Genomic DNA, 144,077 nt, shown 5'->3' with positions numbered 1-144,077 from the left:
CTGGGGAACTCCTGTGCTAAAGAGGGATAAAAAAATGACAGGGAACAAAGGGAACCCCCAAGGGCTCCTATCTACCTCCACTTCCCATGCCCCTGCTTGCTGGGAAATCCTCCTACTCACAATTTCTGACCTGCCATCCAACCCAGTGTGTCCTGGCACTGAGGACGAGGAAGATGCCAGGAACGTGGAGCTGTCCCTCAGCCAGATGCTGCTGGACTGTGCCAAGGTGCATGACTTTGCCTGGGATGATATGTGCCTCTATGCTGCCTTATCACATGGACTGGCACAAAGGTGGCCACACTGCCTCCTGGCTGTACAACCCCTACCAGCTCCCAGTCTCTCCAGAAGTAAAACTGAATGCTCTGGATGTGGTGGTTTTACTCAGGTGGGCAGCTGAGCTCCACCACAACTGTTCTCTCATTCCTCAAAGGAAAATGGGATGAAAATACAATGACAAAGACTCAAGGGTTGAGATAAGGATGGGGAGATCACTCAACAATTATAATCACGGGCAAAACAGACTCATTAGAGGGAGATTAAAGAAATTTATTGCCTATTGCTAACAAGCTAGGGAAGTAAGAAACAGAAAACAAACCAAAAACACCTCCTGGGTCCGACCTGCTGGGGTCAGATTTATTCCCAGCAGGCATAAGCACCCCCATCTTCTTGTGATACCTGGATGATAGTGAACATATTGCCACATTCACAGCCAGCTGGGCTCTCTGCTGGACACTGATGTTCCCAGATGTGTACAGCAGCATGACTGCCCTGTGGCATTGACACCTGCCGTGGTTGTGTCCCAGGATGGCTCCATCGCACAGTGTCACAGAGATGGAGGAGCTGGGGAGCCGTGACACAGGCACAGGTAGCAGCCATCAGAGCTGGATCAGCCCACATAGCCCCTTCAGCCCAACACCAAACCCTTTTCCTGACACCCACCCTGCACCTGGTGGCCCAGCAACATAACGGCACCCTTGTGGCCCTTGCCACATAAACCTGGGGTAGCTGGGTCATCACTGGCCCTTAAAGTATCAGGGCTTAAATTAACTAATGAAACTCTAAAGGTGATAGGGACTGGAATAACAGTGCTATTTTGGGGGGATACCATGCTGAGACTAGGGGATTAAGCAATCACAGAGCAATTACTGTATGTACCCAAGGCAGGGACTAACTTGTTGGGAAGGGATTTGATTACAAGATTGGGCATTCAAATAGTAAGTTTTTAGACTGGAATAACAGTGTTATTAACAGGGTGTGCTCAGACCCTGAGAGAAAAGTTATATCTGCCTTTGATTGGAAAGACTTTGAAACGGGGTGGAGGCAACAATACAATGGACAGTTTTACCTCCAGGGTTTACAGAGTCACTGAACAGATTTTGGAGCAATTCCAGCCTCTGGAGGGGGTGTATATGTTACAATATGCAGGTGAGCTTTTATTGTCAGAACAGGAGAAAACAGTTGTGAAAGAAGCCAATAACAAAACATTACACTTTCTGGGAAAACAGAGCTTGAGAGTATTGAAAAATAAATCACAATATGTGGAAAAAGAAGACAAGTATTTACAGCTTCTAAGTGTCTGAGGAAAAACGAAGAATAAATCCAGAGAGGTTTCAGGAAATTGTTGAGCTACCCCTACCGTAAAACTAAGAAAGAACTAAGAAAGTTTTGTGGGGTTAATGCAGTATTGTCAATTATGGATAGAAGCATATGCTCAGAAAACAAAAGGGCTGTATCTTAAGTTATTGGGGGGGGAGCCTTATATACATGATTGGACAGAAAAGGAAAAGGAGTTAATAGAAAAATTGAAGCAGAGCTTAATGAGAGCACCAATCTTAGCTCTTCCCACATTAAAGAAGCCTTTTATCTCTTCGCTACTGTGGATCGGGGAGCAGCACTGGGAGTACTGACCCAGGATTGGGGGATAAGCAGCAACCAGGGGCTTATTTGTTTAAACTGCTGGGCCCAGTTTCCAGAGGATAGCCTGAATGCATTAAAGCTGTAGCAGCAACTGCTAGTCTGGTGGAAGAAAGCAGGAAATTAACCTTTGGGGTTAATTAAGAGTCAAAGGGAACCACAGAATGCCAGTATCACAGAGTTTCATTAGCATCCCATAGTGTCACAGTGCCATAAAGTTGTGAAGATTGTCATAGAAAGCCTTGGAGAGCCCAAAAAGAGACATAGAGCGTCACAATGATATGGGTTGCCATAGGTTCTTATGTCAGAGAGTCAATCATATATGTCTTAGTGTGTCTTAGCGTGTCAGTCACAGTGTGATAAAGTGGCAAACCATTGCAGAGTGTCAGTGATTGTAATAGACACAGACTACCACAGTCAGAGTCTCAATGTGTCGTAGAGACTCACAGTGTCCTCAAGTGTCTCAGAGTGACAGAGTTATCGAGCGTCACAGGCACATAGGTTATAGAATGTCACAGAGTCTCACAGAGGAATACTGCCAAAGATTCTTGGATTCAAAGTTTCATAGTGTCATAGTGTCAGAGATTTTTCACAGCGCATCACAGTGTGATAGAAAAGAATAGTGTCACACAGTAAAATAAGTCACCGTGTCAGTGTCACAGAGCCTTCTAAGGTGTCCCTGGGATTCTTAAACTGTCACAGAGAGCCACAGAGAACCATGGCATGTCACTGAGCATCCTCAAGAGTTATCAAGTGTCACAGAGCAACCTAGAGCATCACAGAGTGATTTTCATAGAGTGTCTTAGAAAGTCCAAGAATCATTAAATGTCCTTGTGTCCTGGAGAGTCTTTGAGGGTAACAGAGGGCCAAAGAGGCCCATAGTGGTCCAAAGACTGCCAAAGAGGTTCATTGATCAGTGAGAGCGAGTCCAGAAGTGGGCTACAAAGATGATCAGAGGGTTAGAGCATCTCTCCTATGGAGAAAGACTGAGAACTGGGGTTGTTCAGCCTGGAGAAGAGAAGGCTCCGGGGAGACTTCATTTCGGCCATTCATACTTAAAGGGTTCTTATAAAAAGGATGGAGACAGACTCTACTCACGTAGATAATGTTAGGACAAGGGGGAATGGTTTTAAACTAAAAAAGGGGAGATTTAGACTAGAGGTTAGAAGGAAATTCTTCACTCAGAGAGAGGGTGGTGAGGCCCTGGCACAGGCTGCCCAAAGATGTGGGTGCCCCATCCCTGGAGGAGTTCAAGGCCAGGTTGGATGAGGCCCTGTGCAACCTGATCTAGCGGGTGGCATCCCTATGGCAGGGAGTTGGAACTAGATGGGATTTGGGGTCCCTTCCAGCCCAAACCATTCTGTGATTCTATGACTGAACTTGTACCCAGGTAAAAGACAAAGGGGAAAGTGTTTTAATTGTTGTCTTTGTTTGTCACCATCCAAAGCTGTTTTAATTGACAATAAATTTAAGTCAGTTTTCCCCAGGTTAAGGCTGTGTTGTGTGTCAGGTTAACTGGCATTTATCTCTTTTTATCTTGACCTGTGATTTTTTTCACCTTGTGTTCTCCATGTGTTTCTGAGGAGGGGGAGTGACAGGTTGGCTGGGTGGGCTTCTGACAGCTAGCCAACACACCATCTGTGTTATGAGTGCATGTTTGTGAGGCTACCATTGCTGGTAGGGCACCCAAGGTGTGTCTCCCTTAGCTCTCTGCAGGCTTTCTCCTCATCACACCTTCCCTCACAACACTGGGCTTTTTTTAGCAATAGGAGCTGCTGTTGTGCAGCTGGGCCTGGCTGTTTCTGAGCTGGCCCATGAATCCTTGGAGCAGGTGGGACAGGTCACAGCAGCAGATACAGATGGGGAGGGAGGTGGTGAACATGCTCTCTAAGTAACGTGATTTAAAAGAACCTCATGTGGTTTTAATTTATGCTCATTTCTCCATTTCTCCTAACTGGAGATTGTCTTTATTTAAACCATTTAGAAAATCAGCCAAGCAATTTTCACTGCGCTCAGGGGAGAAGGAGGAGTTTCTCAGGCTGTTGTCTTCCAGCTCTTCTTCCTTCCCTGCCCCTGTGAGTCAGTGGTCACGTAAGACCTGCTGCTGTCAGCATTTTTATAACTTTGGTTGTGGGTTAACAGCTCAAAGTCTCATGGTGATGGAATTACTCCAAATGTCCCCACACCACCCATGCCAGCTATTAAGTTTTCTAGCTGTTTTCCCATTTTCAAACTCATGCTCTGGATGTTACATTAACACCTCAGATTTCCACTTTCTAGCCTTCTGGATGTGAGTTACTCTCACATCCGTAACTCAATCTAGTTGGGCAGAATGCTACTGGTTTAGTGGAGCTTGAGACACCCAGAACTCTACTTGCACGCATTGTTTCCTGTGACTCCTTTGCCTTGCACTCTCACACCTTTTGGCAAAGAAGCATCCCTATTGCATAGTGTCCTGTCTTTTTTTTTTTTTTTAAACCATATGGCAGCTACCACTTTCACAGCTTTATGAATTTCTGAGTTTTCCTATTTTTTAAGATCATGTGAATTGTATTTTTCCATTACTTGATATGGCCATCAACTCAGGGTATTATTTGTTAAACAAGAACCCTGGATTGTAATTCTCAGCATTATAGGTTGTGATTGTACAAGAAGACAGTGTGTTGCCTACCAAATCATCAGCTGCAGCCTACATTGTTAGCAGTCACCACATCATCTGTACCAGTCCTATGGGTGGGTTTGCTCATGGGTCAAAGGTAATATTCAGAAAATTGCAGCACTATTGCAGCACCAGGGTTTATCTTAAAATATTGTACTAATGATGTTCTAGTGCAAAGTCTCACACCAGCTTGTTAATCTAGAGGTGGAACAGACATTAAGACACACATCTATGATAAGGCAGATGACATAAAAGGGGACTAAAAGTGTCCTCTAGAACTGTCATGATCATCTCTGGGTTTTCACCCCCTTTTGTATTGTGAGCAAAACAACCAGCATTGTGTTTGTATCTTTGCTTGCTGGGTGCCTTACCCCAGCCTCACACTGCCTCCAGAGAAAATTCTCCTTCCTCCTACCCTGATGTTTTGCTAGTTTGTTGTCAGCCAGCACAGATGTGTGCTGCAAGCTCTGCCTTGGCTCACTGACTCAGCTCTGGGTCAGGCTGGCTGGCTAGGCCTGTTCTGGTTAGCCCTTTAGCCAGTCTCGCATGAGGAACATTATTCACTATTCAAGCAATGCCTAAAGGCATCAGACTATGTAAAGCCCATGCAGTTCCTCATGCACAAGCAGTTGCTTGCATCAAACATGCAGATTTTCCTGAATTTTACTAGTGAAAGGGTTGCAGAAAGGCAGGGCAAGGCAAGGATCTGCTTTCATGTCCCACATAAGGAGGAGGTTGCCCTGTGGGACATAGGGAAGGCAGTGGCATTTCCAGAGACCTATGAGAAGCTGAAGTTATTCTAATAATAACTGACCAGGCCAGCACTGATCCCAGCGAAGTGCATAAGATAACGCCAGTGCATGAATGAACAGGGCTGTCCTGTGCTCCCAGAGCTATGAGAATGTTCTCAAATTATTACTTACCATTATTTAAGAGTCACAAGGAATTAAGGGCAGTGTGGGGGAAAGGACAACAGCAATGAACTGCCTGAAAAAAAGGAGGGACCCTGGAAGTGGTTGAACCTTGAAGGCAATATTATGTGGGAGGCAAAAGGGAAAGAGAGTAGCAGCATCTCCAGGCTATCCTAAAGGGGAGCCGCCCTTTCTTCAGTAACCTTTCTTCCCCTTTTAATACAGTGCACTAAAATTTTAATACAGTGCACTAAAATCATTCAAGACCTGCTGACACTGGCAGTGCTGTTTTACTTCTTCCATAGTTTTGTCTTCTGAAAACATACTTTCCGTGTCACTTGCAGCAGAGAGCCACAGCTGTGAAGGGAATCAGCACATCTCCAGGTGACTGTTTGTGGTGGACACAGTGAGACAGCTGAGCTCCACTGCTCCACCCCACCAAGGGCTCCAGCCCACTGTGTTTAACCATGTCTGCTACTCCTTTACCAGTTCCCTGAGGGAAAAACCTCACCTGAAACTACTCTGCTGTGAGAATGCTGAAGCAAGGTACAGCCCCCTCACCTGCAGGAGCACATCCCACAGGGAGATGGGTGGGAGAGGACTTCAGCTTCGGCACCAGAGTTTAAAGACCTGAGTTTGACGCTTAACAAGGGGTAAGCTCCCATTGCTGCTCCAGCTGCCAGGAGCAGTGGGCAACTGTTCTCATCTATACTCTGCTGGGTTCAGTGCTTCAAGCTGGCTTCCCACAGTCTTTCTTCAGCATTTACCCACCTGTGTGAGCTCTTCTGAGTCTGTCCCTTACACTGGGACCCTCCCTGGACAGAAAGTTCCCTGTAGGCAAAGGACATGAACAAAACTGTCAGCTGCAACTCAGGAAAACTCTTCTCTGCTAGGCAGTGCAAAGGAAGGAAAACACACTGAAATGCTAAATGCCCTTCAGTTCCTGCCTTTGGCTGGAAAATGTTTTTGACTGAGTACTCAGGAAGGTTTCCAGCACTGCTCAGCTTCCTTTAAAAACACAGAGACCATGCAAATCCCTCCATCTCCATTTTTTACCCAGATGAGTAAACTCAGTCACAAGAGACTTACCTAACACTTTGTCACAAGCAGGTTAAAGATAACCATGTTTCCCACACCACTATCTAGTGCTCTGTCCTCCAGACCAAGCTTCTACCTTTAACCTAGTCCATCAACCCAAGCCAGCAACTCTTGCCATAGCTTGGACTAATCAGCTCCAAGGACTGGGCATACAACGCAGTAGCAAACATGGGGAGCATGCACTCTTACCTGACAAGTTAGCATAGACAAATGAGATGGAAACAGAACATTCCTACAAGACACAACTTGAATTTATATTTATTATATATATATATATATTTATATATGTACCTTTGTATAGATTAAACTGGGTGGAATTTTATCGTATATATTTTTTGGTATAATACATACAAAACAGGAATGGGAATGTAGCAAATACAAATCATTACATTCCTTGAACAAACTCTTTGCCACATTGACACTGAAAAATTGCATGCAATGGGGAGACATAGAGAAGGGAAATAAGTTCTATTTAAAAAAAAAAAAAAAAAAAAAGAAGCAAATACAATCTAGGTACAACTGTCAACAGAGGAGCAGCACTATATATAGCAAACCTGTATAAATTAAAAGTAAATTTCACTCTGACATCTACTATGACTTAAAGTGCAACAAAGCCTTATTTACCTACAGAAAACAGGAAAAATTACCCCCTCTCCCTATTCCAACCTTTCCCTCAAACAAAACAAAACAAAACAAAAACAACTAAAGAATATACATTATCCACAGTCCTATAGAGACACTTACATCTACTCAGTAGCACCAAGAATCTGATACGGGTATAATTAAAATCAATTAAAACTCAGGAGCAATGATAACATTTGTTTGCTGCTTTTGCAGACTTCCTGCCCTTTATTAGTGTCTGGGAGAAGGAGGCAGCTCTCCCTGTGCTGAAAGCGAAGGTGACAGTGTCCTCTTCAGTGTCCCAGGACACCTCTCTCCACCACTGGCCAAACCATTCTGGCAGTAGGCTAGAAACACATACACACAGTGAGAGCAGCAGGGGTTATGCTAAGGGGATGGAACAGGAAGCTGAGGCCCAATTTGTGTGCCTGGGTGTCTATAGGTCTACACGCACACATGTGCATGCGCATGGAGGGAACAGAACTATCTACACAGAGCTGAAGGGTTGTGTGAGTCCAATACACGTGACGAGCCTCTTTGGTGAGAGGGTGAAAGGAAGGGGAGGAAGGGAGAAGAAGGAAGTCAGCACAGGTCCCCTCTTGCGAGCCCCTGGTTGTGCGGTTTCCCAAGGCCAGGGGCCTGTGCACCACAGTTCATCCGTCTCCACATGCCACCTCTCGGCAGGCCTCAGTAGCCAAAAGTCTCCTGGGAAGCATAGACCATGTAGAGGAAGCCATCCTCATCCTTCTCCTGCTCATAGATCTCTGAGATGGGGGTGGACACGCTCACCATGCTGTGCTGGTTCACCAGCAGGAAGAAAGCCTGGGTGGGATTCAGCTGCAAGCGGCGCCTGGAGGGGCAATGGCAGGAGGACCTGGGTCAACTCACTGTGAGAGCAAGTTCTGCCTCCCCCCACGATGCTGTTCACATAGGACTGGGCCAGCACAACCAGGACCTCCTCCCATATGCTCAGGACATGCTGCTGGTGAGCCATGCTGAGCTCCTAGGGGTTCTAAGGCATCAGGAGTTGGGGCTCTGCAAAGCTCCTTTCTCCAAACACTGCTGCGTTGGGCAAAGCAGAGGGGACTCTTCCATCGGAGCTGAAGGATAAAGGAAGGGAACCGGAGTCCCCTTTGTCAGCTCATGAAGTAAGGGAGAGGTCATAGTCCTTCATCAGGTGCTGGGTATCCCTCACAGACATAACTTGTCCATACTACAACAAAATGTTGCTGTGTTTTTTCTGTCCTCTATCCTCACCCTCAGCAGCTGCCTTTGCCTCACCCTCACCCCACTTCTCTGTGTTCACAGCACGTCAGTCAGGGCCACCCTACTCACCGGATTATTTTGACCAATTCACTCATGTTGACATGGTCTGGGACAAGGAACTTGGTCTTGTCCAGCACTGGCAGCTGTTTCTCCCCTTTATAGCGTTCAATGATGACCTGGGGAGAAAGTCAACAGCAGGGTTAGCCTCAGTTTACAGTGCCCCAAGCCATAGCCTCAAGGTCATATAAGTGGAGAAGTTGAGGTAAGGCCCTCCTTGTTTCTCCCTGCAGAGAAACAAAAAAGGACACAAGCAGTGACCGCCAGGTTGGCTGCAGACAGCTCTTCAGCAAGAAGTCATTCCCAAGCCTGCCTGCCAGAGCCAAACAGTGGAGAGCATCCAAGATAAGTGAACTAAATATCAACTGCTCTGGCTGACTGAGAAACAGGATGCTCTAGTGGACTGATGCCTCCCCTAACATGCAGGAGATCTGTAATAGCAGCAAAGTGTATTTTAACATCACTTTCAGACTTACCAAAAACTGAGCTAAGGGTCCAACTCCCCATACACATGGCGGAGAGGACGGGGGGAGAGAAAGAGGAGCTTGCTCAACCTGATCAGTCCTGACCAGACAGCCTCTACATAACAGGAGACATTTTCCATCCCTTCTGTGCCATGAAGCTGAGCTGCTGCAGTTCAGCATTACCCTGCTTGTTTAGGAAAAGCTGTGGGTATTCCCAAATAAGCAAAGTTGTCATAAATAACTGCAAAGTCACACCAACATAATCCTTCAGAAAGGTGGGGTTGGATTTTGCCAGTTCCTTGCCTCATGATAACAGTCAGCCACACTGACTCCAAAATGCATCAGAACCCATGGCCATTTGTCTGGTGGCAGGGAGCTTCCATGGCACTTCAGCACAGTGCCACCAAGGGAACAGCCCAGCCTGTCCTCCTTGACTTTCAAGAGATCTTGCTTGGCAAAGTTCTTACCACACCTACACTCACGGAGCAGCATGCATAAATCATGCTGCCCAAAAGATGGCTCCATGGATCCAGAAGGAACAGGGAACACTGGGATTTGCCTTTGGGAATACTGCTTGATTTGCCTTTCTCTTAACTGTTTGGTGGCACACCAGCTTCTGTCAGCAGCAGCAAGGCAGCTCCTGCTGCCTGACCACAAATAAAAGCACTGAGCATCTCTGGGGTCCCTGCAGACCCAGTCAGAAGTGCAGTGGAAGAACATCCAGATCCCTTCCCAGTGCAGAAGGTCTCCTGCGCACCCCATTCCCACTCCTACTCTCTCCCTCTGCAGCAGAGGCTGCCCTGGAGAAGGGTCCCCTCACCAGCGCTTGTCTTGCTGGGAAGGAGAGCTGTTCCCAGACAGCCAGAAGAGTCCTGAACACCTACCAGACAGGAAGGAATCACAGGACAACACACCATTTGTGTGGCTGCACCTTCATCAGGAGCAGCACCACATACACAGCGCATGCAATGCCATATGCCCCATGCAGAGCTGTGGGGAACAGTGGGGCCAAGGGCAAGGATGCCAACTGGGATTTGCCTTCACTGCCTCTCAGCCCCTGCTGTGGCGGAAGGATTGCGGAGGTGAAGCTAAACACAAGCAGAAGCAGCAAGGGAAAAGTCTGGAGTGAGAACAAGGTGGTATTCCCAGACACCACTCTCAGCTTTCTCTGTCTTGCAGGGTGACACCACTGCAGCCTTTATTTACCACTGGCTACTGAGACTCATTTCTCCCCTGGAGAAAGGAATCTCCAAGGGTGTTGGCCTGGAACAGATTGAAGCCCAGCTGGTAACAGTGCTGGAGAGAGGCACCTTGCCAGTCACAGCAGCCAGCAGAAGGCAGGGGACTGCAGGACATTGCACTCAAGCCAAGCTTGGTTCCCCCAGGAGACAGCAGAGAGGTGGCTCAGCTCCTTCCACAGCCTGCTCACCACTTGCAGAGCTTCCTCCTCAGGTGTAACAGGAGGAAGTGTCCCCTAGCACAGGAGTGTGCTCTAGCACAGAGCCTGCACCCTAAGCAGTGCCCAGACAAGGGAGTGGCACAAGGCACCTAAACACCTCTTGAAGAGCCCATCCCCAAAAGGTCACACAAGGTAAACCCAGAAGCCAAAGAAACAGGACAACCAACATATGAAGGGTCCCTCAATACACCCATGTACTCACACTGGCCATGTGTCTCCTCTTTTTCCAGAGCAAAAGACCATGAAAAAACAGATATTGCTCCCTTTTGCCATATAGGGTCCTGCTAAAAGAATGATTTTATGTATTTACATACCTCCTAACTTCCCTTACTCCCTGCAGGATGAGAGGCAAGCACAAACAAAGCTATCCTATCCTGTTCAATTTGAGTTTCACTTTCACAAATGAGTATTTTGGCTACAGGTTTGGAACAGTCCAGTATTTTGGAACAGTCTCAAGGGGCTGGACTCTCACAACAGCCACATACAGGGATAAAGCTCGGGCCACTGGGAGACACAGAGGCAACACCTGGAGCTCAGAATTTTAACAGGAGTGTGCACAAAGGGACAGCAACGCAGCAACTGCTTGCACGTACACCTTCAGCTGTAGAGGGCCCTGTACACCTGGGCTGTGCCTCATTTCTCACTCGTGTATCAAAGACAGGTAGCTATCTCTAATTACCAGACAGTTCCATCCCACCAAGAAAAGCCTTTGAATTAATCCAAGAACGGGCTGATGAGGATGTCCCAGCTGGTAAAGCAACAGCTACATTGTGCCTTGAGTAAACACAGGGTCCATCATGTAGAACAGCTCCAAGAGTTTCTATTGCCAGAGCATGAGCTGCTATTTCGGTAACAGCTAAGGAACACGTGGCCAATGGATAACAAGTTCTTGCGTAGCTCTGGAGTTAAATGCATGATCAAATGCTAATATTACATCCCTGAAACCACTGGGCTTGTATACAGAACTACCTCTCCCAAGCTGCTGCCCCAGCCCAGGGGTTCCTCAGCATGGGACAACCCCCTCTCGTGGTAGGAACCCTCCTCAGACATAAAGCGAGCTCGGCACAGATGGGAAGGCTTAGGGCAGAACCTGGGGAGACACGGTCCCACTGCAGCAGGGGCCTGGGCAGCATTCACAAACTCAACTCTTGTTGTGGGGCCCAGACTGAAGAGATGGAAGGGATTTTGTTAGGGAATGGGAACAGATGTTACAACCTGACATAGGCAAGGCTGCTGTGGCTCCGTGTAGCAAGGCTAAGGATGTATTCCCAGGAGGCATGTGCACACACAGCAATGCACGTATATAACACATACAGATCTCCATACACAGCCAGCCACACAGATCAACACTCCTGTGAATGCTACCATCATCAACAGCCTCCCCCTGTCCAGCTGAGTAGGGTGGAAGTCCCTCAGTGGGAATAGGTACAATGTCCCCTCAGTCTCAAAGGCACTCCGGCATTTACTCATATCAAGGTCTGTTGGCCTTGGACACTGGAGCTGAGGGTCCCTGGCACAGCCCTGGCAGGAGCCCAGGGAAGGCTGTCCCTTCCTCTGAGTACATAACTCAAGTTTCCATCCACCGCTGTCCTGAGACCGGGTATTATTTTGGGTCCCCTAACTGACATTGCATCTCTGTGCTCCTCTGTGAATGTGCAGATGTGTTTGTTTGTTTAACCCTATAACCTGGCAGATATTTCTTTTCAAAGCACAAACACAGCCTTGGCTTTCCCTCTGCAGCACTGCTGTCCATGAGTCACCAGATCTCGTTTAGCTGAGAATTAAAGTGCTCTGGGCTTGCTCCTGTTGCTACCCCCAGTGCAAGCTGGGTTGAACAGGATTGTTCCTCTTTGATTTTAGACCCTTCAACTCAACAAAGCTGGTTTGAAGCTTGCAGCTGCTCTTCAAAGGTCCAACTTCAATGGGCTCCAGAAGGAGAGTGCTGGAGCCAATAGCTGGTGAGGGCAATGGGCAGGCATAAGCTCAGCCCATCCTCTAATGGGGCAGAGGATGGGTTTCTAAAGCATCTGCTGCAGGCTCTAGCTAGAGCTCCCAGCAAGGAGGCATGAAGCTGAGGCGGAGTCACCCCACAGCTGCCTGCCAGCCTCAGCTGGAGGTTCCTTCCCAGCAGAACTAAGTGGAAGCAGCACCCCTCGACACACACCCACAGCCTCCTCAGTAGGAGCTGTGTGTTCCTGCAGTCAGCATTTCTTGCCATGGAAATGTAGTCAGCTTCAGGAAATGCGGAGACAGAAAACTAGCCCCTGGCATAAGGTGGATAGGAAAACACAGGACAGCCCCCAGCTCCTGCCTATCTCCTTATGAGATGTGTCAGAAAATCTTAAGCACAGGCAGGCATCATTCTACAATGTGATTTTCCTTCAAACACAAGCAGAAAACTCCTTCCTTCAGGTAGAGTTCAGGTTATCTACTCCTCTGTCTCTATTGGGCAGAGACAAACACATCAACAGTGCTCTTCCCATGCAGTCCCCCACACCTGCACCCCTTCCTCACCCCCTCAGGAAGCACTCTCATGGAGAGATTTGTCTTTCCCTGGGCACAAAGTCAAGCCACACATGCTGCAAATCCTCCAGGCCCTCTGTAAAAGCAAAAGGGGACTCACCCAAAGGCCTAGAGTAGAAACCGGAGATGCAGGAAGAGGGCAGCAGCTGCAACACAGCTTGCTGTGAGTCCTGCTAGCAGGAAGGATGTGACGTGAGCCCTCTCCATCTGGGCCATCTTCTCCCAATCTCATAGAGCTGCAGGCTCAAACCCTTTTGCTTATTCCAATGCATAGGAAGCCCCAGCAACACAAGTGAAGTTACTTTAACAGTTAATTACGAGAAGAGCAAGAATCAGCACTTACTGGGATTTTGTTTGGATGCTGCTCTCGTATCTGCTGTACTTCTTTACAACGATCCGCTGGAAGGAAAAAAGTAAAACAAGGAAGTTAGGAACATCTGGCTGTGATAATTCAAGTCAAAACGAAGCAGCCAACCTACAAGCTACAAACTGACAGGAGGGATATGGCAAAAGTAATACAAATTCTGTTCTCTGGGCCACTGCTTCATATCTTGCAGCAGTGAGATTGTCAGCACAATCTCAGCTTCAGTGAGCAGACCCTTATGGCTTCTCACCACCCAAATCGCCCCCCAAAGATGGGAAGTGCCACCCTGCCTGGTAAAACTGGCCAAAACATGTGGAAACAAAGTGACTGAAATAAAACTGTAAGGATTATAAATCTGTATTCCTAAATCCATGTGAGCAGAGTTCATAACCATCAGTGCCAGGTAGCAGCAGCAGCTTTAGGGTCTCAGCTCTGGAAGCTCAGGCTCCTCATGTCTCCTGGCTGCTTCCCCAGATGATTCTCCATCTGGGACTAGGTTTTAGCCATTTCCTTCTGCCTGCTGTGTACTTGCAAGCACTACTTGGCAGAGTGCCTCAGTCCTAAAGAGATACACCTTGTCAACTAGGACTCCTTCACCATCACAGATCTGCAGCTACAACCGCTCTTGGCCTGAGAGATAGTATTTCTAGACCTGCAGTGGAAACAGGGGAACAAAGTTAAGCAAGGAGAAGGACCCATACGCTGTAGGGTTTTTTTCCTGCAGTTACTCCCAAACATTCTAACACATCTTCCTCCAGAGTTCACACTCACTGATACATACAGCAGGCAGCACATGAAAGTATGCATGCTTTTTGAGCTGACAGGAGAATTTCAATTCCCCCCCCCCCATTGATCTGCCAGAGGAACCTCTACTTTTTGCCCCAATTCAAAACTGGAGGGTGGGGAAGCCGAGCAGGGTGCCAGCAGGCTGTGTGTCCCGCACAGGGACACGGCGGCCCCCGGCCTCCTCCTGGGAGGCACCGCACAGCCTGCAGAGACTTTGAAGTGCACTGGAGAATCAGTGTCACAGATCACAGTGTGTGAGCCATGGGTTATGGCCGATAACTACAGGCTGCCCAGACATGCAAACATCTCGTAGAAGATCTTGATGTCACAGGACCTGTCCTAGATTACCCTGCCGCCCACAGCACCTGCCCCAAGCCTGGCTGCCTTCCTCAGGCAGCCCAAGTGCCTCCTGACCTGCCTCCAAGTGCCTCTTACCTGAGGTAAGGGCAAGTGCAGGTGACTGTATTGTACATGTATTTTCTACCCATAAGTTTTGAGCATTTCTCCTCTAACTACTCAATAAAACCTTGTTGCTTGCAGATACTACTTTGGGAACAGCCTGGAACTCTTTAGAGGCAACAAGGCTACAAAATCACCATATCACAGAAGTTTTCGAGCATTATTTTTGCCTCCCCTGAGAGGAAAACATCCCTCTACTAGGAACAGCCAGACCTTCCTTCTATAGTGCTTCATGGGCTAGCAAGACAGCAAGATTATTTGGACTGAATGAAAAATTTGAGCATACTTGTTTCGGCTCTCATGACTGGATATGTGTTTCTTAATGCTTCCATTTCACCCTATCCAATGATCTGGGGCATACAGAGTTATCCCATGAAGGAGCCAACTTTCCCAAGGTCTCAGTCACTGAGGAGTTACACAGAAATCAGCACAGGTGATGCTGGTATGATGGCAACCCATTGGGAATGTAGGGCACCAAGAGGGAGCAGCCAGCCTGCAGCATATGCCTGCCTCCCTGCAGAGCCCTGCTCCTACTGCTCAATGCACTCCACAGCACATCCCAAAGCCTACAAGCCCGAAGCAGGAGCAGACAGCATATTGGCACACATACTTAGACAACCTGACTGCTGTTGACTCAGATCTGCTGGGGACTAACATAGCCTGCAGAGTGCTTTGTGTTTTTCCAGCTTCAGTATCCACGCTGTCCTGCATCTCTCTGCCATCTCTATAGAGGTGTTGCCATGTGGATGAGCCTCCTCAAAGCCAGCAGGAATTCAGGGCATGAGCCATCAGCTCTGAAGTTCTCACTAGTTGGAGCAACAGCTGCCTATTCACACCCTCTGAGACCTGCCACGCACCCAGAATCTGGTCCTTCTGCTCACAGGGGTTGGAGCTTTTTCAGCCTCTCTCATCCCATAGGACCCTGTGGGACCCAGCAGCTTGGCATTATCACAAAGCAACGGCAGAATGTGCTGCTGCTTCGGCTCCAGGGGCTGTCCGTTTCAGAGTCTACCTTCAGGAAAGCCGTTCAGGGCAACCCGACCTAAGCTGTCCAGGTGCCTGAAGATTCAGGCAGAAGTCTCCAGGACATCCAAAGATCTCCTAAGGATCACGTGCAGTCCCCTCTTAGTCTTAGTGTACCAATTACTTCCACGACTATCTCCTGCCCAAGTAGGGCTGGGAATCGGGAGAAGCCATCCTGCACCAAGCCCTGCACAACGGGGTCATTTCTATGTGCACAACAGAGGTGGATGTGAATCCTCTGCCTCAAGAAAGCATCCTCAACACCCTGCAGCAAAGAATAGCTATATACTACTATCTTTAATTTAGCTCACATGTGGTCTAATTAAGTAAATCACAGGAATAAAGAGAAAACAGTAAGAAGGGATGGAACAGGGATCAGGAGCGTGCAGCGGCTGTTGATAGGGGACAGCCCAGCCCCAGGCCATGCAGGGCACTGCCAGTAGGCAGCTTCCCTCCCCTTCTGCCAGCAGTGTCTGCAGTCATGCTTCACATGCTGCAGATCCGATCTTACAAACCTTGTTCTTCTCCTGAATTATAGTTGTGCTAGTTGAGGTTAAGACTTTCCCCTTTGCTGCAGCACCTGGCTACAGTCAGGTCTTGGCTGATCGGTGAATGAGAGCTGTTTACAGGACCCAGCCCATACCCTCATTTTTCCTCTGGTCCCTCCAAGAGCTGTTTACAGGACCCAGCCCATACCCTCATTTTTCCTCTGGTCCTTCCCCACCACAAGGACAAGCCAAACACCTCCCTGCACTTTGGCAGCTCAGGGACTCCAGCTGGGGGGGATGACAACAACGGAAATAAGACCATTATTTCAAAAGGGCTGAGCAAAGGTGAATAAACTGCAGACACACACCAGAGGGAGAAGCACTGCCTCTGCTCCCAGGTGTGGGCACCATTCATCAGCCACGAGGGGAGCCAGGCTTCTACTGCCAGGATGCAAAAGCTCAAAATGGCAGTAAGATAAAAACCACGTTTTTTTATTGGCTGTTCCTGAAAAAAAAAAAAAAAAAAAAAAAAAAACACTTCACTGCTAGGGCCTATTGAAAGACGGGAGTATTTTTGTAGCAGTGCATATGCCAAGAAAATTGCCTCTCTCTCCTCCAACTGCTGTTTCAGCTGTTAAGCACGAACAGCAAAGCTTGCAAATTGTCCCAAGCACAGGGATCTCTGCTATTTTCTTGACTGAGGTCCTTCCCGAGCTACTCTCCCAAAAATGTGGACATACAACATCTCCAATGGCAATATAGGATGATATCATTATGCCAGTTAAGGACAACAGTGGAAAATTTTACAACTTTCAGAGCATGAACCTGTTTGTCAGAAGCGCCCAGGAACTCTGGCTATGGGACACAGGGCTTGGCTGTGCCGAACACCATGCAGACACAGGATGAAAGGACAGCCCTGGGTGCACAAGAGCTTAATTGGACAAAAGATACAGATGGTGGAACATAAGGCAAACACCTGGCAAAGTCTCCAACAGCAGTTGCACAAGGGGAAGCATTTTTCAGGGGACAGCAGACAAATGCTGGTCAGGCACTGGTACTGCCCTGGGGCAGCAGATGGACTCAGTGACCAGCTCTACTGCCTGTGACCAACAGCAACACTGCAACTTGCATTTGAAAACACCACCTGCACATGCTATCAACATGCTGCAAGGTCAACAGCACCCGAGCTGAGCAAGAGCACTCAGGAAGCCCTGGAGCTGTCTCTGCCACCTGCTAGGTGCTCTGCCAGCCAGCATGAGGCTGAGTCTGCCTCACATCCAAAGAAGCTGCAGAAAACCAACACGTTTCCCCAAGTAGCTGCTGTGCTCAGTCCCACTGCAGAGTGTTGCTGGAGCATGGTCCTCCCGCCAAGAGATCTTCTGCAAGGAAGGAGGAATTGGATAGTCTGAAATAAGGATGCATCTGGGATGAGCTGGCACCTGCCAAAGACATGGGCAAGTTATGCAGGTCATTCCAGATGAATGTCAATAAATATTTATGTAACATGCTGCCCTAAGGCCTGACACCTCTGCCTACCAGGAAATACATCCCTGTTTATCTGCTCACACCACGGCTAACCTGCCTGTCCCTGTCTGGTGCTGGAGAGCTCAGTCTCAGGCCCACGGCACTGCAGGAGGCGCAAGGAGACACTCCCACATCCAGGACAGGAGGATGAAGCTGGTGAGGCCAGCCCTGCCCCAGGAAGGCAGTCCTTGCTGCTGAGAAAGGGCCATTGTCCCAGGCCACATGGGACAGCAGCATTACTGCAACTTGGCAAAGATTGTGATCACTGTTCCTAGCCTTCTTCTTTTGTCTGCAAAGCTGGGGGCCTCTGGATGGGTAGGAGGACTCAGGACAAAACACACTGTTTTGAACTTGCTGTCCAACACAAAGTGTATCTCTGAGATATGGTACAGGTAGAGGGTTATGCTCCGCTGTCACAGAAAGGTATCAGAGGTAGAGCTTACAAATAGATTAAACAGGAATCATGCTCCATTTTCTTAGTGGTTTCACAATGTGAGCACGATTTTGAGCCTACCTCCAGGGAGGAGCATTTGTATCTGTCACATCTGTGGTAAGGGCTCAGCTCGTCGCCAAGCAGAGCCACGCAGCAGCTGCTAAGTCTAAACTCACGCCAAGAGACTTGATTTCTGGTCGCACAGCTCTGTGTCCCCCTGCCATGGAACACACAAGGGGAACACCAGGCCTCCATCATTCAGATGGGGCAATTCAGGGCTTCTCCTCTCTGCACCTGCCCAGGGACATCCCCAACGCAGCAGTGCAGGCGCTGTATGCTCCAGCACACACAGCGAAATGAAGAGAGATGGAGAAGTCTGGAGTCACATCATTGTGACGTGACGGGGGGCGTTATGAGGAAGATACAGCTCTGCTCCATGCATACAGACAGCTTTGCAGTGGGCCTGGCACAGGGGACCAGTGGAAGATGCTCCTGTACTTCCTTGTTGAGCCCACCCTTGAGAAGCTGCATGCAGGCCAAGAGAAGGGGCCCTGCTACACTGAACAGCACTGCAGGGGTTTGGACCCTCGACCTCCCCTCTTCACTTACAGCCCAAGGGCAGCTGGAAGCATCAGCCTGGATGCCACAGAGAGGATGGATGTAGTGTACTCAGTCAGGAGAAGAAATCACTGTCTTGTTACATCAGACCAGATGTTTTCTCTTCCCCTCAGATGAAGTTAACCAAGTAAAGGCTGTTGTTTCTCAACAAGCTTTAGTGCACCCTTGCTACAAAATGGCACTGAGGAGCCAATGGCTCTGCTTCCAGAGACAGGGACTGTGTATAAAGGACAAGAAAAAGAGAAGGAGAAAGCAGATGTTGAAAGCTCCTCCCCTGAGCATGGGGGGCAAACAAGTCCATACCTTCTGTGCCATGTCTGGATTGTACACACTGTGTTTACATCAGTGCTCCAGATAAAGAACCATCTTTTTTTGCTCAATGTTTAGTCACAGTTTCACTAACCCTGGAAAAAGAACAAGTTCCTTTCTTATGAACAGCCAGAAGGCTGTCCTCTGCAAGGGCTTCCCTCTGCCTTTTGTTTGTTCTCCGCACTCCCGAGCTTCCAGGATAGCAGGAATGTACTCACATTTCTCAGAACCACTCAGGATGCTTCAAGTTGTTCAAACAAAGGACTGGCGCTCCTGACAACGACAAGGCAGAACACATCTGCACATGTACAGAGGTTGGGTCAGGTACTGGGTCTGGCTGGAATGTTAACTTTCCCGACAGCAGCCCATACAGTGCCGTACTCTGTACTTGTAGCTGGAACAGCAGTGTTATCACATCAGTGTTGTGTCTACTGCTGAGCAGCAGTGGCACAGCATTGGGCCTTTCTCTAACCCTCCTAGGGGGTGGGCAAAAAGTGAGGAGAGAAATATCACTAGGGCAGCTGACCTAAACCAATCAAAGGGATATTCCATACCATGTGGTGTCACACTCAGCAATAAAAGGTGGAAACAGGAAGAAGAGGGGAGGGGTGGGCTCTCGTTGAGAAGACGTCGGTCCTCCTCTCGAACACCGGCTGCGTGCGTTGAGGCCTTGCTTCAAGGACGTGGTCAATCATCGCTCATTTGTGGGAAGTAGAGAGTAATTTCTTTCCTCTGCACTTCCATATAGCTTTCATTTATTTTGTTTGTTTGTTTTCCTCCCTTTTTCCCCTTTTCCCTTTTACTTCCCCTTAGTTAAATTGTTTAGTTCATGGTAGTCTTTATTTAATTATTATAATTATTTCCCTTTAATTAAATTATCCTTATCTCAACCCGTGAGTTGTTCTTTGCTTTACTTCTCCCCCTCCTCATCTAAAGGAGGGGGAGTGAGAGAGCGGTTGTGGGGTTTAGCTGCCCAGCACGGTAAAACCACCACAGGTCATTGCTGTTTGCACACAAGCATGCTTGGACACGCAGAGATTTGCAGGGCCTATTTGGGGAGACATGCCAGGCAGGAGAGACTCGGATATATTCCTTTGTTTTCCCTCAAAACCTATTCTCAAACTGTCTTCAAGACAAAAGGCATCGAACAATGCCCCAACCAGTTAGTGGTATGTACACGCAGTGGTCGGCCACAGGTGGTGGCACAAGCACGGTGATGTCCTGGGAGACCTCCTGCAGGGCCCTGGTGGCAGCGGTCCCGCCACGACTGGCAGCAGAAGGCAGGCTGAGGCCAAGGGCGATGACCAGGCTGTGGCCACAACTCAGCAGTGGCAGAGGCGAATTCACCAGTCCAGGACTCATTGGAACCTCTGCCCTTCTGGTTGGAGGGGTTATCTTCATTTTTTGTAGTGAAAAAAGTATCAAGTAAGGACCGAGAGACACACAGGCCTTATTATTCCTGTCTGCCAGTTGGGAGCTTTCATTATATATATATATAGTGTGTGTATATATATATATATATATACACACTATATAAAATAAATATTTGCAGTCTGTACATCTAACTGGCATTTGTTTTCAACATAACTCCTCTTGTACAAATATTTTTGTCAATGCTGTTAATTAACCCCACATCAAATCACGTCACAGAACATCCTCAGCGATTAATACAAGCAGGTAGAGGCCACCAGGCATCAAGGTGAAACAGCAAACCTCACTTCAAGGAGCCCTGTCTGTTAAAGCACAGCTGCAAGAGCGTGAGCGCTCAAAGCACAGCGCATGAGGACAAGCTGACCCTGCAATCAACCTCAGAACAAGACCAGGATGTTTTTCCAAGTGACCATTACGCAAAACAGGTATGACAAGCACAGGATGGCACGTGGCAGAGACAGTTTGTCCACTGGTGGTCTTTCAACTGATACAAGCTTGGCCAGCTTATACTAGGTGAGTCCCCAGAGAAGTCAATGCTTTATTTTTCCCTGGAGCCAAGAGGAGAGGGAATTCAGTTCTACATGCTGCTCTCACCTATTGCTGCTTTTTCTGTAAAGAGAAGTGCATTCGCAGACCTGAAGGCAAGTCTCCCAGGGAACTGAATACAGAATGGGAATATTCAGTGTATAGAGGCTGAGGTCAAACCTCAGTCTGTCACCTAGCCAGGGGCTCCAGGACACACACGTACATGTCTCCTCACAAAGTGCCTCAATTTCAACAGGACACCAGGGCACAAGGCTGGCTCACTACGAGACCTGAGCTCGGCTGACCGGCCGGTGAGGTGTAAGGTCCATGTCCATACTCACACCAGTTACACACCGCAGCGAAAACAAAGCCTGAAGCTTGCTGGCAGTCTCTCAACAGCAGGACTGACACTGCAAAACAATCCCTCTGAGAGCAGCGGGAGGCATCATTGCCACCTAACCCGCTGGAGGACTCATGCTCCTCACAGAATGTGCGACGGTGTCATCGGGCAGCGCACATGCAGCTGCAGCCAGGACACACCCTGTTTCTTTGCCACAGACCACAGCTTTGTTCTGGAAACTGTTTTGGACTCCTGCAATGGGCCTGACTAAGCAGAACACGGCAGCCTCAGCATCCCCAGAAAGGATTAGGATGGGGGAGCTGAGGGTCACCACCAGATTTTACCCCCATGCATCCAGACCAAAGATTCCCTGCTGCAGATGTGCCAAGGGCTGAAGCAGCTCATGGCACCTCACTCTCTCACTGTGCTTTGGATCACAGGGAAAGCCAGACTCTGTGCCCTCAGCATGCCTCATCTCCAACCTTTGGTGTTTCTCATACAGTTCCTTTTTCAAGTCCTCAACCACAATGGGCAGGAATCTGGAAAATTTATTCAGAATAGACACAAGATAAAGCAGATGGACAAACAGAAGAAACTCAATGGAAAAATAAATCTCGCTATCAAAACTACAAGGGGAAAATGGGCACGGAGAAAAGCAGGATCCTCACTAAGAGGTGGCAGACCAAGACCTAAGAAAGCCACTTGCTGTGAAAGCAAGCAAGCCAGAGCCTGGGCAGCTTTTGTGAACAACCATATTCCTGACTCTCCATTTTCTGTTTTTTTGGAACTGTTCCACTTCTCTAAAGTTTTGAAGCCTTAAAAATTAAGCCATTCTGAGGGTACAGTGTCCCTGGAAATATTTTCCATCAGCCCTCTCCAACTGCATTGTAAACAGTCACTTCCTGCTCCTGTTGTGTAATGATTTGACGATGAAAACAAGCTGTATTTACTTTCTCCAACGGAGCAATTCCAGCCCTGACCCAAAGCAACTGCGTGGGCTGCCAGGCCTCCACCTCCTTCCCCTCCCCCTGGCCAAGCTCTGCAAAACAGTCAGCTGAGGGAGCAAAAGGGCAGAGGAAAATACACAGAAACAGGCAGCACAGGCAGTTGCCAGCACCAAACTCCCTCATCCCCCTCTTTCCCTGTCAGGCTATTTTAATCCTGCTTTCTTTTAACTGCTCTGAGACTTGGATTTTGTTTTCCTTCAGGTTTGCGTGAAGTCTGAGCAATGTGGAAAGGCACAAGCCAGACTCCTCCTGACTGTGATAAGCTGATTCTCACCAGTTTGGCAATAGGTACTTACCAAGGGTTTGATTTAGGACTTTATTGCTTTTAACAAAGAGCTTAGGAGAGTAGAGTATAAGACAGCAGTGAGCAAAGCAAGCATCCCCTAGGCAGCAGACCTGATATTTGTTAGTGCACGTTTACTTGGATGGGTCGCTGCAGCCTGAGGAGGCTGGGTAACTGCTCAAGGCTGGAAGGGTTGTGACAATAAGTTGCCAAATAGTTACAGTGTCCAAGAGAAAAGCAGTGAGGGGCTGGCTCAGCACTTTGGGAGGAAAAAGCTCCAGTTTTAAAGCCTCGCGTAGGAAACATGCCCCAACCAGCACCTGGCCAGCACCTGACACCCAAGTTCCTGTTTGGCACCAGTAGCCCTCGTTTGGGCATCACCTAGCAGTAACGCCCAGATGATCCCTCCCTGCTCGGGACGTGACCGCCAGAAACACGCGTGTTCCCCAGCGTCAGCTGGCAGAGGTCAGGAGAAGCAGCAGCTGGTGTTCCACCCGGTTTCACCATCGGTTCGGCAACCAGGCCCGGCGCCTTCCACGGCAGGCGCCGCCTGCCCCTGCACAACGCCGCGCGCTTGAGCGAACAGCGCCCGGGAGGCGAGGGAGGAACCCGCAGGGCTCAGAGCTCCGGGGAGCCGCCCCCGCGCCGGGCGGCCGGGGCGAAAAGCAGCTCCCCGGGGGGCTGCGGGGCACGGTGCGGCGCAGGTTTCCCTTCCCTTCCCTTCCCTTCCCTTCCCTTCCCTTCCCTTCCCTTCCCTTCGTCCCCGAGCCCCAGGCCAGGCCCTCCCCGCCCTGCTCACCCCCCGGGGCCAGCCCGGAGGCCCGGTGGCCGTGGGTCCCCCGAGCTCAGCCCCAGCCCCTGCCCCGCTCCCCAGGCGGCCGCCTCCCACCGCGCGTGACCGGGCACCGCGGCCCGGCGCCGCCCGGCCGCCCCTCGCGGAGCCGTCCCCACGGCTCAGGGCCCGGGCGGGGCTCACCGAAGGCGCGGCGCTGCTTGAAGGGCCGGTCCGAGGGCATGGCGGGGCCGGGCCGGAGCGCGAGTGCCGGCGGCGGCTCCGTGCGGCGGGCGCTGCGGCGGAGCGGGGCGGTGACGTCACCGCGGCACGCCTGAGGGGCGGGGCCTCTGCGCCCCGGAGGGCGGGGCGGCGGCAGGGCACGGGGCGGCGGCAGGGCACGGGGCGGCTGCAGCCACCGCGGCCTCCGCGCGGAGCTGCCGCGAGCCAATCAAAGCCGGCAGGGAACGGGACGGCAGCGCGCCGCGGGGGAACGGCGCTTCGCGTGCCTCCTGAACGCACGCTGCGGCGCAAGCTGTGCTCTGCTCACAGCGCCTCATCGTCTGCGGTGGGAAGCACGGGCTGGCACAGAACGGTAAAGGAGTGAGCACCATCAGTTATAAAAAAGACACAGAAGCATGTTTTTTTATTTTTAAATTTTATTTTTTAATGCTGATCATTGTCACCTACTTACTTTATTAAAAAATATTTAACTAAAACCTAACAAAGTACTTTCTCCTTGTAGGGTTTACCCGACAAAGGAAACAAATTATTTTCAGGGCTAAAGTAATGGGTACTTCCTGCTCACACAAAATTGGATATTGATGAACAAATGTAAAGTCTTCAGTTCACTGCTGTAAGAAAGACACAGGTAAAGACGTTCATTTCCAAAATACACCCAAATCTAACCAGAAAATATATAAGCAGAAGTAGTGATGTTGACTTAGGGCAAGCTGATTAACTTTACAGACTGCATGCTCAGGTGAAGGATTTATTACTATTGTTATAAAGTGCTAACCCCTTTTTGAAGGCACAAGGAACACTTTCTATTTTAGTGATTCGATCTCTGATTTTATCCATGCAGACCAGCTTACAGGACTAGGGCCATAATTCCACAAAACATTATTTATACGCCTTGAGTGGGAGAAGACACATGCACGGAAGCTCTGGAGCTTCTCAGCATGTTATTGTACTTACATAAATGGGACATGGTTGAAGGAGGGTTTTTATTCCTTCCAGCCTCAGCTTTCCTGAAAAATCTTGCACACAACTTGTCTGAAGATCCACAGAAGATTAATTTCTGCAAGTCTAGCTTTTGTGGTCCTAAAATGTTGAGGCCTCTAGTAGAGGAATGGAGGCAGTAAGTGCTGCTGCTCACAGCCCAGAGCCATACCTCAAGCTTCCCAAACTTTTCATTGACTTGTTAATGCATTAGTTTTATTTTTTTTTCTTCTTCTGTCTTCACAACAGGTGCTTCCTCTGCCTTCAGATAGGGACCCATGAAAATTCACTTCTCAAAGACAGCAAACTAGGCCAGTCTCCAACCATTAACACAAAGCAGCTCAAAGGCACAGAGCACAAAAGTTATTCAAGCCCTCCTCTGAATCACCACTTCTGGATAGGAATAAAAGACTAGAACAGCTTATCCCTCTGTCTTCAATTTGCTCTTGTCAGTACTTTTACCATATGAATGACTAGGCCCAAACTCAGCAAATACAGGACAAGCAAAATGTCACCCAATCTCCTTCTTTGACCTCATTAAGGTAACTTAGGATAAGCGAAGTCTACCTCTAATTTGCTTGTAGAGGAACTGCTTCCAGCCAGACCGTTTTGTCTTTGATGCTCCTGATCCAAGTAAGACACTTTTTCTCCATAATGACTACCTAAATGGGGGTAGTTGCTCTTCAACTTGATCCACAACCTTTCCTTTAAAATAATGAAATAAAATGAATGAACTTGTAATGACAGGTGGCACAAGCACAGCATTAGCAAGGCCCTGCCCTCACCAGTTGGATATGACACACCTCCAGAGAGTCCAAAACAAGCTTCAAGACCCTTTTACTCAAGTCCGTGAGTATATTTTAGTCAGATTGCTACCAGTCCTTGGAGAGGAAAAAAAATCCAGAGTTATGGCAGAAACTCTGTGATTTCACTAGAAGTTTATGATCTAAATGCAATGCAGAAAGCGTGCATCTTTGTTTTGTAATAAGGTTATTTATTACAGATTGTTAAAAGGGGGGAGGGGGAGGACAAAAACTCAACACTCTATCCTTAACTCAGATGTGATATGGAACCATTAGGAGGATAGCTACCCTTAAGGAAGTGTCCAAAAGAATGCAGGACACTGCAGAAATTCTCCCATTTTGAAAAGAGCAACATTGCCACCTGCTAGGGGAAGTCAAAGCACATCAGCTGGTCACCACCTCCAGGGAAACATTTCTCTGGCTATGATCAACAGAAGATAAAGGAGACAACCGAAGTCACATTTTTATTCTGCACTGCTTCACTATTCAATTATTATCCAAAGGTTTCAGCTTGCTGGAGATCATTTTTTGAAGACAACATTCAATTAAATCATAGCAGATAACACGCTTTAAACAAGCTGCTGTATATCAGGAACTACTCCAAATACAGAGTGTGATTTCAGACTCTATTCACTGATTAGATGATATGGCTCAAACCATGATTCAGTAATAGAAGTGCCAGTAAATATGTGCTATGTGAGTTATCTGTCAGATTTCTAAGACTAGGAGATAGTTATTTACATTAGTCACTTCTTGGCATAAAATGTGATTGCAGGGCTACACCAATTTAGTGTGGTCAGACATCTGCTAATGGGAGAAATGGTTCATAAACACAGTGCAACAGCCGACACTGAATCATCATGATGACAGCTGAGATGCCCAAAATACTGACAAGTGCCCACAACCAGGTGCTGCAAGACTGACCACTTTACATAATTATAAGTTAAAAATGTGGTTCTCTTCCAAAAAGCATTTATAGACATCATGGTCATAAACATTAACTGAAAAAAAATAGGAGCAGTTTAAAATTAATGGCCAAGTCTGAAAACACACTGAAAAATGCAGAACACTCAGGTTACCTTAGCTGTTTGAGTCACCACATACACACACCATACTTTGTGCTCTGAAATCCAGAAAAACATACAGGTCAACACCAACATTTTTACTAGTCTCCAAAAATCACACCGCAACCAATCGCCTGGAATATTCCCCAACCTGCTGAGCTCAGCCATAAATTCCAAGTTTGTTCCTTTGTGTAGAATTGGACAGTTATCACACATTCCCAAGTACTGCTCACAATTTTCAGAACACAGGGGTAAACCCAGGATACACACTTTTGCTAATACAGATACATCAGTCAGGAGTGATCCCTCACCAGCACAAGAAACAGCATTCCCTAATAATACTGCAGTTACTCAGTTTAGGTTCTCTCCCTAATTATACAGCATGTTTCACACACATAGGCTGCCCCTCTTTGCTCAGGTGCACCTTAGGGGAAATTACTTTTCATGCTGACAAAACCTCCCATCCCATCACTTCTAGTTGCGGCCATGTGTGCGAGGAGGCTGCTGCCCAAGCAGGCAGAAGAGCAGAAAGCCCCTCCTGCTCCCATGGGATGAAGGAGCCTTGGGAATGAGGGGGCTGCCTGGGCACTGCTCCCTGCTGAAGCAGTTCCCAGTATTGAGCTACTCGGGGACACAGGGAAAAAAAAAAAAAAGCAGCACAATACAATATGCATGATTTTTTAATCTGGGCTATGATGTTCTGGACATCATTAAGACAATTTCAGTACAAGGCAGAGTTGTGTCTGTCACACGTGGCATACATCTTCAATGTACACGTTTTGCACAAATCCTTGAGCTCTGCATGCAAATTCAAGACTTTTTCAAGGCTACAAAAAATAACCCCTTTATTATTTTGGAGGAACCAGATGAGCATTTTTGTTTTTAACAGCCATTAACAAAAAAAATACCAAAGCGAGATATCAGATTGAATCAGCTACTGAAATGTGATAGCCCAAGAGCACCCACAGGCAGCATTAATGACCTCACTCAGTCACCGCACATCTCTGTTCTGAGACAAAAAAGGAATTGACGCGAAAATGCTCCAACATATGAGGCAATTATAAATACATAGCACATGTACTTCAAATAAATCACTCAGAGAAAACAACAGATTGGTAAAAATAGTCCTATGAAGGTTCTACTTCTTGAAGAAAAATCTCAGTCAATCACGACAATTAAAATCCTTACAAGAAAAGGGAAACAAGACAAAAACAATCACTGATGACACTTTTTAATTTAATACAACCAGTTACTTTTCCAAAGTAACTTGCAAAACCAGCAGAGAGAACAAGAGGATAGGCAGGTTTCATATTTACAGTAATTCAAAAGTAATAGTGTAAAAGTTTAACTCAAATAGCTGTAACAGGAACATGGAAATGTACAAAGAATAATTTTTAGAACCTTATTAGATTTTTTTATATTATCTTCTTAACTAGTAAAAAGAATCTGTTGCATTTTTTACTGTTTAAGTCACTTGATTCTAATTCACCAACTTCTTCTCAAAATGACTTGTGATAACAGAAGAAACCACTTTTTTTCTATTTGTAAACAACAGAAACATTTGCTTTTGTTTTTTTCAGATATTACAGAAGTGGCACAGCCAAGTTAACACTAATGTTCTACTCTTTACCATTAAATTAAAAAATAGTTGGGCAAAGGGGGGAAAAACCAGATCAAGTTAGTGTAATCATTCAGTAGGATTCTGGATGACAATCAGGAAGTAGTCCTTATCTGGAATGGAAAAGAAAAAGAATATTCTTTCATTGCTGGTATTTGTTCACAGCCAAAGAAAAACATTCCTGCATTTAGCAAAAGTAACTTTCAGCATTTTTCCATATCCCACCAATATGCAGTTGGAACTACTGAGTTTTGACATTTATCGTCAATGAGCAGAACATGTTTGACATGTCAGAGCACTTATTTCAACTTTTAGAAAGGAGAAGTCTCAACTTCAGAAACTTCATGTTCACAAGCCATTTGAAGGTAACTTAACGTGTGCCTAAGGAATAACCGTAACTAGCAAATAAAATAATTTAGCTAAAATAGGTGTTACAAGCTAATGATTTTCCATATCTCACAGGCAGACTGCTAGGCTGAAGCAGTTATAGATGTATTTGTTCTGGAGCAATGGTTATTCCTCTGATCTTCTTCCATATGGAAAGCTGCATATTGGAAGCTGCACCAGCATAAACCCCACAGCCTCTCATTCTCAAGTGCTGCCTTCTCCCCACGGAGCAGCCTGACGGAGCTGCAGTCCTCTTCTTTGCCCCCCCATCAGCACAATCCCACAACAGAGCAGATGCAGTATGAAAGGAACAAAGCTGCATTCTTGCCACATTAATGAGCCACACTCATTTCATTGCTTCCCATTTCATAATTTGATGAAATACTGAGAGCACTGATTTACTGATTTCATAATTTAATTAAATACTGAGGGCACCTCCTGAAGAAAAGGCAGCTATGCTCCATGACTCAGGAGTACACCTGTCCCATGCTACCTTCCCTCTTTTAAGCCAAAGCGGCGGGATGTGTCTCACAGCCAGCATGCTGGGATGGGTGTGCTCGGCTGTTTGGGAGCGACAGGCAGGGCAGGGGTGTTGCACCGTACATGCAGCAGGGATGAGACCCAACCCTTGCTGCTGGGGATAACATGGCACAGAACCTCTGGTTGAGAATTAAGGGGATGAATGGCAAAGCAGATGTCATCAGGGGGTTCTACTACTGACTGTCCATCCAGGCATGGATGAGCCCTATAGGCAATAGGGGGAAATCTTGCGATCAGTTGACCTTGTCCTTATGGGAGACTTCAACTTCCCATACAAACTGAGAAGCAAGTCTGGGACATTCCTAAAGCATGTTAAAGATAACTTCCTGCCACAAGTACTGTGTGAGCCAAGTTGGAAAGGACAACAGGGAAGGCCTTATGGGAACTGTGACAGTATGTGGGCTGTCTTTGCCATAGTGTTCATGAATTAGGTGAATCCAAAATTTTTGCTGTAATGAAGTAAAAGGTCGGCAGAGTTGCCAGCCTGGACTTTAAGAGAGCAGACTTGAAGTTCCTCCAGGCACTAGTTAGTAATGCCTGTTAGTAGCACATTCCCCAGGAATGTGCTTCAGTGGGGTTAGGTGTCCATGAGAGCTGGTCGCTTTTTAAGAACCACCTTTTAAAAGCCCAGAAGCAGGCAATCCCATTGTGTCACGTCAAGTAAGGGGGGCAGAAGACTTGGCTGAACAGGGAACTCCTCTTGGAAGTTGGGCAGAAAAAGAAAATACATGACCACTGGAAGCATAGTTAGGCTTCACAGTGAGATGACAAAGCTGCAGTTCAAAACTACAGGGAGAAAAACGAGAAAAGCCAAAGCTCTGCCTGGGTTGATGCTGGACAGCATGGTGTGAAACAACAAAATAGGCTTTTTTAAGAATATCAACAGCAAGAGGAATCTAAGGAAAACATTGTACTAATACTTGATGATGATGATCACCTAAACTAGTAAGAATGATGGAAAAGGTGGAGGCATCTAATGCCTTTTTTGCCTCTGTCTTTGATAGTAATGATACACCTTAGACTCACCAGCTGATACAACTGGTCCCTTACAATTTCACAGAATCACAGAATTTCTAGGTTGGAAGAGACCTCAAGATCATCAAGTCCAACCTCTGACCTAACGCTAGCAGTCCCCACTAAACCATATCCCTAAGCTCTACATCTAAACGTCTTTTGAAGACTTCCAGGGATGGTGACTCCACCACTTCCCTGGGCAGCCTGTTCCAATGCCTCACGACCCTTTCAGTAAAGAAGTTCTTCCTAACATCTAACCTAAAACTCCCCTGGCGCAACTTAAGCCCATTCCCCCTCGTCCTGTCACCAGGCAGGTGGGAGAACAGGCCAACCCCCACCTCGCTACAGCCTCCCTTGAGGTACCTATAGAGAGCGATAAGGTCGCCCCTGAGCCTCCTCTTCTCCAGGCTGAACAAGCCCAGCTCCCTCAGCCGCTCCTCGTAGGACTTGTTCTCCAGGCCCCTCACCAGCTTCGTCGCCCTTCTCTGGACCCGCTCAAGCACCTCCACGTCCTTCTTGTAGCGAGGGGCCCAAAACTGAACACAGTACTCGAGGTGCGGCCTCACCAGAGCCGAGTACAGGGGGACGATCACCTCCCTAGCCCTGCTGGTCACACTGTTCCTGATACAAGCCAGGATGCCGTTGGCCTTCTTGGCCACCTGAGCACACTGCTGGCTCATATTCAGCCAACTAGTATTATATTTCAGTACTATATTTCAGTACTCGAGTCCATGGGGCTTGACAGGATTCACCCCACAGTGCTGAAGGAATTAGTCAACATTATAGCTGGACCCCTTCCAACAATTTACCAAAGGCTGTGGGAACCAGCGGAGATCCCTGCTGACTGGAAGGTAGCCAATGTCACACACATCTACAAGGGCATGAGAGAAGACCCAGGAAGCAACAGCCTGTCAGTGTAACTGGTGGTCCCCAGGGCTCATTTCTAGGGCTAGGCCTGTTCAGCATCTTTATCAGTGATAAACAGGCAGGAGTGGGACACATTCTCAGCAAGTTTGGTGATGGCACTGAACTGGGAGGTGCTGCTGACTCCCTGCAGACGCCTTGCACAGGGATCTGGATAGATGGGAGCACTGGGCAGTCAACAAAGGGAAAGGCCGGGTGCTGCCCCTGGGACAGAGCAGTGCCGGACACGGGCACAGCCTGGGAGATGCATGGCTGGAGAGCAGCTCAGCAGGATGGGGCCTGGGGGTGCTGGGGACAGCAGCTCAGCACGAGGCCTCGCAGCCAAGGGGGAAAAAAAAATGCATTTTGGGGTGCATTAAACACAGCACAGCCAGCCGGACAAATGAGGTGATTGTCTGTTTTCTGTTGGTGGGGCCTTGCCTGGAATACTGTGTGCAGTTCTGGGCCCCACAGTGTGAAGAAGATGTTAAGGTCCTTAAAAGTGTCCAGAGGAGGGCAACAAAGCTGGAAAAAGGGCTGGAAGGCCTGTCCTGTGAGGAGAGGCTGAGTGCACCTTGGTGGTCCAGTCTGGAAGAAAGTAGGCCAATAGGCGCTCTCTGCAGCTTCCCAAGGAGACGCTGATCCCTGCCCCCTGGGGACCGATGGCAGGATGTGCTGGAAGGGCACAGAGCTGTGCCAGGGGAGGGTCCGACCTGGCATTGGGAAAATATTCTGGACTGTGAGGGTGGTCAAAGGTTGGAAGAGGCTTTCTAGCAAGGTTGTTGATGCCCAGTGCCTGTCAGTGTTCAAGAGGCATTCGGATAATGCCCTCGACAACATGCTTTAGCTTTTGGATAGCCCTGAAGAAGTCAGGCAGTTGGATTCAGAGATCTTTGTAGATACCTTCCAACTGAACAATTCTAATTCAGAATTCTTGATCAGAATATCTATTAGACTGGTTTGTTTTATTGCTCAGTCACTGCTGAACTGAAATTGCTCTCAAATTTAAAAAAATATTCCTTTCTGGTTCTCATGGTTTCATATTGAAAAACACAAAGCATGAGAAGCTCCAAGCTGTTTTGCATGCTCCGAAATGCTATTTAATCCTTTCTACTGTTATGAAAATGAAATGAAAACTTATTTCCCACCTTAAAATATTAAAAAGCAAACTTAGGGTCAATGATAAAAGTCTTCAACTGAAGAAAGTAAACAAACCCTTTGGAATAGAGTAGAGTATATATTATAAAGAACAGCAGCATGCAGAACTCATTTCTCAGGCTCAGACTCTACACCACAAAACAAGCAACACCGAACTATGGCAAATCCCACAAGAAAAGCATTCTGCTGGATTCTCTGATGCCTGAGTTCACCCCACTCACTCTTACCTGGTGCAACCATGATTTCATTTTTCTTGGAGCGAATCCGCAAGAATGTGAGGTCATTTTGGGGATCAATGTCTCGCACAGTGCTCCTTGCCTTCATGATGAAACTGTGCATTAGGCCCGCATATTGAATCGTTGTGGAGTTGTCCATAGTACTTTTTATAGGAATACCTGCAAGAAGCCACCACAGGGACAGCAAGGGTCAGTAACAGAACTCCAGAATTACCTCTCCTTTGGGTATCACCATGTCCAATTGTTGCGGCCATTGAACCTATGCATGTGTTACAGCTGTAACAAGGCAACGGGATTAGGAGTGTTCTTTTTAAGGTTTAAAAGAAGAATGTGAACAGAAATAAGATGTGCAGAGGCTACATTCTGTAACCATGGCTGCAGATGAAAAGTACTGTTTACCTCTAGTCGTATCAGTGATTTACTTTTGCTTTTTCAGTTATTCACTTGAGGTGTAAAATTAGAAATAAATAAAAACAAAACCAAGTATTTTAGGGGGAGAGTGGAAATATCAACATTTCAAGTTTGTTTCCTGATGGGGAACAGCTCATCTTTTCAGACAGATTCCTGAATATCACAGCTAAACTACAGTCACATAAGCTAGGCTGGGATAGGCGTTGATTCTAGAGAACGTGAGTAGCTGCATCCCACAGATACAAAGCTGAAGCTTTTAGGCACAACCATAACAGCTCATGCAGTCCTGCAAGGTTCAACTGCTGTGCACCAGCCAAGAATGCAGACACAATGCACACTGTTTGGCCAGAGCCTTCCCTCCTTTATGCTGCTGCCACCCATCAGATGCATTTCCTCATAAAAAGCCAGCCAAAAATCCAGCTCAAATATCAAAAAGTTGATGCAATAGCCTACTACCAAATACTATCATGGCAGAAAAACCACAGCAGGTGTATGTTCAAGTAAGCATACTTCAGCCTGAAGAGCACAAACCATTATTAATCATCATGAAAAAGCAGCAAGCAGGAGCACAAACTGTATAACCAAGGGCTAAGTATGCACCGGTCCAATCTTCGGTATATTCACAGATAGCTGCTACTCGTCATTTTTTCTAAGGATTACTTCTAAGAAATATTCATTTTAAATTGATACTCGCATGATTTTAACAAGCTGGGCTGCCCACAGTGTATTTGGAGTGCTCTGAACAAGTCTGCTGCATTCCACCCTTCAGTGGCTCCAAAAAGAGGCAACTAGCTTATGAGTCCCATGAGGCCATCAGCAGGAGACAGCAGCTGTGCTCCTCATGTCTGCCAAGGCATTCTGGACATGGACAGCAGCAACATTTCAGATGTGATGAGAACTTGCAGTGCTACCCATAAAAGTGTCTCAAAAAGGTGAGGCTCTGACAGACCAGTCCCCAACACTGGCATGGCATGTACAAGATTTTGTGATTTCAGCTTCATTTATCTCCTGAAATAATAAAGCGAGCTTGCAGAAAACCAGAAAAGGAAATTCATTTTCTCTTGTAGCCAGTTATCTACTTTGACTACAGTAAAGTGCAAAGGTGAGACTTTAACTGCAAGTAGTACAACCAGTGGTCCTTAAACTACATGCTCAGAATAAGTTAAAACCTCAGGAAGCAGACTGACACAATACCTTCAGAATTAACAACAATGATTCCTTGCACTCCTTTTTGGCTCTGAATTCGCTTCAGTGTTTCTTCCACCTCAGCCTGCAAAAACAAAGCACAAATCAAAAGATCACAGCTTCTGTTTGGCTTAAACTAATGCTTTGTAATAACAAGTCTGAAAGTAAAACCGCCCAAATATAATTCAAACAGGCACTACCTACACCTCTCTATAAAGCAAAGTGTGCTTTGGTACTACCTTTTCTGCATGACCTTATCAGTTGCTTTCCATCTGTCTTCACTCATTTGTGATTATGATAGTGTTTATATAAACTTGAACTCCCTTCTAATCTTTCTCTCCCTCCTCAACCTCATAGCTGGAAGTTGGCTCAGTCTGTGACAGTTTAGGTGCCAAGCAAAAACCATGTATGAAAACACACATGGAACGTATGAACAAACCACAAAAATACATATCCTAAGTAAAAGACTACCTTCCCATTTATTATATGAATGCTAAGAGCAATTGAAAATCAGAAAAGTGAAAGGAAAAAGAACAATGCTATGCATTTGCAATTATGATTCGTGCTAGTATAGCTATCACCGATTTACTACTTTGGAAAACCAACTTAAAAAAAAAAAAAAAAAAGGCAAGGCATTAGTTCCACTGCCTTCTCTGTAAAAATCACCATCAACTTCAGGAGAGCTTTCAGCCCATTCTGCACATCTTACACTGCTACAAGCCATCAATCCAAACCTGTCTGTGGGCTCTCCAGCACAACCCTAAGATCTGACCACTATAGCATTTCACAGCTGGGTGAATCCCCTTCAAAAGGCATTTGTTATATCTGATTCTCACTAAAGGAAACAGAGGCATGCAGCATCTTTCAGATCCTGAAAGAAGCAATTCAGATCAGAAGAAAAGGGTAATCTAAGCTCAGGGTAAAGGTGAGATCCACACAGGACACTTGGCCAAGATGCCACATTTGTTAGGCACTGCAAGGAACCCTCTCTCCACCTCCACCCTCTGTCAAACCAACCACTTATTCTATCACAAGACAGCTTCTGCTTCGGAGCTCTTGGCAACCTTTCTGCAGGGTCTGCTAGCATATGTAGTTAAGACAACCCCCTGCTACAAGCGTGGTACCACTGGAATATGTCTTCACAAAGAGGTTTTTTGTCACATACTTGAGAGAAACATTTGAGTTTAATCACTTTGACAAAGCCCTTGGTAATTTTTGAATGCCAGACTGTTTCCACATAGAAGACAATGAAAGAGGAAAAAAAACCTACAATGTGCACAAATGCTGAGCGATATATGGTGGCACACTGCTCAGTTTGAAATAATTTTCTGATTTCTTACTAGCTGGATTCCAAGTCCTAATTAATCAAATACTTCATCAGGCCTTAACATGCCTATTTGGATGCAAACAAGCATCCCGACAGAACTGTACCCATGTGTGGTGGTTTTACTCGGGCAGGTGACCAAGCTCCACCGCACCTGCTCTCTCACTCCCCCTCTTCAAAGAGGAACAGGGAGAAAATACGATGAAAAGTGCTCAAGGGTTGAGATAAGGACAAGGAGATTGCACAGTAATTATCGTGACGGGCAAAACAGACTCAGCACATGGAGATAGTAAGATTTATTGCTTATTACTAGCAAGCTAGAGAAGCGAGAAACAAAGGAAAGAAACCAAAAGCACCTTCCGCCCCAACCACCCTCTTCCACCTCTTCCCCCCCACCACCACCCCAAGCAGCGCAGAAGAACGGGGGTTATGGTCAGTCCATAGTGCTTCTTCTCCACCTCTCCTTCTCAGTCATTCTCTTCCCCTGTGCTGTGGGGTCCCACCCACGGGATGCAGTCCTTGCTGAACTGATCCGGCATGGTCTTCCCACAGGCAGCAGCTCCTCCAGAACTGTTCCAGATATGGGTCCGTACCACGGGGTCCATCCCTCAGGAGCAAACTGCTCCAACCTGGATCCTCCACAGGCAGCAGCTCCTGCCAGATCACCTGCTCCTGCGTGGGCTCCTCTCCACAGGCTACAGGTCCAGCCCAGAATCTACTCCAGCAGGGATCTTCTACAGGCCACAGCCTCCATTGGTGCAGGTCCACCTGCTCCTGTGTGGTCTCCTCCGCGGGCTGCAGTGTGGAACCCTGCTCCACTGTGGTACTCCTTGGGCTTCAGGGGGACAGCCTGCTTCACCATGGTCCTCACAGCAGAGGACTTCTGCTCTGGCACCTCTCCCCTTCCTCCTTCCCTGATTTTGGCACCTGCAAGGCTGTTTCTCACCCCTCACTCTCCCAGCTGCTGTGCGGCACAGCGTTTTTTTTTTCCTGTCTTAAATGTGCTCTCACAGAGGTGCAAAACAACATCGCTTATTGGCTCAGCTCTGGTCAGCAGTGGGGCCCTTACCAAACACGGGCCTTACCAAACAGCTTCTAGATCCTTCTCACAGAAGCCACCCCTATGGCCCCCTGCTACCAAAACCTTGCCACGTAAACCTACTACGCCATGTTGAAATTCTTCTAACAACCAGCAGATAACCTAACTCACTGAGGGGTGAACTGCTCTAGCAGCTTGATGCTGACCAAGTGCTCTTACTGCCTGACACATGGGAGCCCTGGTGACACACAGGAGCCTCGGGGCTCACCCAGCTCCACTCACCACAGCTACAGAGGCACTACCCAGAAATAAAAAAAAAAAAAATTGTTGAACTTGTTAACCAAACAAAAACTTCATCTTAATAAAGGACCAAAAAACTACAAGAGACTGTACACGGGAAAGCAGAGATGCACTGGGGAGGAGAATAAAACCCCTTCCTGCCAGCAACCAGCTCATACAAACGCTCAACTGTCTGTACAGTGGCAGCCTTCATCCCCCCGGAGGTCCAGGAGGCCTTAACTCCCACGCTCACCTAACAAAGGCGTCTTAACAGCACACACCAGTTTTCTATCTACCATCGACGCCAGTATTTGTTCCTTTAAAAGTTTCCCACGCACGGTGTGGGGTTTTATTACCGTCAGCTACCTGGCCACACGTTTCACCAGGAAACAGCCTTTTGTGCGGTTACAGCAAAACAAACAAGCTCCGGGTTCTGTGGAACACGAGACCGAAGAAGCCGGCGGCCTTCACGCAGGCCGATTCGCCTTCCCCAGCCGCCCCAGCCTCAGGACCGCACGGCCCTGAGCCCTGAGCCCCGAGCCCCACCGGCCCGGCCCGGCCCGGCCCGGCCCAGCGGAAGCCCCAGGACGCTCCCCGGGCTCCCCAGCCGCGGCCCGGCCTAAGCGCGCCCCCCCCCCCGCTGCCTCACCCACCATCGCGAGCCGCCGCCACCGCCCCGTCGCCAGTCACGGCCTTGCGCGCATGCGCGCCCCGCTCGACCAATCCGCGGCACTTCACCGGCGGCAGGGCCGGGCCACGCGCGTGCGCGGCCCCTGGGCCGGTGCGGCGGTGACGGCACCACCGGGCGGGGAAGTGGCCTCAGGGAGGCGCAGCCGGCCCCGGCATACCCTGAGGAAAAACCAACAGAAAAAAAAAAAAAAAAAAAAAAAAAAAAAACACGGCGGGGATTGGCGTAGCAGAAGGCCGGCCCTTCAGCAGGCCGGGCGGCAGGCGTCGCAAAGCTCCTCCCGCCGCAGGGCCCCTCAGCGCGACCCCTGCCCCCTGCCCCGACCTGGAGCCGGCACCAGCGACCCTGAGAGGGTCACGGAGCTGGGAAGTGACCGAACGCCACGACCAAGTTGTGTGGTTATAGCAACGCTGAACGGTGGCTTTTCTCCACTCCAAAAATAAATAAATAAACAAATAAATCATGAAATAGTGAAAATAACATCACAGCTGTACTAACTTAACCTCCCCCATAGCACTACCGAAGTTGGGGTTGATGCAATTTGTTAGTATGTTTTTAAGCGATCATATCCAGATTTTGTACAGTAGGGATCACTGTCCCTACTGTACAAAAAATGGCACTTCCTATTGTAAACATTTACCAGGCACAGAAAAACATAACAGGGACGAATTGCTGCTAACAAAGTTTTATTTATTAAGGCTGTATGAAGATGTGGGAAAGCAAGTGAGAGGGGGAATTAGGAGAATCTTTTCAAATAGAGCACTGACAGTTTTAAACTAGTGAATACTACTTACTGTCTTTGCTGACTATGGTGCAAATTACTTAAAAATAAGAAGCCCTGGGCCCCTTACCAAGGTTAGTCTCTTGATAAGAGTGTGAGCCTATCTTAAGAAACTGGTCCTGCAGATGGACAAGAGCCAAGGAGCGACTGAATCTGGTCAACTAGCAGTGACAAGGAAGAGTCACCAACCTTCATCCCCACGACGCCCAATGACCACCAGGTAACACTGCTCAAGTGCAGATAGGAGGAGCTTATGGAAGTGACTTACTGAACTAATTTTAATCTGAAGCAGGGACAGGTTAGGCATATGTATAGGTGCATTGTGAAACTTTATGCACATGTAACTCTTTACTGCATATAACCGTGGCAAGTTGTTGTGTCGCGTGCCTACAATTTTGGTGGGACTACCCCCCATGCTGCCCAGCACTGAATAAACATACCTACTTTACAATCTTACTGATTGTGGAGTCCGTTTTCCGCAAGTCACAGGCAGAGTGAAAACCCAATGGAAAAGACCATAGCAAGGCAGGTTACCTCCAGTGTGGTAGGATCAGTTGAGGAACATTCGAACAAATTGGACATAAACGAGTTCATGGGATCTGAGAGGATGTACCTAAAAGCACAAGTTGCTGCAAGGCAAATCTCCATTACCTGCCATGCAGATAATCTGCATGGTGATCAGGAAGGGCTCCCGAGGACAGGAAGAATGCAACTGTCACTTCTGCCTTCAAGAGGAGGGATCCAGGGAAGGAGAGGCTTGCCTGTCTCAGTGCAGTCCCTGGAAGATCAGGGAACACCTCCTCATAGAAGCCATTTCCAAAAACATTATGGAAAACACGATGATTGGGAACAGTCAGCGTGGATTTGCAAAGAGGAAATCACTCCTTACTGATGCAATAACCTTCAACAACGAGGTGACCAGCTCGGTGGGGGAAGGAAACAGCAGTGAATGTTGTTTCTCTCTACTTAAGTAAGGCTTTCAGCACTGTCTCATGTAATGTGGGCAAGCTGATGAAATACCAACTAAATTAGAGAGAGGGCTGTGAGGTGGGCTGGGAAGTGCTGTGACCAGTGGCACAGCTGGAAGCCAGTCACTAGTGGGATGCCCCAAGGGCAATACTGGTGAGGGACTGTTTAATCCCTTCACCAGTGAGCAGGAAATGGGACAGAGTGTGCTCTCAGCAGCTCTGGAGATGTAAAACCGTGAGAAGGGGCCGATATACCAGGTGACTACATGACTGTGCAGTCATTCTAAGGAACCTTGAAAGGCTGGAGAAACAGGCAGAAGACAGAGATCTCTGAACACACAAAGCCAGCCTACACACCCACTCCTGCCCCCCAAGAGCAGACAGACAAGTTTATTTCCACACAGGTGCTTCGTAACACAGAAGGAATAACAAGACTACCATCTCTTTTAAGTAGTTTATAAAAGTATTTGACTTACTGAGATACTGTTACAGTTACCTGAGTATTTGAAATTACAATGCAAGGAAATTTCAACAATGACTTTCAGTACAGTATTTTACAATCCAGTGCTGCTGATTCCAGTTTATTTACTAGTTCACTAGAGCACATATACACAAACAATGATTTTTGGAGAAAATTAAGAGACACCACAAAAAAAGGAGGCTGGAGATGCCAAGACAACAATGAGCTGAGATTGCAAATTCAGTGCAGCATGTAATAGAAGCACAAACCGAAAATTTAGGCATTTTTTTTTGTTTTACTTTGAGTAATTTATTTAAAACAAAACAAAAAAAAAAACACAAGCAAACAGATTAAAAAATAATCTTCCATACTAGGTCAGATGAAGACATGACACATCTACTGTGTACTTCAATATACTAACATTTCTTGAGCTACCCAGAACAATGAGGCTTTGTTAATTTTTAGATCAGCCAGTCATCATTTAATTACCTTTCTCATATCATTATTATAAGGCAAAATTGTAAACAGAAGCTGTTTTAATACTTCATAATTGGGATCAATTGGCAGTTGCTTATGAATATACATTTGTTATATACTATGAATTTATGCAGCTCAGGCTGCTCAAGCAGTTGGAGTAATGAGAGACAAATTCATTAACCTCTGCTGAAAGTCCAATTTATAATTGTCTATTATCTGGGATACCAGACACTGTGGGCTTATTCACATGTTTCCACCAAATTCCCATAAAGAACAGAGAAGTGCACCAGCAGTTCATATTAACAGCTTTTTATTTCTACACAACATGCTGTGAAAAAAAAATTAACAGACTTGTTAGCATTTACAATGCTTACAAATAAAAATGTCTAAGTAGTCTCTACTTCCGGCTTCAGAAATACTGCCAATTAAACACAGTAGTAGACTTTAAATTTTGGCTAAATCCAATGTTTCACAGATATTTCCCCCCCCCCCCCCCAGCTGATTCTTTCTTTGCAGTATTTTAAAATAATTTCTGGTGCTTGGGATATCCAGCCCCCTTTCCCCCCTCCCTAATACAGCAGAAAAGACATATAAACATGCCATTTAAATTAAAGAAAGAAAAATGGAGCAAGTGGAATCCTGGACTGCAAAAATATATACAAGCATTTACCTTTTTCCTGAACTAAACATTTCAACCATAAAAATATTAAACAGCCATACCCTATAGAACTAGGGCTAAGGCTATTTCAATTATAACTATTCTTTATTTTAAAAATATAGGGCTGAAAGCCTTTTGGGTGATATTTATACATTAACAGCATTTCTAGGTTTCCTACACAAATCATGAAGTGTTATGCAGAACAAAAACTATTTTTAATCTTGTATTATCTTGCTTAATTTAATCTCTCTTGTAAATATGTTAGATAACTAGATTTCAGTGTAAGAATTAACATAAACAGAATATTTATAAGGCTTTTTTCTCCTTATGAGCTGTATGCTGTAAAATATCCATCAAATGTTTTGAAGTTGGCAGATTTTCCTGCTAGTAAAACCACAAAGCCAGGTTAGTTCTCTCCATCAGTGAAAATGTAAAAGTGGGTGATTCCTGTACCATCAGAAACTCTTTTCTGTTGCTTTTATTAGAATATGCATAACAAAATTCACTCTAAGGTCTAATTCTGCTTTCCAAGCAGGTTGTATCACTTTGACCTGAAAATCTTGAGTCAGTAGTATCTTAGGTTTTCTTACGCCTGAATCATTTTTTCCATCTTGTAGTTTATACAGAAGGGACAGCAGGAAAGAAATACTCTTTGTGAGACTGGAAGTTCAATTTTACTGTTCCCCATTGTCCTGTTTCAGCTCCAGTTTATAGAAGCATCTTAAAAACAGCTGCTGTCCCAACGCTTTGAGCTACTGTTATGCTTTAACTTGTGCTACATGGTATGTCGAGTGTCATGTTTCTTACTATGGCTAACAGCTTGTCTCATTGAAGTTTGCTTTCCTCACTTCAGATAAGGAAAGAGCCAACCATACCCAAAAAGTGCATTCAGTCTAAAGGAGCAGTAAAATGTTTTTGTAAACCAGAAGAGAATTGAACATTGACAGATTCTAAAAGGAAGAAAAAGATGTTATTAATCCAGTAAGAACTTGCTACAAAAGCTACTAGCTATGTAAGCATCTTAGGGTGACCTAGCTTAAAAACCTCCCCCAGAAACTTCAATTCTAATTGAATTGTTTTCTGATGCTCCAACATTTCAAAAATCTGTAATCCACATATGAACTTTCTAGTCCTCTTAGTCTTAGCCAATATTGCATTAGTTCATCACCATTTAAATCCAGTTCCTTTGTACCTCTTCCTGAGAACCCAATGAAGTCTTCAGAGAAAAATGCTTGCAACATGTAAGAATAACACTTAGTATAATGTCCATTAACACTTTTGACAAGAAATATCAGTCTGCAAACAGGAATCTAAATGGAATCAGTGCAATCCCAGGTGGTCTTGTCTTTTGCAAAACAAGTGAAGTACCACAGTGTTAATACAGTTTTAAAAGTTAGTTGTTTTACACAGAAAAAAGTCAGAATTCTTCTGAGGGCACACAGAAACATTACAGCAACTTTGGGCAGGCAACTATTTTGCTGAAATTAGCAGGATTGTGAACAAACAAACAAACAAACAAAAAAAAAAGCAAAGCTATGCCTCAGATCTGTGCCACAGTTTGAAATTCCCTTAACAGCAGTCTGAGTCCAACTGGCATGTGAGCAGACTCCAGGCAGGGAAAAAAACAGTCCAGCCACTTGAGTTACAAAAAAGAGCTTAAGCAATAAATTTGCTCACAGTAGGCAGAGGATGGTTAAGAGTTGGCTCTGGTAACATTGCTGTAAAGAGGTTACGATGCTGCTGCAGCATTGCAGCTACCAATGAACTTCCCAGTGCATCAGTAGCAAAATATGCTACTAAAAAGGAAAGACAAAACTATTTTAAAAAAATCTGTCAGTCATTAAGGACACATTCTAAGGAATGAATGAGCGCCCAAAGCTGTATTAAATTTCTACTTAGGTCATAATTAATTTGTAGCTGTATCTGATTGCTCTTTTGATCTCTGAAAGTGCTCAGCAGAAATCCAGAGTTAACATGGATAAAACCTCAGGATAACACCCATTTACTTACACGCTAGTATCATTAAATAAATCCAAGTCATGTCTACTTTACAATGAAGTGTGCAACAAGCAGAAGAAGTGAAGAACATACATCAAGTTCACGTTCTTCAAGGTGCAAATCTTAGCTATTCCTGCCCAAATCCTTCTGTTTCTTCAATTGCAAACAACAGCTTTTCCTTCAACTGCTCATAATTCTTATAGGGTGGAAGGTCTAAGCGATTGAAACTGAAAATAAAGAAAAACCTTAAGTACTTGAGAATAATTTAAACATCACCAAAAAAAATCCATTATGGATGTGTTAACTTTCCTGTGTAGATGGATACCTGGATTTACACCCGGTGATAAGCTGACTTCTGACACAAATTTATCTATTTATTAGAGCGAAAGTTAACATACAAGCACCTGTGTTCAACAGTAATAGCTTTCCAGAAATGCACTGTAATTGGTAAGAAATCTCAGTAAGTTTTATATTTGAAATGTTACGTTTGTATATTTTTACCAAGCACTAATGGAACTGAGTAGAAGCTATGTTTTTTTTTCGGGAAGAGGAAGTCTGAATGCGGCTATTTATTTCACTATCAAGATTGAGTGTGGTGATAATAGAAGATCAGTCCCAACTTCTTTAGAAAGTAATGTTTATTACTTTAGGTTTTCAGTAGTGTGCAAATCCATGGAATTTACAATGGAATCTAGTCCATGACACAAATCCGTTTTTCTGAAGCTTAACTATTATCCAACAACAAAGCTTATTGGCATAACTTGGTGTTTGCGGTCACACAGTCCATTTAAGTATATTACCTATTTACTAAAATCTCAAAATAAGATTGCCATCAGCAGACACAGAGCCATAGTAGCATTTTGTTTTATGTACTTACCAGGTATGACTTCTAGGTAACCAGTTTTCCTTTCCAACTTTTTCAATACAAAATTTTTGTGGTCCATTGCTCCCTGTAACAAATTGAAATAAAACTGCCATAGGTCTAGCTGCCTTTGCATCATCAGTAGGTAACAGATGACAACACAGCATGAAAGACTTGAAGGCAAGATACCATTATTTAAACCGAACAAAGACATCTGTCTTTCACTATACAACTCTGTCCAGATTAAAGCATGCATCTGGTGAAATGAATAAATTTGAAGTGATGCTGAAAGAGACACAATCAGAATCACAGAATGGATGAGGTTGGAAGCAACCTGGTTGGAAGCCATCTGATCGAACTCCCCTGCTTAAGCAGGTAGTCCTAGAAGCAGGTTGCCCAGGACCATGTCCAGATCATGTATCATATCAATCATACAATAGATATTAATTTTCCTTCCATCCATTTTTCTCTCATAGTCTAGTATATTCAGGACTTAAAAACAGTATTCAACATATATTCAATATAAAATTCATAAAGAACATCCTTAAACATGTAGCTTGATCCTTTTCAAAAATGCTTTGTGTGTGTTGTTATGCATACCCATGAGGTCAGCAAATCCTCCCACTGGTAATCTGCATGTTCCAGTAACAAACTGCAGAAGTCTCATTCTCTTCTCATTATCTATTTCTTTCACAAACTGAAAAATAATTGAAATAAACATTGATGTATTATTTAGTATTCATATATTCACATCATCATCCATAGTTTAGCAAATTGCACAGATGTTACAAATACGTAGATTAGCTGTAGATTTGTATTTACACATGACAAATCTGTTCAGTAATTCTGACTAGTGCTAACTAAGCTGTTGCTGTGCTCTGCTGTGTTTTGTTCTTCTGAAAAAAGTCTACGGACCTGCCAGAACCATAATATCTGTCTGCTGGTCCTGGTATAATGCCGGTAGATAGTATGCCTCTGCCAGTCATTCAGATCAATTTCTTGCATTCCACATAGAAGCACCTTCAGGGGAGAAAAAGGGAAATAAACATTAAACTACAAGCTATCACTTGCTTCTACAGCAAAAGAGATCAACTCCATTGTACTTAAAAGCATCTGCAATGACAGTATACTCAATTTTAAACCATTTTTAAACTTCCACAGCACATAATAATGACTGCTCACAAAGAACATTTGGAGAGGCCACAAGATAGAAATCAATACATTCATGAAAAATGGAATAGCTGTTTGCATTTAGATGTTCAAACCAGGAACACATACTTGATCACTGCCCAACAATATGATTCTGTGCTAGAAATAGGATGTTTTCCTTCAAAAACTATAATAAGGTATAATTTTGAGAGATCAAAAGCATCTAAAGCCTGATGCACTCTATCATCCATTACATATCTGGTTCTAATACTGTTTCTGTCAAGTTACTCATTCTTCAGACACAGGCAAATCAAATTTTTGAGGATTACAAAAGCACTTAGTCAAAAAAAATTCTACAGGCAGAATCTTAGCCTTTAGAAATGTGTAAGAAAGCTGCAAAGACGAAAGTGAAGAACACACTAACCAAATATTACTCCATAAAGTTTCCTTCAAACACCCTATAAAACAGAACTGTCAGCCTTAGTGAAGCTTGTTCTTCAGACAATGACTAACATTCTGGTATTATGTGTAAAAAACTAGATCTAGCAATACCCAAACAATCCTTTACCTCCAGTTCCTTAGCATCAAAATACTGCAAATACTGTTGTGGCAAAATTTCATTGAAGCCTTCAAAGAAAGCCTGTGTCTGTTCTTCAACACCCCGGGAAAGTCGCCATTCTGCTACTAGCCTGTAAAATAGGATACAGAAAGATAACTTGATCTGGCCTATGCTAACTCAAGTTTACATCTTTTTTTAGCCTACTGAAATGAACTGTAAGCTATGTTAAAAAAAAAAAAAAAAAAAAAAAAAAAGTGAAGTCTGGAAAGTTCTGGGGATAGAGCATTCTATAATTTTATTTGCAACCTTCACTGCGCAAACAGTTTGTTGTTGTTGTTTGGTTGTTTGTTTTTTAATTAAAACCCTACAATTCCAAACACTCTGCTATAGAAAGTGCTTTAGGCTCAAAGAGGAGGCAGTATCTATTCACTGATTATATTAATGGGAGCACAGCAGTCCCTAAGTATTTGGAGAAAGAAAAAAAATGCAGAGCTGTGTACATCTAATATTCTCCCCAGAAATCTCAGTCATTATCAATGAAAAGGTAAAAACTAGGTTACGTTGTACTGGTGAAGATAAGTAGGACTGCTAGCTTACCAAGAAACGACTATGTCCATTTGGAAAGTTCCATATTTGTTTCTGTTAATCATGAAACTTTGCTCTGTGGCAGAAACTCCACTCTCCATTAATAAAAGGGTGAAAAGCAGGCAGGAGACCCGAAGAACCTGAACCCAGGGAGAAGCAGATATTATGCTGAATTCAAGCCTAACCTGTCAGGAGAACTGGAACCTAAAGGGGAGATGAAAACTTTGGGGGGACTTAAAGCAGGACCCAGAGTAAGACAGAAGAATATGACTTAAGCTGGAATCTGAGATCTCCCTGGGTTCCTGGAAATTAGGAGAGAATGGTTTTCTGCAGATACTCCCTATTTTGTACCCCAATATTAGCATTTTGGGAAACTGCAAAATGCCATTATGTTTCTTCTGCAAATATTATCATTTCTGTGAAATGCTTTCAGATTAGTCATGTGACAAAAACAAATTCTACTGCTTTATTCCTTCCCCCACCCCCAAAAAAGTGTTCGCAAAACATATTAAAAGAAATAGGAAAATTCTATGATTCAATTTATTTTCTACCTGTGATGTGAGATGGTATTGTTTTGTGTTGTTGTTGTTTTTGAAGCCTCAAAGCAGAGCTTATGTACTGCTACACAATGAGGATATTTTGAGACAAGAAAGGGATATTTTGAGACAAATCAACTCATTGTTCTTTTTTTTTTTTTAAAAAAAAAAAAAAAAAACAAAACTCTTTTAGGTTCCTTCCCTCTCAATCTATTGCTTATTGCTTTAAAACGTTCTGGTACTGCAGTCCTAATCCTTCATCGATGCAATGACATGTACTGTCATAATTCATAACAATCTGGTTAGGAATGCTAAGACCTAATTATACTATAAGGCCAGTTCAGATGAAACTAGTAGCAATCCTATGTATCTTTAAAAACTAAGGTTCATCACAAAAGATTCCAAAAATTTTCTTCTGTTTAAAACAAGCAAAAAAATGACTGGGAAGAATTATCAGCAGAGAATTATTATGAAGCCACACAAATCAAATAATAAATGCATGCAGTAATCTGGTAAAATACCCGAAGTTCACATTTCTTGTCATGATGTTCTGATAAATTTAATCATCTCTAGGAGGTAAAAAAGTAAAGCTTCTACTAAGTGTAACCTTTTTGGAAAGTGGATTTTAAAAAATTATTTCTATCAGTAGTTTTCTTTCAAATATGAAATCCAAACAATTGCCACTTGTTGCCAACATCAGCAATTATTCATAGATAGAATTTCAATAGTGCTTCTGATTACATAGTTTGATGGTATTGCTAGAACTGAAGAAAGAAAATGACATAAGACTATTTTAAAATTTTCATTTATTCTTACCTAATATATTCTTCTTTATTTTCTTCTGTCACTAGAATGTTACTACCATTTGGCTTCAAATCATGGCTTTTGATTTCACCTAGGATTTCTTTATCAACTGAGAAAAACATTTCCAAGCCACATTCTTCAATATCATTCTCTCTGTATGAAAGAAAATGTAATTTTAAATAACTGGGTAAGAACTATGTACTCAGGAGAGGGGATGGGTATGAAGAACCTTAAGCATTTTTTTTTTTAATTGTTTGGAGTTCAAGAATCAAGCTAAGGAAATGTTACTTACACAATAATTGTGATTTTGCAAGACTTACTGACTTCATTTCACTGATGTGCATACATGAGTAACCAACTCAATAAACCCCTCAAATTACAAAGTTAAATTTAATAAAAGCGTAGGTAGCCACCACAAAGAAGCCATCTGAAACCCTCACTTACAGAGTGAGATGTAATGGTTGTTCTTGTCACTAAGTTTTGAGTGTTCTAGTTCTTTACTTCAGATATAAGTTTCTCCTGTCTTTGACAAAATTGCCTTGTTAGGGACTGCTGGTACCCAAAACTTATCCTGGTTGGAAAGCTCACAAGAGCAATCAACTGAACGGTATCTGGCACACTTTGAAGTAAAGATGAAGGAGAAAAAAATAGTCTGCAGTGTCTGCAAGTGCCATTATACTGCCATAGAGAAGCCTAATATTAATATTCAGAAGCTTCTGTGCTCTCTTATGGACCACTGTAAGTGTAACACACGCACCTAAAGAACCGTGTGAAGAACAAATATAACACGCCTCTGCAGTATTGAAAGACCTTTCAAATATCAGGTCTAAAAAAACACATTCCTTTGTGATGTACAAAGGATAGTGCTGAGTAAGTGCCCAGCTTACGTGTTGTCAAATGCAAAGATGTGTCTGTGTCTGCAGATAATGGCTTAAAAACAATACCCTTCTACTCTAGACTTTCCACACAAAATTAATGGGCTGATACTGTTCACAAGGTAAATGTTACACGTGACTGAATTGTAATGAGTTGCACAAGATCATTCACCAGTAATAGCTTCGCCCATGATTAAAGACCAATTAACGCAAATTTCTTTCCAGTAACCCGCTCTTTTCACTATCACATTTACTTGTTTTCTAAAAGTCAGTAAATCACAGGATGACAAAAAACACTCTTCTTCTAAAGAAAATAAAAAACACGCACCTTCTGACTACAAAACGGATTACAAGATTCGTGTAATATAAGTACAGGTATCCAGCCCTACAACTTTCAAGTCTCAAATTCACAGTATCTTTACTCAGATATCCACTACTGACATTTCCTACTAGAATGTTTGTTACACCTTTAGTAGCAAATCATTCAGTACAGAACATACTACTCATCAAAGACTCATCAAAATGCTTATCTTACGTTGTAAACATCTGAAACGTCTCATCACTTCCTCATTATCCAAGATAATGCTTCCAAGATTCACCACTACAGGAAATGACATTCTTGTCTTTTATATTTATTTCAGCTTTTAAAAACAAACTATCCCCATCTTTATGAAGTCCTCAAGGCTTTTCTAATCTACTTTGTGTATGATTCTTGACTAATGTATGCTGTATCTCTCTAGACACGTAACAAAGACTAAATTTTCTGCTAAATTTCCTTATAGCAGAAACCAAAAAAAAAGTTTAAATTGACTATCCATCTCTTCTAAGCACCCCCCCCCACATACTTTTTTTTTTTAAAAATACTCTCGGGAAAAGAAAATAACCAGTTACTGAAACAAATGGTGCACAACCACCATAGATTACAATGTCTTGAAATCTTGCTATTATAAAAGAAGTACCAAATTACCTTGAATGGAAAGGTTTTGTTTTTGTTTTTGTTTTGTTTTGTTTTTAATTATAACTTAAAATAGTTTTAATGCATTTCTAAAATAATGAAATTTCTGGTCTATAAACTCCAGAACCTATTTACTTTCTGCTCTCTAGAGAGGAATCTGTAAAGGAGTGGAGAAGGAGGACTCAACAGGATTATGAATGTAGAGCTTACAGATGACTGACAATGCATACATGGAAGGCCCTATGTAGAAATGGTCTTAAATCATCCAGGTTGGAGCAAAAAAAACAATAGCAGCTATGAAAATGTATGAGAATTAACTTTAAATCTTTTACTTTAACTCCTTAGATGAATTTCAGGTATGACTGACAGAAGAGTTATGTGACAGTATATAAGTTACATTTGCTAACTCCAAATTATTGTAGCACTATACTGTGTTTTCTAATTAAACCAGATATTGAAAGGATTTATTGCTATTTTTTTTAATTGGTTATTTAAAAAGTTTCAGTGGAATTTACTTGAGTCATTTTATTTGTAACTTTGTGCACGAGTACCACATTTGTATAATGTCTAGCAAGATTTATTCAAAAAATAGTAAAAATGGAATGCACGATACTGCGCAGAATATTCAGTGACCTAAAAATGCAATTAATTTTTGCATTATCAAATCATTTGTGTATCTAATATTCCATTAAAATTCCAATACTACTTTGTAATTGACATACTCTACTGGTCAGTTTGTTAGTAGTAGTAGTTTTACACTTACTTTCTGGCATAAGTGAAAAACAAAAACATTTTATTGCTATTTCAAGAACAAAATCAAGACGAACTCACTTTACCCAGATGAGAGAGTTGTAAAACTCTGGGTCAACAGATTCTAAATCCTTGAGTCCTACTGGCTTGTTTAGGATACGCTTATAGAACGGCAGAGAGAAACCAGTGTCAATGAATTTCCCATGGAATAAAGCCTGAAGAACATGAAAATAGACAAAAAATAATGCAAAGGATGATTGATTACTCAATATGACAACATTTGTACAGCGTACCAATGGAGCTTGATGCCCAAAGAATTAAAGTAAGATATATCATAACTGTAAATATGCTTTATCTATTTATACATAATAAAAACTATGTATGCTGATGAAAATTTCAGCTCAAAGATGAAGTGTTTAGTAATCCATTTGATGGTACGAAGGGCTACGCAGATGGTGAGGGGTCTGGAGGGGAATATGTATGAAAAGCAGCTGAAGTCAGCAGTTTGTTGAGCCTGGAGAAGAGGAGACTGATGGGAAGCCTCAGCACAGTCCACAGCTTCCTCACAAGGGGAGCAGAGGGGCAGGCGCTAATCTCTGCTCTCTGGTAATTAGTGACAGGAACCAATAGAACCGAATGGAGCTACAACAGGGGAGGTTCAGGTTGGGTATCAGGAAAAGGTTCTTCACCAAGAGGGTGGTTGGGCAGTGGAACAGGCTCCCCAGGGCACTGAACCTGCCAGAGTTCAAGAACCATTTAGACAACGCTCTCTGACACATGGTCTGATATATGGGTGGTCTTTGGGGACCCAGGAGTTGGACTCAATGATCTTTGTGGGTCCCCTCCAACTCTTGATATTCTATGATTCTATAGTACTGTATTTATTTACATGAAAAATTACAGGAGGTAACTTTTTTCTATTTTTAACTTACCATGGCAATGAATCTTCCAATAAAACGGAAGTATTTCAGATGATCTGGGTTAATATAGGAGGCTGGGTTTATTTGTAAGCAGTAGTTATCTTTCCCTGCATATTCAAACAGGCAATACATTGGGTTCAGAACTTCATGTGACAATAGAAAGAACCATTCCCTGAAATTACACAAGCAACAACAACAAAAAACACATTTCAAAACATTAAAAATGACTTCAGCTAACGGATATGCTGAAAATCCACTTAGGAACTTGTTGGCACATAGCTAGTCAACCTGACTTTTCTAGAAAGTATGGTTACATCAAACTGAAACTAATGTAAGTTAGGATTTAGTCTGCAAGGTTAAAATGTTATACAGCTGTCAGTGATTTGGAAAAAGATCCCTTATCTTACGGAGGTAATTAAAACACTACCATTGATTTAAACATTAGACTTTTAGGGAACACTAATAAATATATATGCCTTTCCTAGTTACATTCATGTACGGACTTCTGACATGAAATTACATTTTTGTTCATTTTCAGGAAACCTCTACTTTGGTGGTAATGGTCATGCTGAAGTCAATAAACTGTGCATGTGTTTTCACTAATCACTAAGACAGATTAAAGTAATTCCTAAAGTGTACTGAAAATACTTCTATACAGTTCTAAAACATGCACTGATGTTCTAAGGAAAAACGAGGAATACGCTTCACTAGTATTCTGAAATCATTGCAGTTCAATTATCTACCTTGGGAAAATTTTCACAACAAAAAACAGGAAAAAGAAATCATTTGCCATTTTACTATAGTTTACCTTGCAACTCCTCCATAATCTAAGCCTTCTTCACCAGGGAAAATAACCCATAAACGTCTCCGTAGATCCTGAGAACTGAAGCTCATTATCTAAGTGAAAGAAAAACAGACAATTTATTTCAAGAAAATCATATAAAACTATTTCCTGTATCAAGCCATATAGCATTTTCAATCAGAACATAAAACGTGCTATAAGTACACGAAGTACCCGCTTACATAACTTTCATGGAATTTGAGGGGTTAATGGCAACCTATTTCCACAGATTAACAAGTAAAAGATGTAAAAGAAAAATAAATAATAATTTTAAAATTTAAGACCTATAATTACGCCAGCAGCCTATATAAAAGTTTATGACAAAAATCAAGCCAATAAATAACAGGGGCTCAAAGTACGTAAATTCAGGATTTCTAAAATACTGTAGTGAATGATATCTGAAAGGTACCCAAGTTACAGGCAATGAAGAGACATGTCTAAGATCTCAAATAAATAAATAAATAAATAAATATTATATATAAAATATTTTCATTTTACAGCTTCATCTCCTAAAGGGGATAATAAAAATCTAGCTTTTTTAGAAGCTAAAGAATTTTAGTAATGCTGTTTTGTTCAAATGTCAGACATTTACTTAGAGAAATTTCACAGAACATATATGTGTGAGATCATTAAGTTTTTGTCTGTAATAACAGGCACAGAATTTGGATCAAAAATTTTAAAATCTGTGCTAGATGTCTGAAGTTATCATCACAATAGATTTTGTATCTCCAACATAGATATCTACAAATGACCCAAGAATCAGTATAAAAAAAAAAAAGTCAGATATGTGCAATTGAGTTATAGTCTACATTATTGACAAAGCGCCGTATTTTCCTAAATACACCTCGGTTTGTTGACATTTACGTGATTACATAATCTCTCTCAACTATTTCTACTATAATATAATATTGTTACCTTTGTCATTACTATGAAAGGACAAAGTACAATTTTAGAAATAATGGTGGAACCAATTTTCAGTTCCAGGACTTATTTCATCTACTTCTAACCCACTCTATTTGAAGACAAGAGTGTTCCAAAAGAAAAGAGTAGCCAGCTGCACTAGCATTTGCTGCTTCTGCTAAGACAGTTTACAGTAACTTGAATAAGTAAGCATTAAACCTTATTTAAGAATATATATTCTTGTCTCAAAACATCTTGTTCAACATGTTCTAACTTCTTGGCTTGACAAACTGATAACTCCTACAAGAAATGAAACCAGAAGATACACAGGAACATAAAGATCAGCAAGGAACAGAGGAAGGTAGAAGTTCCTATCTTCTTGAATAAGGTTTGCATCTTAATTTCTTTCAAATCAGAAAAGCACAGAAGTGGCCAATACAAATTTCATATTGTTCCCTGTAGCTCTCACCATCTATTTAACTGGCAAGGGGAGTAATTTATTGCCACAGTGAACATTAAAAAAAAAAAAGGTAGAATATGAAAACACTTAAAAATAGTGTATAGAAATAAATTTCAAGCACGATTTAGGTCTCTTAGCATTCTTAAGAATTTTGCTGCTAATAATCTAAGTATAATTATTAGTTTTTGTTTTCTTTTAACCATTTAATTACTTATTTAAAGACCTGTAACATCTACAGTAAGAGTAAGTGCAACTTAATATATTTTGGTACATAACCATGCTTATATAACAAAATTGGCAGGGGAGGACATGCGAACAAACCTAGCAAAACACGCTAACTTCCTGTAAATGGGGAATTGCTCTGCCACTGCTCTCCCCACAATTAATCAGCCAGTAGAGACAGAACTTAACATTTTAGCATGATCTTTTTATATATAAGCATGACTGTATCCTAACTGTGTGTTTTTGTTAGTCTCTAGTAAAATAACCTTATTAAAATGTCACAGGATCAAGAAAGACAAGTGACAAATTTATTTGATCCAACTTTTCATGTCTACTAATATGTTTTAATACAGTACCTGTTGAAATGAGTCTTCAAATAATGTTTTTCTGCTCACTGTAATCTTTATGTGTTGTGGCATTGCCAGTTGCTGAAATGAAATTTTTCAGAGGTAAGATCTACAAATACTTAATATTTCTCGTATTGTTTTAACTGTTATTTGTTGAATATGTTGTTTTAAGAGGTACAGGTAAATTTCAATAATGCACATAAAACAGTCAGTAATCGAGATACTTGAATTTTAATTTACTCCAAGAAAAAATCTATTCTGATACTGAGATCTGCAGCAAAGGTATACAGACCTCCATATCCTGATTTGAACAGGTTCAAATACTGTATTCTTACAAAACACTAGAAAAAAATAAGATAAGTAACATTCTAAATCAGTAAGGCCTTTTACTCCAACATTCAATAATAATAAAAAAAGAAAATTTAGGTTATTCTGTAAAAGTGAAAAATCAGGCTCTTCTCTGCTATTTTTCAAAGTATAATTCATTGACACTTGAACACTGGAACATTTAAACCTAGTACATTTTCCTAGATACCAAGTTACATATTCTTTTGATATCCATAGAGTTTAAAAGACCAAGAGTGACATTGCAATATGCTATTATGTTAGGACGTACTGAAGTACAACCCAATATAGTTTTCAGTGTTTAGACACGTATGGTCTGTGTCAAATGCCCTGCAGTTTCTTCCAGAAGTATTTATTTGTATAGAAACTAGATCTTATATATTAATTATATTTAAAACTACTACATTTTCATATATTCACTTATTAAGAGCAGAAAAAGAACAACATTCTGAAACCTAGTACTTTCTTAAATAAACTGTAAAGAAATTCGGGTTTTCTTTCACTCTAAGAAGTTTTAAAGTTACCCTACAACTTGCATCAGCTTATACAAACCCAGTATTTGCTCGCTCCTGGTTATACTCACTTTAAGTGGGTTGATTAATTTTACTTGCAGGGCACTGAATAGTTAATTTACAGAAAGTAAACAGAAAATGATAATGCAAACAAATGTTCTCAAGAAATAAATTTGTACCTGACACCAGAATCGGAAATAATGGACCTTTGCCTTGAAATCGCGTACATAAGCTATCTGGGGCCCATTGTCTCTGGAACCAAAGGGAGAAAAATTAATTTCCAAAGCGTTTTTGTAATTTAAAAAACAGTATGAAAAATTATTTGTTGTGTAGTTACATGGTTTAGTAGGCTATCCAGCTGGAAGATTCTTATGCACTTAGTCTGCTTTTGGGGTATAACTGTTTTTGTTTTTTAACTAAAAAAATCTGTTTTGTTAATTGTGGAGTGCATATCCAGTACTTTTCCCAACAGTATCTACTTCACTGTAATTTAATTAATTATCAGGAAGAGGAGGTAGATGAAACCTTCTTCAGACAGCTCAAAGTAGCCTCTCAGGCATCAGCCCAGGTTCTCATGGGGGACTTCAACCACACTGATTATCTGCCGGGAAGACCACTCAGATGACACAAACAGTCCAGGAGGTTCTTGCAGTGCACTGATAACACTTTTTTGACACAGGTGGTGGAGAAGCCAACAAGGAGAGGTGTGCTGCTGAACCTTGTATTAATGAATGAGGAAGGACTAGTTGGAGATGTGAGGGTAGGGGGCAGCCTTGGCTGCAGTGACCATGATAATGGTGGAGTTCAGGATCTTGCAAAGAGGAAGCAGGGCAAAATGTAGGATTGCAGCCCTGGACTTCAGGAGAGAAAACTTTGGACTCTTCAGTCAGTCCACTGCTGAATGGGGTGGGTGCCCTTGTGGCAAATGATATGGAGAAGGCAGAGTTGCTGAATGCCTTTTTTGCTTCAGTCTTTACTGTTAAGACCAGCCCTTAGGAATCTCAGACCCTGGAGACAAGAGAGAAAAAGTCCAGAGAAAGGAGGACTTTCCCTTGATCGAAAAGGATCAGGTCAGAGATCATCTAAGCGAACTTGACACCCACAAATCCATGGGCCCCAATGGAAACGTACCCATGGATGCTGAAGTAGCTGGCTGATGTTATTGCTAGACCACTCTCAATCATCTTTGAAAGCTCATGGAGAACAGGAGAGGTGCCTGAGGGAACTGGAAGAAAGTCAATGTCATGCCAGTCTTCAAAAAGGGCAAGAAGGAGGACCCAGGAAACTACAAGCCAGTCAGCCTCACCTCCATCCCTGGACAGGTGATAGAACAGCTCATTCTGGAGGTCATCTCCAAGCATGTGGAGGATAAGAAGGTGATCAGGAGTAGTAAGCATGGGTACACCAAGGGGAAATCATGTTTAACCAATCTCACATCCTTCTATGGTCAGATGACTAGCTGGGTAGATGAGGGGAGAGCGGTGGATGTAGTCTGCCTTGACTTCAGCATGGCTTTTGACACTGTCTCCCATAACTTCCTCATAGACAAGCTCAGGAAGTGCAGCCTAGATGAGTGAACAGTGAGGTGGATTGGTAATTGGCTGGAGGCAGAGCTCAGAGGGTTGTGGTCAGCAGTGCAGTCTCGTTGGAGGCCTGTAAACTAGTGGTGTCCCGCTGGGGTCAGTACTGGGTCCAGTGTTGTTCAACATATTCATCAACAACCTGGACAATGGAACAGACTGCACCCTCAGCAGGTTTGCTGATGACACAAAGCTGGGAGGAGTGGCTGATACCCCAGGCGGCTGTGCTGCCATGCAGAGGGACCTCGACAGGCTAGAGGGTTGGGCCGAGAGGAACATCATGAAGTTCAACAAGGGCAAACGCAGGGTCCTGCACCTAGGGAGGAATAACCCCCAAGCACCAGTACAGGCTGGGAGCTGACCCAATGGAGAGCAGCTCTGCATAGAGGGACCTGGGAGTCCTGGTGGACAGCAGACTGACCATGAGCCAGCAATGTGCCCTTGTGGCCTGCTTGGCCCCAATGGTCTCCTGGGATGCATTCAGAAGTGTGTTGGCAGCAGGTCAAGGGAGGTGATCCCACCCCTCTGCTCAGCCCTGGTGAGACCACACCTGAAGCACTGTGTTCAGATCTGGGCTCCCCAGTACAAGAGGGACATGGAGCTCCTGGAGCGAGTTCAGAGGAGGGCTACAGAGATGATGAGAGGACTGGAGCACCTGTCGTATGAGGACAGGCTGAGAGAGCTGGGCCTGTTTAGCCTGGAAAAGAGAAGACTGAGGGGAGACCTTGTTAATGGGTACAAATATCTGGGGGGAGGGTTTTGAGAGGATGGAGACACTCCTTTCAGTGGTGACCAGCGACAGGATGAGAGGCAGCGGGCACAAACTGAAGGACAGGAGGTTCTGGCTCAATATGAGGGGGCAATTCTTGACTGGGAGGGTGACAGAGCACTGGGACAGGTTGCCCAGAGAGGTTGTGGATAATCTCCTTTTCTGGAGATATTCAAACACTGCCTGGATGCCATCCTGTGTAACGTGCTCTAGGTGATCTTGCCTGGCAGGGGGGTTGGACCAGATGATCTTCAGAGGTCCCTTCCAAACTCAGCCATTCTGTGATTTGGTGTAAAAAAGATACTAACAATAAGGTAGGATGACATTCAGGTAATTTAAACTTGCAGCTAAGTTCTGCTTTTAACTCCATTCTGGTTCCTAAAAATCAAAGAAAGAAAGAGTATACTTGTAAAAATTAAGACCAGTAAGTGGAAGGAAGGGATCTGGTCATCAGAAGTGTTGATGGTCCCTCTATCTTATCTACTACTTGGTGAGTCAGATTCTTAAGTATTCAGTCATCTTCAGGGACACTTATCCATGGATAAAAATAAATAAATTCAGAGACTTTAATACACATAAAACTTTCTGCACACAAAACAGGAAAAAGAAAAAAAAAAAGCAACTTATGAATGTTCAACTTCACTTTTAGGAGCTTAGAAATGGTTTAATAAAACACTTACAGAGCAGACTTGCCCGTGCGGGGATCTATGTATGTAGTGGTTCTTCTGTTGTGATCCACAAAATATGGAATACCTTCCACAGTAAATCGCATTTCCCAGCCTTCAGGTAAGGGTTTCTCATTTAATTGACTATAGATACAAGCAAATACATAGTAAATTATGCACTTAATACATGAAGTCAATTGATCAGTACTTGAGACAGCAAAAAATTTAGCAGATCTAGAAAACTACAGACAGAGACGCTTTCATTTCAACATTTATTCCGCCTTTTTTTCCTCCAATTTTCACATCACCTCTCATTTTAACCAAAATGAAATGCTTATTTCAACAATAGCACCTTCAGTTGCACTATCAAGAAGAACAGCAAATTGGTAAACATTCTTGTATTTTTCTGTAAGTTTCTATGTTTCATCCACTTAAGCAACAGCAACTAAAATCTATTTTTTGTTAGATTTTTACTCTCAAGATGACATTGCCCTAATAACTAGCTTTTGGTACCTCACATATAATCACAATAGCTAAAAGCTTAAAGAGTTTCAGAATGACAAAAATATCAAGAAAATAAAAATACTGATCTTAAGCAATTTTTTTTGACAACTTCCAACTCAATTTTCGTATCGATATAAGCGTATCTTGATATGTTTGGAAAACCTGAGTATTATCACTCCATCCAAGTGCTCTCAAAGTGACTTCCCTCTATGGAAATATACTTCAGGAAAATGTTTTCAAGCTATTAAATCAGAACTTTTGGTTGTTGGGTTGTTATTAAAAATAACAGTGCTTTCCATACAGTTAACTGCTGCAGTGACTTTCAAGTCACTGAAAGCTGTTGAAAGGCTGTCATCTCTGGCTATGGCTATTAACCCTTCCACTCTCCCTCATCTTACTCCATTTCATTACAGATGAATTTGCTTCACCAAGTGCAAATTTTCATCTCAAACACAGCATACCCTTCACCCTCAATTTCCTGCCTACATTTCCTACCTCAGAGTCAAAGTAACTGGATCCCAAACTAAACAGTAATCTATTAATCCAATACTTGTAGAGTACCCAAGTTCTGTTTCTTTTTTATTGTTCGTTTTAAAGTGGTAAAGTAGAGGTGCTGCAACTTTTGGAGTTTGTCTTCTGTCTCTTAGCTATTGCCAGTCTAATAAATAATCAAATTATGCAGGATCAAATTATGCACTAACACATCAGTTGAAACAAACACTCTCCTCCCTCCTGCAACGATACAAGTTTCTATTATTCTATAAAAAGAGCATGAACTGTTCTGGGAATGAACTTACTGCTGTTGACAAAGACTTTCCTGATAACTGTATTATTATCAAGTGTTATTTTGACAGTTTCTGTTTCAGCTGGTACCTTTTACAGGACTGCCTGATAGCACGTATAGGACAGCCTGTGTTTTAGCTGTAAGCACCATCTCCAAAGTCTCAATCTCTTATATATATATACTTATATATATATATATAGATATAGATATATATCTTATATATATAAGATATATATATATATATCTTATATACTTTGTTATATTTTCATTTCAGATTTACATGAAGCTGCAACTGATTTCTTACCCTTGACTCCTGGGATCTTCCCACTGAGTGATACGTGTGTTGTGATTGACAAAATATACTCTGCCATTGCTGTCAGTTCTCTTTTCTGAAAAGATACAAAATGAAAACAAATTTCAATACCTCTTTACTGTGTTGCTGAGACTACAAATTAAATTAATGTAAGCAATCAGTGCCTGCTACAGTTTCACCTGTCTTCAAGGTTCTCTGTACATCCTTTGACTCAACATCTTTTCACTTTCATTGGCATTACTCATTAAGGAGTAATTAAGGAGTCAACTCACCAACAGGAATCTATTTTAATACTACTGACTGCTAACAATTATGTGAAAGTGCATCATCACCTACCCTCAGTGAAAAGCTGCACTTAGGATGGTTTTGCATTGTTTCTTAGTATCTCAATTCTTACCCTGAAAAGTTCAGATATCTATGTATGCCGCTTATAAAAATGACGAAATCTTAACTATAAGTCAAGATTCTGGGCATTATAGCAGAAATATAAACAGTTGTGAAGGAAATTGTTCATCACAGGAAATTTACCTTCACTAAGTATATTGGCCTACAGTTTGTACTTCTTAAAAAGCTTTTTCCGGTGTTTTTTGGAAGTTAAAATGCATATGGATTAAAATACAGATGAAATTGAAATTTCCATCTAAAGATCCTTTACTCTGCTTTTTTTTTTTTCCCCCTATTATAGGGAACAAATAATTGGAAGAAAGCAAAAACATAAACAGTTTTCCCCGTAGGAAATCCCAGCTAGCTTCAATTTCTGCTATGTGCTTTACAAACAATATAGACAATAAACATAAGATATGTTACAGAGGTATACAAAAATATCAAGAAAGTACTAAAAGGTATGTGAACAGTAGTAAAATCTTTCATATTTGTATTATCAGCAGGGAATAAATATATATATATATATGTAACAACATGGTTTCCAAAAAATATATTTTCAATCAAATAAACCTATGCCTACAACTGAAAAATGTTTGATGATAAATGCCAGGATTTGGTCTTCTAGATCAATCTGCAGTCCTTCATGCAATTTTTATTTAGAGTGTTCTAACAAGCACACAAAATGTAGAATACAAACTACAAAAACAGGCTATATTCTGACTATCAGAAGTAAAAAGCTCCAGTTAAAAAGGAAAGTCTGGAAGCAGACACTTGTCTATAGGAGTTATACTAGAGAAGAATTCAACATGACGTTGAAATTCAGTTTTGTTGCTTCCTGGGCAAAGTCAGCCTCAAAAACATTACTTGAAATGCTACATACGTAGTACAACAAAGCACAAGTGTGGGCACAATGATCTTATAGCATGACATCAAATCAATACCAGAACTAAAAATCCTGACGGTTATATTTGAAAAGCAAAATACAAACCCAGCTCTAGTTCTGACGTGTATAGTCACTCACTTTAAGACTAAACAACTCTGAGAACACTGCCTATGTACCATGAACCCTGAATTCTTACAGCAGCTTCGTAGTCACAGCAGAAATAAAGTTCTACACTTACATTTTTGTACATAGATGCACACACAAAAATCTATTTATTGTAAAAGGTTATCCCTGCGAATTACAAAACCAAACAAATTCACTCCAGAGAGAGGGAACAAGTTAAGGAATGATTAGTTGTTGTCATAAAAGCTTTTCAGTGCTACAGAGTTCTCCATGAATTGGCTACACACCCAGAAGAAGGTTAAGGGGTAAATCCTGCCTAATGAAAGCGGTGAAAAACGGGATGATAGTGTGAAAAAAGCTATTATGACATGACAATTACTGGAAACTACAAACTATTCTGTTTTGTTCCCAATCTACTTTGGAACTACACATTCTTGTCAGGATTTGACACTTTAACAGCATATTTGATTAGATTTAATTTATTTTTAAAATAATCTAGATTTTCTCTTACATAAAATTAGCCTAGAACAGCTGACAAGATAATTTGGCAGAAATATGCTCTAATGTCTAATTACACTGCATTACAAAACACTGTTTCAAGTCAGTCTTACCCCATCCAGGTGGCAGAGGGCCAAGAGGATCAAACTCTTTGCTTTGCATGGAAGAAAAGTCCTGGTTCTGCAAGTCACACAAACAAATGGTGCATTAATGACTAGCCTCCATCCATTTGCCTTCCCAATGCTCTAACATAGCCATCATAAGTTATTAAAGTAAATGCATTTTTGTTAATTTTACATATATATATTTTTACATATATCAGAGGCCAACATTTTTTTTTTTTTATTCCAGAGATGGCATATGTTGTATTACAAATTCGTCTTTTATTTAAGCTCTCTTTCTTCCTTGTACTAAGGATTCACAGCTCTTCTGTTTGCTAATTTTATAGCCCTTGGCATACTTAATTAACCGCAGTGCCAAGAAAATAATTATTCTTTGTGAAGTGTCCCTGCCTGCACAGAAGGGAAATTAGTACCACAGTACCCAAAACAATTGGGAAGTAAATCACTTCAGTCCTGCATTTAGTACTGTTCTCCCTACCACCATTTATGAAGTGTTTTTTCTGCATATATACAGCAAATCTAGCACCTATGCTGTTTTTAACAAACTAGTAGCATTATAAGGAGTTATCTGAAGTCTATTATTCAGAGGTAAACAATACATTTGAAATTTTGGAAGGGTTATTTTCTTCTACCTTCATAGCATGTATTTTACCCAGAGCTGAAACATGTCCTATGAGCCTGCCTTCCTTTTAGGTCATTGCAAGGCACAATTTAAATAAAACAGCTTATTACTATGCTGCAGTTTGCTTTGAACTACTGGCTTTTGTTAATATTATACATACATTTTACCAAAGAACACCATATATATCCAGCTGACGAACAAAATGTATCACACTGCCTGCAGTCATTGCGAGGACATGAATTAAGGTTACTGAACCAAGGCTCATGCCATGCTAACAAATGTAAAGATACTATATATCACAAAGAATAAACCATAACAAAAACTTGTGTCTTTGCTGGGAAAAGTCACCTACAAGCATTCTCAAAACACAAGTACATATATAGTTCCAATATGTAGAAAAGATAAGAGAAGTATCTTTTATCAGCATTAGTAAGCATTGTACTCCTTACCCCATATATAAATCTCTGATTAAATTGCTGCATGGCTCCTTGAAGCTGACTGCGTTGAAGCTGCCACTGCTCATAATTTCGGACAGACTCTAATGTTGGTCTCTGCCATGTTGTGGTTCTGGTGAAGTGGTCAACATAGTAAATTCTACCCATGTTGTCAACTCGTCGCTCCCAGCTTTAAAAAGAATGAAAAAAAAATAAATTAGAAGCATCAGTTCTCAATAGCTGACAACTTTAAGGGCTCAGAAGTCAAACTCATTCTATTTACTGTACTTTCATTTTTAACACTGAAAGGTTTAAACCTATTTTTTTAAATGCTACACGAACCACTATCAATGGTATACTGTTATTATGGCATTTATCCCACTCAATTCACAAGTCTACATGTTTGTCCTAAAAAGATAACAAAAGCTCAGACAGTTTGGCTGTACAATGCAAGATTTCCTCATTCTCTTTCTGACAAGATCAGTCGGTTTGGGCAGAAAATGAAGTTTTGGTGGTGGTGTGTGTGTGTTTTTATTTATTTTCAGTTCATATAAAGTCAATACTATTTACAAAATTAGTAAATCATCTTAGAATTTAAAACAAGTTGAGTACAACAGGTAGGCTCCTTTTTATGGAGACAGTCTGCCAGCTTGCTTCTTCTTTCAAATCAAGTTCTCTTTAGGGTCCCACGTGTTTTTACTTTGTAATTCTGCATAACATTTGAGCCACCTGAGTATGAATGAAGTGCAATAAAACAATTGATTTTCCTTTCACTTCAGGAGAAAATAAAAACAAAGAACAAATAAGAATACAACTTCCATGTAAAGACTAACATTACTGGCTGTTCTAAGAGCTGGAAAAGCCTAATAACCAAAGATAATTTATAAGAGCACAGTAAATTAGCAGCTGGGAACCCTGAGGCAGGATCAAAAGAGTGTAAACAGTAACCTCAGGATAAAGAAGTAACCAAGGGCATTTTTGCTCAAGCTAATAGTTACCTTAATCCCAAAATACCTTTCTGTGGTTTTGGTTCTCTTCTACTGTCAGGGGTGTTTGCTGTCTTTAGCTTTAACCCATTTTTCAGTATACACACACACACTTATGCTTTGACAGGAAATTCCAATTCTGTTATCTTTAACATTCAACTCTTTTCCACACTGTATATTATGCATTACTGCAGAATCACAGAATTGAAGGGATTGGAAGGGACCTCAAAAGATCATAGGGTCCAACCCCCTGCCAAAGCAGGTTCCTCAGAGCAGGCTGCCCAGGTAGGCGTCCAGACAGGCCTTGAAGCCTCCAGAGAAGGAGACTCCACAACCTCCCTGGGCAGCCTGTTCCAGTGCTCCGTCACCCTCACCATGAAGAAGTTCTTTCACATGTTGGTGCAGAACTTGTTGTGCTCTGTCTTGTGGCCATTACCCCTTGTCCTGTCCCCGCAAACCACTTAAAGAGATTGGCCAAATCCCTCTGTCTCCCACATCTCAGGTATTTAAACACATTGATGAGATCCCCTCTCAATCATTCTTTTCTCCAGGCTGAACAGACCCAGGTCTCTCAGCCTTTCCTCATAGGGAAGATGCTCCAGGCCCCGTATCATCTTTGTGGCCCTCTGCTGGACTCCTTCCAGGAGATCCCTGAACTATTTGGAGATAACCTGGAGCAATTGTTTGAGCTCAATGCTATTTACAAACCTGCTCTTTAGCTTCAGTAAAGTGTCAGTCAATTTCTGATACAACCAATCCAAACATATCCTAGGCAAGGAGATGATTTTGCATGGCTCACCTTGGAGGAAGAGGCTCTGGCCGATCCCACGTAGTTCGTTTTTCAACATGATCTACATAGTATATTCGACCATGTTGGTCTACTCTTTGCTCCCAACTGAAAATAAAACAATACTTTTATTTTTCTTAAGATGAATGTACTCCAACCATTCATCTGTAGTATAAAGCATACAGTATAAAGAGGAGAAATGTTTGTTTTCATAAAATGCTTATTTCTATGTAAAACACCTGACCATTTTGGTACATGGTATGCACCAAAACGCTGTACAATATACAGTGGTACAATGTCCATATTAGCAGTAATTCTATGTTAACTAGAACAAAAAAATAAAAAATGAAAAATATTTTTAAAACTTTCCACATGACCACCTCCAGTTTCTGGAAAACTGAAGCTAAAATGCATATATATGCATGCAGTCTTCTCAAGCAATGAAGTAATGCTTTGTATTCAGTATTAAATATGTGTTCAGTTATGTGTTGAACAGTATCATTTGAGGAGCATAATCCTATTAGAATAAATTTCATTCAATTTAAATCCCCAAATTATGCAAATTTCGCACAGATCACGTATATGTGGAATTCATCATAAGAGCACTGATTTCTGAATATGCAGCATTTGGGATACTTACTCTTGTATTTGTATCAAATATAACATGGGAAGGAAGCATACTAATTTGTCATTTCTAACAAAAAGTGGTTAAGCAAAAACTGATATTTTCAAGAGTGCTTTTATGTTTCACAGTTGTCCTGTAAGGTTATTCAGATTTCTCTCACTGCTTATTACCTGACTTAATTTGCAGGCAGTTATGATCACCAATTATACCATTCACATCAGGAAGCTTTTGCTTTCCCTCACTCAAAGAGTCCAGAAACATTTATTTTTTTAAGAAAAAATTAAGAATCTAAATCAGAGCTTTGAGGCAACAGACCAATCACCTGGCAAATTCCACATGCACGTAAAATACCACATTATGCCTGCACTACTCCGAGGAGCTGCAACCTCCAAAATATGGAAGACAGCAAATTATGTCCTGCAATAATACCTTTTCTTTTACTTATCCATTCCAGTATTTTACTACCTGACTTCATTTCAATTTGAAGACAGCAAGCTGCCTTGTGATTTAAAACTTCCATGTTTCACTGACTCGGCAGTATATGAAAAGCATCAGAAATACTTGAAAGTTCAAATTCTTTCTTGAATAAACTATGCTTGAAGATATACTAGATCAAACAGAGAACTTCCACTTCAAACATTTTGGGGAATTTTTGTTACACAGTAAAAGGTAGATGTTATGTTTCAGTATGCCTACTGCCAGAAAATAAAATGAGAAAAATCAGCACAAAAAGTCTTTAAACTCATACCCAGGTGGAAGAGGACCTTGACTGACTGTAGTAAGTGCCTGAGCTGGAGGATTTCCTGGCTGGACTTGTCTTGATACTGGAGGCGTGGTGAGTGCAGCAGTTGCAGGAGCTGTTGTTGCAGCTGTTGCCCCCTCAGGGCTCTGTTCTGAAGATGTACTTGCAGCCGGACCTGCCAGTGATCCTGCACTGGCCCCATCATTTTCTGTAGATGTGGATGAAGGACCATTTACACTTGCTATAATGTCAAAGATCAAAAGACAGGAAGGGAAAAAAAACACTAATTGGTATTTCTCTACTTATCAGCAACCTATTTCAGAAGTTCTGAATCACAAAAGTAAACACGCAAAAACATGTATTTTGAAGAGTCTGCATATAGCCACATTTCACACTTTACACAAGAACTAAAAACGCATCTTCATCTCAGTTTGTAAAAATGCTTTAATCCAAGAACGGCCAATCAGCTGCACAATTTTGACATTACTGTTAAAATATGTTTACCAAAGCAAGTTGTCTGCATTCTGTAAACACTAAATGATTATAAACAAAAAGCTACTTGTTTGCATTTATTAATTTTGAATTTATTGTTTGCAATAATATTATAAGGGATAATAAGCATTAATATTTTCAAGGAAAGATTGACATGATGTGGAAAAATTAAGGATGTGGGACAGAGAATACATGCATTCTTTAACTGCTTTCAGCTTTTCTTTATTTTCTTTTCTGGATGCCATTTGCTGGGTGATATTAAAAGCTGTAAGTCAGGCCTTATTACTGAACGACACTGGATTTAGCTTTTGAAGTAATTACTATAGTCCATTTTCCAGTCCCAAATAGGTATTTATCAACTGTGATAATGGGATCACTGAAACAGACGGCAGTGTACGGGTGTAGAACAGTTAACCTGAAAACATCTATCAACTAACTTCTCAGGACCACATCTCAAAGTTTTGTAATTTTTAAATGATCGGACAAAATAAAACACTTTTATCTGTTTCCGTGCAAAAGAGTAATCAATGTTTTAAGTGCTGCTATTTCAAAGAACTTAAGTAGAATTGTAAAAACAAGTCAATAGTCTTTCAAAATCCAGTATTATCTACTGGAGGGAGTTTAATGAGTCCTTATGTAGATTGCTTTCCAAGACTTATTAAATTTAATGGAATGCAAGAGTAGCTTTCCTTTGTGTTCTTTTGCCACCATCTCTGTTACATTTAGAAGCATCACTACAATCATCGTATATCACACATGGAGGCAAGAAATTTCTAATAATACAAACAATGACTAAACAGTATATATTGAATGCAAGCTGAAAAAATAATCCTTTAGAACTTCACTGCCGAAGACTTTGCCATGACATAATGGAGTAGTTAAAAACATGCCTCAGCAATCGCTGTGTTCATTCTAAAACTGTGTGGCTTTTTGATAGCTTTGAAATGAATGCCTGCTCCTAGAATACATACCAACTACTGAAGTAGGCCTGCGCGGAGTCGGTGGAGGTGGTCTGGAAGGCCTGGGAGGTCTAGAAGGTTTACAGCTTCCATTTGTGAGTGATGGAGAATCACTGCCATTAACAGTCTTGTTTTCATTGGGAGCAGCATCATCAGAGTTTTCAAGGCCATTTGAGTTGGTCCTTTGCAGGAAAAGACAGAAAGGAGAATTATACTGATAGTCTGTGATTACACCAAGCTTTATAAAAGAACTAAGAATGTAGTAGTTACTACTGGATGAGGTTTTTACACTCAAGGATTATAAAAGTCTATGTATTTTTAGAAACATTTGATATTCACAGTTTGACATTTGATATTGATAGTTTATCTTCTGATGGTACAAAGGTATCAACAGATGAAAAGATAGTGCAACAGATGTATTAACATCTGTTGCTGAAATCTCCTTTTTCCTCATCCAACTCAATACAATTGCCTTTGGGCCTTCTACATTTTGCTGCTCAGCTGTTCCAATGAATGCCATTCATCTCTAAGACAGGAAGCTGATTAAGACCAGAGAACAGCCTGTGTGCATTGGTTCCAAAGGGTGAGCACATGCTCAGAATACAAAGAACGCTTGATAATTTTAGAAGACTTAACTATGTATACACAGATTTCTCCCTTAACTCAGTTCTGGAAATGGCTAGAGAATTTATGACTAAGCATTCACATTCTGAACGTGAAATGCAGCTGCTGTGAATGAATATAAGCTTCTCAACTTTTCAAGCACTTAACTTTAAATACCAGTCCCCATCCATTCTGTACTGTTCACTTATATATTCTGATATATTTATGCCTCTTTGAGCAGAGTTAAACATATCCACGTCTTTACATCTAAAACATTTTATTTTCAGAATTAATATGTTGAGCAAAATAAAAAGATTTATTAGAATTCTAGTGGACTGACAAGTCAAATACATAGGCCATTAGTAACAAAAACGCATCTTATGGTTTCAACCCAATACCTCTAAAATCACATACTTTTAAGTACACACAAATATGAGTAGGTAGGCCCAATTAAATCACAGAGTCATAGAGGATCAAGCAGAACCATATATATCTGACCTCAGTATCAAACACACTTTTGGTCTATAGCAGGTGTGGTACATATGACAATTTATACCATACTATGAAAGTACGTATAAATTGTTAGAGACATGAAATTTGAAAGAACTACCACCTAGCTTTTCCTCAGTCCAGAAAACATACTGCCACTGTTTGAATAATAAAGTCAAGTATAACCTTTTATTTTTCATGTACCTGGAACAGGCAGCAAGCATTGTTATGCATATAGCAATAAGCACTGCTAAACATATTCCAGATCATTTACATGATCCTGAAAATAAACCTTTCATGAACACCAGAAACCCCACTGGTTAGTAGTAAAACTATGCACATGTTACTACTATTAGTATACTATTATACACTCAGACATTTGGAATACTCAAGCATGAAAACATTCTTCTGGGCATAAAAAATAGAAAATAAAACCGTTAGGGAAAGACTCTAGAGTACACAGTTCAGTGAGTTATAATCTATAAAAGAATAGTGGAATTTAACTTAGCTTCTCTAGAGGTCATCCAAGAATGTTGTGCACTGTACAAATACTTAAAATACTTGTAGTACTGAAAACTAATTAAAGTGGCTTGGTGCTCTCATTGCAGGTTAATCCACTGAGTATGGTCACACTTATCCTACCAACTAGCATGGTACATAATCCTGTATCAACCATAAAACACTGCAGTTATTAGACAGCTTTTGGAATCTTCTTAAAAAGCCTAAATATAATTCTGGTACCTCCATGTTGTAAAAGAAAACTGTGTAAAAAAAAATAGTGGTATTTATAATAATAATAAAAAAAATCCCACAGATGCATGATTTATTTTGAAACAATTTGATTAATCACTGGGAGATTAAATATATCTCAAAGAAAACTTTTTACTTTAGTACATAAGAGGGACCCTTGTCTTAAAAATGGAGGTGACACTCAGCACACATTAAAGGCAGAAATAGTCTGGACGTTGGAGTAAGACAACTCCTTTTTAGACTAGTTCTAAACTGCAGCTTGCTAGTTTTTCTTGAAAAAATTAAAGTATACTGTTACTATACTCTCTGAACTAGTTTCTCACAGTGGGGCCAGTCAAGCTCAGACACTCAACCACATGTCCTCAAAACAGAACAGAATTTGCCTGTGATACTGAAAAATTACACTGAGCTTGAGAATTTTCACAAGAGTTATAAATCCAAGAATAATGTATGTGAAAAGATTCACACTTTTTGAACTACAAATGCAAACTGATGTATGAGAGTCAGTATAACATCAGATGTACTTCAGTCCTCTTTAAGGCAGAAATGTACAAAGTAAGCCACTGTGGCAGCTAAAACATCACTGGTCCTGTAGCTGTTAGCTCCCTTAACTCAAGGTGCCACACTCCCAGAAGAGACAACAGAATATGCATGCACCTTACAGCAAAAGCTCAAAGTGCCTAGTGAAGAACAATTAAAGCCAGCACATACCCCTTCAGCAATTTTGGTGTGGCTCAGGGTAAGCAGAGAATGAACTATTACTGGGATTAATCGTAAAAACAGGGTATCTAGATTTGCTAGTGGATACAACCAAAGCAAAGCATTTGTTCTGATGCCAAAGATGTCCATGCAATTTTACAATATTTTAAATGAAACAGATAAACACAGAAAAGATCTTCAAAGAGTAACGGCCAAACTCAAAGCCAGCAATATATTGTTTATAAAGATACATATTAACAACACTAAATAAATCCATAAGGCATTTCTTTTAAGGACTTTATAAGGCTGAAGAATATGTTATGTCTGTAGCACACTTTTTCATGGAACGAAGCTTTTTGAGGAGATGAGGAACACAAAGGGATAAAAGCACAAAAGATCAGTCAGGTATGGAGGCAAACTGAAGCTAGATGTGGTTCATACAGAAAAAAATTAATATTTGAATGTACAATTGTATAGTATTTTTATTTAAGGATATGCTCAGATCTTAACAGATACTGTTGCAGTCCACACTCAGAAATTCTTCAGTCATCATGTAGGTAAAACAGACAATTCCTCATTCAGAAATGCAAACGCTAAGGCAGTACAAAAAAATAGGAAAAGAAAATCTTACCATGTATCACTCCTTGCTCTGGAGCTATCATTCTGTATAGGACCTTAAATAACAGAAAGAAAAAGGCAACAGTAGCATAAGCAACACTTTAAATCATTTCCAAGAATACAAAACAAAACAGTCTTTAATGCTCAAATTTTTCTCAAATGTGGAGGTGATGCACTACAAGTGTTATTTATCTACTGTCTTATTTCAAGACTGTATATATTTTTCATCTCTCTCTCTTTATATGATTTTTAATGCACTGCTGCTGTGAAGCATGAAAACAGCAATATTTCCACTTTCTGGAAGTTAAAATACTACTTCATCCCACTATATGAATATTGCTAAATGCAAAGAGGTCCCTGTATCAAGTAGCATTCTCAATTTTTCAAGTGGAGCTTCCTTTTCATATTCTCTACCCTGTTTTGCTGATATGTAGAGCAGTTAGGGAAACAACTTCTTTAAAATCTCTCTGACTGGCTAACAAACAACAGCAGGGACTTTACTATCTGGGGCTATCCAGCCTGGACCCTTCCCTTTCTCCGTAAATTGTTTAGCATAAAGGCATTCAAGCAGGTAGAGAATTTGGCTGCTGTCCTAACAGAATTACAGCAGCTCAGCCTAGATCTGCAAATGTTTTGCAACTGCTTATTCAGCTACCTTGCAAATATTTGCCTTTTGTGCCAGTACTCACAATGCTTGAATATACAACGCTGAAGTACTCATTCATACAGACAGCACAAACACTTTATTTCCACAGAATTAAACGAATGTAATTAACAAGAGAATCAGTTATCAGTTCTGATGGGAACTAACTACATATCTAAGATAAAGACTATGATGTAAAGGCTTATAATGCTGTTAATGTGCTGTACAAGGAGATGATTTTATTTACAGAAACAGAAAACTTAAAAGGCTAGTCAGTAAACAGTGCATCTGCCTATCAGTACCTTTAGCTTTGTACAATAAGAATTTGTTAGACTACTTTTGATTAAGATTTCACTCTTTCTGCTTGGCATGTCAACATCTGCCTTGTATTGTAGAGCCCAAAACTATACATAGTACTCAGTTCCACTAACTGCATGACTTTTTCTTCTTTGTAGCATGTTTTTCTCAGTAGATGAATTTAAGGAAATGGTTTTCATCCATGCTTTTACTTCTTCCAATATTGCATCTGAGGAAAATTTGTTACTTTCACCAGGTGCTACTGTCAACATACCTCAGCACTGCTCTACAAGTCCCACACAATCCAAGTATTTGGCTTTTCTTTACAGAAAAAAAAATGTCTTAAGAAATAACTGTTAAAAGTCTAGTGTGCTACCTTGGTGTTCCTGTGATACTTGGATGAAATCAGAAATTAACCTCATTTAGTCCTTTAAAACAAACAAACCTAAGAAAAAAACAGAAGCCCAAAAAACTGCCTTTCCTGAACAAGCCAATCAACTGCCTAGTTTATTCCTCCAGCATTGGAGAAGCTATCTGCTGTACCTACAGTCACTTTACATGTTTCTAGTCTGCACTGTACATTTACCCTCAAGACATGCTCTTTTGCCTGTCCTGCACCAATGGAACTGAAATCTCTTACTTTTTATTTTAGTCTAATTACACATTTTACTTCAAGATTTTCAGTTATCATACTAGCTATCTGAGACTGAAGATATCAACTTACAGAATCACAGAATTTCTAGGTTGGAAGAGACCTCAAGATCATCGAGTCCAACCTCTGACCTAACGCTAGCAGTCCCCACTAAACCATATCCCTAAGCTCTACATCTAAACGTCTCTTAAAGACCTCCAGGGATGGTGACTCCACCACTTCCCTGGGCAGCCTGTTCCAATGCCTAACAACCCTTTCAGTAAAGAAGTTCTTCCTAACATCTAACCTAAAACACTCCTGGTACAGCTTTAGCCCATTCCCTCTCGTCCTGTCACCAGGCACGTGGGAGAACAGACCAACCCCCACCTCGCTACAGCCTCCTTTAAGGTACCTGAAGAGAGCGACAAGGTCATCTCTGAGTCTCCCCCTGCAGCACTCCAGAGGTAACAAAATCTATGAAAGCATTTACTTAAATTAAATGAGATGTTTAAAGATAATATAAAATATTGTTTCCTATTGAAGCCATTGGAATACTTATGAGACTAAACTAACCTTCTTTATATTGCTTTTCTGCTTACAATGTTATGAAAAATTGAAGGAAACTAAAGGTTTTCATTAAAGCAAGGCATAAAAAGAGTTTGGAGTTCCTAGATAAAGTTAGTGAAGTCCAGAAAAGAAACGTTCTGATCTTATTTGCATTACAGTAATGCTGATAATCTTTGCTGTGGACTATGACTCCACCTCAAAATAAAGCACACAGGAGTTTTGGTCTCTACAAATATGAAGTGAAAAAAAAACCATCATTACAATAATATTGTGTTAAAACATCCAGTAGAAAAAGCTTTGTATACCAGGCACTATGTAGATTGTATATTTGAACTTACTCCTTGTACTTGAGGCATCACCATTGGTTAGGAGTTCAGGATCTACCTGCATCCCATCTAGACAGACAGACAAATCTCCTACCACTTCTGCTGGTTCTCTGTCACCAAGAAGATGCAATGTCACCACTACCTGTTCAACTGAAAAAGTACAGAAAAAAGTGAGAGTTTATCTTACTACATAACGAAAGAGTACGTTTGATTTAAGAAGACAATCACAGAACTTTAGTCTTTAGAGAGCTGCACACAGCACTCAAATTTACACTTACGTTTCATACTGTTTGATTTCAAAGTCTCATGAATATCCAGAGCAGCACTTCCCAGAAGGACATCAGATTTTAATGTTTGATGGCTCCAGACTCGAAAGGTTAATTTACTTACAGGAGTGACGATTCTGAAAAGAAAAGGTTGAATACTATGTAAAGGCACTTGTTGGCTGAACTGAATAATCTACAGCAACTGTTTTTAAATAACATTTAAGTTTCAAAAAAGAAATTATGGTAATAATATTAAACCCTTTTAAATTATGACATTTTAGTACACAGTTACCTTCTCTTTTCATATAGGAAAGAGACATAAATCAAATGTGTTGCAAGACAGTTCACAGACTATGTTTTTTATTATTAGGGGAAATACTTAGAGAAAAACTACTAGTTTGTAATTAACATTTGTGTAACTGAGAGTAGAAAAAAAGACTGGTTCTTGCAGGTTCACATTTCATGAATATTCAGCATCTGTATACCTTGTCATGAGAATTTTCTACACAGAGGGAATACAGCAAAATTTCCCTTCTGAAAAGGTTATCTGAAAATTTTAGTACATCCTGTAAAAAGGAGAGTACTCAAAACTGTTCTAAACTATTTCAAGTATTTTGCAAAGATCAATGTTCTCCTGACAAATTGCTATATACTTGAATCATGTGAAAAAATTATAGAAGATGATCTAACATTTTACTAGTACATTTCTGGCTGTACAACATATAGAGATAGACAAAAAGAACATTACAATTCTTCCACAAGTTAACAAATTACAGAATCCCAGAATGGCTGAGTTTGGAAGGGACCTCTGAAGATCATCTGGTCCAACCCCCCTGCCAGGCAAGATCACCTAGAGCACGTTACACAAGATGGCATCCAACAAAGTTCTCTGTGAAGAATCTTTTTATCTGACTAGGTGATAGAACCACAATTTTGGAACCTCTGCCAAACATAAGCTGTTCAAATTTGTCAGCCTGTGGCAGAGATGGTGCGGACCTGTTCCTAGAGAAGCTGTCAGCTGAGCTGCTCTCAATGACCCATGCTGTGAGGCCCTCCACTCCTAAACCCTTGTCAGCAGTTATATACTGGGAGAGCCCCTCACTGGAGAAGAAACATAGGCTAACAGAAGTAACTTTTACCAGAGCAGTTACTCCCTTCCCTCTACCCCCAAAACAAACTGAACAAACCCACACTCATTTCAGAACTGCTAAATCTTACTAGGTATTGTGCAGGAAGATGATTGCATCTGAGATGGTGTATGCAAGCCAGCAAACCTTGGAGAATAAAGCAACTCTCCTGGTACTAAGAAAAACCTAAAAGCCTGGGGATTTTTCTTTTTCTTTCTCTGAAGTATTCTGACAACAGCGGAAAGATGAGCATTATGAAATAGCTGATGATATTACAATTAAGAATAGACTCTCAAAACTGCTTTTAGAAAGTCACTTTAAGAGGTAAAATATTCACCTGCCCCTCATATTCCCTCGAGTTTTCAGAAGCCTTATGACAGAGAAACAAATTTATGGGGGAAGATGAAGGTTAGACCGCACAGTGCTGCACAAGGAACAGCAACAATTTTCAACCATGAAAAAGTAACCTTAAATGCGGCAACAAAAATGTGCACGGCACTGCCAGTTTTATCATCAAATTTATCATAGCATTAATTTAGCTCAAACTGGAAAACAAAACCACCAAACATACACTGTAAGATGCTGTTTCCACTTCGGACTACTTGTGTTGTTGCATTTTTCGGTCTTCTTTGACTGTCCATCTACCGAGACTTCCACATAAGGGCTAGGTCCAAACCATTTATTTTTTTCTTTCAGTTTTGCTGAAATAACTGTTAAGAAAGAGAAAAAACACAATTGACTACGCAGACTACATATTTCAACAGCTAATAGTATTTTTCAGCTGGGTACTTCAGTATTCAAGCACCAGGTCATTGACACCTGACAGTAATGCTCATGAGAAAAACACATTTTTTTTCCAAATATATTCTTGCATTTCAGACCATTTTGTCCAATGCTATAGCTCAAACAAAAGCCTAAAACATGCAACAGTACTTCTATTCCATCAGACACTATCGTTGATAATTATCAGTGTAAGATTCCAAACGCACTTTGGTGTTGAAAGTACAAAATATCCTCTAGAACCTCCTCCTCCTTATCGGCAGCCAGAAAAATGCCTGGAATTTATTGCAGTTGCTTGTTAAAAGCTCAAAATTCAATCCATCTTTCTCATTAAGCAATCTTGGACAACTGCCACAACTTCTGATGAAAAGATCTTTAACAGAAAGAACTTTGTGTTAAGCTTTCTGTAATAAAGTAAAATTATAGAAAAGCTAACTAAAGGCATAATTTGGAGTTCCAATAACTACCTGCTGTTCTACAACAACACCTGGATAGGACTTGCAGCTCTAGAGCGTTTCTCGTGTTAGTAAATATACTCTTTGTATTAATGGCTGGACAGTAACAGAAATCTGGATTTTTTGTAATTATTTTTTTCTAACATTCAACATAATTTACTGCAATGGTCCTGTCTTGCCAAACACTGTGTGTTGCGTCCATTTAGACAAAGAAACAGACGTTACCCCAACATCTGTTTGACACTTTGATGAGATGTGTTCTTAGATTCGTTGACAGCACTAAGCTCATAAAACAAAACTTACAACAAATAAATGATATTTCTAATCAGCCAAGTAACTCTGCTCTGTTGCTACAAATGTCATCCTGGTCTCTTGTATTTTCATCACCCATCTCAGCTATTCTACATGCTTAAAAAAAGATAACTAATTCAAGTCCATATGGCTAATCTACCTAGATTCCTTTTATAGTCTATGCTCCTTTAGAGATTTAGAGAAGTAGCTTAGTATGAAGTGCTGTGAACTGTTCCCAATGGAACTCTTTATTTATATGAGCACTCAGAAATTAGCTTCAGTTATCTAGAATTAATTTAATGAATTCCCTTTCCCAATGCCTCCACTATTTCAGTATTGCAGCATTTCATTCCTCAACATCACTATCTACCTCAAAGACATCAAGATCCAGTTTGAGGCACCACACATCAGCAGCTGTGTACCTATTTTCAAGGTTTTACTTACACAGACAATCTGGAAGTTCATTTAAACCTAACAAAGACAGCAGAGCGGAGAGGTAAGAATAGGGCAGGTGAGGACTGTTAGTTACAGAACTTTCTACAAAAAGATAAAGCCTGCCTGCAAGGGAAATGGTTTTCTAGAAGACCGTGGTTGAACTTTTGTAGAAATTAAAAATCAACCATCATAAAAGTCTCCATTTGAACATGAGACATTTCTTTAACTCTGCTTTCTTTATGAGAGTTATAGGAGCCTTTAAAGCAGCAAACCTTAGACAGGCATCACCACTTTAATCCTTAGCTATGCAGAGTATGTACCTCCTTTGAAACCTCTACAAGTCTTCTCACCAACATCAGTCTGTATAGACAAGGGTTTTCTTAAAGTCTCATACTCCACTAAGAAAAAAAAAAAGCAAGCTTGTGACCTCAATGTGACAGTTAAGGGCAACATAATTTGTTCATTTCCAAACTTCTGTTTAGACCAAAGTTTCTCCATGTATTTTTGTCAATTCTTCTCATCCCCACAATATCAACTTTGCACCCTCAGTGTGGAAACCGTGGGTATATGCAGAGTTACTGCATGAAGTTTACCCTCAATGCTTCTAAACATAGACCTGCATATATCCACAAATACTGCATTCTCAGGCTTCAGCTTTGACACTTCAGTAAAATTTGTCAGTTAGAAAGTGAAGAAAACTTGATGAATAAGTTTCAGCAGATGCTCTGTTGGTAGGACACTACAAAAAGCAAAAGCACGGCATGTAAATCCATTCACATGGAATCTACAGGTCCTCAATTACAGTACTGTCATCAATTACTGTCATCAATACTTACTAAAAACACTTTTATAATGGTGGCCATGAAAACATTTAACAAAGAAGTAGCAAGTCAAATTTAATGAACAGTAGTTCAAATTAGCTTGAGATGTAAAAAAATTATGTGAACTTGTTAGGTTTGATGTTACGTGAAGTGTTAGCAACAGAAAGCAGTATCGTATTACATTTTTACATTTCAAAGAAAACTGTTCTGTACAATTGACTTAACAGTATCCAAAAATAATTTCTTCCTTCCTTACATGAAAATGTATAATTTCGAAATGCATTTTAGATAAAATTCTGAATAAAACAGAAGATTTTCTGCCAATTCATGATTGCATTAAACTATTAGTTTTATTCTGCTATTTCTCTTGGCTTTGAACTACTAAAAACTTGCTGAAATGCAACATACTAGTAATTACTTTTTCATTATGGGAAAAACGCTTTTTACTTTTACATTTTTAACCAGAAAGGATATATAATTTCAAATGACTTACCAGTGACTTGAAGCTGTGATTTCATGGAAAACCCACTAGATGATCCTGATTTGGATCCACTGCCAGCCATAATACGGGCTGGATCTTGAATCTGGATAAAGAGAACGTAAACATTTAAATCACTGGAAACTCAAAAATTAAATTATCTATTTTTTGACATGTAGATACATTATGCGGCAAACAAAACTGGCACTCTTATTTTCTCTTCTCTTTCCATTTCCCTGAAGTACCAAATATGGTTCACAAACGGCTTTGTCTCTGCCATAACATGATCTGTAAACACTCCTGTCCTTGTCAGAAAAGGGGGGGGACGAGGGGGAGGGGGTAGCTGTAAGTCCTTTATAGCTTTACCCACTGGAAAATAAAAGGGTTAGTGAAGATTCCAAATTACCAGCTGAACATGACTTCCAGACTTCCTCCTGCACCCCCTCCCTTGTCATATCCTCCCCCCTCGGCACCAGGTCTTCACTGCTCCCTGCAGCCAGAGACACTGACCCATATGTACAGCCTACCCATCTCGGTGCCTTCGAGTCTCCCAGGTGCTGGGCATGTCTCTGGTCTGCCACCCAACCTGAATCCCTCAGCCCAGCAACCATCATGGACCAGTCATTTGCAGCGCACAGTGCTGTTGTCAGAAATTAAAGGATCAAGCTAGTTTAAGATGCTGCTGTCTGTATCTGGAGTACAAAGGGCAACATGTGTGGATTTCCCCAATGGGAATGCCACAAGCAGTCTACCCCACAAGTGCAGGCTTTATCACCTGCATGCCATGCAACATGGAGATTGAGAAAGGAGTCTGGATTTGAATATCAACAAATCTTTACCAGATTCCAGATGCGAATCACACAAATCTAAACTCAGCTTGAGTGAAAAGCTTTTAATGTTTTTGAAAGTTATCCAAATGTACAAGGTTTTAGAAGACAATTCTTAAGGCTGATCCTGTTCTACCAAAACTTGCTAAGTAACCTTTACACTTTAAGAAAGCAGTTGAATAAAGTGTCTAGACCAATACAGACATCCCAGACAGCCTAAAGGAGTTGGCATTTACAGGACAACTGCTATTTCCACATGGAGAAATAACACCGCACACAGTACAAATGCAATTACTGAAGGTGATAATTAACTTACATTTGAAGTCACACAGTAAGCACATACAGCAAAAGCACGTTAAAGCTTATTTTCATTTCTAAGCCTGCAGATTACACTTATTAAAAATATTTTATTAATATTTGACCATTTTCTTTAAAAAAATACAGAAAAAAATCCTATAGCTTAATCACATGTGAAACGAACAACCCGAAAACACATTAATCCATCTGAATCAGCACATAGATGTGCAGGTGCTTACACAATGAGACCTGCAGTTCTTACTAATTAGCCTAAGTCAAATTTCAAGAACCTACTGCCTCCCAATATTTCTAAAATTAAGAAGTTATATCACACATTGTTTAGTTCTCTCAGCTACTGTAAAGTTCCTAATTACGGTTCAAACAATAAAATTGAATTACAGAATCACAGAATTGTCTAGGTTGGAAGAGACCTCAAGGTCATCGAGTCCAACCTCTGACCTAACACTAACAAGTCCTCCACTAAACCATATCCCTAAGCTCTACATCTAAACATCTTTTAAAGACCTCCAGGGATGGTGACTCCACCACTTCCCTGGGCAGCCTGTTCCAATGCCTAACAGCCCTTTCGGGTAAAGAAATTCTTCCTAATATCCAACCTAAAACACTCCTGATGCAACTTTAGCCCATTCCCTCTCGTCCTGTCACCAGGCACATGGGAGAACAGACCAACCCCCACCTCGCTACAGCCTCCTTTAAGGTACCTGAAGAGAGTGACAAGGTCACCTCTGAGTCTCCTCTTCTCCAGGCTGAACAAGCCCAGCTCCCTCAGCCGCTCCTCATAGGACTCATTCTCCAGACCCCTCACCAGCTTCGTCGCCTTTCTCTGGACTCACATGAGCACTTCCATGTCCTTCTTGTAGTGAGGGGCCCAAAACTGAACACAGTTCTCAACATGCGGCCTCACCAGAGCCGAGTACAGGGGGACGATCACCTCCCTAGCCCTGCTGGCCACACTGCTTCTTACACAAGCCAGGATGCTGTTGGCCTTCTTGGCTACCTGAGCACACTCATATTCAGCTGACTATCAACCATCACTCCCAGATCCTTCTCTGCCTGGCAGCTTTCCAACCACTCATCTCCCAGCCTGTAGGGGTTAATAACCCCAGCTTGGGGTTATTGCGCCCCAGGTGCAGGACCCAGCACTTGGCCTTGTTGAACTTCATGCAGTTGACCTCAGCCCATCGGTGCAGCCTATCCAGATCCTCCTGCAGAGCTTTCCTACCCTCGAGCAGATCGACACACATGCATAGCTTGGTGTCATCTGCAAACTTACTGAGTGTGCACTCGATGCCCTCATCCAGATCATTGATAAAGATATTAAAGAGTACTGGCCCCAGTACTGAGCCCTGGGGAATGCCACTAGTGACTGGCCTCAAACTGGATTTAACTCTGTTCACCACGACTCTTTGGGCCCGGCTATCCAGCCAGTTTTTAACCCAATGAAGCGTACGCCAGTCCACGCCACGAGCAGCCAGTTCCTTGAGGAGAAAGAGGAGTCTTACTATGTTGAACATTTCCTAAAATGTAGAAGCTCTTCAGTTAAAGCAAGCTTCACTAGTTAACTAAGGAAGTAGGAGAAAAAAAAAAAAGGTCTATAGGACAAGCATCAAGCAAGCTGGCATGTCTTTATCCCTTTGTTCACCTTCCCCATGCCCTGCACATTTTACCAGCCCTGTTTCTCTTGGTGTTTTTGGACACCTTGCTCCCTGCACCCTTTCTGTTACCCTTCTGCCAGCCGAAAAAGGCTCAGCACGCGAAGCACAAGAGCTGGATCCCAGCCATGCGCACACAATGCCAGGTGTCCAGCAAGGAGCAAACACTCAGTTCACACCGCAGCTTTTCTCTCAGCTGGGCACTGATTTCAGTCTCTTCTTTGCCATGCATGTACACACTCTATCTAGATTTTTCATAACTTTCACAAATGTTATCATCTTTGATACCTCCAGCTCCATCAGTTTTTAGCTGGACTGGATATCAGCAGTGGTATAAATGAAGATACAGCTCAATCGGAATTCAGTAATATTTAAAAAAGGCAAGTAAACAGCGCTGGGTGTGCAGGGAGTCTACACTCTACCAACACGCACACACTAACATTGAACTTTCTAAATATATAGAACATTGCTTTTACATATAAGAAACCAGATTATGCCTATATATGTGTACGATCAGAAAAGGTATCAATTGAAATATAAACATGGCAAAGTTTTCCAAATTCTGGCAAGTGTTTAACAAACAATCCTTTAGGTCTATTACTATTAAAGTCCATGACTGGGGGAGCATAGTTGAAGTTGGTAATCCTGGTTGAAGTGCTCCCATATCATTAATTTCTCTCAGATCATATAACAGTCTCCATTTTCCATTCCTTTTCTTGATTACAAACACCGTAGAATTCCAGGGCTAGTTGTGGGAACAGTATGTCTCACTTCAAGTTGTCAAGCAACTCTATGTTCAGGCCTTATGCATCCCGTTCTTCCCAGATCGAAGGTAAACATATCCATCTCCTTTTCAAGGCCAATAGGGCCTGGGCCAAAAGGCATGTCCAGGGCACCAGGGGGTGTAACAGCAAAGGCCTGTGATGGCAGTAGCAGCAGGGGGGCCGATGGTGTAGCAGAAGGATCAGTAAACGAGCCCGCAGCTCCCTCACTGCCTGGCCAACCACACGTTTCTGACTGTGGTCCCACACGGCTCTTTAAGGTCTCAGAGACTGCTCGCAAGGTGCCAAGCAATCCCACTGGAACCTCGTCGTTTTTAGCTGCAGAGTCCCACACCTTGACTTCCATTTGATCCCATGTTTCTGGCTCATAAACTGCCCGATTATTAATAAGGAGAATAAGCTGTAAGATTACCAGGACAGTCTTTGTTCCTAATGTGGGAATAGAAATGTTGTTTTTGCAGAGTTACATTGTTTAGAAGGAGGGAATGTGGTACTGAGATATGCTTACAGTGATAAGAAAGTTTAGCAGGCGACCTTGTAAAATGCAGACAATCAGACTCCTTAGGACAATTAGGTGAAAATCACGGTGTCAAGTCAAGTCAGATAAGTGAAGAAACATTACCACTTCAAGCAGTAAAAATGTCAAAAGAAATTTGAAATTTAACAGGCCGGCGACTGAAGGCCATGCATTGTTTGTGAAGCATCAGATAGATTGTGAATCTGGATTACCCACTCAGTGGGGAAACAGGGGAGGGTCCTGCCATCAAAAGGTATATAAACTGTGTTTTGGAACTAGTAGATGCGCTCTCTCCTGCTTGTGGGGCGCCCGCCATTGCAATCGCGAATAAATTACTACTTCACTGAGATCCTCGCCTGAGCCTAAGTTATTGGCTACGGAGTGTTTCTCACACTAAGGACGTACAATTCCCCATAATGCACAACTGCTTACCAGCAAGGGGCAGTTGTGTGCGCAGCTCCGCTTCTCTCAGCTTGAGCTTCTTTCCAGAAACTTTCAGTACAAGCTTCTTTAAGCGGTTTGCTGACTTTGGCCGAACCTACCCTCATGAGGTGATCAATGTGCCTGTTCCTGTCCTGGTACCTGTTCTGCTAGCCTGTTCCTGTTCATTCCTTTTTTCTACTTCTTTATTGATGGCATAACTTCATTATATTGTGTTGCCTTTTCATCTCGAGGACAGGCTCCCCTCTTATACCCATCTCTCCACAGCAGTTCTTTTCAAAACAACTTTTCATTGGTCAAACAACTTTGCCCGGCAACAGCAAACACCCAGCAACTTCCATGCCTTAACGGCTGGAGAACAAGCAACCCCAGACAGCATGGCCTCTCCTGAATCACCCTTCTTTGTTCCCTTTAAACTCTTTTACATTCCTGATGGCCTCATCATTAAGAGTCTGATGTTATCATCTACCATGGGGTGTGTTGACCCCCATGGCCACAATCCCACATCTCCCACTTCAGTATTAACATCTAGCATCTTCTTGACACGAATTATTTATTACTCCACATATCACAGCAGGTAGCACAGGTTGCAGACTGGCACAAGTTTCTGACTGTGGTCCCACACGGCTCTTTAAGGCATCAGAGACTGCTCGCCAGGTGCCGAGCAATCCCACTGCAACCTTGTCGTTTTTATTTGCAGAGTCCCACACCTTGACCTCAGTTTGGTCCCACATTTCAGGCTCATAAACTGTCTGATTGTTAATAAGGAGAACAAGCTGTAAGGTTATCAGGACAGTCTTTGTTCCTAAGGATGTATGATTCCCCATAATGCACAACTGCTTACCAGCGAGAGGCAGTTGTGTGCACAGGTCTGCATCTCTCAGCTCGAGCTTCTCTCCAGCTCCAGTGCGCCTGTTACCAGCAACTTTCAGTACGAGCTTCTCTGAGCAGTTTGCTGCATCTGGCCTGTCTTCATGAGGCGATCAAAGTGCCTGTTCCCATCCTGGTCTCCATTCTACCAGCCTGTTCCTCTTCACTTATTTTTCCTGCTTCTTTATTGATGTAACTTCATCGTGTTGCTTTTTTTCCTTTTTCTTTTTTTTCTTTTTCTTTTTCTTCTTCTTTCTTGAGGGCAGGCTCCCCTCTTACACCCTTCTCTCCACAGCAGTTCTTTTCAAAACAACTTTTCATTGGTCAAAAAACTTTGAATGTAACAACAACAGCAAATGCCCAGAAACATCCATGCCTTAAAGGCTGGAGAACAAGAGAACCATCTGGAGAACAAGAAACCTGGAGACTGCATGGAGTCTCCTGAATTATCCGTTTTTGTTCCGTCTAAACTCTTTTATATTCCTGATTGCCTCATTGTTAAGAGTCTAATGTTATCTCAACCACGGGGCTTTCTGACCCCCATGGTCACACTCCCAAATCTCCCCTTTCTTTATTAATATCATCCATTTTCTCAACATGAATTACTACTCCATATATAACAAACAACAAAGTTCATCACCAAATTCGTCTCTTGTATTTGTTTGTTGCAGAAGATGAAATTCTGGAGGGCCACAGCCCAGATATTATCAAAACATTCAGAAAATAGATGGCAGGAAGGATGGGTCTTCATTTACTTTTACCTTAAAAAAAACGTGAGAAGGAGTAGGAAGAAAAGCGGCCTTGAGTGCTTCATGGCTGGAGTGAAGAAAGGCAAAGACTTTGTTCCCCCCCAAAAATAGGGAATATAAATTGCAGAAAAATGCTATTGAAGGCTACAAAGATCTTCGGAGTGTCATGCCAGTTTAATTTGGGGGGAATTTCATTCATTGATGGGATTCATTTGTTAAAGAACTGACTTACTAAAAAAGGACGTGTTATTTCATATTTATTTGAAACTACAGAAGACACAACTTGGTCACATAAGGAAATACTTTGACTGTATTTTATACTAGCATAGCTTTGAAAGTACGCTGGCATATATTCTTTACAATTCAAAAAATAATTAAGTAATTGCAAAGTCAGCAGCTGAAAAAACTATGTTTGTTTAGTTATTAATTTAAAAAAAAATAAACTCAACTGTTGTTTAGAGGTATACCGAAGCAAAGTGAATTCGCTAATTTGCAATAACAATAATTTTCCTTAATGCACTGTGGGAATAGAAATGTTGTTTTTGCAGTTACATTGTTTAGAAGGAAGGAATGTGGTATTGAGATATGCTTATTTGGGCATTCAAATAGTAAATTGTTAGACTGGAATAACAGTGTTATTGAGTGCTCTCAGGCCCTGAGAGCAAACATACATGTATATTCACCTCTGACTGGAAAGACCCTGAAATGGGGGCGGAAGCAACAATATAGGTGGACAATTTTACCTCAGAGGTTTACAGGGCCACCTATCTATTTGGGTAAGTTTTAAAAAAGATTTTGGAGTAATTACAACCTCCCAAGGAGGTATTAATGTTACAAATATGTGGATCATTTTCTATTGTCAGGACAGGAGAAAAGAGTTGTGAAGAAAGCTACTAACAAGCTATTCAACTTTTTGGGAAAGCAGGGCTTGGGAGTATTAAAAAAAAATAATAATTACAATATGGAGAAAGAGAAGTCAGGTATTTAAGGCATCTAATGTCTGAAGGAAAACAGAATAAATGCAGAGAGGATTCAGGGAATTGTTGAAAATTAAGAAAGAACTAAAAAGTTTTAAAAGAATGATTTTTTTAAGGAATCAGGAGCCATGAAGTCTGAAGGAAAACGGATACTCCCTGATGGGAGAGAAATGCTGAATAAAGTGATAATGAGGCAAATATTAACTGTTTTACATCAAAAGAGTCATAGGGAGGTGCAAGCAATGTGTGATATTGTGCTAAGAAAGCATGTCTGTGTAGGAATATACACTTTAGGGAAGCACATATGTAGAGGATGTACCATGTGTCAAAAGGTAAATTAAAAGGTCTTCTGTAACCCATCTAGAAGGGGATGGGAGCCAGGGGTTTGACCTTTCCAAAGTATACAGGTTAACTTTACTGAGTTACTTGTTTGTCCTAATTGACCATGTGACTAGATGGGTGTAAGCTTTACTGCAAGGGTTAAAGCAGGCCTTAGAGATTGAGTGGGATTTTCACAGCCCCTGGCACCCCTCCTCTTCTGGGAAGGTGGAGCAAATGAATCAGACATTAAAGAAGCAATTAACTAAACTAGTGTTAGAAACGCAACTTCCTTGGGTAAAATGCTTACTCCTACAGGTTTAAACAGCACCAAGAAAGGATATAGGAATTTCACCATATGAGATGCTGTTCAGATTGCCCTATCTGGGCAGAAGGGATGAGATACCACAATTCAAAACAAGAGAGTTTTCTTAAGAACTGTATTCTGGGGTTGTCCTCTTCTTTGTCATCTCTCAAGACCTGTGGGTTGTTGGCTCAAATCCCACCTTTGGAATTCCCCATTCACCACCATCACCCAGGAAACCGGGTCCTGACTCGGACCTGGAAAGAGTCAACTCCAGCCTGAATGGGAAGGACAATTACTGACCACTGAAACAGCCGTAAGAACTGCGGAAAAAGGTTGGACTCACTATACTCGAGTGAAGGCATCCGTCGACGCTAGTACCTGGGAAGCTGTTCCTACAAAAGACTTGTTGGAAGTTGAAATTGAAGAGAAAAATCTCATAGTGGACTCTGAGCAGGATAAGAGCTTACAATTGTAAACTAACCTTTTATTTTCACAGGTAACTAACGAGTGTGACTTGTGATTGAGAGAAAGGACAGACCTATAGTGAACTGCAGTGCTCCCAAGGGGGGGGTTGTTATAGTAGTAGTGTACATCTTATTTTTTTGAGACTCTGCAGCTAAAAACGACAAGGTTCCAGTGGGATTGCTTGGCACCTTGCGAGCAGTCTCTGAGACCTTAAAGAGCCGTGTGGGACCACAGTCAGAAACGTGTGGTTGGCCAGGCAGTGAGGGAGCTGCGGGCTCGTTTACTGATCCTTCTGCTACACCATCGGCCCCCCTGCTGCTACTGCCATCACAGGCCTTTGCTGTTACACCCCCTGGTGCCCTGGACGTGCCTTTTGGCCCAGGCCCTATTGGCCTTGAAAAGGAGATGGATATGTTTACCTTCGATCTGGGAAGAACGGGATGCATAAGGCCTGAAGACAGAGTTGCTTTTGAACTTAAAGCGAGACATATTGTTCAAAAGTAATGGAAAATGGAAACTTTTAAGTCATGGAACTTAAAGGATTGTTTGTTACCTTTTCTGATTGTACATATGTATAGGTGTACTTGAGTTTAGTATGTAAAGCAATGTTCTATATATTTAGAATGTTTGATGTTCGTGTGTGTGTGTTGGTGGAGCGTAGACTGCCCGCACACCCAGTGCTGTTTACTTGCCTTTCATACCTTTTATAAATATTTCTTTTATAAATATTACTAAATTCAGATAGAGTTGAGACTTATTTTATAACATTATGAACACTGTTGAGAAATGTAACAGATTAAGATTGGTATGAACAAAGAAAGAATAGAAACACACATATATAAATCAGCAAAAACAGCAGAGCAAAGGTTAGAAGAACAGCTTTCACTGTCAAACAAAGGTGTTTCTTGCAGCAATAAAACAGAGGACTGTCTAGCAGTCAAGACCAGGACACCTTCACTCTGTTAAGACCACAGCAGAGCAGCCAGCATAGGAGCATGTGCTTAGAGGAGAATGATAAGAGGGTGACAGCACAGCACCTCTGTCATTCTTTTTCATGTTAACCCAACAGGAAAACATGTTGTAGCTATGGGGCAACAGACACTCCACACCAGGAAAAAAACAAAGTAGCTTTAAAATTCACTTAAGATTTATGGAAGCTTAAGTAAGCCAGAGTCTGAGGCAAAGGAGTGCCCTCAAACAACTGTTGACTCCCAAAGTGTTTGAATGCTATACCTATGAATTATCTTGTCACTACAGGGACATCAGGGCATGATGAGCAGGGACCATCGGTGACCCCCATGATGCACCCAGGAGCCACCTGTGCACAGAAACGTGCTGCTGCTCCTGGGTAGATGAGGGAGAGACAGCAGGGAAATCCCTGTGAGATCAGCACAAAGGGGTAGATGAACATCAGATCTGTCAAAGTAAATAGCACACTCCCCTTCTGTAGAGTCTCACACAGAACTTGTTAGCTTCCTGCAACCTCATACACACCAGGGAGCAGCAACCAGTGCTACCATGCCAGTTTCCTACAACAGGAGCAGGAGATGGCTTCACTGTCACGGACATATTAAAAATTACAGTAGAGAAGAATAAGTAATAGCCTTAAAGAACCTTAACTGCCTTAAACATCTTTCCTAAACACACTTGGACAATTACTTATGCATGGCTAATCCTTATGCCTGAACCCTCGTTTTCCTAAATATCTACCTTTTTTTTTTTTTAGACAAAGAGAAAGACAAAAGAACACTCGAAACGTTGCGGGCAGACATTCGGTGACACTTTCACACTGTAACTTTTACCCCAATACTACAGAATAACCAGTGCTCCTTATGCAAATGGCACAGATTAGAAAAACTGGTCCATCAGCTTCCACCTGCAGAGAAAGATGCTTTCAACAACAATGCTTGCAATCCAAATTAAAGCATCTTCAGGCATCCCAAACCAAAGACTTGCATCAAAATTACAGAGAATTCGTTCATTACCATATCTGCGCACCAAAGACCTGCTTAGAGAACCTACAGCTCAGCAGAAGATGTTCCTGTGAGCTTTCTATAATACATATAGTATTTGGTACTGAAGAAGAGAACTGGAAAACGAAAAAAATATACGCAAAGAAACAGTACTGCACTACACCAAATTGAAAGAAAATAAAGCAATGTAATTCAACAGCTGTTTCCACTTTCAGTCGTACATTTGTAATTCCCCTATCGTAAGCTGTTCTTGGAACAGACTGAAGCTGCGGCAGGCAGGACAAATGGCACAAACTGGTTTTGCTGCCAACTGTCATAACTTGCCAATGAATTTCCTTCCTAACCTAAAAGGATGTTGGCTTTTACTAACTTTTAATACATGTTCATAAAAGGAAAAAAAAAAAAAAGGACAAAACTGTAAATGAACATTATATGCCTTTTACTTAACTCTAAAAAGCCTGGCAAGAAAAGCCACTGCAGAGCTGCACAAGATAAAACTATTTGTGAAAACAAAGACAGCCTATTTTTATTTCAGCTGTTTGCTTGTCATGCTACAATCCATTCCAAGGAAGAACAATAATTCATATATGCAAACCACTAAGCTAAAACTGGTTCACTACTGTAATCTTAGAAAGAGCGATTCTTAAAATGGCTTGTTCCTAAATACCACAGTTAGAAAACATAATAGATTAAACTTGGCAAGCACGTTAACCCACAGTAAAGAACATTAAACTTATTAGGAAGGCAGAAGAGGAGACAATGAAATGGTATCTTTGTAATTACCAAAAATTTAGAAAACTGACTTTTAAGCTATGCTGGAGTCACTGCTATTAACTGGGCATTAACTGGATTAACTTCTGCATTTTACAAACTATGGCTTTTAGTAATTCACATTGTCCTTTTTAACTCTTTAAGAGAAGTACTTGTAATAATGCAGTTTCAACAAAATGCTGCACTGACTCAAACCTACGTCTTTTCTTATCATTCCTGTGCTGAGGTTTCAGGAGACAATTTCAGTGGCTGTGCACAACCAGAGCAATGTTACAATTTCTGGACAGAAGGTGGACAGACACCTGGCTGCCTGCCAGGCAAGGCAAATGGCTTTTCATTCCACAAATCCAATATTCCAGTTTATTCCTTTTAAGCCTTAAAGTATTCAAGTGTTATCACAGGCTGGTTCTGTGTGTGCAGAGTAAGAGATTGTTTGTAAGGGTTGGCATTCCTTTATCTATTTCATGATGGGCTAAACTATTTTTCTAGTCCCCCTTTTCAGCAAGCCTACTTTGTCAAGCTTTTTAAGTCGTCGTTTCCTGACTTCACTTTAGGGAGAAACAAATCCCTAAGCACATGACTACAGACCACTTTTATGTAACTTAACAAAGATGACTAAACAAATTTAGACCCAAACCTGTCTCCACAGCAGCTGGACTATGGTGACTGCACACAGTTTAGTTGCATCACGTCTTTCAGTAGGGTTTAAAGAAAGTTCTGCTGCCAACACACAAACCAAACTCACAACCAGCAGCCCACCAGCTGCCAATACTCCCATCAGAGCTTCAGGATCCAGAACTGGGGGTGACCAATGACCCACAGTGAACCAGGCTCTGAGAGCAAGCAATACCCCTCCTTCACAGAAAGGCACCTCCAAATCCCTAAATTTCTCTCAACTTGCACAATTCCTCGTTGACTGTTATTGCAGATCTCTGACAAAAACAAACAAAAAAAAACACCAATTGCATCCTAACAATCAGAATTGTTGTGTCTTGTAGACATTAATTACAGTTTTTAATTCTTACACTTCCTTGCACTGCGAACTCTCTCCTGTATGAAGTTTTGTGGAAATAACAGCTCTCAAAAATAAATCAATCAGTGCTGTAACTTCCTCTCCGAGGAAGGCAAGATGGTTACAAAGAGTAAAACAATATAACCTACAGACATATATTGACAGAACCTTAATGAGCAAAGCCTTTTCTTATTTCTTAATTTAAAAGTAAGTATAATTGTATTTCCAGGTTTCTGACAAGAAAATATCTATAAAGTATAAACAATGCTTTCCAGTTGCAACTCTGGAAAGGAATTTTCCCAGGGGACAGACAGACAGTGTGCCCAGACAGCAGCACGCAGTCACTGATAAACTCTGCACTACCAGGGGATGACCAGGGATACCTGCTTTGGGCTGGGATACATTTCTTTACAGGGGCTACTACGGTGCTATGTTTTGGGTTTGTGACTCAGTGTTGATAACACACAGATGTTTTCGCTGTTGCAGTACAGTGCTTGCACAGAGCCGAGGGCTTCTCAGCTCCTCGTGCTGTCCTGCCAGTGAGGCACTGGGGGTGCACAAGCAGCTGGGGGGCACAGCCAGGACAGCTGGCCCTAATGGCCAGAGGGACACCCCGTGCCATAAGGTGCAAAGCTCAGCAAAAAAATCTGGGGGAAACGAGAAGGAAGGGGGGGATGTTTGACGTTACAGCATTTGTCTTCCCAAGAAACTGTCCTGTGTGGTGAGCCCTGCTCTCCTGAAGTGACTTAACACCTGCCTGCTGGGGCTGTGGCGAACGGATTCCTTGTTTGCCTTTGCTGGTGCAAGTGGCTTCTGCTTTACCTGGGGAACTGCTTTTATCATGACCTGAGTTTCCTCACTCTTCCAATTCCCTTCCCCATCCCACTTGGGGTAAGTGGGCAAGCAACTGCGTGGTGCTGAGCTGCCCACTGGGGCGAACCCACAGCACCAGCAGCTGAGAGCATCACTGCTCTCTCTCTGAATAGCAGTGGTTTTGTGTACATAATATACTACAACATACAGCCTTAGTTACAGTTTACCCAAGTAAGACTGTACTCTAACTGTAGAAATACACATATATATTTTGTAATTCTGAGATTATTTTTCTCAATGCTACTCTAAATAAATGTCATCAAAAAAAGACAACCTAGAGCACCAAACAACTACTGAAGAGAACAAGTTCAAGACAGCTACAAAGCACAGTTACCAAAGTAGCAATATCTTTCATTAGCTGCCCTATATATCTCATTTAGCCCTACAACACATTTATGCTTCAGCTGGCTCTGAGGCTAAGCAGTTCTTCCAACAAAGCAAAAATCCTCATCCTAAGTGTCTCAGCTGAGTATTAATGTTTGTATTAGCAGCAGATTGTTTGGGACCTTACCCTGAAAGCATTATAAACAAATTTTCCAAAGAACTTCTTCAGCTCTTGCCTTTTGCTATAGGAAGAGGAAGGATAGAATTTTCTCTGGAGGCCTCTGTTTATCACTGCTTCAGCTATGTGACACAGGAGCAAGAAGAGATGGTCACACAAATCTACAGGCCATAAGCTACTTACTCATGGTAAGCAATTAATTTTTAATTAGGGCAATGAAATAATCTTAATGTGATCACCCAGAGCATAAACATTAACTCATACCGGAAGTTATTTTTCCCCTTCAAGCAATTTTCTTCCTTGAGGTCTATTAACTCGTGATTGCCTGGAAGAGATTTTCCTCACCTCTCCCTTACCTGTCTTTCAGTAGTTCTAACAATTTTACTGAAATGCAAGAAGGGAATATAATAGTCAGGAGAAACAAAAAGTAACACTTCTATATTTAAAACAAATATATTGAAGGATAAAGTGTTAGTCCACATAAACAGGTCTTAAAAAACTTATAATAATACACCATAGGAAATTTTGCCCAGAACATTAAGGACAAGACAAAATATGTAGAACAGGTAGTGTCTTTAGAGCAGTGATACAAAGCCTTGGGAAAAATTTCACACTGACTGAGAAGACAAGTTTACTTGGTTTTACTCTCAGACATTTCTGAAGGCAGCCTAAACAACTATTAAGCGGCATCTGTATCTCAGAACCTTCCTAGACAGATTTTAATTTGGAAGAGCATTTGAGGAAACACATGTATCTTAAAATGAGAACATGCTTCTGTGAAGCACTTTCTCATTTCCTTGCAAATGTGTTCTATACATGCGGGGAATGGTTTAGGCTGGGAAGGGCCTCTGGAGGTAACCCACCCCAACACCCTCCCAAACAGGGCCAGCTCCAAAGTGAGACCCAGCACTCAGTCAGAGAAAAACACTTCTGAATCCGTACACTAACCTAGCAGCAAGTTACAAGCTGTAATCACTGTATCTCGAGAAAGAACCAAGTTTCCAGATATCACAAAGTAAGTGTCTCTGTGGTTTTATACAAATGCATATCTCATTTGTCTAATGTATAAATGGGCACAAGTGCCTTCCACTCCTAACATTTCGGGCCCGTTGTATGTTTCTTCCATACTACTAATAAAATGTCATAAGAGAAACTTTCAAGAGACTCCCCAGAAGTTATAATATGAAGTTGCTTAAAGATGCATTCCTCAGAAATTTTCTTCCTCTTAATATTTATGATATTTTTTTCCAATATAAATTTGCACATTCATTTCATCTGGTTCTCAAGTGAAAGACTGAGAACAACTTCTAAGCTAACCCCTTATAAAGCACTCACTGCTTTCCAAAAATAATTTTGGGTTTAACAATTGTAATAACTATTCCCTCAACACGTTAGGCTCTGTGTTTCCCTGCATCTTTCATTAATAAAAATCCACACAAGTGCTTTCACTACCAAGCTATCAGTAAGAATTTATTTTCAGTTTGTGCCTTTTCTTAAAGACTTCTATTGCATCTTCATTTTCTACACTGATCACATTGTACACATTAAAGGCAAATTAAAATAGCTCCTTTTTTAAAGTTGAATTTAAATATAGGCCTACTGCTTTTTAGCTTGTGTCAGCTTATTGTGTCTTTTGATGGCTTCTAAGCTTCACAGAGCGAAATATTTGCCTAACATATATTATTTCATTGCAGAACTGTTTTTCACCTCTCATGCTGTAATCTTTCTAAGAACTTCCTTGCATGCACCTTTCAGAAGTGCCAGTAAGCCTGCCTCCTTGTCACAGCACATTTTAGAACTGTAAATCTTTTTCAAGCCAATAACTCATCAGTTCTTACTGTGTCTTCCTTGCTCTGCCTTGCTGCAGCTTTGCCCACATCAACACAAAGTGCAATCTCACAGAAGTGAAGCTGGAAAGCAGGGCCAGCCTGTGGACCTGGTACCAACACCGCATGCATTTCTGGAGCTTTACTTTGGAGCAGATCTGCCATGATCTCATGGCCAGACAGCAGCTAGACTGCACATTCCTGCTTCATTTAATCCAAAAGCAACTTAGTTTCTTGGAGCCAAGCTTGTTTCATAAGTCAAACCCAAGAGCAGCCTGATTGCACTCAGGACACTCACTTCAAAGTGCACCCCTCGCCCAAAGTAAAACACTAATACAGGTGCGTTCCCTCTTTTTCTCTTCTTCATCTGTTCCTCTCTGGCTATACAGAGTACCTCACCGGGTTTAAGTTATGTCTGCTGACTCAAGCTCATTCTTTGGCATGACTTCTGTTCTCTTTCTTCAACTCTATGAACTTGACTGTTAGTATTTTCATGCACTAGTATGTTTAGTTACTTTGTTTCAAAAGATTTCTATCTTTCACTTTGTTTTGACAGTTTCAGAGGTTCACCTGAGTGCACTGAGAAGCACCTGTTGCTCCCTTTCAGTTTGGAGATGTTTTCTCACAAATGTTTGCTTTAAGTCCCAAAGTTTCCCATTCTCCATCATTAGGAATAGAGTTGCTTTTTGTGATTCTGGGATATTGCTCTAGCCATTTGACGTATGGACACTAAGGCTCAGAGAGATTAAATTAATTTGCTGTCACCATGGTGGAGACTATTCTGGAGGAACTGAGTTTCAGAATCCTCCCCACCTCTCCTTTCTTCTGCTTGCTATCTAGGCTAAAAAAAAATATTTCTATGAAACTACTGGAAAGACATTACCACCACAGTTAAAATTAAGTAAATAAGGATCTAACTGATTAAGGCCACATTTAAAGCATGTTTCTATTTCACATGAATGAATAATGCTGTAGGTGAAAGAAAGCTCTGACAATGAGCAACGTGCTTGTGCCCTGACAGAGGCAGGAGACTGGATTTCTCCTGAGGCCGGAGCTGGCAACTGCGCTCAGCTGGGCTGCAGGACCACTGGTGCCACATGAAAGGCAGCAAGTAACTGAGTGGCACTCCTGGTGTAAATACAAATGCCTTTTCTTTGTAAAGAAGATAAATTCCAAATACAAAGTACCTATGGAGATGATGAAAAACTGTACTTTTCCCACTCATTCTATATACAACAGATAAAAATCATGCATCAAAATTTCAATTTCTGCTAGCTCTCTGGAGGGGTGTTTGAGCCCGGTGAAGCCCATGCTGGGCCACACAGCAGCAGAAAGGTCACTCGGCTCCCTCTGCGTGACTCTGCAGGTTCCTAAAAGGTTCCTGGGAACTAAAAAAAGCAAATGTCACTGCTATCTTCAAAAAGAACAAGGAGGATCCAGGAAACTACAGGCTGGTTGGCCTAATCTCAGTCCCTAGGAAGGTCAGGAAACAGATGCTCACAGGAGCCATTTCCAAATATATTAATGACAAGAAGTTGACTGGGATTAGTCAGCATGGATTTAGGATGGGGAAATCATGTCTGAGCTACCTGACAAACTTCTACGGCTGGCTCTGTGGGTGAGAAGAAAGCAGCAGATGTTTACCTTCAGTAAGGCTTTCAAGGCTGTCTCCTGTAACATACAGACAAGCTGAAGAAGTCTGGGCTAGTTTACATGTCTGTGAGAAGGGGCTGAATGCTGGCAGCACTGTGATGCTCAAAGGGCTGCGCTGAGCAGTACAAAGTCCAGTTGGAGGCTGGCCATCACTGGTGTACCCTACAGTATATACACCTTGGTCCGCACTGTTTAACTTCTTCATTCATGACCTGGACAAGACCAAGCTGACCCTCAGCAAATACATGTATGCTGACACAAAGCTGACTGGAGTGGCTGATACACCAGACAGGTTGCTACCACTCAGAGGGACCACAATAGGCTGGAGAAATGAACACACAGAAACCTCACGAAGTTCAACGAAGTGCAGAATTCTGCACCTGGAGAGGAATAAACGCATGAACCAGTAAAGGCCAGGGGCCAGCTGGCTAGACAGTAGCTTGCAGAAAACATTGGTCCTGCTAAAGACAAATTAGCAGTGTTTTCTTGCAGCAAAGAAAAAGCATCAACAGCATCTCATGGCTGCATTAGGACAAGCATCACTAGCATGGTCAGGGAGGTGGTCCTTCCCTTCTACTCAGCACTGGTGAGACCACACCACCAGGGAGTGTACTTCTGGGCCCCTCAAATCAAGAGGCATGCAAACGTACTGGGGTGAGCCCACCAAAGGGGATGTAGGAGATGACAAAGATATGGGAATGTGACATATGAGGACAGTCTGAGACTTGGGATTGTTAAGCCTGGAAAAGAGAAGGCTCAGCAGGATCTTATCAGTGTGCATAAATAACTGAAGGGGGTGAGGGCAAAGAAGATGTAGTCAGGCTCTTGCCAATGGTGTTCCATCCTCAGAAAAACTCCAAACCTGACTGAACATGGTCCTGAACAATCTGTGCTCACTGAAGTTGCTTTAAGCAGATGGGTTTGGACTAGGTGATCTCCAGAACTCTTTTAAAGCCTCCATTTTCTGTGATTCTCTGAATTCCCCAAAATAAACTCAATCATTCCTCTTTTACCTGTTCTGTTCTTCCAGCCTGTTCTCTTTAGGTCTCTGTCTTGCAGCTGATTCCTCCTCTACAGAGACATTTATCAAGTTGGGCTTTTTTTTTTTTTTTGTGTGTGTGTGTGTGTGTTTGTTTTCCCTCCCCCCTCAGGGGAAGTTCCTTTTCAATGACCAGTTATTAATGACAGCTTAAGTATTACCAGTCTGAATAGAATGGCACAGTCCACATAAACAGATAGGCACCTTCTTATGATTCAGTAATCTTCACTTTCAGTGTCAGCTACTTTAGTTTCTCCAGCTCTTCCCAAGGCCTGTATTCAAATTCAGTGCACAAGCCTACACTAGGTATTTATTCTCACTTTTAAAGAGTATCTCCTTTTACCTTTTTACTGATCACTATGAAAAAAAAAAAACAACAAACACAACAAAACCATGCAGCTTGAGTCAGCCTTCTACAAAACGTCCAAGACGTTTTTTAGAAGATACATACATTTATTTCCCCATGCATACATTTAACTCATTATTACAGACATACCTATGTAGCATTGCTGTTTAGATTAGTCTTATGATCTATTTCAATTAGAAGGCTGAAATCATTAACCTTCACAAGCAGACTTCAGAAACACTAATGAATGCAATCTGATGCTCACGGGGATGAAGACAAAGGCTGGCATCAGTAGCTATGATGAAGCACCACTTGAGCATTAACAATATTGGTTATTTTGTGATTTGGCATCAGAAGCAAACTAATGTTTTTTGTATTACAGCTATTTGAAAATGTATTTCAAAGGCCTTACCTTTCATGCGCCAGTAAGAATCTAAATATTATACATTATCTCTATATTATAAAGTAAACCAAAATACAAAACCACCACCTTTTGCGGTTTTTAACTAAGTTGCTTTAGAAGCAGTTACATATTCAGACATTAATAGCAGAGGACAGCATCTACAGAGCATTTTGTAACTTCTGTCCATTAGTTTTTCTTTTTGATCAGTGCCTGTTTCAATGCATTTTCCCACTCCACTCTCAGCACTACGCTTCATTATCAATGGTACATATACATATTTATTCATACCTACAAACCAAGGTTTTAACTCTTGGGAGAATGAAAAACAAAATTTGACCATTAAATTATGCTCTTACCTTAAATTATTACTAAGTATCACAATTTACTATTACACTTGTTTTAAAAAGTAGTGTTTTTAAATGCTGTTGTATATTAGTAGTCTACACACCTAGAACCAAAACTATATCTGCCACTTGCAGGACTTAAAAGTAATAGATAGATTTTTCAAAAAGGTAATAAATCTGATACCAAAGATTCATTTTTACATTAATGTAGTTATGTTCGGTACAAACCTGTACAGCACACTGCGCACCTGCTTTAATAGTTATCTGTACAATTCTGAGGACTTACATAAACAGCACTGATGAAGGTGTACATGTATACAAAGGCACCTCTCTCTGGGGGTGTAAGAGTGAAGAAAGCCCCAGAAACAACTCAGTTTTGTTGCTCTCATGAATGTGGACAACGTGGACCATGGAAGTATGAACATACACATACTGGCAAATAGTATCCATCACCTTACAAAAACTACCTAGCAGAACAGATTTCACTGCAGGTCCCTGAGCAATGAAGTGAATCAAACCAGACTATGCAAATCTGCAATTCAAGTAATTCAAGTTGGCAAGAAATGAGGAATCATTCTCTGCCACCACTGACATAACCACAAATCTGAAATATCTGAAATGTGCTGATTATTTGAAATCTCTTGAAAGAGAAAGTTTCATCACTTGCTGCTTGTAACTGCTCTATCAAATGAGGTAGCACAGGACTTTTCCTCTTAGTAAAGCCAGCTCTAAGAACCAGAGACTGCTACTGTAGCCAATGCACAGAATTTCTTACAGCTATCTAACTACAAAGGTAAAACACACATGCATTGTCCTACAAGAAAAATAAACAACTTCTGTGAATACTCTGAAGCATTACAAATGGCTGAAGAAACAAGAACTGGAAATCTACTGTACACAATAAAATTAAATATTCTTGTGTGCTAAATTCAGTGCCAGACAGAAATAAAGGTTGATTTTTTCCAACCTAAATTATGCATTATTAAGCAAGCAAATCAGAAGGCTGTAATGGAAATGATAATTTCCACATTTTTGAGATGATTTAAGCAAACACTGAGGTAGCTGATATTCTGCTCTGGGTCATTGTCTTACAGAAGACTATGAACTGCTGCTAGCAAAATCTTGAATTTCGGAAAAAATATCTTCATGTTATCTAATTGCAACAGATGTCTGTCACCTGCTTCCTAGGAACCTTTTGCCAGTGGCAACATGAAAAAATACCCAGGAGCGGACAACGCAACCATCTCAAACTTGCAAAATGCTCCTGTTTGCTACATTCCAGCTCATGCCTCCCTGAAAAATAAAATGGCTTAGAACTGCTCCATTATTACAATATTCCCAGCCCTCCTGTTTTATTCTGGTGCAGCCCTAAAACAATCGGAAAACAAAGCAGACTTCTCTTTTGAAATCTTGGGTTACCCAGAAGACTGTAGTAAATATTTATGTAATACATTAATTAATAAATAAAATTATTTAATAGAAGTTTCAGTCTTTACATCCCAGATCTTTTGTACACAAAACTGAAAATTACACATTTGAAAAAAGAACAGGACTATCTGCTAACAATAAACATGAATGACATCCATCATCCATCGTTTAAAGGGAATCACCACACTACAGGGGTACAACACAAACACAACTGTGAGGAAGCTTAGAAACATCTCCCCCACTAAAATTTTAGAGGGAGCTAGAGGTAACCATGCAGTAAGTGTGGTGCCAGGGCAGCTCCTGCAGTTATTGGGGGCACTGGGCAGCCTGATACTGCTGGAGGAGCGGTCCCCAGAGTGGCTGTCCCTCACCTTCTCTTCTCCTCCTCCCAGCCATGTTGAAGCTCGCATCCATTTTCGGGCCAGCTCTTGCACTAGATTGACACTAAGTGACCTGTCTCAATTCAGCAAATCCTCAGGGGAGAAAAAAAAAAAAAAAAAAAGCCTGATTAACTGCAAAACAATAGTTACAGGTTTTCTTTGGTGGTGGTAGGTTACATGGAGAGCATAATTCAGCATAAGCACAATTACTACACCATACAGAAATACTACACAACACCCCTTCGCAGCTTACTTTTCCCTGCATTATCATGCAAACAAAAAAGCTACTCGCATACTGGAGTACAAGTACAGACCCAAAGGGTCCTAAAGCTATGTAATCACCTCTTCAACCATCAAGGCATTCTTCCAGTCACAAACCCTAAGTCACCTGAGGTGCAACAGTCCTACTATTAACAGTTTAAGACACTTCTTTATTTAGTTGGAACGCACAGGAACTTTACTGCATTTGATTTTAAGGTGTGATGGCAGAAATACAAAATACAAAGTACAGAATTTGCTATTTTAAAAATACGAAATGAAATTCCAAAAAGGAAAGGAATTCCAACTACAACTGAGGCTCTCTCTCCCAACAGACCCTGTCCCCACTGTTACTGGCTGCAGCCTCTCCACCCTCAGCTCCTGCATCGCCCAGCGCTTAACTGGGAATTAATTCGACATTCAGCAACACAACTCCCTGGGAAGTTGATAGCTTCAAAGGGAATACAAAGCAGTCTGTGTATTTTCACCTCTAATATCAGCATCAGGAATAGTAATTTTTTTGTTCAGATGTTCACATCCCAGACAAACAGCAAAGCAAGACTTTCCTTACACGTTATTTTCTGCTTAATAACTCCTGAATTGTCACTAACACCACAAAAGCCTTGTAGTGCTCAGGGCCTCATAGAGGGGGAAAGGAAAAAGGAATAGCACACCATGCTTTGCAGGACCCTGTTTCAAACTATTAACCATGGAGAATACCCGAAGAAACCACTGACAATAGCTACAGGTTTCCACAAAGAACCAACCCACCTGTCCAAACTTTATTTCAGATCAGGGCTTAAATACATTGATTCTAGGGGTGCACAGTGAGAAGAACAGTGAGAAAACCTGCATCTTGTGGTAGCTTATTTAGTGATGTGAACTGGATTTGGGTCAGGCAAATGTTTAACAAATGCAGCTCTACTCTGAAAATTGTCATTGTAATATACAGCACATGGCACGTTTGCAAAAAGGCAAATAATTCCACTTATTTCGTGTGGATAAGTATTCTGTTATTTCAGAATACTCCACAGGCTGCCTCTATGTTTTTATACTAATCTGGGAGATTAATAACAAAAATGTTGAAGTAGCATTAAAAAAAGATATTCCAATGACTCATCAGTAAACTCAGTTTAACAAGCACAGAAACAAGCATGCCAGTTATCTGCACATTGATCAGAAGGTTTCCTCTGCATCTTTAGGTGATGAACATTTTACCTTCAGCATTTCCCTCCTTGTTCCTGTTACCATGATGCACTTTATTCCCCTTCAAACAGTTCGAATAAGAAGCTTATTTGAAGACCGCATTATTGAGGACAGAACACACACTGTAGGAACCACACACATTTAGAAAAAGAACAGCCTTGCTATTCTTCGATGAAAAGGCAAGTAAGAAAATAGAAGATAAAAAAAGGGTGATGCCTTCCCCCCCCCCTCCCCCCCACTGTTTTATAGAATGAAGTGTCCTTCACATGCAGGATCACCCCTGTAAGCTTTAACTAGAAAAGGGAGGTGTTCAAGTAAAATCCAGTGAAAATAAGGAGTTAATCATTTTCCAATAACTTAGCAGGTCAGATTAAAGATCATGTCAAAGACATTATCACCTTGTGAACATTTTTATATGTTAACCATTAATTTTCAATCCAGTCTATGAAATGATATAGTCAGAGCAGTACGAGGTACACAGATACCTAAACACACACACTTGTAAAAATAAGCTAGATGAAGAGAAATTACTCCATGATACAATGGACAATTCAGGCTGTGACAAGCCAAAGTAAGAAAAAAAACTCGTAACTGAATCTTTATAAAGAGCTGATTCCATCTAACTGCATTGCAAATAAAGAGAAGAGCAACTCATGGCACTGGCAGAGCAAAAATTAGTGTCAACAAAGCACAAACATAGCATTTGAAGCAACAGGTCTTAATCTATTTAAATGTGTATGAAGACAGCAGTGAAGAAATTAAAATCTGGATATCTGACCACTCTAACTGTCAAGCAAGAGCAATGATTATTAATATTTAATTAAAAAACAACAAGCACTGGGAATGGTTGCTGACCAAAAGCACGTTGAAAATTAACATAATCCACTCTTTGTCTCTTCAGCTTGTTCAGCCAGCATCTAATCTTCCTGAGCTTTTTTCACTGTACTGGAAGAAGCAAAGTTCAGGAAGGCAGCAACTGCTTCACTCCACTCAGACATAATCCTGCAGAGTACATGAACGCCTCGCACAGGCAGAAGGTCCACCACAACCATGGGAAACTTAAGAAATCAAACAGCTTGTTTCATTTAAGTAAATTAATACGCTCCTGGTCACAAATTTATGCTCTTGATGGGTACTTCACTGCAAATGGCTTTCCATTTCATGATGCAATGAGTAAATCAGAACCAGATTATACACCCATGCCTTTACTTTGTTTTTTCTTTCTATCCAAGGTCTCTTTAAAGCTTAACTGGTCTTTCTTTTGATTCACATTAAACTTTAACAAGATTTCCAGGTATCTAGGTAACACAGAGAGAAAAAGGTATGTCCTCTTGACAAAAAGCCGAACCTATAAACAACAGTAAACAGCACAAAGATTTTACAGAGGCCAATATCAACAGCCTCTCCTTGACAACTCCAGTTTCCCTACCATAATTTGCCTAACCTAAAGCCTGAGATCTGTGCAGCTCAAGAAAAGCTAAGTCACTTACCATTCTCTTCTCTTGAAAAGAAGAAGGGCTGCACATGGTAATACTTTAGTAATCCACCTGAAGAAATTAGGTCTTTTCTGCTCAATGGCCACACTCTTTAAACGCGAACTCTGAACTTCAAAACCAATTATCTAAACGCAAAGATGTTAAGTACTTCTGTGCCGTCTGAAACAATAGGCATCTTCTATGAGCACAGTTTAGAATAGCTCAGGCAGGTGGGTGGAAGGCAGGCATTATCAGTTACTAAACAGGAGGATCTTTTTTATTATTAAAAAAAAACAGTGTATTAACATACTGCCAGTTGTTTTTTTTTTTATTTAATAAAAATATTTGAATAACCAGTGCAACAACATCTAGTATCACGTTTCCTCAGAGAGGAAAAAAAGAAAAAAAAAATCTGTCCTTGATGTTTTAATCAGGAAGTTTGTTCTATGCCCCACTGTAGTAAACAGAGGAATTCCAGGCATAACTTAAAAACTGGTCATAAGAAACGAAGCCTTGGTTTCTTTAAAATGTTCTTTCCCAGTTTGATGCACTATTTTCATTTCATCAAAGTGCAATTTGCAATTCTGATGAAGAAAATGATCAATCTTTCAGCTGCAAGAACTCTGCACAGTAAGTAAAAGCTGAATGCCAGCCACTTGCAGAAAACTCTCCAATCCTTATTGCTTTACTCTTCATGCAAGAGGGATGAAGAAGAAAAACAAACTTTCTCTCTCCAAAACATGGGCGCAGAATTAGCTCTGGTAACAGACAAACCACAGCCCAAGAATACAAACAAATAAGTTGATTGGCTAAAACCTTTAAAAATATGAGACAGTAAAAAAGTAACTTTACAAACAGAATGCTCCCAAGCTAGACTGTAATCATGGCTTGTCTACTTCCTCTTCTGAGGTGAGCACACACTTCAAAGTGCATCAGCAGTTGAGCAAAGTGCAGTTACAGCACGCAACTGAGGCCAGTGCTCTCCTCCAAGTTATGCATGCCTGTTCATTCTCCTTAGCTGTAAGGGCACAAAGCAGTTCCTCCGATTATGTATAAACAGAGCAGACTGACAAAAATTGGAGTATTATATGAACTTAACTGGACAGCCAAACAGAAAACCTTAAAAATAAATAGCATTGGTGATAGCAATCCCAGAAGCTTCATAATTATCCTTTCCAAGGTTTTCATTCTGGTCTAACCCTACAGATGCCTTTTCCTTGCTTTTAAGGAGAAATCAAACTGTTTCAGCTGCAGCACAGGAAGCATTTTGCCAGGGTTGAATGTTTACCACTCTGGTTATACAGTCCATATTTACAGATGTTTGTTTAGACGTTGTCATCGACTTATACAGATAAAGTTGTTAACGGACTTAACTACTGTATGTGCCACAAAATAAAAGAAAAATAATTTTTAAAATCTCATTTAACGTTTTTGCAAGCTTTGTTAGAGATAATGACAAATGTAAACTCCACATGAGAAATATAATACTACTTTAACACCTGTCTTCCTATTAGCTTATCTATTCAGTAGTTAACTTTCACAAATTATTCTGAAACTTAGATCCAAAGGAACAAGACAACTTAATATTTCAGGCCTGCCTCATCACAGAACAAACATAACTTTACAAAGGGAGAGAAAATTGACTGCAGAAAATACTGTTGCTTAACCGATAAATTCATATGAATAATCTTCTCTCAACCTCTCTTAAGACCCAAAATAACTGTGTAATCTGTAAGAAGCTTTCAGAGTTAGCACTCAGAAGTCTCAGTTATCTTCCACTGCAACATCATCTTTCATGTGTATTGTATCAGTTCTTTGTTTAAACACAAGAAAACTCACTTTAGATCAGAACCGTGCATATTACCCTGATGATCACTTGAGGTGAATACATTCAGGACAGTGATTAAAACTCTCCGTCAAATCATAACTAAGAATGCACACTAGATGAAGTTCAGATTTAAACAGCTGTAGCAAAGAGCAATATAATTGTAATTAAATCAGAACTGTTTTCGTCCTTCACTGTAAGGAGAAGTGATTTTTTTTTCCAAACAAGATGATTTTTAAAGCAATAAAATTCTGAGCTGATGACAGACTGCAGTTGATTTTTCGTTCTTCTATATGCCTTGTTCAGATCAATTCAAGTAATCAATAGGCGGATCTATTGTCATTCTCTCAATACTGATTGTCATCATTGGAATTGGTGCAGATTTCTCTGCTTTCCTCTGCAAAAAGTACAAGTAGTAAGGTAGCAGAGATGGAACAAAGCAATGGGAAACTCATTTAAAAAAAAAAATCACATATTGAGAAAAGATGGTTTAAATCCCCCTGGTTTCTGATGTCTTTAATTCTAACCAAGATAAACAGATTAGTTTCACTAGGGACGTTTTCCAAATCTTCAGTGGTAAAGAACACTACACAAATGACAACTCATAAGTGCTAAGTGCTATGCTTGGTCCTCTCTCTCTGCATTATATGCAAATACAGAGTTCTTTAACCAATGTAACATCACAAATTACACGTATCAAAACAAGCTGAATGCTTGGATTTCAGAGCCAATTCATAATCTCAAATAACATTTTCGACTTTCACTTGGATATTATCACCACACAAGACCAAAAACCCCTATCTGGCAACAGGAGGGTTAATAGCCAGAACTTATCGATGTTTCCAAAATACAGCAGTGGCACCAGCAAGAGGTAACAAGGTTCACCATAAACACCACCCAAACTCGTGCTTTATCACTGGGTAACATTACTTTATAGCACGGCTGTATCTTGACGAGACAAATACATCAAACCCTCCTGAACTGGCTGCAGCAGCGTTAGCTGGATAACAACCCAGAAGAGAGGGCACGAGATCCTCAGAGGAGACTAAAAACAAAACCTGCAGAAGGGGCTGTGCTACGGAGCGGCTGCTGGAAAGCAAAGCCTGTGACGGGAGCAACCCCCAAGGCCCCGAAAGGGCGAAGGTCCACGGGCCGATCTCTGCCACAGGGAGCCTGGAGAGGATGGCAGGGGACGACTGGGGAGGGGAAACAAACGCTGGAGCCGGGGTGCCCGCCTTCGGGCGGCCCCACCAGCAAAAGCCGGGAAGGGCCCCGCACACAGCCCGGCAGTCCCGCAGGGAAGCGCCGGGGGCCCGGCACCGCCGCCCCGTGCCCTGGGGAGGCGGAACGACACCGCCGGCCCCGGCCGGCCCCCGGCCCGGCAGCGACCGCCCAGCGCCCGGGGGGGGGGGAGGCAGCGCGGCGGGGCCGCCGCTCGGCGAGACGCTGTGGGGGGGGGGGCCGGAGCCCCTGAAGGAGCCAGGCCCGCGCCCGCCGGGGTCCCCGCGCCCCCCGCCTCTGCCGCCCGGAGCCCCGGGGAGCGGCGCGGCCGCCGCGCCTCCCCCGAAGGCCGCCTCACCCGCAGTTCCCCTCCCCGCCGCCTTCGCCCCCGCCCTCCCGGGCTGCCCGCGGCGCGGAACCTGCTCCCCTCACCGGGCGCGGCGGCTCCTCCGACCCTCGGCCAAGATGGCAGCCGGTCCGGGCCCGATCCGAGGCAGCGACTTTCCGAAGTCGGGCGGGATCCGCGCACGCGCGGAGCCGACAGAGCCGCGGCCGGGGCGCCCGGACTACAAGTCCCGGCGTGCTCCGAGCGCACGCCCGGCGGCCCGAGGGGCGGGCGGGCGGTGAGGGCCTGAGAGAGCTGCGGGGCGTCCGTGGGGGCGGGGCTCCGCCTCCGCCTCGCGTGGGTTCCGCGGCTCGGGGCGGGCTCCCGGAGGCTTCGCGGAGTCCTCGCCGCGGCGCTGGGCTCCCGCGGGGGCGGCTGGCCGCGGGCCACGGCTGCCGTTTCCCCGCTCCGGTGGAACCTCCCGGCTCAGCTGCAGCGCTCGGTCCCGGCCCTGGGGACCCCGCCCCCCCCCGCGCAGCCATCCCTCAGCGGCGGCTGCCTGGAGCGCTCGTGGAGAGCCCACAGCCCAGGGCCGTGAACCCCCAACACCCAGAGTGGACCCCGGACCAGAGATAACCCCGAGCCCAAATCCTGAGCCTCAGCCTGGGACAACTGACACTGGACCCTTGACCCCAGACCCTCGACCGCAGAGCTCCCACCCCGGAGTTGACCCTGAGCCCCGGACCCAGAGCTGACCCAAAGTCCCAGACCTGGAGCTGAGCCCAAGCCCCTGACCCCAGACGACGACCCCAACCCCGGAGCTGACCCTGACAAAATGACCCCTGAAACAGACCACAAACCCCAACCCCCAAAACAGACCCTTGACGCCGGAGCTAAGCCCAAGCCCAAGCCCCAACTCCAGACCCTCGACCCCAGAGCCCCAATCCTGGACCCTTGACCCTGGAGCTAACCCCAAGCCCTGGACCTGAGCCCTGGACCCCGGAGCTGACCCTGACCTGCGACCGCCGGAACAGAACCCAGACCTGGAGATGACCCCAACCCCAGACCCTGGACCCCAGACCCTGGACTCCAAGCCTCAACCCAGAGCACCAAAGTTTAGCTGACCCCAAGCCCCCAAACCTGAAGCTGACCCCGGACCCGGAGCTAAACCCGAGCCCCAACACTGAGCCCAAACCCTGGACCCTTGACTCCGGACCCTTGACCCTGGAGCACCCAACTTGGACCTGGCCACAGAGCCCCTGTCCCCAGACCTGACTCCAGAGCCCCTGACCCGGACTCAACTCCCAGGCCCAACCCTGAGCCCCAATAACGAGCCCCCACCCCAAACTCTTGACCAAGGAGCACCCAACCCCAGAGCCCCCACTGCAGACCTGACTGTGGTGCCCCAGCCCTGAGCCTCAGACCCAGACCTTTGACCCCAAGCCCTGGATTGACCTGGAGGTGGCCCCAAGGCTGGACCCTGGAGCTGACCCTGAGCCCCCAACCCTGGAGCTGACCCCGCACCTGGAGCTAACCTCAAACCCCCAACCCCGAGCTCACACCCGGAGACCCAAACCCAAGCCCCAACCCTGAGCCTATACTCCAAGCCCTGTGGTTGAGAGTCTGGGATTGGGGCTTGGGGTTGGTGCTCAGGTTTGGGCCTCGGGGCCGAGCCCAGCTCTGGGGGTCGGGGGCTCTGGGGTAGTGTTTCTGGGGTCAAGGGTTTGGGGTCGAGGATCTGGGGTTGGTGCTCAGGATTGGGGCTCAGGTTTGGTGCTTGGGGTTAGCTCCAGGGTCGTGTCCGAGGTCCGTTTCAGGCTCAGGGTCAGCTCCTGTTGTCCTCTTCTTTGTCATCTCTCAGGACCCATGGTCTGGTGGCTCAAACCCCACCTTTGGAATTCCCTATTCACCACCATCACCCAGGAAATTGGTTTCTGATTTTAACCTGGAAAGAATCAACTCCAGCCTGAATGGAAGGACCATTACTAACAACTGAAACAACCGGTAAGAACTGCAGAAAAAGGTTGGACTCGCTATACTCGAGTGAAGGCATCCGTCGACACTAGTACCTGGGAAACTGTTCCTACAGAAGACTTGTTGGAAGTTGAAATCGAAGAGAAAAATCTCATAGTGCACTCTGAGCAGGATAAAAGCTTACAGTTGTAAACTAAACTTTTATTTTCACAGGTAACTAATGAGTGTGGTTTGCGACTGAGAGAAGGGACTGGCCTATAGCAAATCAAAGTGCTCCCAAGGGGTTTTTGTTCTAGCAGTACATATATCTTATTCTTTGTATTGATAATTATTTGGAAACCTACAGGTTAAAAATAATGACAGGGAAAATTCAGCTGTTAATTTTGTTTCTAGTAATTGTTGGCCTTAGAGAAGGCCTTGGTCAATTGGCAACTTGGAAAAGGCATGACCAGATAATAGTAAGATGGGATACCCCGTCAAAATATGGATGACTGTGACAGAGAGTTATGTACCCCAATCTGTCACGTTTGATGCTTGTGAGGTGTTAGCTTGTGGAGATTTAAATGGCCAACGACAACTGAGAAGAGAGAACAAATAACTGGGAGAGACCCAACAGCCAGATTGAGAATAGCTGTATGGAAACAATCCTCTATTGCCATCAGAGAAAGGGAGAAACTCAAGGAGAAAAAAGGAGAGATAACAGGAGGCCCTCTTTGAAATGTGATAGTTCAAACATCTGAGATTGAAACAGGGTATTGATTAAGGAAGTATTGGGAAGGTATTGGGGAGGCAAGGACAATCCCCAGACATGGACTGTATATCTCGAAACAAGACACTGGAACTCATGATAAGGAAGCGGCAGACGGACAGAGAAACAAATGTAAGGACTATAAATCTCAAAACTGGACATTGGAATTCATTATAAAGATACAACAAACGGAAGAATTAGCAACAACCAGCTCTTGCAATTAAGAAACATGCCAATTCAGCAGATTCCTGACCAAAGGTGAAAAGTACACTGTGAGGAAGACTCGGGGTCTTCCTCCCAAAGACCCCTGCCCACGTCCCAAAGACCCCTGCCCACAATTCTTGGGAGGCTCTACGCAGGCACAAGGTGCCAAAAGGCTAATTAGCATGAGAAGCGAGGGAAGGCGGGGATAGGTAATGAATATGTATAGGCACTTGTAGAATATTGATAGATTGATTGTATAAATTCAAGACTGCTTTCCGCTTTGGGTATGCACGATAGGTGGAGAGATTCCCCGTGCATCCAGCGCTGCAATAAAGAATATACCACTTAAAGGAATTTCGGCTTCGATCTTTGAATCAATTTGGCGACCCAGATGGGACAACCTCTCTGCCGGACCGCAGGACCCGCTGGGAACAGGACTCCCTAGGGTACCCCCGGGATTTCCCGGAGGGACTCCTCGACTCACCGGATCACTGCGGAGGCAGACAAGGACCCCATCATTGTAAGTGAGTATATTCTTTATTCTGGTTTGGTTTTCTGGTAGACCGGTCATCTGGAACTGTCTGTAAGTCAGAAGGTGATCTTCTGCGAGGCAGTGTTTGGTATATACTTTGTGGTTAGCACCATAAGTATATGTTTGGGGACCTTAAGGAAGGAGCTCGCTTTAAGGTCCATCTGGAATTGTGTTGTCTATTTCGGTTTTCTGACTCATGGAGTATGGTATATAAATCTGGTTATTGTTACTGCGATTTTGGCTATTTTCCTGGTGGTAATAGTAGGTTCGTGGCATTGTTATAAGAAAGATATCGTTACGGTGTTACACAGTTCGGTTTTCTGACTTATCGCATGTGGAATTTGACTCTGACTATTGTTACTGTGATTTTGGCAATATTGCTGGTAATAGTAGTTTTGTGACATCGCTACTGAAAGATATTGCGTGCCTGTATTTTTGTGAGTGATACGTTCTGTGATACGCTTTTGTAAGTAACATGTGTATTCTGAAAGTGTGAACTGGAAAATGGGGGGGCAAACAAGCAGTGAAATTTTAAAGAAAAGTGTGTTAGGATGTGTTTTAAGTCACTGGAAGGATATTGGAGGATCTGCCGGTGGAAGTGTGAACAGGAAAACATTGATAAAATATCGTAATCAGTGGTGGCCGCTTTATAAGCTGGAATGTGGAGAAAAGTGGCCCCTAAATGGAACTTTAAACTATAATATTTTGCTACAGTTAATGTTTTGTTTTTCAGAAGCAGAACAGGATGAAATATTGTATATTGATGTTGTTTCAGCATCTTGGTGGGAAAAGGTACAGAATTAAGTTGGCCCCTGACTGAGCCTTTGATGATGGCATTAGAGAAGTACAGGCTGGAGAAAGATGAAGGAAGTGTTAAAAGGGTTGTTGAAAGTGTTAAAGGTTTTTGAAGTTGAATGAGCAGGGAAAGAGGAATGTAGGAATGTTAATAGTTCTGCCTCAGCCCGAGACAGGCAGAGATCTTAAAATCACAGGTGTTAGCCCTTTAGGGCAAAGGGACCACGATGGGTCCGAGAGAGTTGTCACAGAAACAGAAAAGCAGTCAACTCTTAAAACAACCTGAGTTCATGTGCGAGCTCAGATTGCTGATGGGACCACTCAGGGAACTGTGGACAATTGCATTCCCCTGACCGACCCCCACTAAGACCCGAATCATCCTGAAAATTATGAACGGTTAAGTAAATACTAAAACCTGGATGAATTGGGAATTGAGAATATGCTTCCAACAAGGTCTAAAAGAAACCCCTATGGAATTTTTGGACCAACTCTGAAATGTAATGAAAATAAATAAATAAATAAATAAATAAATAAACAAACCAAAACGGTTTGGACCTGGCTTCGGAGGACAAATTGACTAGCCTTTTCCTAGGGTAATCGACCCCTGATTTCAACAGGAATAACGGGGACCTGGGGAATCTACCCTAGCGGATCCTCCACTGGTTATAATGAAGCTAGGGGAGGAATGGAAGTGAAATTTCTGATTGATATGGGGCAACGTATTCAGTTCTAAATCAAGCATTAATGCCTTCACAGAATTATTATGTTAGGGTAAAAGGTGTGTCGTGGTTTAACCCGGCCGGCAGCTAAACACCACGCAGCTGTTTGCTCACCCTCCCCCTCCCTCTCTGGGACGGGGGAGAGAAATGGAAAGTGAAGCCCGTGAGTTGAGATAAAGACAGTTTAATAAGACAAAATAATAATAATAATAATAATAATAATAATAATAATAATAATAATAATAATAATAATAATAATAATAATACAATGATGATAATAGTACTACTAATAATAATGTGTACAAACAAGTGATGCACAATGCAATTGCTCACCACCCGCTGACCAATGCCCAGCCTAACCGAGCAGTCCGGCCCCCTCCCCTGGCTAGCCACCCCTATGTATTGTTTAGCATGACGCCAGATGGCATGGAATACCCCTTTGGCTAGTTTGGGTCACCTGTCCTGGGTCTGTCCTCTTACTGCACCCCCAGCCTGCCTGTTGGCAGGACAGAGCAAGAAGCTGAGATGTCCTTGGCTTGGTATAAGCACTGCTCTGCAACAATTAAAACATCGGGGTGTTATCAGCACTCTTCTCATCCTAAGCCAAAATATAGCATTCTCCCAGCTACTAGGAAAAAAATTAACTCTGTTCTAACTGAAACCAGGACAAGGTGTAACCGAAAAGGCTTATTTTTGTGAACCTTTGAAGTACAAGTTAGGGAAACAATGGGGCATACACAGATTTTTATCTATGCCTAGCTCCTCATGGGCACTCTTAGGTAGAGATTTATTAGAGCAAGTAGGAGCAGAAATTGTCTTTGAAAAAGGGAAAATGGAATTAAGAATAGGAGAAGAACAACTAACAAATGTGTTAAGCTTGGCACTAATACAAACTGACCCTAAAAGTGAAATACCTTTAGAGATCACAGATCAAGTATGTCCAGGAGTTTGGGCTACTGAAACCCCTGAAAGAGCTAAAAATGTGATCTTAATAATTATTATATTAAAGCCAGGAGAGAAACCCGTTAAGGTTAAGTAATATCCTTTGAGGATAGAAGATAGGAAAGGAATTAAAGAGATAATTAATAAATTTTTACAGTATGGATTATTGATTGAATGCGAATCAGAATACAATACACCCATATTGCCAATTAAAAAGGCAGATGAAAAAGCTATAGGCTAGTTCAGGATTTGAGGGCCAGAAATAAAATCACTGAGGATATACGTCCAGTAGTGGCAAACCCTTATACTTTGCTGACTAAATTAAAGAATAGTCAAGTCTGGTTTACCGTACTGGATTTAAAAGACACCTTCTTCTGCCTAGGCTTAGCCACAGAAAGCCAAAACCTATTCGCCTTTGAATGGGAAATCCCGATTCAGGCAGAAAGACGAAGCTTACGTAGACATTACTACCTCAAGGATTCAAGAATAGCCCCACTATTTTTGGAAACCAATTAGCAAGGGAACTCGAAACATGGATACCTCCGGACACTGAAGGTGCTTTGTTACAATATGTAGATGATCTCTTAATAGCTACCGAGACTAAAGGGAGTTGGATTCAATGGACTATAAGTCGTCTTAATTTTCTGGGTTTAAATGGATATCAAGTCTCTTGACAGAAAGTCCAGCTGGCTCAACAAAGTGTGACCTATCTGGGATTTGAAATTTCGGAAGGACAACGAGAACTAGGAACTGAACATAAGGAAGTCATTTGCCGGACTCCAGAACCTCAAATGGTAAAGGAGCTACAAACCATTTTAGAAATGACAGGTTGGTGTCGCCTTTGGATTTATAATTATGGACTATTGGTAAAGCCTCTATGTGAATTGATAAAGATTAACCAGTCAAAGTTAGTCTGGACTGGAGAAGCACAAAAAGTCTTTAAACAACTTAAACAAGAATTGATGATTTTGAAATATCAAGCAATATTGGTAGAACAGGACGACGTGGAAATTGTGATAATTCATATTGTGAATCTAGCCTCTTTTCTTAGTGATGCTCCAGCACAACCTGTGATTCACGATTGTTTAGAAACTATAGAGACTGTGTATTCCAGCCGACCAGACCTTTAGGAGGAGCCCATGGAAGATGCGGAAGAAACTTGGTTCCCGGATGGGAGCAGTTTTGTTACGCAAAGACAACGTAAAGCTGGATATGCTATAACAACTACTCAGCAGGTAATTGAGTCTAAGCCTTTACCCCCTGGAACATCAGCTCAAAAGGCGGAGATAGTTGCTCTCACGAGAGCATTGGAACTGGCAGCGGGAAAAAGGGTAAATATTTGGACAGATTCTAAATATACATTCGGCGTGGTACATGCTCATGGAGCAATTTGGAAAGAACATGGATTGCTGACCACTCAGTGAAAACACATAAAGTATGCTGAAGAAATTTTAAAATTGTTAGAGGCTGTAAAACAACCAGAAAAGGTAGCTATCATGCATTGTCAGGGACACCAAAAGGGGAACACCGATTTTGACATTGGAAATCGATTGGCAGAGGCTAAGCAGGCAGCTGAAATAACTGAGGTGAAGGCATTGTCTTTGATACCAGACGGTAAAATCCAAACTATATCCAAATTATACAAAAGAAGACTTAAAATTAATTGAAGATTTGAAAGGTAAAATGAAACCAGATGGATGAGTATATTTAAAAGATAACCACATAGTAATACCCTCTAGTTTGACATGGCCCATAGTTCTTACAGAACACAATAAAACGCACTGGGGAGCTGGCACACTGCATAATAGCCTGAGTCAGACATTAGTGGGACGATATGATAAAACAGGTAACTCAACAATGTAGCATTTGCTTACACAATAACCCCAATACCAAGAATAGAATAAAATTTGGAATAATCAGTAAAGGAAATTATTTGGGGCAACAGTGGCAAATTGATTTTTCAGAACTCCCTAGAAAAGGGGGGTATCATTATTTACTGGTTCTGACTGACACATTTTCAGAATGGCCCAAAGCCTTTCCCTGTCGAACAAACAAAGCAAGAGAAGTGGTTAAAGTCTTGTTAAATGAAATAATACCATGCTTTGGGATTCTAGTAGCAATGTCTTCTGATAGAGTTTCACATTTTTGTGCACAAGTGGTAGAACAGATAAGTAAGATTCTAAAGATAGATTGGCAACTGCATACTCCTTATAGACCACAGGCAAGTGGACAGGTAGAAAAAATGAACCATTTAATTAAACAATAAATAGCTAAAATTGGATAAGAAGCTAATTTGCCATGGCCTCAATCCCTCCCTTTAGCATTACCTAGAATTAGAGTTAAACCTAGAATAAAAGGGAATTTGAGTCCCTTCAAAATCTTATATGGAAGGCCGTAGCAATTTCTATTTAGTGGAGAGGACCTAACGCAGTTAGGATCAGAATATTTATATGCTTATATAACTGAACTTCAGAAACAATTAAATAAAGTACATACATTTGTTTTAGGGATCAGGGCTAGAGGGTTGGATCAACCAATCCACCCCTTTAAGCTCGAGGATTATATATATATAAAGACTTTTTCAGGACAACCCCTACAGGAAAAATGGAAGGAAAGTGGACGGAACCATAGCAAGTATTACTGACAACACACACCGCCATTAAAACTAAGGAGCAAGCAGCTTGGATCCACAATTCAAGGGTGAAGAAGGCCCTGGCGAGGATATGGACCACCACTCCAATTGGACCAACAAAATTACGGTTTTCCAGATCCTAATGATTGCAGGGGTGCGGTTCTCGGATTCGGGGTGGGCAACTTGGGATGAGAACTTACACCTGACCTTAATACAAACAATTTCTCAAGTAACTAATAAGACGAACTGTTGGGTATGCACCCATCTGCCACAGCATGGGAATAAGGGTGTATCGTTAATCGGGATTCCCTTGCATGCAAACTTATCTTGGACTAATTAGTGGGAAAACACATGTTGGGGTCGAAAATATGAAGAAGTTTTGGAACTAGAAGTTAGTAGCTTCGTGCCATTGGAGTCTTACTATGTATGTGTACAAAGGTGTAACCCGCCTAAGGGTATGGGAAAACAGGATTGTATAAATACAGGTACTACTTATGTGGGGAATCAGACATCTTGTAATCGAACAATTGATATTAGTACAACTAGCAGTTGGGCAAATTCAACCAGCTGGCCAGTACCAGAAGGAAAAGGGTGGTATTGGCTATGCAATGATACAGCCCGTAAGGTCTTGCCTGAGAATTGGAAGGGAACTTGCACTCTTGGAGCGGTAGTCCCCAATATGACAGTACATGATGTAGTGCCTCGAGGCTACTTGAGAAATCATATCCGGAGAATCAGATGAAAAATTAACAATCCATTGGTAGAGAGACACACTGCTTTTCATAGTTTTGTTCGATGGTTTATCCCATGGTTAGGAGTGAGTGAATTGGAAAAGGCGATAGTTAATATTTCTGCAATTACAGAGAAGTTAGAAAACAAGACTTTGGATGCTATAAAGGCTCAGCAAGAAGAGGTATCTAGTTTATCACAGGTAGTATTACAAAATCGGATGGCCCTAGACTTGTTACTGGCCGCTCAAGGGGGAGTCTGTACAGTAATAAACACAAGTTGTTGTATGTATGTAGATCAGAGTGGAAGGATCTCTACCGACCTGGAAGAAATATGGAAGCAGACAAGGGTCCTACATGAGATCAGTAAAGATGATCTTTCATGGAGTTTTAGTGAACTATGGAATAAGTTAACCTCCTGGTTGCCCAATTTCCAATGGTTGAAACAAGTGTTTATTGCTCTAATCGCATTAGTAGTGTTAGGAATATTTGTGTGCATGTTGTTTAGATGCCTGCTTTGTTGTGTTACTGTAAATAATGAAAGTATCTGATGCAAAAAAATTTGCATGGGAAAAGAAAAGGGGGGATTGATTAAGGAGGTATTGGGGAGGCAAGGACAATCCCCAGACATGGACTGTATATCTCGAAACAAGACACTGGAACTCATGATAAGGAAGCGGCAGACGGACAGAGAAACAAATGTAAGGACTATAAATCTCAAAACTGGACATTGGAATTCATTATAAAGATACAACAAACGGAAGAATTAGCAACAACCAGCTCTTGCAATTAAGAAACATGCCAATTCAGCAGATTCCTGACCAAAGGTGAAAAGTACACTGTGAGGAAGACTCGGGGTCTTCCTCCCAAAGACCCCTGCCCACGTCCCAAAGACCCCTGCCCACAATTCTTGGGAGGCTCTACGCAGGCACAAGGTGACAAAAGGCTAATTAGCATGAGAAGCGAGGGAAGGCGGGGATAGGCAATGAATATGTATAGGCACTTGTAGAATATTGATAGATTGATTGTATAAATTCAAGACTGCTTTCCGCTTTGGGTATGCACGATAGGTGGAGAGATTCCCCGTGCATCCAGCGCTGCAATAAAGAATATACCACTTAAAGGAATTTCGGCTTCGATCTTTGAATCAGTATGGGGATGTGAATGCCTGGATAGAATGGGTCCAGAGTCTCAACCGTAGCTACTGCTATGCTTGTGCCTCGGGACGACCAATTGCCCAGATAGTGCCCTTCCCATGGGGGTGGACCAAAGACTCCCAAGGGATGTGATGTATGATTGCATTGCACCAAGAAAAGACGGCCTGGGGAAGTGATGCCTGTAAGTCTCTCTCTTTGCTATTCCCTTCCTTGCATGATATCAATATCAGAGCTCCCCCTGCATTCTCTACAGCTATAGATAACCATACAGCTTGCCTCTCACGGCAGGGTGTGAGTGCTACCCAGCATCTGGGAGAATTTGCCTTGTGCTACCAAGGACTTGATGGGAAACTGCTCAAGACTAGAGATCCCCAGGGCAGATCTCTGGTGGTACTGTGGAGGGAAGATCTTACAGTCCACCCTACCCTCTAACTGGGGAGGCACTTGTGCAGTTCAAACAGCTATACCCTTCACCCTGGCATTTGAAAGAGAAGCATCACAAATACCCAGAAGAAGTAAAAGACACTTAGGAGTATCATTTGATGATAGAGTGTACATAGATTCTGTTGGGGTACCTAGAGGAGTTCCGGATGAACATAAAGCCAGAAATGAAATTGCTGCAGGGTTTGAGTCACTGTTCTGGTGGGTAACAATCAATAAAAATGTGGATTGGATTAATTATATCTATTATAATCAGCAGAGATTCATTAATTATACCAGCGATGCGATAAGAGGAATCACTGAACAACTAGATGCCATCAGCAAAATGGCCTGGGAAAACAGGATAGCATTAGATATGATGCTTGCAGAGGAAGGAGGTGTGTGTGTGTGATACTGAGTAACCATTGTTGCACTTTTATACCCAACAATACTGCTCCAAATTGCACAGTTAACTATAGCATTGCAAGGGCTTACCACCCTTGCCAGTGAATTGGCAGAAAACTTAGGAACAGACACTTCCACCAGTGGACGATTGGAATCTTGGTTTGGTAAATGGAAAGGGATGGGAGTGTCCATATTTACAGCCGTGATCATAGTAGCAGGAGTTTTGACAGCCATTAGTTGTTGCATTATCCCCTGTGTAAGGGGACTTGTCCAGCAGTTAATTGAAACTGCACTATTGAAACAAATGACCATGGATCCACCACCCTACTCAGATAAGATGATGATATTAGAGGAAATGGAAAACAAAGAAAGTGAAGAAGAGGAAGGTATCTACCAAATTACACCTTAGAGAAAAGTTTTGCAAAAATCAACAGTTTATAAAGAAGAAAAGGGGGGAATTGCGGGAATTGAAATGTTGTTTTTGCAGAGTTACATTGTTTAGAAGGAAGGAATGTGGTGTTGAGATATGCTTACAGTGATAAGAAAGCTTAGCAGGTGACCTTGTAAAATGCAGACAACCAGACTCCTTAGGACAATTAGGTGAAAATCACAGTGTTAAGTCAGATAAGTGAAGAAACATTACCACTTTAAACAGTAAAAATGTAAAAAGAAATTTGAAATTCAACAGGCTGGCAACTGAAGGCCATGCATTGTCTGTGAAGCATCAGATTGTGAATCTGAATTACCCACTCAGTGGGCAAACAGGGGAGGGTCCTGTCATCAAAAAGTATATAAACTGTCTTTTGGAACTAGCAGGTGCGCTCTCCTACTTGTGGGGCACCTGCCATTGCAATCTCAAATAAATTACTACTTTACTGAGATCCTCACCTGAGCCTTAGTTATTGGCTACAGAGTGTTTCTCACAACCAGGCTAATAAAAGGAGCAGGGGTATTTTGTAGCATGAGTGCATGTGCCAAGCAGGACAGTTCCCATCTGTCTTGTAGTGCTGCTTCTGCGGTGTGGGTTCTGTGTTAATTTGCACAGTAGTAAGCAAAGAAACTCAGCAGTATCTATTTTAAAGCAGTTAAGCAAGCCCCCATTCTTTCATTCCTGGCTTTAATAATTATGATTGTTTTATTTAGAAATCATTAATACTTTTAAGCGAGCCCCCATTTGAAACATGGGATTAGGAATTAGAGAGCGATTGATTAAGCATGAATATGTAAGCAACACTGATTGCTTAACATGTGCTACATTTGTGATGTGCCTGTGCTGCGCTTAGGCCTCCAGATAACAGGAGGCCCTGGGACCACAAGAACCAGACCAAACCAACCTTATGGCCCAGATTGTGACCAAGGGCTCAGAGAGCATGCGCAAGGAGACAAGGTTAAAAGTTCAACCCTGATGAAGACATCTTACTTCATCCTCATGACCCTCAGTGTCCACCACCAGAAGGCACCACGCAAGCGCAGAGGGGAGGAGTTTGGAGGAGTTTATGGAAATGACTTCTTGGAGCTAATTTTAATACTAAGCGGGAACAGGTTATGAGTATGTATAGGCATACTGGAAAACCTCATGCATATGTAAATCTTTACTGCATATAACTAAAGCAAGTTGCTGTGTTAGGGGCGCACGACTTTGGTAGGACTACCCCCCGTGCTGCCCAGCGCTGAATAAACACACCTACTTTACAATCTTACTGGTTGTGGAGTCAGCTTTCTGTGAGTCACATTCTTCTATCCCTGGCTTCCATACTACTAAAAACAATGTGTATGAAACAAGTGATACACAATACAATTGCTCACCACCCACTGACTGATGCCCAGCATATCCCTGAGCAGCTGGCCTCCCCACCCCGGCCAACCTCCCCTATATATTGTTCAGCATGACATCAGATGCTATGGAATACCCCTGTGGCCAGTTTGGGTCAGCTGTCCTGGGTCTGTCCCCTCACAGCTCCTGCTGCACCCCCAGCCTGCCCGCTGGCAGGACAGAGCAAGAAGATGAAAAGTCCTTGGCTTAGTACAAGCACTGCTCTGTAACAGTTAAAACATCACCATGCTATCAGCACTCTCCTCATCCTAATCCAAAACATAGCACCCTACCAGCTACTAGGAGGAAAATTAACTCTATCCTAACTGAAACCAGGATACACACCCAGATGCAGACCCCAGCTGTCCACAAGCAGCTCCCAAATCCCCCCCCCAGAACCAGACTCCAACCCCCCCAGATGCAGGCCCCAAAGGTATACGAGCAGCTCCCAACTCTCCCCCCACCAAGGGAGGTCCCAAAGCCCCCCAGAGGGAGGTCCCTACAGCTGTACAAACAGCTCCCACCCCCCCCCAACGCAGGCCCCTACAGTGTACAAACAGCTCCCCTCTCCCCCCCAGACGCAAGCCTCATGTGGCCACTAGCCCCAGAAAAACAGACCCCCACCCTTGCTGCACACCCCTACCCCTAGAAACACGCACACACATGTTGAACACACACACTTAATCCCAGAAATTGTCCCCAGGGCTGGTCCCAAGACCTGGTCAGACCTGCTACCCTGATCTGATCCCCAGATATAGTCCCCACAACTGGTTCCCAGATCTGGTACCCACACCTGGTCCACAGAAAATCCCCCCAGAGTTAGTCCCCAGCTCTGCTTCTCAGAGGTAGTCCACAAGGCTGGTCCCCCAAGCTGTCTCCAGTCCTCATACGCAAACCTGGTCCCCAGACCTGATCCCCACACCTGGTCTCCAGAGCTTGTCCCAAGACATGGTCCCCAGACATCGTACGCAGACATGATCCCCCAAACTGGTCCCCAGATTGGGTCCCCCAGACCTGCTCCTCAGACCTGCTACCCAGAGCTGGTCCCTGGGATGGTCCCCAGAGCTGGATCCGAGACCTGCTCCCCAGATCTTGTCCCCACACTTGGTCCACAGGTCTGGTCCCCAGAGCTGGTCCCAAGACCTGGTTCCCAGATTGGATCCCCACACCTGGTCCCCAGAACTTGTCCTCAGACCTGCTCCCCAGAGACCTGGTCCCCACACCTGCTCCACAGAAATGCTCCCTGCGGTTGGGCCCCAGTGCTGGTTCCCAGAGCTAGTCCCCAGAGCTGCTACCCAAACCTGCTCCTCACAACTGCTACCCACACATGTTCCACAGTTCTGGTCCCCAGAACTTCTCACCAGATCTGGTCAAAAGACCTGGTCCCCAGATGTCCTCCCCAGATCTGGTCCCCAAACCTCTTCCCCATTCCTTGTCCCCAGACAGGGTCCCCCAAAGCTCTTCCCAAGATCTGGTTCCCAGACATGATCCCAAGACCTGGTGCCCAGATCCGGTACCCAAACCTGTTCCCAAGAACCTGTCCCCAGACCTGGTCTGCAGAGCTCATCCCAAGACATGATGTCCTGAGCTGGTCCCCAGACCTTGTCCCCAGACCTTGTCCCCAGACTGAGTCCCCAGACCTGCTCCCCAGATCAAGTCCCTAGACCTGCTTCCCAATCCTGGTCCCCACACCTGTTCCCCGGACCTGGTCCCAAGACAGAGTTGGTGCCCAGGGCTGCTCCCCAGACCTGCTCCCCATAGTTGGTCCCCAGAGCTGGTTCCCAGAGCTTTTCCCCAGCCCTGGTCCGCAAACCTGGTTCCAGATCTGTTCCCCACATCGTGTCCTCAAGTCTAGTCCTCTCACCTGGGCCCCAGACCTGCTACCAAGATCTGGTTCTGTCCTGGTTTCAGTTAGAACAGAATTAATTTCTGTTATTAAAATTAAAATTTTAATATTAAAATTAATTTCTCCAGACCGAGCTGGAGTGGCTGCAGGAACTGGAGTTGGAGCAGTTGCAGGAGCTGGGACTGGAGTAGCAGCAGGAGCTGGAACTGGAGCGGCTGCAGGAGCTGGGACTGGAGCGGCTGCAGAGTCCACCGTAGGGGTCACAGTGGCCGTTGGATCTGTCACAGGGCTTGGAGTGGCCGCAGGGTCTGTCACTAAGTTGATAGCAGTATCAATGGCAGCTCGATAGGCATGAGCCAGGCCCCAGCATGTTACAATGATTTGTGTTACTTTGGAACTGCCAGAATCATGACACCTTTTTCTCAAGCATTCTGCCAGTTTTTGAGGATTTTGCAGTTGTTCAGGGGTGAATTTCCAAAACACTGGGGGTGCCAACTGCTCTAGATGCCTGCCCATATCCTCCCATACTCCCTGCCACCCACAACTATACTGCCTCCGGGCAGATCTCCGGATGAGCTTCCTAAGTAGTTGTTTAACTTTAAGCAGAACCTGAAGTGCATTCAGGAGGCAGAACAACAAGACTATGCTGGTCTGAGTATCCCAAGGATATTCATTATCTTGGAGAGCTATTGTAGCAAGCTCGGAGGGTAAGAGGGTGGTGAAGGAGGAAGGCATAGTGATCCAGGAGGATACAGGGGTGGTGAAGGAGAAAGGGAGAGTAATCAAGTAAGAAAAAATATCTTCCCCTTTCCCCTCCACAGATTGACTCCCTAATGGAAAAAAACAATAGGTATAATTGCTAATAGTTTCCAAGATACAGTTTCCAAAATACAGAGTCGACGATGTTACTGAGTACAAATACCAAGTTAGAGTCATGACCAGGTATCTCATCGTCTCATAAGCCATTGCTACAACACTCAGTACCATAATGATCTGAAATCAGGGCCCGGAGAGGATAAACAACATGACAGAGAGCAAGTACGGAAAATAATGTACTATAATATTCAATTTGGAAAACAGGCGCAGCAGAGTTGAGATTAAAGCGATCAGCATTATGACAAGTGACTATTAAGCAGGTCTAATACTTACACCAATTTTAGTTTAACACACTGTGGTCAGATCTGCCGTTATCTCAACCTTTCGTGCCCCACGTTGGGCGCCAAAAAGACTGTCGTGGTTTAACCCGGCTGGCAGCTAAATACCACGCAGCCGTTCGCTCACCCTCCCCCCTCCCTCTCTGGGACGGGGGAGAGAAATGGAAAGTGAAGCCCGTGAGTTGAGATAAAGACAGTTTAATAAGACAGGAAAATAATAATAACAAAATAATAATAACAATAATAATAATAATGTTACAATGGTGATAATAGGAAAGTAATAATAATATGTACAAACAAGTGATGCACAATGCAATTGCTCACCACCCGCTGACCGATGCCCAGCTTAACCCCGAGCAGTCCGGCCCCCTCCCCCCGGCTAACCACCCCTATATATTGTTTAGCATGACGTCATATGGTATGGAATACCCCTTTGGCTAGTTTGGGTCACCTGTCCTGGGTCTGTCCCCTCCCAGCTCTTACTGCACCCCCAGCCTGCCTGTTGGCAGGACAGAGCAAAAGGCTGAGATGTCCTTGGCTTGGTATAAGCACTGCTCTGCAACAATTAAAACATCGGGGTGTTATCAGCACTCTTCTCATCCTAAGCCAAAACACAGCATTCCACCAGCTACTAGGAAGAAAATTAATTCTGTTCTAACTGAAACCAGGACAGGTCCCCAGAACTGGTCCAAAGACCTGGTCCACAGATCTGGTCCCCTGACCTACAAGCAAGTTTTGGAGTGAACTACATGTAGGTCCGAGAACCAGTTCTGGGGACTAACTCTGGGGACCAGATGTTGGGAGAAGAGCTGGAGACCAGGTGTAGGTAGCAGGTCTCAGGACCAAGTCTGGGAGATCATATCTGCTGACGAGTCCTGGTGACCAGTTCATTTGACCAGATCTAGGAACCAGCTCTGGGGACCAGCCCAGGGGAGCAGGTGTGGGAACCAGGTCTTGGTACCAGCTCCGGGCAGCAGGTCAGGTGACCCCCTGGGGGTCACTGCCTGTGGTCCGCAACGGGTCCATCCCAGGGTGGCGACTCGTGCCAGGCCCCACTCGCCCCATGGTGGACCCTGGGCAGTGATGCCGCTGGTCCCCAAGACCCACGGCTGACCCCAGGCACCCTCTCCCAGTGATGTCCCCAGACCTGGTCTCCAGACCTGCTCAGCAGATCTGGTGCCCAGATATGCTCCCCAGAGTTGGTGCCCAGAGCTGGTCCCCAGACTGGCTCCTCAGACCTGCTCATCTGACCCTGACAAAGGTGGCAGACCCCCCGGTTAGTGGCCTGCAGCAGGTGCCCGGGTGTGGCGGCAGACACTGCTGCTGAGCCACAGTGGTTCCCCAGGCGCCATGGCAGACCCCTCCGGCCAGCCACCCCCTGGAAGACCGCTGGATGTCCCGGATGACCCCCCCTGGTGGGTCAAGTCATGGCAGGCCGCTGGGTGCCGCAGTGGACTTCCCAGATGGTGAACTCATGACAGGCTGCTGGGCACCTGGGTGTTCCCACCAGGACAGCAACCTCAGGAGGGCCACTGGGGGTTGTAGAGGACCCCCCTGGCTGGCAACTCCCAGTGGGTCCCCAAGCACCACAGCAGACCCCCCCCCCCCAGCCGGCCAGTCCCCAGTGGGCTGCAGCGCACCATGGCAGACCCCCCAGCTGGCCACCCTGGACGGGCCAGCGTGCACCATGGCAGCCCCCACCAGCCGGGGCCCCCCGGTGGGTCCCCAGTCACAGCAGCAAACTGCCACCAGCAACCCGTGGCTGGCCCCCGGGCACAGCGGCAGGCCACCCCCGCGAGGCCTGGCGGGCCCCTGGGAACGGGGGCGGGCCCCCAGGCGTGATGGTGGCCCACCCCCGTGAGACCTGGCAGGCCCGCGGGAGCGGACACCCACCGGCGGGCCTGCAGGACCCCCCCCCCCCCCTTGTGCCCTAGTGGTCCCTCGTACGCAGCGGCAGACCCCCCGCTTCGAGCCCTGGTGGGCCCCGACGCACGGCAGCGCACCCCCACTGGTGAGCTGTGCCATCCACCAGGTGCAGCTGTTGATCCCCCTCCCCGGCAGGTCCCCGGGAGCGGCGGTGGGCCCTTTGAGCCCGGCGGTTCCCCACCCGCGATGGTGGGCCCTCCCCCCAGCCCCAGCAGGCCCATGGGCGCGGTTGCTGACCCCTCCCCTTCAAGCCCCAGCGGACACCCAGACGCATGGGCAGAAACCGACCCTTCAAGCCCTAACGGGCCCCAGGGTGGGGCAGTGGAACCCCCCGGTGAGCCCCGGCGGACCCCCAGTCATGGTGGTGGACCCCCCCCCCGCGAGCAGCAGGAGGCCCACGGGCACAGCCATGTACACACCCCTGCGAGCGCTGGCGGGCCCCCAGGAGCAGCAGCAGACACCCACTGCTGGGAGAACCCAGAGAGCAGTGGGCCCCTGGGCGCGGTGGCGCCTCCCCCCCCACCCCGCGACCCTGGCAGTCCCCCGGGAGCAGCGGCGGGCAAGCCCCAGCGGGCCACCCGGGTGCGCCGGTGGTAGACACCCCCTGCGATTCCCAGCGAGTCCACTGCCGCACCCAGAGACCCACTGGGGCTTGCTGGTGGGGGTGTCTCAAAGCGCCCAGGGTCCCGCCGGCTGTCGCTGGTGGGGGTGTGCTGCCTTGCGCAGGGGCCTGCTGGGGGTCGCCAGCAGGGCTGTGCCAAAGCCCTCAGGGGCCTGCCTGGGGTATCCAGCTGGGGGCCACTGCCGCACTGGGGGACCTGCCAGGGGTCACTAGCCGCTGAGGTGGGTGTCTGCTGCCATATGCAGCACCCACTCATACGTCGTATATTTTGTTCTCTCAAATCCATTCTGTTTAAAACTCCTAACCCTGTTCCTAGCATTCCAGTTAAGTCTCTTCGTGTCCTGCCCCTGCAGTGTGCTTGCTTTTGTGACCATATTGTCCAGTCTTCAAATGATGTCTTTAGGAAAGGAGAGCAGGCTGGTTGAACTGCTGAGATGTTAATTTGTATTAGCAATTCAACATGCGTGAGAAACCATTCTGGATTAAATAACAATTGTTGTTGTCCTGTGTTCCTTACTACATATGGGCCTGTTTCATAAATTTTGGGTTCCAGCTTGGTTGGGGGTGGTATAATGTAAAATTATATTATGTAAATGTATGTAATGTAAAATTATTAATGTAAAATTATACCAGCAATTTAATTTACCTGGGCGGATACAACCTTCTTGATGGCCATTTTTGGAAATCAGTTTTACTAAAATCCCCGTTACTTTCTTGTGGGTCATTCCATTAATCATTTGGCACCCTATTTTAATTTCATCCCCTATGGTTCTTTGGTGTGTCCACTCTTCCCCTAGTTTTTGCCATTCTGATGGTGTATATAAATGGTTACCATTTATTCACCAGATGACCATAACTGCTAACTTTCCATTAATGCTCTTATCCTCTGTTGTTACGGCTTTGGTCCAAGGCCACTCACCATTCTCTATTATCATAGAGGCACCTTCTTGAATCACAATTACAACTATAAGCCATAGACACAAAACAATTCTATCAACTAAATTTCTGCCAACTATATTACTAAATACTCCCGACTGTAATGTCCTCATTTTGTTCGACTAAGCTTTAGTTTCAGTTCATCGTCACCTGGCGTTACTTTCAAGGGGGCTTCTGGAGCTTTCTTCACTCGGGAATGGTGGATCCAAGAGGCTTGTTCTCTAATCTTGATAGCAGTATGAGTTGTCAGCAACACCTGATATGGTCCATTCCATTTTTCCTGTAGGGGTTGTCCTGAAAAAGTCTTTATATATATAATCCCCGGGCTTAAAGGGATGGATTGGTTGATCCAACCCTCCAGCCCTGGTCCCTAAAACAAATGTATGTACTTTATTTAATTGTTTCTGAAGTTCAGTTATATAAGCATATAAATATTCTGATCCTAAATGTGTTAGGTCCTCTCTACTAAATAAAAATTGATATGGCCTTCCATATAAGATTTCAAAGGGACTCAAATTCTCTTTTATTCTAGGTTTAACTCTGATTCTAAGTAATGCTAAAGGGAGGGATTGAGGCCATGACAAATTAACTTCTTGTCCGATTTTAGCTATTTGTTGTTTAATTAAATGGTTCATTTTTTCTACCTGTCCACTTGCCTGTGGCCTATAAGGAGTATGTAGTTGCCAATCTATCTTTAGAATCTTACTTCTCTGTTGTACCACTTGCGCACAAAAATGTGAACCTCTATCAGAAGACATTGCTACTAGAATCCCAAAGCATGGTATTATTTCATTTAACAAGACTTTAACCACTTCTCTTGCTTTGTTTGTTCGACAGGGAAAGGCTTTGGGCCATTCTGAAAATGTGTCAGTCAGAACCAGTAAATAATGATACCCCCCTTTTCTAGGGAGTTCTGAAAAATCAATTTGCCACTGTTGCCCCAGATAATTTCCTTTACTGATTATTCCAAATTTTATTCTATTCTTGGTATTGGGGTTATTGTGTAAGCAAATGCTACATTGTAGAGTTACTTGTTTTATCATTGTATATAAATTTTGTCCCACTAATGTCTGACTCAGGCTCTTATACAATGTGTCAGCTCCCCAGTGTGTCTTACTGTGTTCTGTAAGAACTATGGGCCTTGTCAAATTAGAGGGTATTACTATGTGGTTATCTTTTAAATATACTCATCCATCTGGTTTCATTTTACCTTTCAAATCTTCAATTAGTTTTAAGTCTTCTTTTGTATAATTTGGCTTTTGGTTCGTGTATACAGTTTGGATATTACCATTGTTGAACCAGCTGGGCTTTCTGTTGAGAGACTCAATATCCATTTAAACCCAGAAAATTAAGGAGACTTATAGTCCATTGAATACAACTCTCTTTAGTCTCGGTAGCTACTAAGAGATCATCTACATATTGTAACAAAGCACCTTCAGTGTCCGGAGGTATCCAAGTCTCGAGTTCCCTTGCTAATTGGTTTCCAAAAATAGTGAGGCTATTCTTGAATCCTTGAGGTAGTACTGTCCACATAAACTGTGTCTTTCTGCCTGAGTCAGGGTTTTCCCATTCAAAGGCGAATAGGTTTTGTGTTGCAGGAAGCACGGCCGAAAGCACGACAGACACCAGTAGAGTCAGATCATGCTCCATTTTATTGCCCGAATAGCCTAACTTTTATAGAGAACTTAACAGGGGTGGACAGTGTTTCACACAAGATTATTGGTCAAAAGCACTCAGACAAACAGCTACAAGAAAACAAGCCCACCTGCAAGAAAACAACCCCCTTGTGATTAGCAGTCACATAGACCTTGTCCTTGAGGCCAGCTACTGGTAACAATATTTTCCTGAATTCCTCAATTGGGCGATGTGGGAACACTCTCATGGGAACTTCTCATAGTTGCCCTGGTAGCTTGGTTTGCTCAGCTACAGCAAGCCATGGGATTTTTGCTGTTTCAAGAAATCCCTCAACAGTTTTGTTTTTTTGTGGCTAAGGCTAGGCAGAAGAAGGCGTCTTTTAAATCCAGTACGGTAAACCAAACTTGACCATTCTTTAATAGAGTCAGCAAAGTATAAGGGTTTGCCACTACTGGATGTATATCCTCAGTGATTTTATTTATGATCCTGAACTAGCCTATAGCTTTTTCCATCTGCCTTTTTAATTGGCAATATGGGTGCATTGTATTCTGATTCGCATTCAACCAGTAGAAATTTATCAATTATCTCTTTAATTCCTTTCCTATCTTCTATCCTCAAAGGATATTGCTTAACCTTAATGGGTTTCTCTTCTGGCTTTAATTTAATAATTATTGGGGTCACATTTTTAGCTCTTTCAGGGCCTTCTGTGGCCCAAACTCCTGGATATACTTGATCTGTGATCTCTAAGGGTATTTCACTTTTAGGGTCAGTTTGTATTAGCGCCAAGCTCAACACATTTATTAGTTGTTCTTCTCCTGTTCTTAATTCCATTTTCCCTTTTTCAAAGACAATTTCTGCTCCTAATTGCTCTAATAAATCTCTACCTAAGAGTGCCCATGGGGAGTTAACCATATATAAAAATCTGTGTATGCCCCATTATTTCACAGAATCACAGAATTTCTAGGTTGGAAGAGACCTCAAGATCATCCTCTGTCCAACCTCTGACCTAACGCTAGCAGTCCCCACTAAACCATATCCCTAAGCTCTACATCTAAACGTCTTTTGAAGACCTCCAGGGATGGTGACTCCACCACTTCCCTGGGCAGCCTGTTCCAGTGCCTCACAACCCTTTCAGTAAAGAAGTTCTTCCTAACATCTAACCTAAAACTCCCCTGGCTCAACTTAAGCCCATTCCCCCTCGTCCTGTCACCAGGCACGTGGGAGAACAGACCAACCCCCACCTCGCTACAGCCTCCCTTGAGGTACCTATAGAGAGTGATAAGGTCGCCCCTGAGCCTCCTCTTCTCCAGGCTGAACAAGCCCAGCTCCCTCAGCCGCTCCTCGTAGGACTTGTTCTCCAGGCCCCTCACCAGCTTCGTCGCCCTTCTCTGCACCCGCTCAAGCACCTCCATGTCCTTCCTGTAGTGAGGGGCCCAAAACTGAACACAGTACTCGAGGTGCAGCCTCACCAGAGCTGAGTACAGGGGGACGATCACCTCCCTAGCCCTGCTGGTCACACTGTTCCTGATACAAGCCAGGATGCCGTTGGCCTTCTTGGCCACCTGAGCACACTGCTGGCTCATATTCAGCCGACTATCCACCATCACTCCCAGATCCTTCTCTGCCTGGCAGCTCTCCAACCATTCCTCTCCCAGCCTGTAGCTCTGCCTGGGGTTATTGTGCCCCAGGTGCAGGACCCGGCACTTGGCCTTGTTGAACTTCATGCAGTTGACCTCAGCCCATCGGTGCAGCCTATCCAGATCCTCCTGCAGAGCTTTCCTACCCTCAAGCAGATCGAGCAGTTTCCCTAACTAGTACTTCAAAGGTTCACAAAAATAAGTCTTTTCAGGTTGATCAGTTGCACCTTTTACCCTAACATAATCATTCCATAAAGGCATTAATGCTTGATTTAGAACTGAATATGTTGCCCCCATATCAACAAGAAATTTCACTTCCGTTCCTCCTTCCTCCCGTTCCTCCCGTACTTCCTTCCATTCCTCCCGTACTTTCATTATAACCAGTGAAGGATCCGCTAGGGTAGATTCCCCAGGTCCCCGTTATTCCTGTTGAAATCAGGGGCCAATGATTACCCTAGGAAAAGGCTAGTCAATTTGTCCTCTGAAGCCAGGTCCAAATCGTTTTTTTTCTTCTTCCATTACATTTCAGAGTTGGTCTAAAAATTCCATAGGGGTTTCTTTTAGACCTTGTTGGAAGCATATTCTCAATTCCCAATTCAACCAGATTTTAGTATTTAATTAACCGATCATAATTTTCAGAATGATTATGGTCTCAGTGGGGGTCGGTCAGGGGAATGCAGTTGTCCACAGTTCCCTGAGTGGTCCCATTGGCAATTGGAGCTCGCATATGAACTCAGGTTGTTTTAAGAGTTAACTGCTTTTCTGTTTCCATGACAACTCTCTCGGACCCATCATGATCCCTTTGCCCCAGAGGGCTAACACCTGTGATTTTGAGATCTCAGCTTTGGGCTGAGGCAGAACTATTACCATTCCTACATCCTCTTTTCCTGCTCATTCAACTTCAAACACCTTTAACACTTTCAACAACCCTTTTAACACTTCCTTCATCTTTCTCCAGCCTGTACTTTTCTAATGCCAACATCGAAGGCTCAGTCAGGGGCCAACTTAATTCCGTACCTTTTCCCTCCAAGATGCTGAAACAACATCAATATACAACATTTCATCCTGTTCTCCTTCTCCCCGTAGGAACAACATTAACTGTAGCAAAGTATTACAGTTTAAAGTTCCATTAAAAGGCCACTTTTCTCCACATTCCATTGATTACAATATTTTATCAATGTTTTCCTGTTCACATTTCCACCAGCAGATCCTCCAATATCCTTCCAATGACTCAAAACACATCCTAAAGGGATTCCCTTTAAAATTTTGCCTTCCTCCCATTTTCCCAGTTCACATTTTCAGAATACACTTAACACTTACAAAATGCAGCATGCAGGTATCTTTCTATAGCAACACCAAGAACCTACTATTATTACCAAGAATATGGCCAAAATCACAATAACAATAATCAGAGTCAAATTCCATATGCAATAAGTCAGAAAACCGAAATAAGTAACACTATAACAAATGAACCTTATAAGCAAACTTGCCAGGTTCCAAACGGCAATTGATTGCCAACAAAATCAAACGTATACTTAAGGTGCTAGCTACAAAAGTATACACCACCCTGCAGAAGTTTCTTCTGACTTATGGGCAGTTTCAAATGACTGGTCTACCAAACAAACAAACCAAAAACAAAATAAAGAGTACTGTCACTTACAGCGATGGGGTCCTTGTCTGCCTCCACAGTGATCCACTGAGTCAAGGAGTCCCTCTGAGAAATCCCTGGGGTACCCTAGGGAGTCCTATTCCCAGTGGGTCCTGCAGTCCAGCAGAGAGGGTGTCCCATCTGGGGTGCCACATTGATTCAAAGATCGAAGCCGAAATTTCTAAGTGATGAAGTATCCTTTATCGTCAGTGCTGGATGCACGGGGGATCCTTCCACCTAACGTGCATGTTCAAAGTAACAAACTATCTCATATTTATACAGAAAAACAATGAATATTCAATTAATGCCAATACATATTCATTACCTAAACCCGCCTCTCGCTTTGTATGCTAGTTAGCTTATCAGTCCTTGCACTTGCGCGAAGCCTCACAAGAATTGTGGGCAGGGGTCTTCAAGACGTGGGCAGTGGTCTTTGGGAGGAAGACCTATGGTCTTCCTCATGATGTACTTTTCACCTTTTGCTAAAGAATGCCAAGTTGGCTGAATCAGTTGTTTTCCAAGTTGCAGGAATGCTGAGTTGGTTCAAGTTAGCTCAAGTTTCAGCATAACTGAAGGTCGACAAGATAATGGGATGTTTCAATTAACAAGATGCTTCAACATAACAGAAGGTCGACAGATAACAAGATGTCGTATATATTGTTCTCATTACATTTTTAACTACAAGATTTGTTCTATCCTAAAGTGAGTTTATACAATATCAAACCTAACATGAAAAAAAAATGTAAGGCCGCCAAACCCTTAAACCCCCCCAAAACCCCGAAACCCTTAAAACCCTAACCCTAAACTCAACCCTACTGCCCTAGCCCTGAAACCTTAAAACTGTAATACCCTGTTAGAAACACTCTGTAACCAATAACATAGGCTGAGTTGAGGATCTCAGTAAAGCAGCCTTTTTATTTGTGATTGCAATGGCGGGTGTCCCACAAGCAGGAGGGTGCCTACTAATTCCACACAGTTTATACACTATTTTTTTCCTCTCAAGGACCACAACCCTCCTCTGTTTTCCCATTGACTGGGTAATCCAGGTTCATAATCGATCTGGTGCTTTACAGAAAATACACAGCTGCTGGCCTGTTACAAGTCACATTTCTTTTGAGGTTTTTACTCTTTGAGGTGGTAATGTTTCTTACACCATGATTTCCACCTAATTGCTGTAAGGATTCTGGTTGTCTGCATTTTACAAGGTTGTCTGTTAAGCTCTCTTATCACTGCAAGCAGACCTCAATACCACCTTCGTTCCCTCTAAACGATGTAACTGCACAAAAACAACATTTTTATTCCCACAACCTTGATCCCCTTACCCTAAAATCCGTATTCCCCTTAAACCTAACAACTCTAACCACAACTCTAACCCTTATTATCAACCCCATAACGTTAATGACACTGACCTTAATCCAAACCCCAAACTGCCCCTAACCCCAGACAACCAACAATGAAACAAACGCACAGACACAAACTACAAAAGAGGCAAAACCCTGGATATAGGCCCCAAAGTACAATGATGTGACCAAAACGCTACAGAAAAGCCCCAGACGCAAGTCACAAACACTACAGCTAGGCCCCAAAAGCTCAAGACGCACCCCACAGCCAAAATGCAGACCCCAAATGCTACAGAGAAGCCCCCAAACCTCAGATGCAGGCCCCAAACTGCCCACAGAAGCAGGTACAAACCACACCCAGATGCAGACCCCAACTGTCCACTGTCAATCTCTAACCATCCCCCCCCCCCAGAACTGGTCCCCACACAGACACAGGCCCCAGACCTGGGCCCCAACCCCCCCCGCCAGACACACGTCCCAAAGATGTGCAAGCGGCTCACAACCTGCCCCCAGAGGCGGGTCCCCCCCCCCCCCAAAACATGGGACGCAAAGGTGTACAACCAAATCCCAACTCCCTCCCCCACAAAGGGAGGCCCCAAAAAAAACCCAGATGGAGGCCCCTAGAGTGTACAAGCACCACCCAACTGCCCCAGGCACAGGCACCCGCCCCCCACAGACACAGTCCCCAAAGGTGTACAAACAGCCCAATTCCCCCTCCAAGACCCAGGCCCCTACAGTGTACAAGCAGCTCCCATATCCCCCCAAGACACAGGCCCCTACAGTGTAAAAGGAGCTTCCCACCCCCCCCAGAGACAGGCCCCAAAGGTGTACAACCAGCTCCCAACCCCCTTGAGACACACACCCCAAGCCACTCCAAACACAGACCCCTACAGCATACAAGCAGCTCCCAACCCCTCCAAGGCAGGTTGGTACTGTGTATTACCAGCTCCCAACCACCCCCCAGAGGCCCCTAAATTTTACACGCAATTCCCAAGCTCCCAACCCCCACAGACACAGATCCCTACATTGTATATGGAGCTCCCAGCTCCCCAGATGCAGGCCCCAAAGGCGTACAAGTTGCTCCAACCTCCCCCCCAACCCAGGCTCCTACAGGGTTCAAGCAGCTCCCAACCACCCCTCAGATGCAACTCCGGAAGTTGTACAAGCAGCTCCAAAGCCCCTCCAGATGCAGATCCCTACATTGGACAGGCAGTTCCCAGCACCACCCCAAACACAGGCCCCTGGCGTGTACAAGCAGTTCCCAACACTCCCCATAAGGCAGGCCCCTAGCATGTACATGTAGATCCCAACCCCCGCAAGGCAGGCTCCTACTATGTATAAGCAGCTCCCACCTCTCCCCAGATGCAAGCCCCAAAGGTGTACAACCAGCTCACAATCCCCTCCAACGCAGGCCCTTACAGTGCACAAGCAGCTTCCAACCCCACCCCCTTAGATGCAGGCCCCAAACCCCCACAGATGCAAGCCCCAAAGTCATGATAAGGAAGCAGCAAACAGACAGAGAAACAGATGTAAGAACTATATATATCTTGAAACAGGACATTGGAATTCATGACAAGGAAACAACAAACAGAAGAATCAGCAAAAGCCAGCTCTTGCAATTAGGAAATGGGCCAACTCAGCAGAATCCTGACCAAAGGTGAAAAGTACACTGTGAGGAAGACTTGGGATCTTCCTCCCAAAGACCACTGCCCACGTCTTGAAGACCCCTGCCCACAATTCTTGGGAGGCTTTGCGCAGGCGCAAGGTGCCAAAGAGCTAATTATCATAATTGAGGGAAGGCGGGGATAGATTATGAATATGTATAGGTGCTTATAGAATATTAATAGCTTGATTGTATAAGTTCAAGACTGCTCTCCACTTCGGGTATGCACGATAGGCAGAGAGATCCCCTGTGCATCCAGCGCTGCAATAAAGAATATACCACTTAAAGAAATTTTGGCTTCGATCTTTGAATCAAAGGCTAACGGATGAGGGAAGAATGAACAACTTGTTGGCAGGAAACAAAGCAAAAAAAGGCCTAAACTGTCCAACAGAAGGTCAAAGTCCACAAAGGAAAAGAGAGCTTAACCTCCTCTTCCTTATTGCCTTCATCCTGAAAGACCCCTGCCCACGACCACCGAACTACATTGCGCAGGCGCAACCGGAAGGAGCTAGGGGTGGGGAGTATGGAAATGAATACTTGGAAGAGGTCCACCTTTTTGGAGAAAATAATGAATATGTATTAGAACTCATGTGATATGTAACAGTATTCGTGTATAAAATTGTGAGAGACAACTGGGCAGGTGCACACTTTTTGAGGGAAGCTATTCCCAGTGCCCTTGGTGCGCCGCAATAAAGTTTACCTTTTACAACCCTATGGTTGTGGAGTCTTTTCTGCATGTCATTTGGGGCCTACATCTGGGGGTGTTTGGGAGCTGGTAATACACATTAGGGGCCTGCCTTGGGGGGGTTGGGAGCAGCTTGTACACTGTAGGTGCCTGCTTCTGGGGGAAGGGTGGGAGCTCTTTGTGTACCTTTGGAGCCTGTATCTGGGGTGGGTAGTGTAATACACAATAAATGTTTGTTCATTGTCTTTTGTATTATAAAACAAGGAGTTCCGTTTGAGGAGCAGGAGTTGCAAAAGCTCCCTGCTGAAGTAAGATGTATAATACTTGGCTAGACACTATGAAAATTCTTTTGCTTAATGTAACAAAAAAGAGAACCCCCTCCCCTTCTCTCCTTCTGCATCTCAGTTGCCTCTTTTGTTCAAAGACACTGCTGCAAAGTTCATGTAACCATCTCCTGATAAGTTGCTAAACTAGTGTATCAACATCCTGCATTCCTGTCTCACGCTGGGCCAACATGACCAAATAAAAAAAAGAAGTTGAACCACAACGTGGAGGAAGACTACGGCCTTCATCTTCACGACCACCAGAGGGAAAGAGACGACCCCCTAGCAACAGTGCGCGCAGTCACAGAATATACCAGGATGTGCTGCGTAATCCCAGAATTACCAAGATATAAAAAGGGACCCTGGCAGGGGTGAGGTGCGCGCAGTTGGTGGAGCCGAGACTCCCCGGCCGCCCAGCGCTGTTTTGCTTGCTGTTGCTTACTCAATAAATTCCTTTCTATTATTAATGCAATGCTCTCTGAAAATTAATTAAGGGGGCAACTTATAACAGGTAGGGGGGTTTGGAGCTGCTTTTACACTGTAGGGGCCTGCATTGGGGTGGATTGGGAGCAGTTTGTACAGTTTACGGGCCTCCCTGGCAGGGGTTGGGAACTGGTTCTACACCTTTGGGGACTGTCTCTGGGGGGGGGGGAGCTACTTGTACACTTTTTGGGCCTGTATTTGAGGGGGGTTGGGATCTGCTTGTACACTTTTGGAGCTATGTTTAGGGGGGTAGGGAGCTGCTCATACATTCTAGGTGCCTCCCTTTTGAGAGGGGTTGGGGCCTGCATCTGTGGGTGGTTGGGAGCTGCTTGTACACTTTAGGGGCCTGGGCCTCAGAGGGGGTGTCTGGACTGTTTGTACACCTTTGTGGCCTGTGTTTGGGGGTGGGGTGGGTGCCTGTGCCTGGGGGAGTTGGGAGGTGCTTGTACACTCTAGGGTCCTCCATTTGGGGGTCTTTGGGGCCTCCCTTTGAGGGGGAGGGAGTTGGGAGTTGGTTGTACACCTCTGCGTACCATGTCTTGGGGGGGCGGGGGTTTGGGACCTGTCTCTCCGTTCGGTTGGGTGGGATTAGGTTGCCTGTGTGTGTAAGAGTGTGACTGAGATGGAACTTAGTTCCGAAGCAATTGTGGAGGTCTTCTAACCGCGGTTCCAATCTCCCGTGAGGGACTTGGCCGGTGAAGGACCGAAGGGATTCCTATAGGATTTGTGGGTGGGTGATAAGTCCTAAACCCCCTGCAAGACACTCTTACTAAGGTAAGCAAGGGCTGTGGGAATTGCCATAGTAAAATTCCTAGATGGGTCAGACAAAATCGAAGACCAGGAACCAGAAGAAAGGGAGCAAATTACCAGACATACCACCAGAAAGTCCATTAGGAATAATGATTAGAAATTGGAACGATAGGGACCCCAGAAAAGGAAGAAGTAAATTAAAAATAGTCCAGTATTGTGTGATAGAATGGCCAAAGGAGCCTTTAAGACCACGTCTTTCAGCCTGTTTTGGGATCCTTTGAAGACTGGATTTGCCGGGCCTTAAATATCCATGTTAATTCAAAGGAACCTTTTAGCCAGGAAGAAAGTGATTATGCAGGATTATGGATCAGGAGGACTTCACGTCCTTTTCCAGCCTCAATATTTACACTAAAAGCAGATAAGAAATTTGAAGAACAAGAAGAACGGGAAAAAGAAAAAGAAGATAAACGTGAGCCGTTGGATAAGCTACCACCTCCGTATCCTAACAATCCAGCCCCGGTGGCTCCCCCTCCGGTGGCTGTGGTATCTCCACCAGTATCACCATTGTCCCTGCTTCCACCACCAACAGCACCAGAATTAGACCGACCTCCGGCCGCATGCATGAGAAGTAGGACTGACGTATCTGAGAGAGCTTCTCTATATCCCTTAAGGGAGGTAACTGGTGTATAACTGGTGCGCGTCTTGGTGGAGCAGAGACTCCCAGCATACCCAGCACTGTTTGCTTACCTCTATTCGTTTAATGAATTGTAAACTTTGATTGTAATCCTATTTGGGACTTTTATTATTTATTATAACAGACAACCTTGAAAAACGCAGACAACCAGAATCCTTACAGCAATTAGGTGGAAATCACGGCGTAAGAAACATTACCACCTCAAAGAGTAAAAACCTCAAAAGAAATGTGACTTGTAACAGGCCAGCAGCTGTGTATTTTCTGTAAAGCACCAGCTAGATTGAATAGCACAGTTAATGGAGAGACAGGGGAGGGTCCCGGTCCTCGGCAGAAAAAAAAAGTGTATAAACTGTGTATGGAATTAGTAGGCACCCTCCTGCTTGCGGGACGCCTGCCATTGTAATCTCAAATAATAATGCTACTGTACTGAGATCCTCGATTCAGCCTATGTTATTGGCTACAGATTGATTCAGGGTTTTAAGGTTTCAGGGATTGGGCACTAGGGTTGGGTTTCAGGGTAAGGGGTTTCAGGGTTTATGTTTAGGATTTTAAGGTTTTTAGGGTTGGAGTTTTAAGGGTTAGGATTTTAGGGATTTGGGGGTTAGGGTTTTAAGGGTTTCAGGGTTAGCGTGTTAGGGTTTTAGAGTTTTTTGGGTTGTAGTGTTGATAGGTTTTTTAGGGTTAGGGCCTTAGGGTTTTATTTTTGGTCCGTTATTTACGGTTAGGGTTTTAAGATCTTAATTCTTTTTTTAAGTTAGGTTTTCCAGGGTTTGGGTTTGAGTATCCTAATTTTTTGGGTTAGGGTTTTTAGCGTCTTAATGTTTTGGGTTGGGTTTGGGTTTTGAGTTTCCTAATGTTTTGCTTTAGGATTTGGAGCATCCTAATATTTTGGGTTAGTGTTTGGAGCGTCCTCATTTTTTGGGTTTGGGTTTTGAGCGTCCTATTTTTTGGGGTTTGGGATTTGAGTGTCTTAATTTTGTGGGTTTGGGATTTGAGCATCTTAATTTTGTGGGTTAGGGGTTTTAGGTATAGGTCTTCAGAGGTTTAGTGTGGTAAATAGTTTGGGTTAGGTCTGTAGGGGTTTCGAGGTTAATTAGGGTTATGGCTTGAGGCTTTTTTTTTTGTAAGGGCGGTAAGGGCTAGGGTTACAGTGAGTGCTGTTAAATGTAGTTCTCGAAAACTCGGCCTCTAATTGGCCATGCCGGCTGTCCGGGGAATGCTGGTAGGTGTAGTTTTCCGGCACCAGGCTTCCGGGAGGCCATGTTGCGTGCCCAGAGCATGCCGGGAAATGAAGTTCTGGGACTCCGGACTTCCGGGAGGCCATGTTGAGTGCCTAGAGAATGCCGGGAAATGTAGTTCTCGGGAACTAGGGTTCGAGTTAGGGGCTAGGGCTGGGGCTAGAGTTAGGGTTTAGGGTGAGGGTTGGGGTTAGGGTTAGGAGTAAGGGTTAGGGCTTAGGGTTAGGTTCTTAGGGTTTTATTTTTGGTCAGTTATTTACGGGTTAGGTTTAGGGTTAGGGGTTAGGATTAGGGTTATGGGCACTAAATAATGCGCCTGGGCACATTTAAAGCGTGGCTCCACCCAGGCACGTTTCTCAGCTGGAGCTAGGTGAGGTAAAGGAGTTGGGAACAGAAAGTTATTGCACAACGGAATGCTGTATCAGTAGCAGTGAGTGTTGTGGAGGAGGTGGGTATTAGGGCTGGCACACTAGTGAATGCTGGTTCTCTGTGTTTGCAGATGATGGTGAGCCTGTTTAAATTAATTCCAGTTGAAGAAGTTTCCGATACTTGCTTGTTGATATTGTCAGTTCAATATTAAAAGCTGCACCAAAAGCACGGGGATTTATGCTTCTAGAAACACCCCAGGTCTCTTGTCTGCTCTCTGCATACTTTTGAGCTAAAGCAGGTTAAAAAAAAGAAACAAACAAAAAAGAAAGAAACAAACCAAAAAAACAACAACAAAAAAAAAAATCAAAACCAAAACATAACAGCTGCTGCTGTGCCTGCCCTCTTCCTACTTTCTTGTGCTTTGTCCCACCCCTTTCCCAGGTGATTGGGTTTGGGTGCTGAGCGGGGCCAAAAGTTATATGAGCCCCAGGCATGGCATCAGAGAGCTCCTTCTGCCTGGGCTGCTCTTTGGGGTAAGTGCTTTTGATTTTCCTTCAGTCAGCTGCAGGGTTCTTTAGGCAGGCTGGAGTGTATGGATTTCTGGATTTCTAAGTGCTTGGAATTCACTTAAGAGAAGGATATTTAGTAGAGGCTGCTGGCTCACTGTTTTTTGGGATGGGGGGGATACTCTTCTATTTTTGAGCTGTATTTTAATCTCTAGATGTATAAATCCACTTGTGTAATTCTCCAAAGGACTAAAACCAGCTTCATTACATGCTACGTGGCTTGACAGGACAGATGCAGCATTACCAAGAGACTAAGCAGGGTTGTATCAGAGTCACCTCTTTCATCTGCAAAGGGTAAGTCTGATTACCCCTGCCGGAGCTGCTGTGTGTGCACGTCTTTTTGGCATTTGTGGAGCTCAGTTGTTTTTTTTTTTTTTTTGTGTGTGTGTGTATGTTCTAACTTTTTGTTTTTTTTGAGGGGCAAATAGTGTGTGTGCTGAGCGTGGTTGGCAGGAGGAGGTGGGGAGCTGCTCAGGACTGGTAGGTTTTGTTTCTAGGTATATGCGGCATCCTTCCTGTGCGATGCGACTGGTTGTTGGGCAGGAATGTTCCAGCTTGTGTGTCTTGATCAATATAGCTTGTGTAGTGTGTGTTGTGTGGCCTGGGCAGAGTTTGCTGTGGCAGTGTGAGCGAAGAATCTCAGTTAGAGCTGGTGAGCAGCTGAAGTACCGGAGCTGGGAAGAGAGAGGTATTGCAGCAAGTACACTGTGGCTGTGAGGTGCCTCAAAGCATTCTTTCCTCTTGCCTTTGCAGGTGCTTTGTGCAGTCGTGGACAGGGAAGGGAAATGCTCATGTCACGAAGCACTGAGGGAAGGTTAGTGTTGTCAGCCTGGTCATCCCTTATCCGAAGCGAAGGGAAGATGCTCAGGTGTTTCCCTCTGAGGGTCGGAGGTGAGGCTGTTTGGGATAGAGGAGCAGTATGGCAGGTGGGTGCTTGCAAGCACAGTGGTCATTTTGTCCTTTTGTGTTCCCAGGTAGCGTGGGTGATGCTGGCTGCTCCTTTCAAGCTTGGACCTCATTTGCAGGTACAGATGCAAGTGGCCTGCTGTTTTGAAAGGATAAAACTAAAGATGGGGTCGCTTATGTTGTTGAGTGCCACTTCTGGAAGCTGAATATTTATTTTCTGCCTGTGTTTTCCTTTGTTCAGGCTGAAATGCAGTGTGCAGTCCAAGATGTCATGACCCGAGCTGCCTCTGGAGTGACTCTGGTGAGTGATGAGCAGAGGTAGCTGTTAATTTTTGAGGTGTGGTTGTCACTGCAGTTATTTTCCTACATCTAATAGAGTAAAATTCCAGTTTCTCTTTTAGAGCACCTCTAAGTGGGTAAAGAGAACAGATGGAAGCATCTGCCACGTGGGGCAGGTGAGCGGCTGAGGTACAGGAGGGGATGAGAGTAACTGTCCTAAGGGTGCTGTGGCTTTTGCTGCTGCGGTTGCTTTCTCTCCTGTTCATCAGGTGCCACAGACAAGGTGGGCTGAGATAGCCTTTAGAGCAGGAGGAAAGATAAGTCGCTGGAATGCTGCGTGGTTCCTGAGAAAGGTGTGTGGTGTAATTGCCTGAAGTAACTAGGAAAATAAAACTAGCATTCACATTTTTAAGGAAAAGGTACAGCATTGAAGAGGCTTTCAGGGTAGGGCATAACTGCATTACCTGAGCATTCCCTAGGCTCCCAACCTTAGATGCTATCACGCTGGGGAAACTTGGTGTGCTAGCCCTAAGGAACAGCACGGGGCATAGAGTGGAGTGGAGACGCCACGGCTAGGCTCTGTAACCAGGTGGGGACTCGATTGTTCTTGTGCACAAAGCTGCACTTTTTGCCACCCTGAGCCAAAGACCTGTCATGTTTTGACAAATGCTGTACCCTAGTGTACTTTTTGCTCATTATAATATCATTATAATACCAAAACACACCTCCATCCCAAAAGCTACCTGCCTCCAAGGTGTGACCACACCTCACTGAGCATGCGCTCTGAATTTCTCGGAGCCTACTAAACGGAGACGGGAGAACTCTTCACCAATCATGACTAAGATATGCTTGACTAGAGCCACTCAAGCTCCACCTAAAAGATAGAAAATAATATAAATTGGCCTAAGAGAGAGGGGATGTCAGGGAAGATACCACTGTCAGGGGAGATACCATCCCGAGGAAATACAACATCCTTAGGACCTCCTGACTCCTGGGATCAGTCGACGGGCTGAGCCTCTCTTCCCCCCCCCATTGGGACGCCTTTGGGTGAGATCTGAATACTTGCTTATAAATCTCTATAGAGTCTTTGATCCTTTTAACGTGTTTATTTCTAGGCTGTGCACCTGTAACACCTGTGTATTTCATGCATACTAGCTTGCTTTTGCAGACAGTCACTATCACCGGCAATCCAAAAGAACCTAATTATCTGTTGCTGTAATAAACCATACTTGATTGCATTGTGATATCTCTCATTAAGTGCAACTATAGGGTAAGGGTGGTTATCCGTGATAGTTCAGTGTTCTGAATCCAACCAGACCCCCAGACGGCTAATGTGTTGTTGGTGAATGTCTGAACAGACCCCCAGACGGTTAACGAGTTGTTGGTGAATGTCCAACTGGTTCAGTACCCTGAATCTGACCGGGCCCATAACGGTTAATCAGCTACACCCCTTAATGAGACAGTAAAATTGGCGTAGTCGGCAGCATTGCTATGGATAAACTGCTGCAAAAATACAAATGTGCCCCTTCCCAGGCAGGGAAGGAATGGGCCCAAAAGTTTTGGAAAGATGAGGAGAAAGTGGTAGAGCGCATTGAGCAGTGTCAGGCTTCACGAAAGATTGGTCAAAGAAAGGATAAAGGTGCAATTTGTGCTATGTTAGGAGCCTGTTTGTCTTGTGCTCAGCAAGAAGCTAAGGAAACTCCTGCTCCCAAACTGATCTCTGATGCGGAACATACAGCTTTGAAATCAGAGAATGAGGTATTGAAGTCATCATTGGCCTTTGAAAGGGAGACAGGAAAAACATTAGGAATCAGAGTGGTTAAACTTTTGGATGAAAATGATAGACTTGTGAGTGAGAATAATCATCTTAAACAATTTCTGGAGAGGGTTAGTCATCTGTTAAATAAAGTACAGCCTTGCTCTCCGGTCAAGCAGAGTCGTAGATCGCTGCACAGTGCAGAACCTGAAAGCTGGGACAGTGCTATCTGGTTTGACAGTGATGACGATGTCCAAGAGATTGATTCTGAACCTCATTTGATTTCCTTGAGACCTTTGGTTAAGACTGAGACTGCTGTTGGTGATAATGATGAAATCCGCACTACTGTGCAAACAATTCCGTGGTCACCAGCGGAATTGGTTAAAATACAGGAGAAGTTCTCAAGGCGGTCAGGGGGATCAGAAGTTGAGTATGTGTGTCAAGTTTCTCTTAAAGGAGGAGATCGAATGATGTTGAGTGAGGAAGAGGTAGAAGGCTTTTGGAGACTTGGAGTATTTTTAACCACCACACCAGGAACTGACCTGGCTGTAATAATACAGAAAGCAGCCTGCATTCAAGTGATATATCACAGAATCACAGAATTTCTAGGTTGGAAGAGACCTCAAGATCATCAAGTCCAACCTCTGACCTAACGCTAGCAGTCCCCACTAAACCATATCCCTAAGCTCTACATCTAAACGTCTTTTGAAGACCTCCAGGGATGGTGACTCCACCACTTCCCTGGGCAGCCTGTTCCAGTGTCTAACAACCCTTTCAGTAAAGAAGTTCTTCCTAACATCTAACCTAAAACTCCCCTGGCTCAACTTAAGCCCATTCCCCCTCGTCCTGTCACCAGGCACGTGGGAGAACAGACCAACCCCCACCTCGCTACAGCCTCCCTTGAGGTACCTATAGAGAGCAATAAGGTCGCCCCTGAGCCTCCTCTTCTCCAGGCTGAACAAGCCCAGCTCCCTCAGCCGCTCCTCGTAGGACTTGTTCTCCAGGCCCCTCACCAGCTTCGTCGCCCTTCTCTGCACCCGCTCAAGCACCTCGATGTCCTTCTTGTAGTGAGGGGCCCAAAACTGAACACAGTACTCGAGGTGCGGCCTCACCAGAGCCGAGTACAGGGGGACGATCACCTCCCTAGCCCTGCTGGTCACACTGTTCCTGATACAAGCCAGGATGCCGTTGGTCTTCTTGGCCACCTGAGCACACTGCTGGCTCATATTCAGCCGACTATCCACCATTACTCCCGGGTCCTTCTCTGCCTGGCAGCTCTCCAACCATTCCTCTCCCAGCCTGTAGCTCTGCTTGGGGTTATTGTGCCCCAGGTGGAGGACCTGGCACTTGCCTTGTTGAACTTCATGCAGTTGACCTCAGCCCATTGGTGCAGCCTATCCAGATCCTCCTGCAGAGCTTTCCTACCCTCAAGCAGATCGACACACGCACCTAGCTTGGTGTCATCTGCAAACTTACTGAGGGTGCACTCAATGCCCTCGTCCAGATCATCGATGAAGATATTAAAGAGGACCGGCCCCAGCACCGAGCCCTGGGGAACACCACTAGTGACTGGCCTCCAACTGGACTTGACTCCATTCACCACGACTCTTTGGGCCCGGCTATCCAGCCAGTTTCTAACCCAACGAAGCGTGCGCCAGTCCAAGCCAAGAGCAGCCAGTTTCTTGAGGAGAATGCTGTGGGAGACGGTGTCAAAAGCCTTGCTGAAGTCAAGGTAGACCACATCCACAGCCTTTCCCTCATCCACCCAGCAGATCATTTTGTCATAGAAGGAGATCAGGTTCATCAAGCAGGATCTGCCTTTCATAAACCCATGCTGACTGGGCCTGATCGCCTGCTTGCCCTGCAAGTGCTGCGTGTTGACTCTCAAGAGGATCTGCTCCATGAGCTTCCCTGGCACTGCGGTCAAACTGACAGGCCTGTAGTTTCCCGGGTCTGTCCTCCGGCCCTTCTTGTAGATGGGTGTCACATTTGCTAGCCGCCAGTCAACTGGGACCTCCCCCGATAGCCAGGACTGCTGATAAATGATGGATAGTGGCTTGGCCAGCTCCTCTCCCAGTTCTCTCAGTACCCTTGGGTGGATCCCATCCGGCCCCATCGACTTGTGCACATCCAAGTGCCATAGCAGGTCACCAACCAGTTCTTCATGGATTGTGAGGGCCACATCCTGCTCCCCATCCCCTTCCACCAGCTCAGGGTACTGAGTATCCAGAGAACAACCGGTATTGCCACTAAAGACTGAGGCGAAGAAGGCATTGAGCACCTCTGCCTTTTCCTCATCTCTTGTAACTAAGTTTCCCCCCGCATCCAGTAAAGGATGGAGATTCTCCTTAGTCCTCCTTTTTGTGTTGATGTATTTATAGAAACGTTTTTTGTTATCTTTAACGGCAGTAGCCAGATTGAGCTCCAGATGAGCTTTGGCCTTCCGAATTTTGTCCCTGCACAGCCTCGCTACATCCTTAAAGTCCTCCCTAGTGGCCTGCCCACTTTTCCAAAGATTATAAACCCTCTTTTTTCTCCTAAGATCAAGCCACAATTCTCTGTTGAGCCAGGCTGGTCTTCTTCCCCGCCAGCTCGTCTTTGGGCACGTGGGGACAGACCGTTCCTGCGCCATTAAGATTTCCCTCTTGAAGAGCGCCCAGCCTTCCTGGACCCCTCTGCCCTTCAGAACTGCCTCCCAAGGGACTCTACCAACCAGTGTCCTGAGCAGCTCAAAGTCAGCCCTCTGAAAGTCCAATACAGTGGTTTTACTGGTCCCCTTCCTGGCCTCGCCAAGAATAGTGAACTCCACCATTTCGTGGTCACTCTGCCCAAGACAGCTCCCGACAATCACATCCTCCACCAGTCCTTCTCTGTTTGTGAAGAGAAGGTCTAGCGGGGCACCACCCCTGGTAGGTTCACTAACCAGCTGCGTCAGGAAGCTATCTTCCACACTCTCCAGAAATCTCCTAGACTGCTTTCTCAGGGCTGTGTTGTGCTTCCAGGATATGTCAAGGAAGTTGAAGTCCCCCACGAGTACAAGCGCTGAAGATTTCGCAACTTCTGTCAGCTGCCTGTAGAACTCCTCATCAGTCTCCTCATCCTGGTTTGGCGGTCTATAGCAGACCCCAACCAGGACACTAGCCTTGTTGTCCCTGCCGATCCTAACCCAAAGGGACTCGACCTTGTCATTCCCAGCCTCGAGTTCTACAACCTCGAAAGACTCTCTAATATAGAGAGCCACACCACCACCCCTTCTGTGCTGCCTGTCCCTTCTAAAGAGCTTATAGCCAGGCATTGCAGCACTCCAGTCATGAGACTGGTCCCACCACGTCTCTGTGATGGCAACCAAGTCGTAGCCTGCCTGCTGCACAATGGCTTCCAGCTCCTCCTGTTTGTTACCTATGCTGCGTGCATTGGTGTAGATGCACTTCAGCTGGGCCATTGCCTTATCCCCCAGCCTTGCCATTGTTCCCCCTGGCACAGCCCCAACAATCCTAGCTTCAGCCCCATCCCCCTTCCTACCTAGTTTAAAGCCCTCTCAATGAGCCCTGCCAGCTCCTGGCCCAGGATCCTTTTTCCCCTAAAAGATAGGGACCCGTCTGCGGCCATCAGGCCAGGTGCTGAGTAAAGTGTCCCATGATCGAAAAACCCAAGATTTCTGCGTTGGCACCAGCCCTGGAGCCACGTGTTTAACAGGTGGGCTTTCTGTGTCCTCTCTGTACCCCTCCCTGCCACCGTAGGGATGGACGAAAACACTACCTGCACTCCCGCTCCATCCACTAACCGACCCAGCCCCCTAAAGTCTCGTTTGATAGCCTTCAGGCTTCTCTCTTCAATGTTGTCACTGCCCGCCTGGACTATCAAAAGAGGATAATAGTCAGAGGGGCGTACCAGGTTGGGAAGCTTCCTGGCAACGTCCCTGAAAGAGATGAATTGAGGAAATCCCCAATCCTATTGACCTGGTTCAATTAACCCGTCTCATCTGTGGACTCCCTGATTGTCTTCTTAAGATGTTTGTAGCAAATACCCAGGATCACATACTAGCTGCTTGTAGGGATGATAGTGGTTGTAGGTGAAATCCTAACTCCCCCATTCCCACCTGGAGTGAATTGGTACAAGACATAGGTAAGTACGGACGCCGAATGGGCTGGATTAATTCATCCAGTATTAAGTCCCAAGACCACTCTCGGCAAGTCTGCCAAATCCACACTCAAAATCCCAGATACCCCAAATTCAAAGAGAGGTTCAAACCTAATAGGGAACGAGGTGAGTTGTGGTGTCAGCAAAAAAACTCTTATCCCTGGGGAGGGCAATGAGCCACCCTGCTCAGCGGGTATTAGCAATTCAATGGCTCTCTAATGAACAATCTGACCCTATCATTGCCATTCCTGTTGAACCCCCAAAAATATTGGTAAATTTTCTTACTGATACCAGGACCCAAATGTCAGTAATTACACGAGACAGCACAAACCCTGAGCATAACACCTGGTCAACACAGGGTTAAATTCACGGGAATCAATGGTGTGGAAAAACAATGCCCCACTGCAAAAATTTCACTCTGGTTGCCAGAGGAACAAAAATTAACCAGGGTAGAAGTATTAGTTGGTGCTGCATACACTAATATTTTAGGATTTGACGTACTGCATGGTTGTATGTGGAAACTCCCTGATGGAACTGTGTGGAGTTTCGTGACACATCAAAGGGATTCAGGCACTGTGAGACTGAGCCTGTTACAAACATCCATACCCTTATT

The 144,077-nt window shown here is 43.5% G+C and overlaps 3 protein-coding genes across 4 annotated transcripts; all 3 read right to left on the bottom strand.

Annotated features, from left to right (window-relative positions):
- Positions 1-6,920: 6,920 nt before the first annotated feature.
- On the bottom strand, positions 6,921-23,630 carry MAP1LC3A (microtubule associated protein 1 light chain 3 alpha). The gene is made up of 4 exons (XM_032198471.1): positions 23,539-23,630; positions 13,316-13,371; positions 8,539-8,645; positions 6,921-8,053 (listed from the first exon to the last, which is right to left on the bottom strand). Exons 1-4 carry the CDS (start codon positions 23,576-23,578, stop codon positions 7,891-7,893), a joined length of 366 nt encoding a protein of 121 aa, XP_032054362.1. The 5' UTR covers positions 23,579-23,630; the 3' UTR covers positions 6,921-7,890.
- A 3,454-nt stretch (positions 23,631-27,084) lies between these two features.
- Positions 27,085-37,248, bottom strand: DYNLRB1 (dynein light chain roadblock-type 1). Its single transcript, XM_032198287.1, has 4 exons — positions 37,170-37,248; positions 33,884-33,959; positions 32,270-32,437; positions 27,085-28,153 (listed from the first exon to the last, which is right to left on the bottom strand). Exons 1-4 carry the CDS (start codon positions 37,170-37,172, stop codon positions 28,110-28,112), a joined length of 291 nt encoding a protein of 96 aa, XP_032054178.1. The 5' UTR covers positions 37,173-37,248; the 3' UTR covers positions 27,085-28,109.
- Positions 37,249-40,428: 3,180 nt separating this feature from the next.
- ITCH (itchy E3 ubiquitin protein ligase) lies at positions 40,429-103,974 on the bottom strand. 2 transcript variants are annotated; one of them, XM_032198258.1, is made up of 24 exons: positions 103,907-103,974; positions 76,732-76,822; positions 74,028-74,166; positions 72,342-72,466; positions 72,076-72,213; positions 69,613-69,655; positions 66,453-66,622; positions 64,996-65,230; positions 63,635-63,730; positions 61,865-62,039; positions 60,785-60,851; positions 58,775-58,859; positions 57,198-57,326; positions 54,348-54,420; positions 53,321-53,392; positions 51,350-51,438; positions 50,554-50,713; positions 49,703-49,836; positions 47,054-47,194; positions 45,126-45,246; positions 44,324-44,428; positions 44,009-44,105; positions 43,424-43,496; positions 40,429-42,773 (listed from the first exon to the last, which is right to left on the bottom strand). In XM_032198258.1, exons 2-24 carry the CDS (start codon positions 76,799-76,801, stop codon positions 42,674-42,676), a joined length of 2,637 nt encoding a protein of 878 aa, XP_032054149.1. In that variant the 5' UTR covers positions 76,802-76,822; positions 103,907-103,974; the 3' UTR covers positions 40,429-42,673. The 2 variants fall into 2 exon arrangements, with proteins under 2 accessions (XP_032054149.1, XP_032054150.1); XM_032198259.1 differs by having other exon boundaries at positions 64,996-65,197.
- Positions 103,975-144,077: the final 40,103 nt, after the last annotated feature.

Source organism: Aythya fuligula, chromosome 16 (genome assembly GCF_009819795.1).
Source record: "Aythya fuligula isolate bAytFul2 chromosome 16, bAytFul2.pri, whole genome shotgun sequence".
Classification (NCBI taxonomy): Eukaryota; Metazoa; Chordata; class Aves; order Anseriformes; family Anatidae; genus Aythya; species Aythya fuligula.
Note: the sequence above shows the minus strand (reverse complement) of the source record. Positions and strands in the feature narration are given on the sequence as shown.

Excerpts from the sequence above, each read along its gene's own strand:
- MAP1LC3A (XM_032198471.1), bottom strand. The coding sequence starts at position 23,578 with ATGCCCTCGGACCGGCCCTTCAAGCAGCGCCGCGCCTTCG. Across the intron at positions 8,646-13,315 it reads AGCATCCAAACAAAATCCCA|GTCATCATTGAACGCTATAA; the intron begins GTAAGTGCTGAT and ends CTTTCTCCCCAG. Across the intron at positions 8,054-8,538 it reads GAATTGGTCAAAATAATCCG|GCGCCGCTTGCAGCTGAATC; the intron begins GTGAGTAGGGTG and ends TTGCCCCTCCAG.
- DYNLRB1 (XM_032198287.1), bottom strand. Across the intron at positions 32,438-33,883 it reads CATTGTTGTTAATTCTGAAG|GTATTCCTATAAAAAGTACT; the intron begins GTATTGTGTCAG and ends GGCTTCTTGCAG. Across the intron at positions 28,154-32,269 it reads TGAAATCATGGTTGCACCAG|ATAAGGACTACTTCCTGATT; the intron begins GTAAGAGTGAGT and ends TTTCCATTCCAG.
- ITCH (XM_032198258.1), bottom strand. The coding sequence starts at position 76,801 with ATGGCTGGCAGTGGATCCAAATCAGGATCATCTAGTGGGTTTTCCATG. Across the intron at positions 72,467-74,027 it reads TGGAAACAGCATCTTACAGT|AATCGTCACTCCTGTAAGTA; the intron begins GTATGTTTGGTG and ends TTTTCTTTTCAG. Across the intron at positions 49,837-50,553 it reads TTGGAAGATTCATTGCCATG|GCTTTATTCCATGGGAAATT; the intron begins GTAAGTTAAAAA and ends CATGTTCTTCAG.